Here is a 144,179-nt window from a genome sequence, read left to right on the forward strand (position 1 = left end):
AAGAGCGAAGTATTTAGCACTTTTTTGGCCTTCAAAGCATTTGTTGAAAAACAATCTGGACATCAAATTCTTAAGCTAAGAACTGATAATGGTGGAGAATATGTTAAAAACGCATTCATCAACTTTTGCACCGAAAATGGAATTCAAATGCAACATACTGTTCCATACACTCCACAACAAAATGGTGTAGCTGAAAGGAAAAATCGCACCTTAAAGGAAATGGCTAATTGTATGCTGCAATCTAAAGGACTCAGTCTTAGTTTTTGGGCCGAAGCAATTAATTGTGCAAATTATATAATCAATCGCACTCCTACTAAGGTTCTAGAGAATATCACTCCAGAAGAAGCTTGGAGTTCCATTAAACCAGATGTAAGTCACTTTCGTGTGTTTGGAAGTGAAGCATGGGCCCATATTCCAGATGAAAAGCATAAAGCTTTAGAACCTAAGAGTGAGAAATGTACTTTTGTTGGATATTCTGAAGATGTAAAAGGTTATAGACTTATTCCATTTAAGTCCAAAAATGTTATCATTAGAAGAGATGTAAAATTTGATGAAAATAAATCGGCCTGCGAGCCTAGTCCGGCGGATGTGCCACCTCTTCCTATCTCTTCTATCTTTGAAAACATTTCTTCTTCTGATGATGAAAGCGAGGATGATAATCCTCCCCCACCTTCTCAGGATCCTCAACTTCCAAGATGGGTCCGTGCTACTCGGGATGCAGCAGGTGATCTTGCCGGTGATCCTACAGATCAGCGACGTACACGTTCTCAGTTTGAAAGAGCCTCTTCTTTACTGGCTCAAGCTCCAGTAAATCATGATCCTGACACTTTTGCAGAAGCTTCAGGCCATCCACATTGGGAAGCAGCTATGAATGAAGAATATCATTCATTGATGACAAATGATACATGGGATCTTGTTCCTCTACCAAAGGGACGCAAACTTGTTAGATGCAAATGGGTTTACAGAACCAAGTATGGACCAGATGGGAAAGTTGATAAACATAAGGCTCGTCTAGTTGCTAAGGGCTTTTCACAGGTTGAAGGCATTGACTACACTGAAACCTTCTCTCCAGTTGCCAAAATGAACTCTATCCGCCTTGTTCTTTCCCTTGCTGCCTCTTTAAAATGGGAAGTCCATCAAATGGATGTTAAATCTGCCTTCTTGCATGGGGACTTGCAAGAAGAAATCTATATGGAACAACCCATTGGCTTCATACAAACAGACTCCAGCCTCGTTTGTCGACTTAAGAAATCCCTTTATGGCCTCAAACAAGCTCCTCGGGCTTGGTATGCCAAAATGGATAGCTTTCTTTTAGAATCTGGCTTTTCTAGGTGTCATTCTGACAATACTGTCTACACCAAGAAAGTGGGCAACTCTCTTATCATCCTTGTTCTTTATGTTGATGATCTTATTCTTACTGGTAGTGATCCCAACCTTATAAACCATGTGAAGTCCAGCCTTAAAAAGAAATTTGAAATGACAGACTTAGGACACTTACACTATTTTCTCGGTCTTCAAGTCTTGCAATCCCAAGAAGGTATTTTCCTTTCCCAGTCCAAGTATGCTTGTGATATTCTTCGTCATTTTCACATGGAAGACTGTAAGCCAACCCCTTCTCCCTTTCAGTCTGGAGTCAAACTTTCAGTCTCTTGTACTTCTCCTGAAGTTGATGCTACCTTATACCGTCAACTTGTCGGAAAACTCTTGTATTTAACCCATACTCGTCCTGATCTTTCCTTTGCTGTTGGCCTTGTTGTTCGTTTTATGCAAAACCCCCGTGAAAGTCATTGGAAAGCAGCTAAAAGAATACTTCATTATGTTCGAGGTACAGTACAGTTTGGGATTCATTACAGTGCCAAAGCAACTCCTCTGTTAGTTGGTTTCACTGATTCTGATTGGGCTGGTGACCTTGATGATCGGAAGTCTACTGCCGGTTATGTCTTCACTCTTGGTTCAGGACCTATTACATGGGCTTGTAAGAAACAGGCTGCCATTTCTCTTTCGTCAGCAGAAGCAGAGTATCGTGGTGCCGTGGAAGCTAGTAAGGAAGCCTTGTGGCTTCGTCAGATCCTATCAGAATTTGGCTTTGAGCAGCAGCATCCAACCACACTTTGGTGTGATAATCAAAGTGCCATTCAGCTATGCAAAGATCCAGTCCAGCATCAGCGCAGCAAACACATTGAACTACACATGCACTTCATCAGAAAGCTCATTCATGACCATGTTCTTGAAGTGCAATATTGTCCAACGGATGATCAGGTTGCAGACATCTTCACAAAGGCTCTCACAGAGGCGAAGTTCACTAAACTTCGATATATGCTTGGAGTTCAGGAAGTTGTCACTAAGGGGGGATAGGCTCTAGTGCCTCCTTCCTTCTCCTATTGTGTCATATTTGTAAATCCTTCAATCCTATCCCAAGTTGTTCTTAAGGGGGGATGTTAGGATATTCCGACACATAGGATATAGTTAAGTTCAACTTGGTCTAGCATAGAGTTAGGTTAGAGTTAGGTAAAGTGTGTTTCTTTACCGTTGTACATTTTGTAACTTACAATCCGACGGTCACGATATGCAGTGATCCGACGGTTCACTCTCACCTCGGTATTACCGACACTTGATCCGTGGCTTGACACCCGATTGGTCCATGAGTTCTATTTAAAGCGCATGGAGGGTCATTGTTCGGGTAATCCGTGCATGAGAGAAGCTTATGTAAATTTTCATTCTTTGATTAATAAATTGTCTGTACCCACGTTGGGACAGGCCGTGGACTGTTTCCCTCCTTGCACTCTGAGGGTTTTAACCACGTCAAAAATACTGGTGTATTGATTTGAGATCTGGTTGTGAGCGGTGTCCTTTTGGTATTCTTTCTGAGGAACTTACCCTGTAAATTCCTACAAGATATTCATGGCTTCGTTGATGCAGGCGCGGCTGGAGATCTGGATTAGAGAATATCTACAAGTGGGTATGTGTTTAAACTATTTGGAGGTGCAATCAGTTGGATGAGTAAGAAACAATCTGTAGTGGCACTATCAACTACAGAGGTAGAATACATGGTAGCCACTGATGTAAGAAATGAAGTATTTTGGTTGCAGAGCTTGTGTTCAAGTATGCGGTTGGTACATGAAGCTATAAGGATAGAGTGTGATAGCCAAAGTGCAATTTTGTTGTTGAAGAACCCTGTATATTATTCAAAGAAAAAGCACATTGATGTTCAGTATCACTTTGTGACGGATATGATAGAATACAAAAAGGTGTTGTTGGTAAAGGTGGACACTTTGAAGAATATTGCAAGTGCATTGACAAAATTTGTGACCTCTGAGAAGTTCTCTTGGTGTAGAGAAACAATGGGCGTTATAGGGTTGGATAAATGAATAAGCTCTCTTGTGGCCCCTTGTGGAAAGAAAACAAGTGGTAGAATGTTGGGTTGTGTTATATTTTTTCCACGACTAGCCCATGTACTTAACTGGGGGGTTAGAGGGAGGGTGGATCTCCCCCATCATTGCGCCGATTGTGTAGCTAGCGAGTCACAGGGGGCTTGTGGGGTGCAAGTTACCCCCTCTATATTAGGTTTGGCAGACCTGCCTATGGTTTTGTGCATGATTTTCACACATGGTTTTGGATGTGAGGGTTTTTGGTCCATGGTTTTGGACGTGTTGGTTTTTGGTCCATGGTATTGGATGCTTCGGCATGTATAAATATGTATTATAACATTGAAAAGAAAATAATGAAAAATCAAGCTAGTAGTCCTAGTTTTTGGATCCAGGGGAAAATCTCTGTGTATATGTGTTTTATATGTTATGCTCTCGCATTGTTATTTTCTGTGTTTTAGAATTCATATGCAGGTAATTTCTCTATGGGGCTAAAACCTAAAAAGACCTAACATGGAATTACACGAGACTACATTTATCTTAAATATGGATCTACAAACCATGGAGAGTGATCAAATATATTTTCACTATAAAAGAGGATTCTTTATAAAGAGATCTCTAATTTTATTTTATTTTTATTTTTATTTTTATATAATTAACCGAGCCAAAATGATTATAGGATAGCACGGGACACTACACCATCTCTTCCATATTGAGTTGAGCGTGCCTTTCACTGAAATAATAAAATATTGTATACACTAAAATATTTAATCCCTCTTAATACATTGATGATGATGATTAATGTCCACTAAGACAAATATGGTCTAATGGACATTTTAAAAGTAAGAGATAAAATAGAGTCTTTTGTATCTTATTTATATGATCGAAAATAAGGGAGAGAAGCATTCCTGTATCACTATACTTTTTCTTACTCAACAATTCAATAAGGTTACTAGAGTGGAAAATATTTTTGAAGCAAGAGTGGATGTGAGTAAGAGTCAAGAAATCCATGAGAAAGTTTTTTTCATCTTCAACCCTCTTAGTATGGAAAAAGTGAGAGGCTCTTTTTTCCAAAGGTGTTTTGGGAATTGACCAACCCTTGGTTTCAATTTCAAGCTCATGATAATTAGTTCTTATATTCACAATGTTCATTTTCTCTTTAGCATTGGTCAAGACAGAAAGATGATTCTGGTTAGAAAGACTACGGTTGATCACATCCTTATAATACCTTAGATTCCGTTTTCCCTCTAACTGCTTCTCATCCCACAACTTATCCATAAATTTGGAAGTAATAATATATTTGATATTATCCTTATTATCCAAGATGATTTCCTCTTGTATCCCCTAATCATTGAGCCATGACTAGGCATCCATATGGCAACCCCAATTGAGTTAGACATGGGGGTTTTTGCTAGAGTTAGAAGTCATTTTGGGGAATTTCTTAGCTTCCATGTTGTAAAAATTATTTTTATACATTAGATACCTAAACATATTCATTCTTTTAATTGGGGGAATTCTAGTTTCAAGTAATATCCCTGATAAAAGAGGGTGAATATTTTTCTTTTTACAAAATGGTAGAAAATATATTATTTTATTACTAAAAGGTCATAATATATTATTCTATTAAACAAAATTCACTTAGTGGAGAATAGCCTCGAATAATAAAATAATATTACAAAGTTTGGTGGGGGGGAGTATCTAGAAGCTTGGAGAGACTCAATGGAAATTATAAAAGAAGGTTCGACACATTTTTTAACAATCCTATCATATATGATAATTCCTCATTTTATGGAAGTAAAACTCAAGTGAGCTTTACAGTAAGGGTTTTAGGTGAAATCCTCTCACTAGTTTCAATGGATCTCTCTCTTTCCACCCTAGCTATTCGTCTCCTTCTTTGGTGGAATATATTTCCACTGTAGTTGGATGTATTTATAGTGATTGTTCTATAAATATCTAATAAAGTCTATTGTAGGTACTCTTCAACCCTTCTTGAGATTGTAGAGAAAGAGTGGATCACAGTTCAAGTTGTAAGTTTCTTATAAGCAGGTCGGGCACTTAATTATAAAAGAAAGAAACATAAGCCCAATGTGCCACCTTCATATTTCCATTAACAAAATAAGAAAGGAAAATAACTATCATTCAAAGAACCATATTCAAATATAGAAGCAAAGGCCAAGGAGGAAAAATTTATAGAGGGTCGAATTAATTAACGTTCCAGAATTACAAGGCCATGAGGTTTACTCTTGTAGCCAAGTTTGAAGAATATCCAATAGCAGAGGTTGAGAAATACCAATGGTATATGTAGAAATTGAAATGGTTGAATTACATTCCCATGGTTCCTTTTCTCAACCACTATTACTAGGGGTTTAAATCTCATAATTATGTGCATTGAGGTTCCATATCAAGAAAACCAAACTACGTTGAAGCTAGTTTTAACCTAAGATAAGAGGGTTGAATTATATTAATCTATTTCTAGGGACTGGTACCGAAGGAAAGGATAGATTTCTCTCAATAAGTGACTAAGAACATTCATAAACAAGAGGCAAAATCTATTAAAAAGGAGGATGAATTGTTGTGAGCTTCTAGTACTATTATTCCTCGAGTTTGAGTTGATTCATGTAGCTCAAAGAATGTGATAAAATAATTGATGCATTTTATAGAGTTTGCTTCCACCAAGAAGGTTCAAACTCTCCAATATTTATGGCTAGGCCCTAGTGCCAAGGCTAAAATATATTTTTCTAAACAAACCATAAAGGGGGATAGATACATTGCCACATATTTGTAGCAAGTACCAGATTATAGATTATTTTCATAACTGAGGCTCAATTATAGTAAAGAAGGGTTTTGAGGGAACATGTACTTGGAGGAAAAAAATTCCTTTAAGAGGATGAATTGATCCCTATGTATTAAAAGAGGAGCCACCACAAAGTATTCCAATCCTATCAGCTCATGAGAATGTTCAGTGTGTTATCTTCCAATGGGTATGGTGTTGTGGGGAAAAATACCTATGCAGGACGATCCTATCCACCTAAGGTGTGACAGTGCCTTAGCAACAAACATAGACAACTATTCTAGTATTCTTCATTTATGAATTAAGAATGAAGAGAGATAGATGGACTAACCGGTGTCTTCCGTTTGTCCCTCGATCCGGTTTCTCTTCTCTTTGGGAGTTCACAGTTACTTGTCTCCTTGCTCGCCCAGCTTCAACAGGTCTCTGCAAAATTACAAGACAAGAACACTACACGAAGACATAGATTCATAAACATAACTAGTTTAGGATTAGAAGTAAACTAAACATACTAATGCAATCATACATCAAAGATACATCAGTATATAGGAGAAACCAAGATAGCTTTATTGATGAATAACAAGGTTCAGGAAGAGATACAACCCAGAGGGCTCCAATCCAGCATCTCCTTCCCAACAAAATGGAATTCCTATCTTCACCTCCCTTCAAAGCATTAATCACCCAATGATTCCAGTCTCAAACCAACAGCAATTCTTTGCAACAACAAAATTCCAGCCTCTAGATCTCATGGAGGAGAGATCCATATATAGATGTTTTGGAGAGAGGATGAGTCAGCTTGAGATCTGACTAGTGTCCTCTCCCTCTGTCAGTTCTTGATTCCACTTGGAGGTTCTTGCTTCCACTTGGAGATTTGGAACCTCTTACTCATCACCAGTCGAATTCCCTGAGGCAAGTGTCATTTTGGAAGCTTCCTGGGTTTTGACACCTTGAGAAATGAGCTTGCCACATGTCCACTCTCGCTCAGCGCAGGTAGCCAGTGTTGGCTTTGACATTCAGCATAGGTAGCCAGTGTTGGATTTGACATTCAGTGCAGACAGCCAGTGGAGCCATTGACATGATCCTGATTTGACTTGTTTTTGAGCAGTTTCTGGTGGAGAACGTCTGTGAATTGTTGTGGTTTGTTAGCCTTCTTCCTCTAGGGGTAGGAACGACATGTTTAGGGACTTTGGATCCCTTAGATTATGGACATTTCATGCTCCATGCTGTAAGGCACAAAAATGTCTATAACAGTTGCCCCCTAAAGTATGAGGCCGTTTATCGGGTGAAATGCTTTATCTAGGAGGGTCCGAAGTTCATCCAATGCTGGGGGGAGACCTGTAATAAGATACAATACAATACATTATTTTTCATACTGCTTTCATGATCCAGCTGAGGCGGGCATTCCCATGCTCAGCTTTATAAATTCATTTTTTGTACATAGAACAGACAATCGTCTGATGGTAGACTAATAATTTTGATGAAATTATCATCCTTTGAGTAGGATGATCATCTGCTGCAATGAGGTACATGTCAAATGTCTTTATCTTTCCTGAATATATATCGCATCCCGGATGGATGAAACTAGATCCGGGGTCTTCAAACTCGTTCGATATTCACTCTAAGTACAAGTCGATCCATGTGAGAATTGTTCTGAAGTCAAACATGGAAAGACAACGCTTGATTACCGGTCAATGAGGTAAATCGTTAACAAGCGCGAGAGGAATCACCGATAATGATAATGACCCTCAAGGTACTGCAGTACAATTCACGTGGTGTGAATAAAGGACTTGGCATCGAACACCATGCAAAATCTTCTGGTCGAAGTTCATTGATGTATACCTGTCGCCGGAAGTGAGAAACTTGCCATTGAGGCATGCAAGCTTCAGAGTACTGAAGGGGTTGTTCCTAGATCAACTTCTTGGATAATGAGCTGATGTCGACAAGAAGCGATCCGTCAAAGGAGGGCCTTAATGAATCCCACATCAGTGGCACGGAATGGAGCTAATGATTTTGATGGAGGTGAAAACGATCTGTGACATATGATTCAGGGTGGCGGTCATGGACGGATGAAGGATAATGTATGGCAGTGGATGGGACACGGTTGACTCTTTCTGAACGACTTCTCTTGAACATATGGCGACACTGATGCGATGGATCGGTAGCATTACCCCAATAATGGATGGTATGGCGAGACCATGGTGATGCGATCGGTGAATGAAACAACCCAACCCGATTGTGGTACGGAGGAAAAGTGTCATGTTCAAGAGCGACTTGCTACCATCAAAGTTTTCTTGAGTTTCTCCCAATTTTTCCCCAGTCATTGCTGACCAGTACCTCTTTATTTTTGTCAAGCTTGAGGAGGATAACATATGCTTGTTCTATAACCTGCCCTTCGGGCAAGCTCATCGCTATGTTTTAATGAGCCTAGCGATAATGAAACTCGTTCTCGTCTAAAGACAAGTTTGTCGCTATTTAGTGATTTTAACGAGTCTAACGACAAGGATAACTCGGTCCTTTTAATTTTTAGAGAGTCTGAAAAGGTACATAAAGTTAACTCCAAAAGTCCTTTTTCATCACCTAATCCCTTTAGTCCGAAAAAGTATAAAACAATACATAAGGGATGAGTTTTCGATAGTTTTAACGAGCCGAACAAAACAAGCGCTCGATCTTTTTGTGCAATAATCCCTCAGGTCCAAAAAGATTAAAATGTAGAGGAGGGATAGCACTTCTGGTCGCTTTAACGAGCTGGAAGGCCAAAACTCAGCGATATTTTCATATTTTACATGTCAGTTGAAAAGAGCTTAAAGGAGACTCGTCTTTTGAGGAACGAGTGATAAACAGGGTTAGCAGCTGATTCCAGGCACAGGTTGGAATTTTCCAATCACGACAGTGTCACAAGGATGGCTAGGTGAAATCACTCTTCGCAGCTGTTCCTCAAAATGGGTAAACAATCATATGGAGGTGAACGATCGGCCAAATGAAAAGTGGAGGTGACGGTGCAAACACGACCAAGGCTTTAATGGCAGATAAGGTTACATTCATAGTGGTTATTTACCGGAAGATAGTTCATTTTTTAACGAGCTTGAACGCAGAAAAACACTGCTCAATCTTATGTTTATTTTTTAACGAGCATGAACTATGCACTAAAACTGCTCAGATCTTGCGTTTATTTTTTAACGAGCACGACTGTGTGCTAAGACTGCTCGATAACAAGTTTTCATGCCCCCAACATAATAACGCAAATCGAGGTGCATGCATATTGGTCACTATTTAAGCATAGTAACGCTTGAGGTACAACCCATTGCGAGGTTGGGCCAGTGGAATTCCGTCATAATCCATTAACTCGTAGGCTCCTTTTGCTAACACTCGTTTAACAATATAGGGGCCCATCCATAAAAAATTAAATTTACCTGCTCCCAATTTGTCAGATTCTTGGCCGTAAAGCAAGACCAAGTCACCTTCTGAGAAGACACAGGGTTTGACATTCTTGTCGAACTGCGCCTTGACTCGTTTCTTATGGGCTTCGTTAGCCAAACCGGTGTCACGACGGGTTTCATCCAATTGGATTAATTCCAAGAAACGAGCCTCTTCTTCTGAAGTTCCGGGGAGGAGGTCGATTGCGAGTTTAAGAGACGGAATTTCGCACTGGACTGGTAAGACTGCCTCCAGGCCATACACTAGTTGGAAAGGTGTGAACCCGGTCGCATTTCTTACTAATGTTCGGTAAGCCCACAAGGTTGAGTACAGGATTATGTGCCACCTTATTTTGTGAACTTCGATCATCCTTTGAAACATACGCTTCAGGACCTTGTTGATCGCTTCAACTTGTCTGTTGGTTTTGCAGATAATACGGGGTAGAGCTGTCGTGAGATAGCCCTAGCTTGGCAGCTAATTCAACCATCATGTGATTGCGAAAATGCGATCCATGATCTGTAACTATAGCCTGTGGTACGCCGAACCTAGCGACTACATGATTGGAAAAGAAAAGGGCAGCTGTTTCACCAGTGTTATCTAATGTAGGCATTGCCTCGGCCCATTTGGTAAAATAGTCAACGGCGACTATAATATACCCATGCTCCTCGGTCGAGGTGGGGTTACATGTCCTGAAATCGATGTCCCATTTGGCAAAAGGCCCAACAACAACTATTGGCTGCAAAGGTGCGAGTGGTCTTCTGGTTTTGCTATCAAAAATTTGACAAGCATGGCAACTTCTGACTGCGGTTATGCAATCTTTGAACATGGTTGGCCAAAAGTATCCTGCTCGTAAGATTTTTTGTGCTGTTGCATATCCAGATTGATGCCCCCCACACACGCCTGAATGACACTCATTCAGGGATTTTTCGGCCTCCTCATGGGTGAGGCACCTCCTCAAAACTGTATCGATACCACGACGGTAAAGCGTATCACTGACGATCATGTAGTCTTTAGCTTGGTATCGTATATGTTTCTGTTCAGAGTGAGAGGTGTTAGGCCTGAACTTTTGGGTTTGGAGATAAATTATTATATCTCCATACCACTCATTGCTTGTAGATATCAAAAACAAATTCTCGTCCAGATTGATTCTTCGGATGTTTCATCGTTGGACGATGATGGGAGATCGCACAATAATGCTGCGAAAACTAGAGCTTCCTTTGATTTGGATTTTACAAATTCCAGATCAAACTCTTGAAGGATTGCTATCCATTTTGAATATTTGCCCCCCAGCAACTGTCGCGACAGTATATAAGTCATGGGGTTGCAATCTGATAAAATGGTAGTTTTCTGAAAGAGGACATAATGTCGAAATCTTTGAATCGCTTGAACAGCTGCAAGCGCTAGTTTTTCAACATAAGAATATTTTCTTTCTGTATCATTCAAGTTTTTACTTAAATAATATATAGGATGTTCAATTCCATTGACTTCTTGAACTAAAACCATCGCAATGGTCGTATCCGCTGCAGCCAGATACAGGTTAAAATCTCTTTGATAGTCTGGGGCATACATTAATGATGCTTTTACTAGAGAATCTTTTAGAGCGTCAAAGGAAGGTTGCGCCACCTGATCCCAGACAAAAGGTACATCCTTTTTCAAAAGACGAGTATAACCTTTAGCAAGTTCTGCGTAATTTGGAATGAACCTCCTCAGAAAGTTTGCTTTCCCTTGGAGTTTCTGAATCTAAAGCAAATTCGAAGGTGGAGGCAAATTAATGATTGCCTGAACCTTGCAAGGGTCAAGACGAATTCCATCCTTAGAGACTACAAAGCCAAGTAAATGACCAGAACTGACGCAAAACACACATTTGTGTGGATTGAGTCCTATCTTGTAGTATCGGCAACGTAGAAATATCGCTCTTAAATGCTGCAGATGATCAGTCCACTTTCGCGAATGAGCCGGAAGGTCGTCGAGATATGGTTGAACGATGTTCTTGATGTCATGGAAGGCATAATTCATTACCCTTTGAAACGTCGCCCCTACGTTCTTTAAACCAAAGGGTAATTTTCGATAAGCGAATGTGCCCCACGGACAAATAAATGCAGTTTTTGACTGGTCCTGTGCGCGGATATTTATTTGATTATACTCGGAAAATCCATCCATAAATGAAAAGATTTCACATTCGGCGCATTCATCAATTATCTGGTCGATGAAGGGTGTAGGGTAGTTGTCTTTCGGACAAGCTTGGTTTACATCCCTATAGTCGACACACACTCTAATTGTCCCTTGTTTCTTCATGACAGGGACAATATTCAATACCCAATCGGTTAGAGGAACCGGGTAGATGAAACCAACATGGAGAAGCTTTTCAACTTCTGCCTTAATGGCAACGGATTTCTTGGGGTGCACCTGCCGAAGCCGTTGTCTTACTGGTTTGACATCAGGATACATCTTAATTTCGTGTTCAACGATACTCGAGTTAATGCCTGGCATTTCATCATATGACCAAGCAAAGACATCTCTGAACTCGCGAAAAAGAGCGTTATATATTTCCAGTTCTGAAGGAGAACAATCTTTCCCGACATAAATATTCTCTACAACATTTGTTTTAGTCAAGATATTTATGGCTATAGTCTCTTCAATATTGGATAAGTTTCGCTCGGAATCCACCGTATTTACAGTATTTGATAGGAATTAAAAAACTGAACGGTGATAAAGGTCATGCTGAGTATCTTCTTCATAATCTGGAAGAAGGGAACGATGGTGGCAATCATTCCATGGTGTCCCCTCAATCAACATTGATTGTAGGATTCCTTCGTCAGTCCCATGCACTTTCGACCAAGGATCTAATGGGGTACCATATTCTCTAGACCTATCTACCCAAACGCTTGACGAGCGTTGACTTGGGTTCGCCTCCCATGCCTGAAACATTGATTGCTACAATATTTATATTGGGGTTGGGGGAAAAACCATTGCATGATCCATGTCGATATCATCTTCTGCGACCTTCGTGGAAGATATCATGTTGTAGGCTGCTACCAATGCTATTTCTCCTATATAGATGGGAGGTGGAAGTGCGAAAGTTCCCATTAATGTGGGGTCTTTCAGTAGGCCTACTCCGATATCTTGAAGCGAATGGTTGCTTCCATGGATCATGGGAATGCTTCCTGTAACTTGTGAACCATTAGGGAGGAAGTTTTGTTGGTCGACGATCGTAATCCCTCCTTGAAAAGGGAATGCGATCTTCCTAAAATAAGTCGACACTACAGCCGCCATGGCATATATCCATGGTCTTCCCAGTAGGATGTTGTAGTCAAGATTCCCATCGATGACTTCAACATCTATTTCTACTGTTTTTCCACCTAGTTCAACCTTCAAGTTATTTAGGATACCGTACGGGGTGTACGTCCTTCCGTCGAATGCTTTTAGTGTCGTCGAAGATCGCGACAAGGTTGGAGACCCTAAAGTTTTCCAGCAACTCATCGACATGATACATGTAGATGCCCCCTCATCAATAATTGTTCGGTGAACAATTTTGTTGAGGGCTTTCACTTGAATAAGGAAAGCTAGTTGAGCTGGTAACTGAGTATCGTATCCTTTGTGGTCGAAGGACACAAGATTGGAATCCTTAGGATCAACCCCACCAATAGCCGATAACAATGCCTGCCTTTGGGATGGACAATTTTGTAGTACTTCAAGAGTCGACATAGCGGATGGCGATTGGGCCAAATCTTCCACTATGTTATAATGTTGCGCTGCTCTGGCGCGAGGATTAAATGTCGACTTGTGTACTACTCCCTTTGGCGGTTTTATTGTTAATTCAGGAATGATGGGCGGTACAACCTCTGTTGAAGTTGTTGTCGAACTACTTGGTTGATCTTTACCTTTGTCGTTCGGTGGCTGCGGATTCCCGTAATCTTTGTTCCTTGTCGAAATCAAAGCATCATTTTGTTGCTTGGAGATCGACAACATTGGCACTTGTGACGGGGAAGCATTTCCACTTTCAACCAGATTTTGACCTGGATTGGGAAACGGATCAGTTAACACAGCTGAGGTTTGTGAACTTTTGAAGAACCTTTTAAGCTCGGCTTTGTATGGACAATCAGTTGTCTAATGATCCTCGTCACATATCATGCATGGAATTTTTGGTTTCCCTTTCCTAAGAGGGTTTGAAGAAGTTTTTTCAGGGGATGACTCACCCTATTTCTTCTTCTTCCCTTTGTTTTTCTTCTTCTTGCTTCCTGGTTGATTGGTTTCTTTGCCTTTATCTGCTGATATGGCATTTACTTCCGAAGCAAGAATTTCTTCTTTTGCATTTTGATCTGAAGTCTTACGGGCTTTCTTAGACGAAGCCTTTGTCGATTTCGCGTTTGCCGTGCCAATCACACCATCACCGGCATGAGAGTCACTATTTGATTTAGGAGGAGGAGGAATTGAGAATTTCGGTCTAGGGGCATCAGGTATTTTGCCGTAGAGCGTGCCAGACTGAGTGTATACTAAGTCTAGATATTGTGCACGAGCAATAACTTGCTCCTCCGTTACGACTCCCCCCTTGGCCACATCTTCCATTATGGTAGGAAGTAACGACTTGATAAAACACTCAGCTAATAGCTGATCGGGAACGTATGTTTTCACCATCCTATGACGACGACGCCACTCATGTATATGATCGGATATATGAGTGGGCGTTGTCTGCTTGAAGTTGGTTAAGATTTCCGTTCCCGTTTCATACCTTATCGGTAATTGAAAATGGGTTAAGAAAGTCATGGCTAGGGAACTAAAATTGTCGAAAGAGGCTCTAGGTAATTCAATATACCATTTTGCCGCTGGACCCGTTAACGTCGTCTGAAAAAGGCGAATCCTTATCAAATCATCGTTCAGGGTGTTCGATGAACACCACAGATGAAAAGTCATCACGTGATTCGATGGGTCTTCACCTGGATTTCCATTGAATTTAGGAATGTCCGATGGAAGTTTGTGAGGAATCGCTGGCCACCAAGGGGCGTAAGCAATTGTATCGTTTGTCAACCGGTGTAAATCGGGTAACTCTAAAATTGCCACGAATGGTAACTATTGATTTAGGTTAGGTGAAGCATACCCAGGGTACGATGGAATTGCCTGAGCAATGGGCCTTTGCATACCAGCATAATGTAATTGATGTTGGTATGACTGATACGGTTGGTGGACTTGACCACTGTAAAGCAGTTGGTTTTGACCGTTTTGAATGTACGGTTTTCCACTGTTCGCAAAGATCTGCTGCTCAGAACCTTGGTACACTTGCTCGAATTGTGGTTGTTGGTATTGCACCAGCCACGGTTTTGAAGCCATGTTCTGCTGCGCTGTACTAACCGACGGACCAAGATGTGGGGTAATTGTACCCGTTTGGACCTGTGTCGCCCCACCAGTTGGTGATTGTGGTTGTGTCACGGGGTCAAGGGGCTGTTGCATTACAACCTGAGAAATCTGGGGCTGACATACAACAGGCATCGCTTGAACTTGTGACACTATTACAATAGCTGGTGTTGTCAGGCTGTTCGACATAGGTACACATTGTTGCATAGAATACACAACTCTTGGCTGTTGGGGTAGCATAGGTACCAAACAACTTGTCGTAACTCCAGTATAACCTGAATATTGTTGAGAATTCCCGTATGGATACCCTCTCGGAGGGGGTAACGAAAGGGCATACTGCCCCCCATACGGTAGCAATCTGGAACTCAAGGGGATTGTTTGTCCTTGGGGATTGGATTGCCCAAATTGACCCCCAAAGGGATCAATCTGGCGAGTCTCAACATAAGATTTTCCGGATATTATTCTGGAGGAACAAACTGGAACAGACCGCTGTCGAAATAGTCCCTGGATGGACTCCTTCTAGCGGTTGCGAGCTAGTTGGGACAGATGGTACGCCGGCAAACATGGTTGGAGTGACGGCAGGGAGTTCTGTGGTCACTGTGTCGTTCGACAGAGTCCTAGATGTTGACGGTTGTTCAGACATTTTGAGTCTATCCAATAGATTGCCTAGCGATTCTACAGGAACTTCCACTAGTGATAGACTAACTTCTGATGTAGAAGGAAATAGAGTGACCCCTACTCCCAAATGGGTTGGAGTACTTGCTTGCGGATCTTCTACAATTTCCTCTATCGCAATCAAACCAGGTGGAAGAGGAAGACCGTCAGGTCCGTAAAATATTTCTGGTGCCAAAGAAGGGGTTGATTCGACAGCGACAGTTATTTGAGGAGCAAGACTCTCTGAACCGGTCACAGATGGAACGGGTTCAGTAACGCAAGTATTTTCTCTCAGGCTAGGATCAGTGTCACTGTCCCTCTGTGGCTGTTGAAGTTCTTCTATAGAGGCAGGGTTTTTAGAAATGTTTAGAGTAATGGGAATCTCATATGTTGTTGGAACACTTGTTCTAACTTTGATAGGAGATTTCGAACCGGTTAAACGAGCTCGCTTTGTCCGTACTGTTTTCGATTCCGGAGACAAAGACGGTTGACTCGTAAGCCTCCGCGAACGACGGGGTTTTAATTGACTTTCTTCCACGATTGCGGATTACTCAATCAACTAAAATACAAAAGGGGAAGGTGTGTTTCTGAATTGAATGAATTTTTTAGACGCTTTAGACACAGCTTGATTTTTCACTTTTAAAGAGTCGAGAAAAAGCTAAAGATGACTCTAGTCTCCTTCGATGTTTTAACGAGCCCGAAGTGACAAATGCTCGGATGGACGTTTTCTGTTATAGAGTCTGAAAAAGGCCAAAAGAAACTGCTCTAGAGTTCTAGGCAGAGGGTGTGCCAAACTTTTCGCAAAACCGCAGAATACTTTTTAAGGTACGGGCGGTCGATCTTCCTGAATGTTGTGTTCAGTGCATTGCGATCAGTAGGGCGGCCAACACGACTTCCTAAGGATAAAGGTTAAATTCCTATAGGGGTCTCCCAATATATACGTGACGGTATGTGAGAGCACAATCCGTACTGGTGTTATCGTCCCTCAGGAGGAATCACCCACCTTCAACGAGATCGACAGTCACCAGGTTTTACGATGCCGAAACACGTCTCTAGCCTAGACCTCTATGTTGTGCGTTATGTTGCAAAGCGTTGTCAAGTTCATTCAGTTTATTTTAAGTTGATCTTTTTAGAAGTTTGCCTTTCTGGATCACCACAACATGTATGATACAATTCCTAAATGCAGTCTAAAGATGATAAGCAAGCTTTATATCTTTTCAACTTTGAAAATCCTAGCTACTAAGGGAAAAGAAAGACACCATTTTTCTCAAAGAGCAATCAACACACTCTAATGCACTTTTCCTAAATCAAGCATGCAAACTATCAAAATGCAAATGCACAATGCAGGTGTTTGTTTTCCGCTTTCTTAGTATTGATGCCTACAAAGAAAGCTTTTTGTACAACTTTGAATTTTCTTTTAAATGACAAATACAAACAAGCTTATTTTTCGAAATAAGAAAGGGTAGAAGAGATTACAACACTTTGCGACTTTCGAAATGAACACTTGTTTCGACACTTAAAAGAGACAAACTCAAACCAATAAGCAAAAGCAAATGTATAATCAACTGTAAATAGCCAATGAACTCTCTCCTAAGACCACAATCAACAGATCTGAATCAAGGGCTACAGGATGATTATTTCACTCATGCAAAGGAAAATTGTAAATGACGCCACAAAAACATAAAAACACTCACAATCTTTTTGTACAAAAGGAGGCGGAATTTAAGCAGAGAAAAGGAGTTATCAGACTGGTACCTATGCTGGTTACAGGATGCAAAAAACAGAGATCAAAACAGGGCAACAGAGAGCAGAGAACCCCAGCTGCACAAGGCAAAACTGGATCAGCGCAACCTCAACACTGGGGTTTTGAAATTCAATGCAGGTGGCCTTCACGGGACCTACGTTGAAATGTAGAATCCCTTCACAGGGTTCGCGCTGAACAAGAAACGAGAGTTTCTCACTAGGTTCTGGGTCACAGTTTGCTAATTAATCAACGGTTTCAGGCCAAATAAAAGCAACAAGCAAGGTACAATCAAAGGGATGCTTTGAGGGGGTACTAAGATCTATAACAAAGGATCATCAAATCATTTTTGAGTCCATTGTTCAGATCATAGATAAATCCAGTGATTGGATCAAGGCAACAACTGTCTACTTTGCAACTGAGAATAACAGAAGCAGTTTGATTGTTGTTGTTCAGTCTATGAAACAAACAATAATAGAGACACAAATAAAATGACTAAAACAAATCTCCCCAGCGGAGTCGCCAATTTGTTGTGGGGAAAAATGCCTATGCAGGACGATCCTATCCACCTAAGGTGTGACAGTGCCTTAGCAACAAACAGAGACGTCTATTCTAGTATTCTTCCTTTATGAATTAAGAATGAAGAGAGATGGATGGACTAACCGGTGTCTTTCGTTTGTCCCTCGATCCGGTTTCTCTTCTCTTTGGGAGTTCACAGCTACTTGTCTTCTCGCTCGCCCAACTTCAACAGGTCTCTTCAAGATTACAAGATAAGAACACTGCACGAAGACATAGATTCATAAACATAACTAGTTCAGGATTAGAAGTAAACTAAACATACTAATGCAATCATACATCAAAGATACATCAATATATAGGAGAAACCAAGATAGCTTTATTGATGAATAACAAGGTTCAGGAAGAGATACAACCCAGAGGGCTCCAATCCAGCATCTCCTTCCCAGCAAAATAGAATTCCTATCTTCACCTCCCTTCAAAGCGTTAAGCACCCAATGATTCCAGTCTCAAACCAACAACAATTCTTTGCAATAACAAAATTCCAGCCTCTAGATCTCATAGAGGAGAGATCCGTATATAGATGTTTTGGAGAGAGGATGAGTCAGCTTGAGATCTGACTAGTGTCCTCTCCCTCTGTCAGTTCTTGATTCCACTTGGAGGTTCTTGCTTCCACTTGGAGATTTGGAACCTCTTACTCATCACCAGTCGAATTCCCTGAGGCAAGTGTCATTTTGGAAGCTTCCTGGGTTTTGACACCTTGAGAAATGAGCTTGCCACATGTCCACTCTCACTCAACACAGGTAGCCAGTGTTGGCTTTGACATTCAGCGCAGGTAGCTAGTGTTGGCTTTGACATTCAGCGCAGACAGCTAGTGGAACCATTGACATGATCCTGATTTGACTTGTTTTTGAGCAGTTTCTGGTGGATAACTTCTGTGAATTTCTGTGGTTTGTTAGCCTTGTTCCTCTAGGGGTAGGAAAAACATGTTTAGGGACTTTGGATCCCTTAGATTATGGACATTTCATGCTCCATGCTGTAAGGCACAAAAATTTCTATAAGATATGGTAATTTATAAATATTATTATCAATGAAAGAATCATATTTCCAAATAAAATGTTGGTCGAGTTTCCCTTATAATTTTTAGATCAAATTGTTTGAAAATTTTTGTATTGACTGTTGAAAGCAATTTTCCAGAATTTGCACTCTAATCATTTGTAGAAAAGTATAGAGGAAATTTAAAAATATTTTGGAAACATTTTCTTGAAAAATTTTGGGAAAATTATAGTGGTATGAGAGCATGACCCTCGTCATGTGTGGGTGCTATCAAGGAGAGGAAACTCATTGACCCAATCATTAAATAATAAATATAAGATGCTACCAAATAAAAAATTTGAAGACTATGATAGAGACCTAGCAAACATGTTATAGAAAATGGACGCATTTATATTATCAAAGAAAAAAAGGAGCTACAAATATGAAGCTCAAGACGTGGAAGTAGAAAAAAATAATGTAGGCAAGATTATGGAAGAATATAAAGGTAAGGAAACAATGGATAGTGGTTCTTAGTTATGGCTAGTGATGTATTCCAAATAAAGATACACCCAAATGACATCTCATTTGAATGGGAAAATACATGACTTTCGGGATTTCCTTAATGCATAAGTGAAATTGGGTAGGGACTTTATTACCCATTCTATCATTGAGGAGTCATATAAACCACCACAACTATTTTAGAACACCACATATTCAATCCGACATGTTTTTAATCAAATTCAACTTCCTCTCAAAGGTATGTTGAGAAAGAGCCCTTGTCATCTCGATCATCAAATTTCTCATAGGGAGCAATAGTTTCAAAATTCGAAAATAAAGGGAATTTTTCTAAAGTTAGACCAATATCAAAGGATAAGTCACAGAGTGGGAGAAGCAGACCATAAATTTTGGCTCCTAGAAAACTACAAGATATTGCGATCAACACTTCAAACATGGACAATTAGTATTACAACAATAAAGTTATAGTTTGTGATCTAGGAAAGGGAATATCTTTTAATAATGTTCACTTCATGAGACAATATAGAGAATAATTAAATCTTAGGTTAAAGGACTATGAAATGACAAAAATAAGGAACTAGATTCACACATATGATAATGGTGCTTCAGTAGAAATCTCTTATAAATAATCCACTCTTCATAAAGGATAAACCTGGGTTGTTCAAAAGTTTATTGGAACATGCATTGCCAATATTTAAAGATTATGGAACATGGATGGAGCATTGTTGAGGATCGATTAGACAGGAAGATAATTCTTATATTTGCAATGTGAAAGGTGACAAATATATTATATTATCTTCTATTCAAACCTTAGTCCCATGGAATTTCCTATATAGCCACTCTTAATTAGGTTCATGAAAAGTACCAAAAAACAAACTATAATCTACTAGAAATAGATGATCTTACTCAATTTTTCTCTCATCTTCAATGTGATATGACTAGTCTCAAAGAAATGGCTCATGAAATTTATATAGATGGACATGCGATATAAACATTTCCAGATTACGTTGTTGGGCATGGAGAGCTATATTCTACATAATGTTTGGTTGTTATTATGAGAAAGCATTGAATGCCTTATGTATGGATGGAAACTATAGATATCCTTGTTGTTAATCCATCTAGATCCAACCAGGAAGACCTTGAATATATAAAATTAGAGGAAAATTCCAATTAGTTATACTAACAACCAACGACCATGAAAATAATTGTTATAGGTTTTATTGCTAGCACTAAAAGGAAGCTTTCAACAACCCTCAAGAGAGATGGAAGTGGCTCCTCTACAACAATTATGGTAGTCCTATCCAAATTAGGAAAACTATAATATGGACAGACACCGAAGGTGTATATAGTACATACCCTCAAAAAGTTAGTGAAGATGTAATATTGAGGACACTAAATTATCGGGAAGCATGGGGAATGTCATATTGTGGGGAAAATGTGTTGCACCTTCAAACAATAGTCCTAATTATGAAGTGCCATATTCCTATTGTAGAAAAAATGTTTTCAACCTTTCATATTTTGGGAAAGATATGTGCCATCCTTGTATTACAAAGGGTGAGGATTTTGAGCCATGTTAAAACTCTAATTAATTTGTAAAACATTGCAACCATCAATAGTGTAGCATTTGAAAATATTGAAGGAACTAGAATGATAGGTGTTGCAAGAAAAACAAGTTCAATTTTTGTTCAAGTCAAATATGTTAGTGAAAATGTCCTTATGGTATCATAGGGAAGTAACTTTCATTTTTTGTTCTTAGAAATACTAGAAAAGATACTTGGTGTTGTTGCAGAGGTCTTAAATGAGATATTTAAAGAAGCTCTAATTGTTTTGTGGGCCATTTCAAGTGATTGAAAGGATAGATCCAGTAGAATATAGGTTGGCTTTGCTAAAAACAATAAAATTCATGATGTTTTTCATGTTCCATTACTTAAAAAGTATGTTTTGTTACTTCCACATACCACCCAACCATAGATTGGGTTGAACCAAATTTCTCCTCCCTCCAATCACCCCTACACCATATTCCAAGCATGAATGTGAGAACTCATGGAATAAAACAAGAGAAAACCAACCAAGGCTTCTACTAGCCTATCTAACCCATCCCTCAAACATAGTGATTCTACTTCGTGATCCATAAATCACTAACATCAACCACATTGGTCTTTATCCAAGTTTTCCAAGGCTCGAGGAACTAGTAAATTAAACCACAAGTTTCTAAGGCTCTAGAGTGCTTGTTCCATCTGTGGCTCGAGGAACTAGTAACTCAACCCACCAAGGGATCCAAATCATTTGTTCCATCCTACAACTCCAAGAACTAGTAACTCAACCCGAACTGTTCTAGGGCTTCTAGAGCATTTGTTCCAACTCACAATCATAAGGAACCTGAGAACCAATCAGAAAATAGGTGGAAAACCCACAAAACAATGAATATACAGGAAATGGAAAGGAAAGGCTGAAACCACTATCAATTCATGAAAATCTCAATTCCAATGACAACACATAACTAAGTAATCACATACATGCATCATGCATCCAAATATTCACACGAAGATCATACGTGTTACATGTTACTTGTAAATAAATCCATCTATAGCTACTAATACCACTATCTCCTTGTGCTTCTTTCCTTTCCTTGCTTGTCCTTTTCTTCCTTTGTCTAAATCCAAGTGAGTAATAAAGTGCTCCAAGCATGCTCCAAGAATGTTTTGCAATAGTGTATGCGAAAGTGAATGAAAGGAGAGCTCAAACCAAAACTATCTAAAGGCTAGCAATTGTTTCTCTGAAGTATTTTTATCATTGATGCCTATATTTTCTTCATTTTCCTTCATTTTCCCTCCAATTTCCCTTGCATGATTCTTTTTACCTCTTCATCTCCTTTTCTCCTATTTTTATTTTATTTTCATAATTATATGTCAACTAATGCCCCTCTTCCTTTTCCAATGGCTTTTGAAATTTCCATAGCCATTAACAAATAAGTGATTCCAACTATAATGTTTATTCCCACCATTCAACCTAGAATATGTGTCCCATGACATTGGTTTTATTTTATTTACACAAAAAATCAACGAGGTGTTGTTACTACTTTGCGAAATTTTCCCTAGTCTTGAAACCTCCTCGAGTCATCGTGCTAACCCATTGTTGGGTTCTGTGGAATTTTACATCTATCATCTACATGTAGGTCCCCTCTTCTCCTACCACTTGGTGATCAACTTTGGGAATTTCTTAATCGATTTGTTTAATGACTTCTAATAAATGCAAGTGCATTAGGAGTTAGTGCAGTCTCACGAAAGGTGTCCTTGTTGTACATAATTGAAGAGAACTATTCCACCCAATCCTCGGCCAAATCCTACTCTTCCATAACCCGACCCTCTAAATCCTATAACTATTGCTCCATGTCCTGGCCGTTTCTAGTTACACTGTCCACCCTAGTTACATCCTAATTGGTTGAATCCAACCAACATAGTTTTAGTCCCTTTAGGTCCCTATACCCAGAATGAGTCAAATGTTTGTCACTCCAATGACTAGCAGTCATGGATATCACATCCCACTAATTTCCAGAAGTCGCAAAAAAGAGTATGGGTCATAGCTTCATAATTCTAAATAATTAGGTAACTTGTTGCCATATGGCCCCCCACTCAACATCAAATTCGTTTTACTTGCACAAGAAGATTCGTTGCGCTAGTTTCCATATAGTCTCTCAGTAATTTACATTTGTTCCTTTAGTGGCCCCGAATCTAATAGATGGTATACCATACCTCTTCCTTCTTTTCCTTCACCTTGGTTATATCCTAAAGTTGTAAGATCAACATAGCTAGATGTGACTATGCCTACATCACATTATTACTTTCTCTACCTCCTATCGATGATGCCTCCAATTTTAACCAAAACTCTAAACCCTTTAATTATATACCTATCCGCTATTGTGTTAATGGTATCCTACAATGTCATAGAAGTCCATCAAGAAAACCATTCTTTATGTTGTGTGTCCATGATCTTGAACGTTAGCGTGTCCCTCCGAACCTTGAGTTGTTGGTCAAAATACCACACCAACTCACTTGAACTTTGTTTTATTTCCTTCAGTTCTATAATGCATTATGACTTTGATTTAATCTTTTGGAACTCCCTTATCAAAGCTTGTTTAGTCTCATTTAGGGTCTTATTTTTTCTAGCTAGAGTCATGCTTTTGAACTTCATATACCAAGTCAATGCACATGTAACACCCTCCTCCCACACTTACCCAAGCTTATAGGCCCATCAGCATAAATATGTGATGAAGAGTTATTATGATATGAATCAACTTACCAGGTACAATTAAGGAAGTGTAATCGATGAACCTAAACCACACTAACCTTCCTTAGCTACTACAGGACACCCAGGAGCTAACCAACCACTATAGGTGCCCAAACCCTGAGTTAAACTTCCTTTTCACTGGCTTGGGCTCTCATTTTCTTCCAAGATAAGGAAATACAATGACTTTAATGCTCATGTTGCTCCCATAAGCCTACCTTCAGTGTATATATCCTAATTTACTTAGTTTTTTGCAAGCGACCTCGATATTTGTGCCACATTTTTAAGGCTAGGACCTAGACCTCTTTCCAGAACTTAATGAAACTCTAAAAAATGATAAATAACAAAGAGACAACACCTCTAATGAAAAACTTGAAAAATGAGTTAACATGACCCATCCCAACCATGATAGGAATTTCTTCAAACACATCATGAACAAGTAATGTACATGTCATATTTACATATCTCAACATACAAGTCTCATAATTATTTGAGAATCGTCAAGAAGGTATGATACCCTCTCACAATAGTTGTACTATAATCTATTAGGTCATGCAAAGATTAAAAATTCATTTACCAACCAAAAAATGATGAGATCCATAACTGAAATCTGCCATAAAACCATCCGTGTAACCATCTTATAACCAAAAAAATAGCATTAATAGAACAATCATCAAAAGAACATAATAACATGTATCAATATTCATAAAAGTACAAGGGGAAAGAACTCTTACTAACATATGCAAATCCAACCAAGTCATGGACTTCCACGTACCACCTGACCATAAATTGGGATGAACCAATTCTCTCATTTGGCCAATCGCCCCCGTGCCATATTCCAAGCATGAATGTTGGATCTCATAGAATACACCAACCAAAAATAACCATGGCTTTTAGACGCTAAACCACTTCAAACCTCATCCAATGGTTCCACCTCATGGTTGGACATCACTAACCATCAGTAGATCTGTCTCTACCCAAGCTATTCAAGGTTGTATAACATTTGTTCCAACATGGCTCCAGGACAAGTAACTCAACCCACAAAGGGATACAAAGGATTTGTCCAAACAAGGCTTCTAGGTCTAGTAACTCAACCCAAGTTATTCTAGGGATTCTCTAGTTTTTTTCCAACTAGGGCTCGAGGAAGTAATAGCTAAACCCAATGCCATAAAGAACATGAGTGCCAATTGGAAAACAAAAGGAAAAGCCCATAACACCATGGCTATTGAAGAAATGGCCAGGCTAGGAAAACCATTGTTAATCCAGGCAATCTTCCATGCCAATGACATATCATATCTAATAACCACTTGCATATGCCATGAATGCCAAAATGACAAACGAAATCATACTTGCAATGGTATACCTACAAGGAAAACATGACATAGTTGCTAATCTTGCTATCCCCTTATGCTTTCCTACTTTTCCTTTTCCTTATTTCTCCAAATCCAAGGTATGCCACAATGTTGCAAGAGTGCTCCAAGAAAAATGTAGGTGTACAAGAATATGAGAGGAAGTAGAAAATATCTTCAAGATAAAATTGAGAAAAGGTTGCGAATTGGTCCTCAAAAGCCTTTTTTTCATTGAGGCCTCTGTTTTCTTCAATTTTCCGTATTTTCCTTCAATTTCCTCTTCACATGCATCCCATGACCTTTGACATTCCTTTACTTATAATTTCCCTTATTTTCATAAATAAAATGTTAATTAATGTCTCTTTTCCATTGACAAATTCCATAGCCATTAATTAATCACAAGTAATCCCCAGCACTATGCTTTTTTCCCAAAATTCAGCTTGTAATATGTGTCCCATGACCTTGGTCTTATTTTTCCTTTATTAACTTTATTACATGGATTTTTAACCAAGACTATTATATAACGGTTCCCCTTAGGATAACACCATCCTTGACGTTCAATGATACTTATAAACCATCAAGAAAATAATGTCTATGAATATTTATATCATAGCTCGATTCAACATTTACATCATATCCATTAGTTGAAAAAATAACCTACATATCATGAACACCATACCACTTATTAGAGATTTATAACACAACTCAAAGCGGTATTTATACATTACGCATATATTGACATAACCCAAAACAAAATATCAAACATATAATAGAAAACATATTCTCAACCAGTGAATAGAGAAGGATACATAGACCGCATCTGATCAACAATCTCCATGTAGCTTCATTGATCCCAAAGTTCTTCCACTTCACTTTAACTTTCTTGATTTCTCAATTTTGGAGCATGATCATCTTTTGCTACAAAATGAATAGAATTTATGTGTGAAATCCTCCTTCTAGTTCCACTTGCAATATAGACTAGTCAATCACATGATCAAAATATTTCACATACTTCTTAAGCAATCACACATGGAAAACATAATGGAATTTCACTGTTAGAGGTAGTGCAAGTTGGTAGGATAGTAGTCCACTCCTTTAAATAATTTTGAAAGGCTCACAATACCGAGGTGCCAACTTGGCACATGATCCAATCCTCAAGGAGCTCTTGTTAGGCTTGATGTGAAAGTACACCTATTCCACAACCTGATTACCTACATTTCTTTGTCCATCTCTCCCAACATGTCTGATCCAATCAATACCCGGTTCAATGGATCAATCCAACTGATACGCGTATTACAAATCGGCTCGTAAAGTGCCTCAAACAAACTCATGCTCAATGATTTCTCGTACCCATTGTTTTAATAAAACTCCACTAGTGGAAGATATTGTTCCCACTTTCACTTCTAGTGCATAACATACATTCTTAACATATCCTTTAAATTCCTCTTGACCCTCTCTATTTGTCCATCTGTCTGCAGATGATAATTTTTGTTGAAGGCCAACTCTTTCCCTAAACCTACAAACAATTCTTTCCAAAACCTAGAAGTGAACTTAACATGCGTGTCTAATACAATATTCTTTGTTACACCCTCCAACCTCACTATATATTTGATGAATACTAGTACTACCTCACTAGATAAATTTGTAGTCTTTACCAAAATGAAGTGTGTTTCTTTTGTCAACCGATCAACCACAACCATAATAGAATCATGTTGCCTAGAGGTGCTTAGAAAATATGTAATAAAATTCAAGGAAATGACATTCCATCTACACTCTAGAATTGAAATCATATGAAATAACCTACATGGATGCATACACTCTTCTTTTACTTGTTGCCAATCCAAGCATTTCGCAAAAAACTCTACCACCTCTTTCTTAAAATTCATCCAATGGTTGAAGTTATTCACAACTGTCAATGTCTTCTGATATCCCAGGTGTCCTCAATACGACTTAGCATGAAACTCCCTCATGATAAGATTCTTAAGCTCATTCTTGTCTGACACATATATCATGCCCCTAAAACTAACCAATCCATTTACCATAAGATGATAATCCACATCTTGTCCACCTGCACCCTGCTATAACCTATGCATACGTTCCCTGTACATGTCATCTTGCTATCGTGCAGATAACATATGATCCTATAAGTCTATCCCATATGAGCTTATAGTTGCTATGTTATTTACTTACACTCTTATTCTAAGAGAATCTAAAATATTCTTCTCTTTTCCCTTAATATACCTGATCTCGAAGTCAAACTAAATAATCATGGAAAACCATATATGTTGCATGAAATTCAAATTTTGTTGATGAAATAGGTACCTCACTCATCAATACAAACCCTCTGCCAAGAAGATAGTAACTCCAAATATTCAATGCATGGACAATCGCTACCAACTCAAGATCATGTGTCACATAATTATGGTCATGCTTATTCAATTCCCTTGATTCATAACATACTACCTATCCTTCATGTCCCATAACCCCACCAATTCCTTTCTTGCAAGCATCTGTACATAACAAAAACTCCTTTCCTGGATCTGTGATCTTTAGAACTGGAGCATTTGTAAGCAACTATTTCAGCTTTTGAAAACTAGCTACACATTCTTCTACCCATTCCAATTTCTTACTTTTTCATTGTAATGATGTAATAGGATAAACAATCCATGAGAAGTTCATGATGAGCCTCTTGTAGTAACCTGGTAACCCCATCAATGATCTGACCTGATCCACATTTCTAGGAGTTTCACATTCCATTATAGCTCTAATCGTTTTGGGATTCACTGCTATGTCTTCCTTGGAAACACCTTGTCCCAACTAATGATCATCTTTCTGAAAGAAACTACACTCACTAATCTTGGCATACAATTAATGCTCTCCTAGCCATCTCAAAATTGTTGCTCAATGATCGACATTCTCTTCCTCATTCGTAGAATATATCAATATATCATCAATGTATACAATCACAAACTTGTCCAGATAAGGATGCAATACACTATTCATTAAGAACATAAAAGTAATCAGAGCATTAGTCAAATTGGAAGGAACTAAAATACAATCATAATGCCATACTTGGTCTCAAAAGCCGTCTTATAGATATCATCTCCTCTGATGCATACCTAATGATATCTTGACCTCAAATCGATCTTCCAGAACACTGCTTCTCACTTGAACTAATAAGACAAGTCATCAATCTATGACAAATGGTACCTGATCTTGAACGTCACCTTGTTCAAATTCATATAATAAATACAGAATGTGAGAGTGTCATCCTTCTTCTTCAAAAATAAAATTGGTGCACCGCAAGGTGACACACTTTCCCTAATGTATCCCTTGTCAAGTGATCTAAAAAGATCATAAGTTAAAACTGATGTAGAATTGATTAGCAACTAATGAATAGAATGTTAACTGAAAGTGCAAAAACTGAGAGAGCTTCTTGAGAATAAAGACTTTACAACAACTGATGAAAAATAATTAAGATGCATAAAAAAAACGAAAACAACAAAAACATAGCAATACCAAGAAAAATATTGATTACGGAGTTCGTCCCTAATGGACTACGTCTCGAGGTCCACTTTCAAGATGGGTGACCACTTTACTAGGATTGGAACATAAGAGGTCAATTACACAGATATTTGACCAGACTGAATGTGCATGCAAGAAATTTTGGTCACTATCAGAGGATAGCTTTCTGAACTGGTTTCCAATGCCTCTCACGGTTCCCAATTCCGACTCCAGATGCTCCTGTTACACTAAAAAAAATGACTATGACCTCTAGAATTTGCATACAAAAACCAAAATCACTCTAATGTCCACTTCAATGAGAAAAACCCTCCTTTTAAAACCCACCAAGTGCATTCAAATCTCCTCAGGTTGAATTTGGGATGAACATGCTACAACCTGGGGGTGGTTTGGGCTCGGCCTAGTCATGCAATGACACTTATGATCACACTATGGTCCTCGAATTAATGTTTTAAACAAACCTCATAACAAAACCCATAAAAAGACTTTGGATAAGGCCATAGTCATTGGTGGCTTACTAACCGAGTGGAGGAGGTTGACTTCTTGCATGTGAACGGGGCAGTCTAACTGTTGTTTGAAATTTGGTGACTATCTCGATGGTGCCCCTTGACAGTTCTGGTAGCTTGTCCACATGCGATAACTATGTCGTGGTCAGGCAAAATGGTTATGAAAACCCTGGTGGCTAATGAAATCTCCGCTCACAAGTATACTTTGTGGTTTAGAACCCCGTGTAGTCAGGCCAGATGGTTACACAAACCCGACAGCTAATCACATCTCCGCTCACATGTATACTCTGCAGTTTAGAACCCTGTGCGGTTAGTCTGGTGGTTTATAACTGTCATGGTAGTTTATATTGTTTTACAATGTATTCAATAGCCCAAGAGTTAAAACATATGTTTAGCCTTCAGGTTTGTATTGTTTTAATACATTAGAATGCAATGTAATATGTCCAATGGTGTTTAGGACTTAGGTAATGGTGTAGAATTAGGATTAGGTAATAGGTTTAGCATTAGGTTTTGACACCATAGCTTAGTATTAGGACTTTAGCATAGGTTTTAATGCAATGAGTTAGGTTTAGGTGTTTTAGGTTTGCATTAGGTTTTTAAACATGTCTTCACCATAGCTTTAGTGCTAGGTCTTAGGTTAGGCTTAGGGCCATTACAAAAGGTCTTTCCACCTAGCTTAGGTTTAGTTCCACTTATTACAAACATCTTTGTCACAATATGACATTTAGTCATTAACACCATGACGACAACCAAACCTTACTCGATGACAAACCCATATCGACACCAAATCCTGTGAGGTAGATGAAAAACACATGTCGATGACCAAATCCTAGTGGAACTGACGACAACCACATGTCAATAGCCAGGTACAACACCACATCAACTGAACACCATGAAAAACCATAAACATCACCTGGATAACTTGAACCATAATCAACACTATTGAAACTCAATGACATCGGAATGAATTGTTGATGATGACACTATACACTAATGACGAACCTGTGCAATGAATTTGACAAGATCCTCCTAGATCAATCCTCTCCACTTGAGATATTTTGGACCATAAAAGTTTTGACTAAACAAATAGTCAATGAGGGTAGAGCTCCCTCACTTTCCACCTTGCCCTGATGATGTACCAATACATTCGATCAATCACTAGCAGGTGATGACCGTAATGATTGTGACTATTGAGCGATAAAAAGGTGTCTTTTTAACTACTAATTATCTTCACATTAAGATTCTCTTAACGGGAACAATGTCTATTCAGAACGACTGTATCCCACTGAGGTGTGACAGTGACCTCAGAAACAAATAGGGAAAACTACTTTCGTATTCTCCTTTATGAACTATAAACGAAGAGGAATAGGATGAACCAACCTGTGTCTTGCGCTAGTCCTTTGATCCAATCTCTCTCCTCTTTGACAGCTTCCAGCTACCTGCTCCCTTACTTGCCCAGCTTCACCAAGTTCCTGTAAGATCACAGAAGAAGGAAACTACACAAATACATGGATTTATATTCATAAATAGCTTTGGATCAGATTTAAGCTAAACATACAAATGTAAACGACATCAATGATATACAAGCATGTAGGAGAAACTAAAATAGTTTTATTGATAAAACAACAAGATCCAGGAGGAGTTACAACCGATGATTCCTGATCCAGCATTAACCTCCCAGCATAGAATCCCCTCTTCACCTCCAACAAAGCATAAATCACCCAATACTCTGATATCTATCTCAAAACCAACAACAATTCTCTGCAATGTACAAAATTCCAGCCTCTGGGTCTCTTGGTGAGGGATCCATATATAGATGTATGCAAAGAGGATGAGTCAGCTCATGAATTGATTAGTGGCTTCTCTCTGTTAGTTCTTGCTTCCACTTGGAGACTGAGAGCCTCTTACTCATCACTGGTCGAATTCAGTGAGGCAAGTGTCATTGGAGAAGATTCTGGAAGCTTCCATTGTCTCTCCACCTCGTGGAATGACTCTGCCATTGTCATTTCCCGCTCAACGCACCCTGGTAGTGCATTTAGGTGTGTTGCAACGCACCTAGCTAGTGTATTTGGGTGCTTTGCAACGCAGCTAGCTAGTGGAGCAGCTAAAATGATCCTGATTTGGCTAGTTCTGAGCAGTTTCTAGTGGAGAACTTCTAGGAGAAGCTGTAATTTGTTGACCTTGTTTCTTTAGGAGCTAGAAAAACACTTTTAGGGACTTAGGATCCCTTGGTTTATGGACATTTCATGCTTAGAGCTGTAAGGCACAAAAATTTCTATAACAGTTGCCCCCTAAAGTATGAGGCCGTTTATCGGGTGAAATGCTTTATTAGGAGGATCCGAAGTTCTTTCAATGCTGGGAGGAGACCTGTAATAAGATACGATACAATACGTTATCTTCATACTGTTTTCATGATCTAGCTGAGGTGAGCATTCCCATGCTCAACTTTATAAATTCAATTTCATGTACATAGGACAGACAATCGTCTGATGGTAGACTGATGATTCTGATAGAGCCATCATCCTTTTGGTAGGATGATTATATGTGCTGCAATGCTGTACATTTCAATTTCTTTATTTTTCCTGAATATATATCGTAGTCTGGATGGATGAAATTAGATCCGGGGTCTTCAATCTCGTCCAGCATTCACTCGAAGTACAAGTCGATCCATGTGAGAAATGTTTTGAAGTCGAACATGGGAAGACATCGCTTGATTACCAGTCAATGATGTAAACTGTTAACAAGCGCGAGAGGAATCAACGATAATGATAATGACCCTCAAGTTACTGTAGTACAATTCACGTGGTGTGAATAAAGGACTTGGCGTCGAACACCATGCAAAATCTTTCGGTCGAAGGTCATTGATGTATACCTGTTGCCAGAAGTGAGAAACTTGCCATCGAGGCATGCAAGCTTCAAAGTACTGAAGGGGTTATTCCTAGATCAACTTCTTGGATAATGAGCTGATGTCGAAAAGAAGTGATCCGTCAAAGGAGGGCCTTAATGAATCCCACATCAATGACACGAGACGAAGCAAATGATTTTGATGGAGGTGAAAACGATCTGATGATATATGGTTCAGGGTGGTGGTCATGAAAGAATGAGGTATAATGTATGGTAGTGGATGGGACACAGGTGACTTCTCCAGATGACTTCTCTTGAACATGTCGGCGACACTTATGTGATGGATTGGTAGCATTTACCCCAAATGTGGATGGTGTGGCGTGACCATGGTGATGTGACCGGTGAATGAAACAACCCAACCCGACTCAGGCACGGAGTGGAAGTGTCATGTTCAAGAGCGACTTGCTACCAATAAAGTTTCTTTGACTTTTCTTCCCAATTTTTCCCCAGTCATTGCTGACCAGTACCTCTTTATCTTTTTTCAAGCTTGAGGAGGATAACATATGCTTGTTCTATAATTTGCCCTTCGGGCAAACCCATCGCTATGTTTTAACGAGCCTAGCGATAGTGAAGCTCGTTCTCGTCTAAAGACAAGTTTGTCGCTATTAATCTTTTTAACGAGTCTAACGACAAAGATAACTCGGTCCTTTTCATTTTTAGAGAGTCTGAAAAGGTACGTAAACCTAACTCCAAAACTCATTTTTCGTCATCTAATCCCTTAAGTCTGAAAAAGTATAAAACAATATAGAAGGGATGAATTTTCGATTAGCTTTAACAAGCCGAACAAAACAAGCACTCGATCTTTTTGTGCAATAATCCCTCAGGTCCAAAAAGATTAAAATCTAGAGGAGGGATAGCACTTCTGGTCGCTTTAACGAGCTAGAAGGCCAAAACTCGACAATCTTTTCATATTTTACGAGTCAGTTGAAAAGAGCTTAAAGAAGACTTGTCTTTTGAGGAACGAGTGATAAAATGTGTAGCAGCTGATTCCAGGTAAGGTTTGGAATTTTCCAATCACGGCAGTGTCACAAGGAGGGCTAGTGAAATCACTCTTCGCAACAGTTCCTCAAAATGGGTAAGCAATCAAATTGAGGTGAATGATCGGCCAATTGAAAAGTGGAGGTGACGGTGCAAACACGACAAAGGCTTTAATGGCTGAAAACGCTTCATTCACGGTGGTTATTTACCCAGGTATAGTTCATTTTTTAACGAGCTTAAATGTGGGTGGAAACATTTGCTCGGTATTATGTTTATTTTTTAACGAGCTTGAACTATGCGCTAAAACTGCTCGATTAATCCAGTCATATGATAAGAATGTCTCATATAAAATGACAACTTTTAGATTTTTGCCCCACATCCTTTCTTTATGCAACTTAGGAAATTACCAATCTAAAAAACAGATAAATAATCACTCTTTGCTTGAACTCCAAAAGGTTTGCATGCCCCCAGGTATAAAACAGATTTTTGAGGTCTCCCTCTATTCGAGTTGACAAAACATTCGTTTTATCAGGAAGGGTCACCCTTTATTCGAGCTGGCAAAACATTTGTTTTATCAAGAAGGGTACTACCTCTTACAGGTTACCCAAAGATTGTTGTATTCACATAGCAAACACAACACTTCTTCGGCGATGTCTACCGAGATAAACAAAGGTGAGCGACGATGCCTGCCAACTCACATAACTTTGACAAGAGAATCTTATTCTAGAATAACCCCTCTTCCAATCACAGACAGGGTATAGACTAGTCATATTCTTCCGCGGAAACCTACTCTATACTCGAAGTTTTCCTGCTGAAGCAGACCAGGACGCATGCCCCATGGGTTTCAGTCATATCCCTCCCAATTACTCACGCTCATCGGGAGGACGGACTGGGGATTGAGACATTTCTTGCGTGAAGAGACCATTTAGGGACGGTATAGGACTATTTGCTATGCGTGATCTGGGAAATGAAAGTTGGTCCACGAGCTTGACCACTCTTCCTTCGTGCGGAAAACACATTACTCTAAAGAGTGAGGAGACGATGGCTCCCATGCAATAAATATAGTCTCGTCCAAGGAGTAGGTTATAATCCAAGGGTCCTTGAACGACCATGACATTCATGTGAACTGTCTTCCCTCTCAATGTTATGCGCACATCGGGAAGGATCCCTAAAGGCGGACTGGTTCCTTTATCAAAGCCTGTCAGATTTCTCATTTCAGGCAACAGGGATGGCGAACCAAGCACTTCCAAGCAATAAAGGAAAGGATACTCACAGAAGCCCCCTCATCTATGATGGTACTAGCCAAGACCATTCTATATATTTGAACGATAATTCAGAATGGTATGCTTGCTGGAAAACGGGGTCTGCCTAGTTGATTCTAGTCGAAGGATACAACTAGGTTGCTTGGAGGTGGGACCGAGTAGACGGCCGGGTATGGCTCTGACGAACTTCCTTCCTGCGGTAAAGGAATGGGTGGATTGCCCCCATGTTCGTCGGAATCTGTGTTGATGAAGAGAATTTGGACGGTGTCATCCTTGTTCTCTTCAGTGACTGTATCATCCGAAGATAAAACCTCTGAAGGCAAGACCGGGTCAACTGCCGCCTCGACCTTTTGACTTTCGTCAGGTATGGATTCAGTTGGTTTATCTTCAATGATAGGCGCTTCAGCCGACCACTTGAGCGAGTCGGCTGGATTATCAACTAGTGATGGACTTGGCAAGAGTTTTTTATATCCAGGAGGAAGTCGTAACGGTGAAACCGGACGATCATCCAAAACTCTTTTAGCTTCGTCTAAGAAGGGACAATGGTGGAGGGCATGGTCGCCTTCGCACAGTTTACAAGGAAATCTAGCTTTCCCTTTTTGTCCTGGGGCTTCACTTTCACTAGTTGACGGTGTGCTTTCAACATGATCTCCAGAGGTTGATGACACCGGATTGTGCAAACGAGGAGACCAGTCCCTTAGTATCCGGGGGATACAAGGACAATCTCTGTGAAAGTGGTCTCCTCTGCAAATGACACATGGAGATTTAGACCTGGTCAGTGTGGTGTGTGGATTTTCGTTAGACGACACTCGTTTTCCCCCATTCGCCTTCAGCTCCTTCTTCTTTTTCTCTTTCTTCTTATTTTCTTTCTTCTCCTTAGGAACTTGGCTTTTAGCTTTACCAGTTCCATCAAGCGAAGAGGAAGGAGGAGAGGAAGAATTAGAGGAAGTAGAAGGCTGGTGGGTAACTCAGGACTCGTCTAATTGCTGATTCGATTGTTCAGGAATAGTGGTGTTCTGAACGCAATTGGTTGAAAAGAGCCATACTGGCAAGCCAATTTTCAATCCTGGAAGTGACAATGTGGCCATATGGGGTGCACCAACATCTCCCCAAGAGGAGAAGGGATTAGGATTTCCACCAAGGGGATTTCCTTGGCTGGTAGGCTCCATTTTCTCAACCGAAAGATCAACGTAGGAAAAGGGTATGAATATTCCGTTTAAAATAAATTTTAACACGCTTTGACACAACTTGTTTTTTCAGTTTTAAAGAGTCGAGAAAAAACAAAAGATGACTCTAGTCTCCTTCGATTTTTAATGAGCCTGAAGTGACAAGTGCTCAGATGGACCTTTTCCGTTAAAGAGTCTGAAAAGGAATGAAAGGGACTGCTCTGGAGGTCTAGGTAGAGGGAGTACCAAACCAATCGCAAAACTGCAGAATACCTTTTACGATACGACAGTCAATCTTCCCGAATGTTGTGTTCGGTGCATTGCAATCAGTAGGGCGCCGACACGACTTCCTATGGATAAAGGTTTTATGCCTACAGGGGTCTCCCAATATATACTCGATGGTACATGGGAGCACAATTCCGTACTAGCACTTATCGTCTCAAAGTGGAGAATCACCCAACCATCAGTGAGGACAACGGTTACCAGGCTTTACGACGCCGAAATACATCTCTAGCCTAGACCTATAAATGTTGTGCGTTAAGTTACAAAGCGTTGTTAAGTTCGTTGAATTTATTTTAAGTTGATCTTTCTTATGAAGTTTGCCTTTTGGGTTCACCACGAGATGTAGATGTAATTCCTAAAATGCAATCTAAAGATGATAAGCAAGCTTTTATCTCTTTTCAGCAATGAAAATACTAGCTACAAGGGGAAAAGAAAGACACAATCTTTTCTCAAAGAGCAAAGAGCACACTGTAAATGCACTTTTCCTAAATCAAGCCAAACAGACTGTCAATATGAAAATGCACATGTGCATGTATTTGTTTTTCACTTTCTTAATATTGATGCCTAAAAGAATGTTGTTGTACAAATTTGAATTCGTTTTCAAGTGAAAAACACAAACAAGCTTCTTTTCGAAATCAAAAGGTAGAGACGATTACGACGCTTTATGATTTTGAAATAAACACTTGTTTCGACACTAGAAATTCACAAATTCAAGCCAAAGGAAAAAGTAAAAGCATAATCAATTGTCAACAGCAAATAAACTTTCTCCTAAGATCAAAATCGACAGTTACGATAGATCTAAATCAAAGGACGACGGTATGACTATTCTACTTTTGCAATGGGAAACTGTAAATGACGTAACAAACACACAAAAACATATACAGTTTCTTTTATACAACTGAGGTGGAATTAAGGCAAAGAAAAGGGGCTTTTAAACAGACACACATACTGATCACAGGCTGCAAAAATCAGAGACAAAATTGAAAAAATTGAGCAAAGAACCTCAGCTGCACAAGGCTAGGCTAATCAACGCACCTACTACACAAAGAAACTGGATTGGAACGCAGGTTGTCCTCTTGAAACTGCACTAAAATCCAGAATCTCTTCACAGAGCCTGCACTGGGGCAGAAACGGGAATTCTATCCGGGTTCGTGGTCACGGTATGCAGTTTAATCTATGGTTTTTGGCCTAGTAAAAGCAATCAGTAATGCACAATCAGAGGGTAGATTTAAAAGAGGTTTAAGAGCTATCACACAGGGTAATCAGATTATTTGTGAATCAGTTGTTCAAATCATAAACAGATCCAGTGAATGGATTGAAGTAGCAGATGTCTACTTTGCATTTGTTAATGACAAATGCAGTTCGATTCACTACTTCTATCCTTTTTCGGACTTAAGGGATTAGATGATGAAAAAGGAACTTCGGAGTTACCTTTACGTACCTTTTCAGACTCTCTAAAAATGAAAAGGACCGAGTTATCTTTGTCGTTAGACTCGTTAAAAAGATTAATAGAGACAAAATTGTCTTTAGGCAAGAACGAGTGTCACTATCGCTAGGCTCGTTGAAACATAGCGATGGGTTTTCCCGAAGGGAAAATTATAGAACAAGCATATGTTATCCTCATCAAGCTTGACAAAAATAAAGAGGTACTGGTCAGCAATGACTGGGGAAAAATTGGGAAGAAAACTCAAAGAAACTTTATTGGTAGCAAGTTGCTCTTGAACATGACACTTCCACTCCTTGCCTGAGTCGGGTTGGGTTGTTTCATTCACCGGTCACATCACCATGGTCAAGCCACACCATCCCTAATGGGAAAAGCGGCGACGTCGTCGTAGGATGGTAAAAACGTACGTTCCCGATCAGCTATTAGTGGAGCAGCTGAAATGATCCTGATTTGACTAGTTCTGAGCAATTTCTGGTGGAGAACTTCTGGGAGAAGCTGTAATTTGTTGACCTTGTTTCTTTAGGAGCTGGAACAACACTTTTAGGGACTTAGGATCCCTTGGTTTATGGAAATTTCATGCTTAGAGCCGTAAGGCACAAAAATGTATATAACAGTTGCCCCCTAAAGTATGAGGCCGTTTATCGGGTGAAATGCTTTATTAGGAGGATCCAAAGTTCTTCCAATGCTGGGAGGAGACCTGTAATAAGATACAATACAATACATTATCTTCATACTATTTTCATGATCTAGCTGAGGCGGGCATTCCCATGTTCAGCTTTATAACTTCATTTTCATGTACATAGGACAGACAATCGTCTGATGGTAGACTGATGATTCTGATGGAGTCATCATCCTTTTGGTAGGATGATTATCTGTGCTGCAATGTTGTACATTTCAATGTCTTTATTTTTCCTGAATATATATCGCACCCCAGATGGATGAAACTAGATCCAGGGTCTTCAATCTGAAAAAAAACAGGCTGCAAAAAACAGAGACAAAACTTCAAAAATTGAGCAAATAACCTCAGCTGCATAAGGCCAGGCTGATCAATGCACCTGCTACACAGAGAAACTGGATTGACGCAGGTTGCCCTCTCAGGAATTGCGCTGAAATGCAGAATCTCTTCACAGAGCCTGCGCTGGGGCAGAAACGAGAATTCTATCTGGGTTCTGGGTCACGGTTTGCAGTTTAATCTATGGTTTTTGGCCGAGTAAAAGCAATCAATAATGCACAATCAGAGGGTAGATTTAGAAGAGGTTTAAGAGCTATCACAAAGGGTAATCAGATCATTTGTGAATCAGCTGTTCAAATCATAAACAGATCCAGTGAATGGATCGAAGTAGTAGATGTCTACTTTACATTTGTTAATGGAAAATGCAGTTGATTGGAAATGACAAGTGGCAGAGTCATTCCATGAGGTGGACAGACAATGGAAGCTTCCAGAATCTTTCCCAATGACACTTGCCTCACTGAATTCGACCAATGATGAGTAAGAGGCTCTCAGTCTCCAAGTGGAAGAAAGAACTGACAGAGAGAAGCCGCTAATCAATTCATGAGCTGACTCATCCTCTTTTCATACATCTATAGATGGATCCCTCACCAAGAGATCCAGAGGCTGGAATTTTGTACATTGCAGAGAATTGCTGTTGGTTTTGAGATAGATATCAGAGTATTGGGTGATTTATGCTTTGTTAGAGGTGAAGAGGGGATTCTATGCTGGGAGGTTGATGCTGGATTAGGAATCATTGGTTGTAACTCCTCCTGGATCTTCTTGTTTTATCAATAAAACTATTTGAGTTTCTCCTACATGCTTGTATATCATTGATGTTGTTTACATTTGTATGTTTAGCTTAAATCCGATCCTAAGCTATTTATGAATATAAATCCATGTCTTTGTGTAGTTTCCTTCTTCTGTGATCTTAAAGGAACTTGGTGAAGCTGGGCAAGTAAGGGAGCAGGTAGCTGGAAGCTTTCAAAGAGGAGAGAGATTGGATCAAAGGACTAGCGCAAGACAGAGGTTGGTTCATCCTATTCCTCTTCGTTTATAGTTCATAAAGGAGAATACGAAAGTAGTTTTCCCTGTTTGTTTCTGAGGTCACTGTCACACCTCAATGGGATAGGGTCGTTCTGAATAGACACTTTTCCCATTAACAAAATGGCGACTCCACTGGGGATCGTGTCTAGTTAGTTTGTTTGTGTTTATCTTGTTGTTTGTTTCATAAACTTAGAACTAGCAAATCGAACTGCATTTGCCATTAACAAATGCAAAGTAGACATCTGCTACTTCAATCCATTCACTGGATCTATTTATGATTTGAACAGCTGATTCACAAATGATCTGATTACCCTTTGTGATATCTCTTAAACCTCTTTTAAATCTACCCTCTGATTGTGCATTACCGATTGCTTTTACTCGGCCAAAAACCATAGATTAAACTGCAAACCGTGACCCAGAACCCGGATAGAATTCTTGTTTCTGCCCCAGCGTAGGCTCTGTGAAGAGATTCTACATTTCAGCGCAGTTCTTGAGAGGGAAACCTGCGTTGCAATCCAGTTTCTCTGTGTAGCAGGTGCGTTGATCAGCCTAGCCTTGTGCAGCTGAGGTTCTTTGCTCAATTTTTTCAGTTTTGTCTCTGATTTTTGCAGCCTGTGATTAGTATGTGTGTCTATTTAAAAGCCCCTTTTCTTTGCCTTAATTCCGCCTCTGTTGTGTAAAAGAAATTGTCTGTGTTTTTGTGTGTTTGTTGCGTCATTTACAGTTTCCCATTGCAAAAGTAGAATAGTCATACTGTCATCCTTTGATTTAGATTTGTCGTAAGTGTCGATTTTGATCTTAGGAGAAATTTTATTTGATGTTGGCAGTTGGTTATGCTTTTACTTTTGCCTTTGGCTTGAATTTGTGAATTTCTAGTGTCGAAACAAGTGTTTATTTCAAAATCATAAAGTGTCGTAATCGTCTCTACCTTTTGATTTCGAAAAGAAGCTTGTTTGTGTTTTTCACTTGAAAACAAATTCAAATTTGTACAACAACTTTCTTTTTAGACATCAATATTAAGAAAGTGAAAAACAAATACATGCACATGTGCATTTGCATATTGACAGTCTGTTTGGCTTGATTTAGGAAAAGTGCATTTACAGTGTGCTCTTTGCTCTTTGAGAAAAGATTGTGTCTTTCTTTTCCCCTTGTAGCTAGGATTTTCATTTCTGAAAAGAGATAAAAGCTTGCTTATCATCTTTAGATTGCATTTTAGGAATTACATATACATCTCATGGTGAACCAAAAAGGAAAACTTCATAAGAAAGATCAACTTAAAATAAATTCAATGAACTTAACAACGCTTTGTAACTTAACGCACAACATTTAGAGGTCTAGGCTAGAGACATATTCCGGCGTCGTAAAGCCTGGTAACTATTGTCCTCACTGATGGTTGGGTGATTCCTCCACTTTGAGACGATAAGTGCCAATACGGACTTGTGCTCCCATGTACCGTCGAGTATATATTGGGAGACCCCTATAGGCATAAAACCTTTATCCATAGGAAGCCGTGTCGGTCGCCCTATTGATCGCAATGCACCGAACACAGCATTTAGGAAGATTGACTGCCATACCGTAAAAAGTATTCTGCAGTTTTGCGATTGGTTTGGTACTCCCTCTACCTAGACCTCCAGAGTAGTCCCTTTCGTTCCTTTTCAGACTCCTTAATGGAAAAGGTCCATCTGAGCACTTGTCACTTCAGGCTCATTAAAAATTGAAGGAGACTAGAGTCATCTTTTGTTTTTTCTCGACTCTTAAAAACTGAAGAATCAAGTTGTGTCAAAGTGTGTTAAAATTTATTTTAAACGGAATATTCATACCCTTTTCCTACGTTGATCTTTCGGTTGAGAAAATGGAGCCTACCAACCAAGGAAATCCCCTTGGTGGAAATCCTAATCCCTTCTCCTCTTGCGGAGATGTTGGTGCGCCCCATATGGCCACATTGTCACTTCCAGGATTGAAAATTGGCTTGCCAGTATGGCTCTTCTCAACCAATTTCGTTCAGAACACCACTATTCCTGAACAATCGAATCAGCAATTAGACGAGTCCTGAGTTACCCACCAGCCTTCTACTTCCTCTAATTCTTCCTCTCCTCCTTCCTCTTCGCTTGATGGAACTGGTAAAGCTAAAAGCCAAGTTCCTAAGGAGAAGAAAGAAAATAAGAAGAAAGAGAAAAAGAAGAAGGAGCTGAAGGCGAATGGGGGAAAACGAGTGTCGTCTAACGAAAATCCACACACCACACTGACCAGGCCTAAATCTCCATGTGTCATTTGCAGAGGAGACCACTTTCACAGAGATTGTCCTTGTATCCCCCGGATACTAAGGGACTGGTCTCCTCGTTTGCACAATCCGGTGTCATCAACCTCTAGATATCATGTTGAAAGCACACCGTCAACTAGTGAAAGTGAAGCCCCAGGACAAAAAGGGAAAGCTAGATTTCCTTGTAAACTGTGCGAAGGCGACCATGCACTCCACCGTTGTCCCTTCTTAGACGAAGCTAAAAGAGTTTTGGATGATCGTCCGGTTTCACAGTTACGACTTCCTCCTGGATATAAAAAACTCTTGCCAAGTCCATCACTAGTTGATAATCCAGCCGACTCGCTCAAGTGGTCGGCTGAAGCGCCTATCATTGAAGATAAACCAACTGAATCCATACCAGACGAAAGTCAAAAGGTCGAGGCGGCAGTTGACCCAATCTTGCCTTCAGAGGTTTTATCTTCGGATGATACAGTCACTAAAGAGAACAAGGATGACACCGTCCAAATTCTCTTCATCAACACAGATTCCGACGAACATGGGGGCAATCCACCCATTCCTTTACCGCAGGAAGGAAGTTCGTCAGAGCCATACCCGGCCGTCTACTCGGTCCCACCTCCAAGCAACCTAGTTGTATCCTTCGACTAGAATCAACTAGGCAGACCCCGTTTTCCAGCAAGCATACCATTCTGAATTATCGTTCAAATATATAGAATGGTCGTGGCTAGTACCATCATAGATGAGGGGGCTTCTGTGAGTATCCTTTCCTTTATTGCTTGGAAAGTGCTTGGTTCGCCATCGCTGTTGCCTAAAATGAGAAATCTGACAGGCTTTGATAAAGGAACCAGTCGACCTTTAGGGATCCTTACTGATGTGCCCATAACATTGAGAGGGAAGACAGTTCGCATGAATGTCATGGTCGTTCAAGGACCCTTGGATTATAACCTACTCCTTGGACGAGACTATATTTATTGCATGGGAGCCATCATCTCCTCACTCTTTAGAGTAATGTGTTTTCCGCACGAAGGAAGAGTGGTCAAGCTCGTGGTCCAACTTTAATTTCCCAGATCACGCATAGCAAATAGTCATATACCATCCCTAAATGGTCTCTTCATGCAAGAAATGTCTCAATCCCCAGTCCGTCCTCCCGATGAGCGCGAGTAATTCGGAGGGATATGACTGAAACCCAGGGGGCATGCATCCTGGTCTGCTTCGGCAGGAAACATTCGGGTATAGAGTAGGTTTCCATGGGAGAATATGACTAGTCTGTACCCCGTCCGTGATTGGAAGAGGGGTTATTCTATAATAAGATTCTCATGTCAAAGTTATGTGAGTTGGCGGGCATCGTCGCTCACCTTTGTTTATCTCGGTAGACATAGCTGAAGAAGTGTTTTATTTTCTTTGCGAATAGAACGATCTTTGGGTAACCTCTAAGAGGTAGGCCTCTCCCGATGGAACAAATGTTTTGTCTGCAAAATTGAGGGGTATCTTTGAAACTCTATTTTATATCTGGGGGCATGCAAACCTTTTGGCGTGCAAGCAAAGAGAGATTATTTATCTGTTTTTTGGATTAGTCGTTTCCTAACTTGCATTAAGAAAGGATGTGGGGCAAAAAATCTAAAAATTGCCGTTTTTATATGAGACATTCTTATCATATGACTGGATTAATCGAGCAGTTTTAGCGCATAGTTCAAGCTCGTTAAAAAATAAACATAAGGCCAAGCAAATGCTTCCACCCATGTTTAAGCTCGTTAGAAAATGAACTATCCCCCTGTAAATAACCACCGTGAATGAAGCATTTTCAGCCATTAAAGCCTTGGTCGTGTTTGCACCGTCACCTCAACTTTTCCATTGGCTGATCATTCACCTCCATTTGATTTTTTACCCATTTTGAGGAACATCTGCGAAGAGTGATTTCACTAGCCATCCTTATGACAATGCCGTGATTGGAAAATTCCAAACCTTACTTGGAATCAACTGCTACCCATTTTATCACTCGTTTCTCAAAAGATGAGTCTTCTTTAAGCTCTTTTCAACTGACTCGTAAAATATGAAAAGATTGCCGAGTTTTAGCCTTCCAGCTCGTTAAAGTGACCAGAAGTGCTATCCCTCCTCTAGATTTTAATCTTTTTGGACCTGAGGGATTATTGCACAAAAAGATCGAGCGCTTGTTTTTTTCGGCTCGTTAAAGCTGATCGAAAATTCATCCCTTCTGTATTTTTTTATACTTTTCTGGACTTAAGGGATTAGATGACGAAAAAGGAATTTTGGAGTTACCTTTACATACCTTTTCAGACTCTCTAAAAATGAAAAGGACCGAGTTTTCTTTGTCGTTAGACTCGTTAAAAAGATTAATAGCGACAAACTTGTCTTTAGACGAGAACGAGTTTCACTATCGCTAGGCGCGTTAAAACATAGCGATGGGTTTTCCCGAAGGGAAAATTATAGAACAAGCATACGTTATCCTCCTCAAGCTCGACAAAAATAAAGAGGTACTGGTCAGCAATGACTGGGGAAAAATTGGGAAGAAAACTCAAAGAAACTTTATTGGTAGCAAGTCACTCTTGAACATGACACTTCCACTCCGAGCCTGAGTCGGGTTGGGTTGTTTCAATCAGCGGTCACGTCACCATGCTCACGCCACACCATCCACATTTGGGGTAAATGCTACCAATCCATCACATAAGTGTCGCCGACATGTTCAAGAGAAGTCATCCAGAGAAGTCACCCGTGTCCCATCCACTACCATACATTATACATCATTCTTTCATGACCGCCACCCTGAACCATATATCATGAGATCGTTTTCACCTCCACCAAAATCATTTGCTCCATTCCATGTCATTGATGTGGGATTCATTAAGGCCCTCCTTTGACGGATCGCTTCTTGTCGACATCAGCTCATTATCCAAGAAGTTGATCTAGGAACAACCCCTTCAGTACTTTGAAGCTTGCATGCCTCAATGGCAAGTTTCTCACTTTCGGCTTCAGGTATACATCAATGACCTTCGACCGAAAGTTTTTCTGTGGTGTTCGACGTCAAGTCCTTTATTCACACCACGTGAATTGTACTACAGTACCTTGAGGGTCATTATCATTATCGGTGATTCCTCTCGCGCTTGTTAACAGTTTACATCATTGACTGGTAATCAAGCGATGTCTTTCCATGTTCGACTTCAAAACATTTCTCACATGGATCGATTTGTACTTCGAGTGAAGATTGGACGAGATTGAAGATCCCGGATCTAGTTTCATCCATCCGGGCTGCGATATATATTCAAGAAAAATAAAGGCATTGAAATGTACAACATTGCAGCACAGATAATCATCCTACCAAAAGGATGATGACTCCATCAGAATCATCAATCTACCATTAGACGATTGTCTCTCCTATGTACATGAAAATGAATTTATAAAGACTGAGCATGGGAATGCCCGCCTCAGCTAGATCATGAAAACAGTATGAAGATAATGTATTGTATTGTATCTTATTACAGGTCTCCTCCCAGCATTGGAAGAACTTCAGATCCTCCTAATAAAGCATTTCACCCAATAAACGGCATCATAGTTTAGGGGGCAACTTTTATAGACATTTTTGTGCCTTACAACTCTAAGCATGAAATTTCCATAAACCAAGGGATCCTAAGTCCCTAAAAGTGTTGTTCCAGCTCCTAAAGAAACAAGGTCAACAAATTACAACTTCTCCCAAAAGTTCTCCACCAGAAACTGCTCAGAATTAGTCAAATCAGGATCATTTCAGCTGCTCCACTAGCTAGTTGTGTTGCAAAGCACCCATATACACTAGCTAGGTGCATTGCAACGCACCTAAATGCACTACTAGGGTGCGTTGAGCTGGAAATTACAAGTGGCAGAGTCATTCCACGAGGTGGAGAGACAATGGAAGCTTCCAGAATCTTCCTCAATGACACTTGCCTCACTGAATTCGACCAGTGATGAGTAAGAGGCTCTCAGTCTCCAAGTGGAAGCAAGAACTGACAGAGAGAAGCCACTAATCAATTCATGAGCTGACTCATCCTCTTTGCATACATCTATATATGGATCCCTCACCAAGAGATCTAGAGGCTGGAATTTTGTACATTGCAGAGAATTTCTGTTGGTTTTGAGATAGATATCAGAGTATTGTGTGATTTATGCTTTGTTATTGGTGAAGAGGGGATTCTATGCTGGGAGGTTGATGCTGGATCAGGAATCATCGGTTGTAACTCCTCCTGGATCTTCTTGTTTTATCAATAAAACTATTTGAGTTTCTCCTACATGCTTGTATATCATTGATGTTGTTTACATTTGTATGTTTAGCTTAAATCTGATCCTAAGCTATTTATGAATATAAATCCATGTCTTTGTGTAGTTTCCTTCTTCTATGATCTTACAGGAACTTGGTGAAGCTGGGAAAGTAAGGGAGCAGGTAGCTGGAAGCTGTCAAAGAGGAGAGAGATTGGATCAAAGGACCAGCACAAGACACAGGCTGGTTCATCCTATTCCTCTTCATTTATAGTTCATAAAGGAGAATAAGAAAGTAGTTTCCCTATTTGTTTCTGAGGTCACTGTCACACCTCAGTGGGATAGGGTCATTCTGAATAGACACTTTTCCCGTTAACAAAATAGAGCCTGCGCTGGGGCAGAAACGAGAATTCTATCCGAGTTCTGGGTCACAGTATGCAGTTTAATCTATGGTTTTTGGCCGAGTAAAAGAAGTCAGTAATGCACAATCAGAGGGTAGATTTAAAAGAGGTTTAAGAGCTATCACAAAGGGTAATTAGAACATTTGTGAATCAGCTGTTCAAATCATAAACAGATCCAGTGAATGGATTGAAGTAGCAGATGTCTACTTTTCATTTGTTAGTGGAAAATGTAGTTCGATTCACTACTTCTAAGTTGATGAAACAAACAACAAGATAAACACACACAAACTAACTAGACACGATCCCCAGCAGAGTCGCCATTTTGTTAATGGGCAAAGTGTCTATTCAGAACGACCCTATCCCACTGAGGTGTGACAGTGACCTCAGAAACAAACAGGGAAAACTACTTTCGTATTCTCCTTTATGAACTATAAACGAAAAGGAATAGGATGAACCAACCTGTGTCTTGCGCTAATCCTTTGATCCAATCTCTCTCCTCTTTGATAGCTTCCAGCTATCTGCTCCCTTACTTGCCCAGCTTTACCAAGTTCCTGTAAGATCACAAAAGAAGGAAACTACACAAAGACATGGATTTATATTCATAAATAGCTTAGGATCAGATTTAACCTAAACATACAAATGTAAACAACATCAATGATATAGAAGCATGTAGGAGAAACTCAAATAGTTTTATTGATAAAACAAGAAGATCCAGGAGGAGTTACAACCGATGATTCCTGATCCACCATCAACCTCCCAGCATAGAATCCCCTCTTCACCTCCAACAAAGCATAAATCACCCAGTACTCTGATATCTATCTCAAAACCAACAGAAATTCTCTGCAATGTACAAAATTCCAGCCTCTGGATCTCTTGGTGAGGGATCCATATATAGATGTATGCAAAGAGGATGAGTCAGCTCATGAATTGATTAGTAGCTTCTCTCTGTCAGTTCTTGCTTCCACTTGGAGACTGAGAGCCTCTTACTCATCACTGGTCGAATTCAGTGAGGCAAGTGTCATTGGAGAAAATTCTGGAATCTTCCATTGTCTCTCCACCTCGTGGAATGACTCTACCACTTGTCATTTTCTGCTCAACGCACCCTGGTAGTGCATTTAGGTGTGTTGCAACACACCTAGCTAGTGTATTTGGGTGCTTTGCAACGCAGCTAACTAGTGGAGCAGCTGAAATGATCCTGATTTGGCTAGTTCTGAGCAGTTTCTGGTGGAGAACCTCTGGGAGAAGCTGTAATTTCTTGACCTTGTTTCTTTAGGAGCTGGAAAAACACTTTTAGGGACTTAGGATCCCTTGGTTTATGGAAATTTCATGCTTAGAGCTGTAAGGCACAAAAATGTCTATAACAGTGTCAACCCAGGGATGACTTTTTATTTCAAGAGTGTACTCAGTCTGAGGTGGCTATTTACTGAAGAGTAATGTTTTACAATGTAGTGCTTAAAATCCAAAAGTAAATGAATGCTTGAAAGAAAATCTACTTACAACAAAATACCTTGAAGCCTAAATCATTCATTCGGAAAAATAAGCAATGTATCAGTCAAGGGTCTAGTAACAATCACTCATCCCGTTGGAAACTTATGTAACAAAAAGTAATCAAGGAACAGATTATCAATCTGGGAACTAGACAACATATGTCAATGTTCACTATAGTCTTAGACCTTCTGCACACCAAAGCAATGATGATTTTCGAATGACAAGAAATGGAAAATCATCTACTTCTATAAATAGGATGGAATAGCAAAACTCTATCCTATGTAAATGAATGCAACAATAATTATAATCTTCAAGAATTAAGTAACAACCTTTGAATTGAATAGAAAACATAAATGGAACAGCAGATGATCAAAGATAAAGTATATAACAGTGGATTAAATCTAAATGTACAACAACCCAAGTCAAGCACGCAACACACTTATCATTAAAAGGGACAGTAATCTGAGCTTCGATAAAATATGCATGAATCACGACCATGAAATAACAACAATTGTAACGGAACAACAATTGTTTCAGAACAACAATGATAACAGAACGACACTTCAGAATAAACAACAGCCACGATGTAAGAATAAATCATACGATAATACCAATTCAAGAATATACAACGCGGTTAACTTGTAGTCTGTAAGGAACAACGATGCTATATGATTTGCCAAAATAAATAATAATGTGACGCAGGGTTAGAATGGTAACATAGCATTCCTGTTGTAAGTAACAATAATATTCAATGAAGTATAATAGAGTCGATATGTGAAACAATAAAGTGCTTCAAATTACTGAGCATAGTAAAAGAAAGAAATCAAACCACACATGAATCATAAAGATACAATACAGCACCAGTGTACTCCACTAGAGGCTGGGCCCTTAGACGCCAACAAATGCTACTGGGCTACTTCAAATGAGAAGAATGATCAACAACCCCCAAATGATATATTAATCATCAAACTGTGAAGTCATTACAACAGCTAGATCTTTAAGAATTACAATGGTAATGCAAAAATCTCCTTTTCCTCCTATTCTATCCTATCATGAATAATCCATCATCATTCTTCAATTTCCAATTCTGAATCCTCAATTCTCCATCATTTTTCCATCCCCATCTCTGATCTCTGTTTTCATTTAAATAGAGAGAGATCAGAGAGCAGTTACAATAGAGATAATTACAACGTGATTTCTATTACAAAATTGGATTTTTTCTAACAAATTGATCAACAAGAAAATATATTTCGATTCATCTTTCAACAAGAGCAAGGCAAATTTGGCTTTGCAGCTGAGATTTGGGAAATGGCCACACATCAAATCTAAGAAAATCATGCTCAAAGAACCCTGCGTTTCTCTCAATACGTCGAATTTAGGCAAACCATTTTTCAATAAAGTTAGTTTGGTCCATTCTCGACAAAACCCATGTTCCGGATTTTCCAGATGCTTCTTCATTTGCTCGGAATCTCAACCGTAAAATTGTCACTTCTTATTCCAGCGAATTTCTGAGTTGGCACTTTTAATGATCAAATCTTCAACTTGGAAATTATCGTGGAGGCTAAAAATGGTGAATAGTGTTACAGCCAATTTATTAAAACTACCATTGATAAAATCATGCATAATCAACAATTTATTAGAAATAAAGGGGGAGAAATAATAATCATCCATAAGACCATAAATCATCATAAAATGGATTTATATAATAAATTATAATAAATGACATGATGAAGAATAGTAGAAATGGGTGGAATAAGCGTTCAAAAGTGATAATAATAATGGCATATTAACGGCCCAACATACCCCCACAATTAGTATGTTTCATGTCCTCATGCAACAAAAACCTGATGCAACCCAAAGACAAAACCCACATGTTAACCAAGGAATAAAAAATTTGTTCATCCCAGCTCATAAAATGGATAGAACAAATGAATCTTCCTTAATTAATGAATATTCAAACTTAGTGATTTTGATGAAGGCATAACAATGAATCTGCAACAAAATATGATATAAGTGACAACAACCTTCATTAACCATTTTCCCAAAAACTACAAATCGGATTTTGTTGATATGTTGCATGTAAATTTCTATTATATCAATGCTTCTATGATCCAAAAATCAGATTGTTTTGATGCATGGATTATGAGGTATAAACAAAATGGATGTAGGTGATAGTGCATGATTTCCAAAATTTTATGAACCAATTTATCTTGAAATTACCTGGGTATGTGTATTTTAATAATATGGCTATGTTTTCCAAAGATCACAAGAATTGAGTTCATAGTTTTAAAAATACGTGGAGATCAATTTCTACACTGAAATTGTATGCCTTAAATGAGGAAGAAAGTAGAAAACATCCATCATGTGTAGCAATTCCTCCCCCTCTCTGAAGAATTAGCATGCCCTCATGCAATGATAGAAAACAAATTCAGGTGGTGGCTACCAGTTGTGGAATGCTATGCTTGGTGTAAAACAACATGGAATAAGGGAGGTGTTGAGAAGGAATAAGAATAGCAATGGCTGATAAAGAATATGAATAACATGGTCATAAGAAAGAAATGAATGAAAACAACACTCCCCCAAACTGAAAGATGATATGTCTCTGAAAAAAATGGGAAGTGGTTAAGATGTGGAATGAATGATGATAAATATGCTCAAAATGGATTTGCATGAAATTCTCCTAAATTCGGAATAAATCGGAAAATTATGCTATTTTACCTCCAAAAAGACAAAAATGGAAGGACATATATGTACTGGCATTTGTTGAAGCTAATGTAGGCATAATTGGTGCTGAAAGTGATGCAAAAGGTCGAATCCAGGAAAGCACATCATGTCTGAACAATTGTTCATGTTTGCGAGCCTCTTCTATTAGTTGCAATAGTGTGATCATGCTGTGAATAGAGTTCTACCCATACTTGTTGTTCTCCTATAAACAAAGTTCTATTTTCCATACAATGTTCTTGAATCCATAGTGTTAATTTTGAAAAGAAATAGATAAGATGCATGCAAAACTTTCAATCAGAAAAGCTTTTGTCAAATCAACAAGTTATGACAGAGTGCAGTAATCATATCGCATGTTATCCCATAATGCATACATTCCCCCCTCCAATTGGAAAAGGAATTCCATGACCATAAAGCGTATGAGAGGTGTTATGCTGACGGCAAGGCAAGGGAATGAACAATGTAATAGTAAATGAAACAGAGTACACATATCAATGATAGGACAGCAAGAGTTATGGTTATAATGAGAGCAGACTGTGTAAAGATAGTTATGAATAAAAGATAGGACACTTTGGATTGATGATAAGTTATGAAAAAGAAAAAGGACAGTAATATGCCAAAAAGATTCTTTACTGACAATATTCTAGCTGAAAATGATGCGATTGATCATAAAACAATTTCTCATGCATAAAGGTTCAAAATAGGGAAAAAAAATAAGGAAATAGCTTCTTTGATAAAAAGAAGAAAATAAGAAAATGGTATTATAGTAATAATTGAAGATAAGTTATAACTTCAATACCATAAGCAGAGCCTCTGCTGCCAGCAGACATCCATAGCCTCGACAGGGTTGCTTTTTAACCCATATGAGCCAGGATCCTCAATTTATAAATGGAGAGTTATATTGTTTTTCTACAGAAGAGATCAGTGTGCTCGTGTGGTAACCAGATAACCACACTACCATTCACTGGGATGTAGCAAAAGTGATCAGGCCGGCTCGTGATGAGACCTCGTGTTCCAAGGATAATTGGGCTATCCAATGGATCATAACCCTGGTGTGGTGGCCATAATGGGAATGTCACTTTGTTACAGCCTTATGAACATGATAGGCTGGATGGTAATGAGACCCCATATCCTGCATCTGCAAACAAAATTTTGTTGTTATTACACATTTTTATGATAAAAAGAGGGAGGCTCAGTACTCCTTAAGAGTAGGGATGGTGGAAGAAGTTGAACATGTCAATAGAAAAAAAATATACCCATGATCTCTTTTATTACAGACATAAAAGATTATAACCGGGAAAGGTGGAACCAGAATGGTATTAAGATGATCAATCAATATCATGTACAACAGAAAAAAATGCAGTAAAGTAGTATATAAATAATTGTGTCCCTTTTGAAAATAAGCTATCATCAAGGAGCTGTCCTGTTAAAGATCATAACATGAATGATATTAACTCGCTTCAAAAGAATCCATAATTCTTGTCTTCATAAAAGTAGTGTACTTCATGCCATGAAAGAGAATCAGTAAAATGTGGTTGAGATGAACTAGGAATAATCCCACAAAAGGAAGAAAGGATTGCTCTCGAAAATATTCCCAAAGTGTTGCTTTTTTTGAAGGAACAACAAAAACACTCGAAAAGTGTTGTTCCTTATAGGGAACAACAAAGGAAATTCACACCAAAAAGCAAAAATACACACGAAAAAGTGTTGTTCCCTATAGGGAACAACAAAAAAATGCATGTGAAAAAGTGTTGTTCCTTAAGAGGAACAAAAAAATGTGAAAATGTTGTTCCTTTGAAAAGGAACAACAAAAATGTAAAAGTGTTGTTCCTTCGGAAAGGAACAACAAAAATGTGAAAGTGCAGGAGTGTTGTTCCATTTCGAAAAGGAATAGGAAAATGTGAAACTGCAGAAGTGTTATTCCATTCGAAAAGGAACAAAAAAACATGAAAGTGCAGAAGTGTTGTTCCATTCGAAAAGGGACAGAAAAACGTGAAAGTGCAGAGGTATTGTTCCATTCGAAAAGGAACAACAAAACGCGAAAGTGCAGAAGTGTTGTTTCATTTCAAAAAGGAACAACAAAACGTGAAAGTGAAGAAGTGTTATTCCATTCGAAAAAGAACAACAAATCGTGAAAGTGCAGAATTCGAAAAGGAACAACAAAACGTGAAAGTCCAGAAGTGTTGTTTCATTTCGAAAAGGAACAAAAAAACGTGAAAGTGCGGAAGTGCTATTCCGTTCGAAAAGGAACAACAAGAAGTGTTGTTCCATTCGAAAAGGAACAACAAAACATGAAAGTGCAGAAGTGTTGTTCCATTCGAAAAGGAACAACAAAACGTAAAAGTGCACAAGTGTTGCTCCATTCGAAAAGGAATAGAAAAACGTGAAAGTGCAAAAGTGTTGTTTCATTTCGAAAAGGAACAACAAAATGTGAAAGTGCAGAAGTGTTGTTCCATTCAAAAAGGAACATCAAAACATGAAAGTGCAGAAGTGTTGTTCCATCCGAAAAGGAACAAGAAAATGTGAAAGTGCAGAAATGTTGTTCTACTCGAAAAGGAACAACAAAATGTGAAAAAGAAATAGCAAAATGAACAATCATAAAATGAAAGCACGCAAAAAAAAATTAGCTGTTCACAGCATTGATGCTAAGGATGAGTTACACCTTGAATGAAGCAACACCTGAAACACAAAATATAAGAGAAATTAGAAAAGAAACAACAAAAAACGTATGTAAATAAATAAATTAAGTTACACTATCTATGATATTATGTAAAAAAATGATCTCTTTGAAATATGTTTTGGCAGAAGTGATAAGACATGAATCTTCAAATTGAAATAAATTCTTCATTTTTTCTATTATGAATCCGTTGGGTAATGAGTTGGATGAAATTCTTTTGTTTCATAAAATTTCTTTCAAAAATCACTCGTCCATAAATTGACCTTCTTTATTTTCCCAAGACCTGTAAAAAATGAGTTTCTACCTGCAATAAGACATTAAATCATGGAGAAAGAGAGGTGATCGAGCTCCCCTAATCCAAGAATTATGCAAAAAACAATAAGTAGTTACTATGTATAGCAAATCCATTGAGAAAATAACAAAGTAAAAGTTATTTGTCGTCTGCGGGAGAGTAGTGGTCAACCATACTAACCAACAGTGGCTTAATCACAACTTCTTTGTTTTTCATCGAAATTGAGAGATTCCAAAACCAAATGAGAGCTAATTCAAAGGTTTATCTCGAGTAGAAACAAGCTTTAAAGATTCAATGATATTATATGTCAATTTTAGTTAGAACAACCTTCATAACAAAGTCATTTTCGATTACCCAACTTAGACCAATAGTTGATATTTCAGGCATAAATTTTTCGTTTGATGTCCGATTCCAATGATTAAAATTGGAAATTAAAGTATATTCATTTATTTATATCCAATAGAAACATTTTTTGAACACAAGAAGAAGTGATAGGTCAAATACTGTAAGGAACAACCGTAAAGACAAAGTTTTAAGAGCGTTGATTTACGATAGACAGTCAGTATTTTGATCATAACTTCTACATAGGAGAGTCTAACATAAAAATATGTTTTCAAAATATGGTCATTTAGGCTTCCAAAAACCGACTGTCCCAACTCTGTTCCTGAGTTGCCCGCTAGACACCCTGTCAATGTTTCGGTTCTAACTTTTTCGTTTCAAATCCAAATTGAGTGATTCAAATTGGCTGGAAAGTAGACATCAAGGGCTACTTAGGATAGAAACATGTTTTAAAAATATTTCATTTTGGTCCCTCAAAACATGACTGTGCCGATTGTATTTTCACAAATTCTTTCAAGCCCACAAGCCAAAAAATATGATATTCAAGCATTTTTTCAAATTGGTGATAAAAATGAAAATGAGTGTTTGTAGAACTATTATTTCCATTATAATTTATCTACATACACAAATTAATTAAGAAAAAATTATCACCGATGTTGATTTCCATAGCATGTTGCAACGAAAACAATTAGTTTTACATAAAAAAAAAACAAAATGCATTTATTTATTCCCTTATTTATTCCCCGGCAACGACGCCAAAATGTCGAGCGATAAAAAGGTGTCTTTTTAGCTCCTAATTATCTTCACATTAATTTTCAACCCAGGGATGACTTTTTATTTCAAGAGTGTACTCAGTCTGAGGCGGCTATTTACTCAAGAGTAATGTTTTGCAGTATAGTGCTTAAAATCCAAAAGTAAATGAATGCTTGAAAGAAAATCTACTTACAACAAAATACCTTGAAGCCTAAATCATTCATTCGGAAAAATCAGAAATGAATGAGTGAAGGGTCTAGTAACAATAACTCATCCCTTTGGAAACTGATGTAACTAAAAGTAATCAAGGAACAGATCATCAATCTGGGAACTAGACAACATATGTCAATGTTCACTACAATCTCAGACCTTCTGAACACTAAAGCAATGATGATTTTCGAATGACAAGAAATGGAACATCATCTACTTCTACAAATAGTATTGAATAGCAAAACTCTATCCTACGTAAATGAATGCAGAAATAATTATAATCTTCAAGAATTAAGTAATAACCTTTGAATTGAATAGCAAACAGAAATGGAACAGCGAATTATCAAAGATAAAGTATAGAATAGTGGATTAAATCTAAATGTACAACAACCCAAGTCAAGCACGCAACACACTTATCATTAAAAAGGATAGTAATCTGAGCTTCGATATAATATGCATGAATCACGACCATGAAATAACAACAATTGTAATGGAACAAAAATTGTTTCAGAACAACAATGTTAACATAACAACACTTCCGAATAAACAACAGTTACGATGTAAGAATAAATCATACGGTAATACCAATTCAAGAATATACAACATGGTTAACTTGTAATCTTTAAGGAACAACGATGCTATATGATTCGCTAAAATAAACAATAATGTGATGCAGGGTTAGAATGGTAACATAGCATTCCCGTTCTAAGTAGCAATAATATTCGATCAAGTATAACAGAGCCGATATGTGAAACAATAAAGCGCTTCAGATTACTGAGTAGAGTAAAAGAAAGAAATCAAACCACACATGAATCGTAAAGATATAATACAGCAGCAGCGTACTCCACGAAAGGCTGGGCCCTTAGTCGCCAACGGATGCTGCTGGGCTACTTTAGATGAGAAGAATGAACAACAACCCCCAGATCATATATTAATCATCAAACTGTGAAGTCATTACAACAGTTGGAGCTTTAAGAATTACAATGGTAATTCAACAATCTCCCTTTCCTCCTATTCTATCCTATCATGAATAATCCACCATCATTCTTGAATTTCCAATTCTAAATCCTCAATTCTCCATCAATTTTCCATCCCCATCTTTGATCTCTATTTTCATTTAAATAGAGAGAGTTCAGAGAGCAGTTACAATAGAGATAATTACAACATTATTTCTATTACAAAATTGGATTGTTTCTAACCAATTGATCAACAATAAAATATATTTCCATTCATCTTTCAACAAGAGAAAGGCGGATTTGGCTTTGCAACTAATATTTGGGAAATGGCCACACAAAAAATATGAGACAATCATTCTCAAAGAACCCTGCGTTTCTCTCAATAAAATCCAAATTTGGGCAAACCATTATATAATAAAGTTATTTTGGTCTGTTCTGGACAAAACCCATGTTCCGGATTTTCCAGATGCTTCTTCATTTGCTCAGAATCTCAACCACAAAACTGTCACTTCTTATTCCAACGAATTTTTGAATTGACACTTTTAATGATCAAATCTTCAATCTGGAAATTATCTTGGAGGCTTAAAATGGTGAATAGTGTTACAACCAATTTATTAAAACTATCATTGATAAAATCATGCATAATCAACAATTTATTAGAAATAAAGGAGAAGAAATAATATTCATCCATAAGACCATAAATCATCATAAAATGGATTTATATAATAAATTATAATAAATGACATGATGAAGAATAGTAGAAATGGGTGGAATAAGCGTTCAAAAGTGATAATAATAATGGCATATTAATGGCCCAACAATGACCATGGCACATTTTGGATCGGTGAGTTGTTCCATCCATCTAAAATATGTACAAATTGTGAGGATGGTCAAACAACCTGTTATGAACATGAAAATTGATTTCTTTCAATTAAGAACCATGAGTTAGTGATTCATAGTCATCTTTGAAAACAGTCTCTACAAGATATTGTTCAATGCCATTGACACGTATTAACAATATATTTTTCGGAATAACAGAGACAATAAAAGATAGTTTTGACATCAAACCAACTACTTGACTTGACATATTTTCCTACTTCCTGATTACTAAGTGAACGTGTTGCCATAGGCCCATCAAACTTTAAGGTGAACATTGCTGCAATTTAGTTTGTCTTTGAAAGTATTGAATTAGTTGTTGATTTGTTTGAATCACTTTTCCCTTATTCATTAAATGATGTTTCCATTGGTTAGAAATTCCCCTGGATGCATTAGTTTCCATTAGATACTTTGACTCTGCTTTAGAAAAGGCTCTGACACAAAAAAATAGGTTTCCTCTCCACTTGTAAAGAGGTTTCCAAGTTATTTGAAAAATGTAATGGTGACACAATATCATAGAAAATTAGCTATGATTTTCCCCAATACTAACCTATATCCCTATAATTGTTAATCTCCAAACTTGGACAGAATTGATTCATTTTGACATTAGGATGAGTAACTTTAGGCACAAACTGTAATTCATGTTGTATTCCCTACTTATGAGTAAGATGTTTGCTTTTACATAGAACTGGAATAGTTTCTATGTCTTTGATCAAACTATCTTTAAGCTGAGACTCATAACCTGAACAAGCTTCACGTTATTTCTTATGTTGTTCCTTTACACGCATAATTACAAATCTTTGATTTGAACTTATTAATCGCTTCATCAGATTAGCATTAACTAAACTCAAGTTTTTTTTTTTGATGTTCCCTAACAATAAATTCAACCCCATCTCTCTTAAAGTGATTTTTATGTTCTCTTCTTTAAAATACTACATCATGATCATAAAGATAAGGACTTCCTAAGACAACTCCACATATGTCTAGGAACCACATCTATTCCACTTCATTAATGTAAGTAGTTGTAATGGCAAATCTTAATTGACATTATTTGTGCACCTTTAGTTGACTTGATTTATTAGCCATCCTAATGGGTAAGGTCTTGAATGATTCCTTGTTTCCAATCCAAAACTCTTAACTAAATATTCAGATATTAGATTGGCTTGTGATCCACTATCAAACATTGTATCTATATTTCTATGCTTAGAATTTATCCTTATGTTAAACAATTCAACTCTTTTATCCTCATTTGAAGGATTTATGTTTGATGAAGATGCAATGGTATTCAAAATTTAACCAATGTCAGAATTTTTACTTGTCATAACCATAGCAGTTATCCCCCTTCCATCACCTAAATCTGAACACAGATCTTGCTGGACTACTGAAATAGCTTTCTTTTCATCCATCTCCTTAAGGAACTTTTTGGGCTTTAGTTCTGGACGAAGTTTCAAACACTTAGATTCATCATGACTGATTCTTTGGCAAGAAGAACAAGTAGGTGTTTCCTTCTGAGCTATCGTTGATTTCTTTCTCTTTGAATTACTCTTCCCCTTACTGTCATTGGAATATTTTATTTCCAACTGTTTGGATGATTGCGATGAAATCTTGAATGGTCTTCCACCTGATTCAATATGTATGGCTTGAACACACACTTCATCAAAATCATCGGGATTAAATATCAATAATGTATGCTGCAAATATGAATCTAAACTGCCGATGTATTTTAACAAAGTTTCACGTGTATCTAATGAAATACCAAGAGCCTATGCTTTCTTTCTGAACTCCTGAGTAATCTCCTGAACACTCTGCCCTTTACCTTACCTCAAATGCTACCAATCAATAACATCTTGCTGCATGTATCCCAAGGCATAGAATTGTCTCCTAAGAGCTCTTAAACCTTAGACCATGAAGAGATGACTTTACCTTTCCAATTTACATCTATCTGAGTTTTACTTTCCAACTAGATTAATGTTGTTCCCCTCATTCTAAGTGTAACTAACTGAATTTTTGTTTTATCGTCAGAGATGTTTTGAATATGACAATACACTTCTAACTACTTAATCCAATTATCCAACTTTTCAGGATTCATTTCTCCATCATAAATAGGTAATTCAAATTTTACATCAAGTTACAAAATAGATGTTTTCTTAGGTTTCTTCTTTGTTTCAGATTCTGTGCTGGAAGAATAAGAAGAAGAAGGGGATGATGGAGATGATGGATGTGAAGGTGGTTTATCAGCCTTGCCTTTACCCTTTTCCTTCTCTGATGTCTTTGAAGAAGAAGCTACATCTCTCACCTTCTTGTCTTTGTAAAGTTCTCCCAAGATCTACTGCATAGTCAAGAATGCTTGCTGAAACTATTCATCACTCATATTAGTTTTAGTGTTTTCACCTGCATCATATCCTGTCATGGTTGAGTTATGAACGACTCGTTGCTTTCCAATTTCTAGATCAATTTTCTCAAGGATTCCTTCTCCTCGTTGTGACCATGACTTGGTTAACATTCAATGGCAAATTCTACAAGTGCAACCTACTTTTATACCAAATTATATGATCTGAAATGATCATAAGTTAAACTTGATGTAGAATTTATTAGCCATTAATGAATAGAATGTTAACTGAAAGTGCAGAAAATGAAAGAGTTGCTTGAGAAGAAAGACTTTACGATAACTCATAAAACAAAAGTAAGATGCATAACAGAAGTGAAAACAACAAAAACACAGTGATATCAGACAACAATATTGATTATAGAGTTCGTCCCTGATGGACTACGTCTTCGCGTCCACTTTCAAGATGGGTGACCCCTTTAATAGGATTTAAATAGAAGAGGTTGGTTACACAGATGTTTAACCAAACTAAATGTGCATGCAGGCACTTATGGTCACCATCAAAGGATATCTCTCTGAACCAGTTTCCAAATCCTGTCATGGTCCACAATTTTGACTTTGGATTCTCCTATTACACTGAAAACAAAAATGACTATGACCGTGAGAATCTACATACAAAAACCAAAATCACACTAATTTCCACTTCAATGAGAGAAAAACGCCTTTTAAAATCCACCAGGTGCACTCAGACCTCCTCAGGCTGAATTTGGGATGAGCATGATGCAATCTGGCGGTGGTTTGGGCTCGATCTCGTCATGTAATGACACTTAGGATCACACCATGGTCATCAAATTAATGTTTTAAACAAACTTCATAACAAAACCCATAAGAAGACTTTGGATAAGTCCATATCCATTGGTGGCTTACTGACCGGGCAGAGGAGATTGACCACCCACATTTGAACACGACGAACTAACCATTGTTTTATATCTGGCGGCCATCCCGATAGATACTATGGATGGTTCCCCTTAATGGTTATGGTAGCTTGTTCACATGCAATAACTCCACTACGGTGAGGCCGTATGGTTATAAAAACCTCGACGGCTAATCACATATCTGCTCACATGTATACTTTGTGGTTTAGAACCCCGCGTGGTCAAGCCGAATGGTTAGGCAAACCCCAATGGCTAATCACATATCCGCTCACATGTATGCTCTGCAGTTTAGAACCCTACGCGGTTAGTCTGGTGGTTTATTACTATCATGGTAGTTTATATTGTATTACAATGTATTTCATATCCTGAGAGTTAAAACATAGGTTTAGATTTTCGGTTTGTATTGTTTTAATACATTAGAATGTAATGTAATATGTCCAATGGTGTTTAGGACTTAGGTAATGGTGTAGACTTAGGATTAGGTAATAAGATTAACATTAGGTTTTGACACCATAGCTTAGTATTAGGAATTTCGCATAGGTTTTAATGCAATGAGTTAGGTTTAAGTGTTTTTGGTTTGCATTAGCTTTTTTAACATGTCTTCACTATAGCTCTAGTGCTAAGTATTAGGTTAAGCTTAGGGCCATTACAAAAGGCTTTTCCACCTAGCTTATGTTTAGTTCCACTTACTACAAACATCTTTGTCAGAATATGACATTTGGAAATTAACACCATAACGACAACCAAAACTTACTCGACGAAAAACCAATATCGACACCAAATCCTATGAGGCAGATGATAAACACATGTTGATGACCAAATCCTGTCAGAATTGACGGCAACCACATGTCAATAGCCAGGTACAATGCCACATCAACTGAACACCATGAACTACCGTAAACATCACCTCGATAACCTGAACCATAATCAACACTATCGAAACTAAATGACATCGAACTGAATTGCCGACGACGACACTGTACACTAACGATGAACCTGTGTAACTGATCTGACGAGATCCTCCTAGATCATCAAGCATTTCATTCAACTTCAAGATCAATTCCAATAACTCCAGTGTGCTCATCATGTATGTTTCCTTTGATGTTTATGTTGCTCTTGGTACCAACTTAATAGAAAAGTCCACTTCCTTGTGAGTCGGTAACTCTGAAATGTCTACTAGAAATATATCCTAATACTGCTTCAAAACTAGATACCACTTGAGGACATCGACATCCTCAAATTCCTTACCTTTTTCACTAGAAATATGCACTACAAACAATACACATCCTTTCCTGCAACTACACTTAGTCTGCATAGTTGCCACCATCCTAACTGATGTTTCCTTCTTCTTACCTAGTAATATTGTTTGTTCCCCATTGTCATTCAAGCACTCGATAACCTTGTTATAGGAATCAACATTGGCTATGTGAAGGTAAAACCAATCCATAGCCATAAGCATAATGTATGATCCCAAAGGAAGCACATTTAGCTATGTTTATTTAGGCATACCATTCAACTTAAATACACAAGATATTACCCAATTATGAGATCGTTTCTTAGTACCTATAGTCAACTACAATAACCAAGACTATTCATGAACTTCTTCATTCAAACCACACTTATCCACCAGGTATTCATTCGCTTCATTATTAAAAACACACTTAACATAAGTATAATTAAGTCCAGGGTCAATCAGTATAAAAAGAACTTGATCACAAAGCTTACCAACCATCTCAATAAAATATGCTTGGTGATCCACCTGCTTATTATTCAAAGTTGCATAAGTCCGAGGAATACTCTACCCAACATCCTCCACTGTCATTTCCTCCTAAAATTTTAAGATCTGTCGTCTACCACCCTAATGTTGTGGATAATCTTTCTTACGATTCTCTCCACCACAAGTCTAGCACTGTAAAGGCTTCCTAACATCACCCTTGTTCTTCTCCTCATACTCTAATCCCTATCCTCTATCAAATACATTAAAATTAATTTCTGATGTTTTATTCTCCTTGTTACCTGTGCATTGAGCTCTTGTTCACTTTTTAGCCCATTTTCCTTTAGTCTTGTCACTACCCTTACAATCCTTGTTAGTCTCGTACATGCACGTCAATTTCTCATAACAATGTTTTAGGTTTCTGATAGCTTCCTCTAATGATATAGGCTCATCAAAATTGATCCAGTCTTTGAACAATACTAGAAACCCACTAATGAATCTATCAATCTTCCCTTTCTCCTCCTTAATAGAAGGCACATACCTCAACAACTCCAAGAATTTGATAGTATACTCCGACATCAGTAATAGATCTCATCTTCATCTCATAGAAATCCTTTTCCCTATCATCATAGTATTGTTATAGAAATACAAGAGAGCTAAGACAGATTATACACACAACAAATCACATACTTTACTTTATTGATCACATAAAACAATTACATATATAAGAACTAGATCACTGACTTCTAGATGATAAGATCTGAAGAAGGTAGATCTGTGACTCATAGACAATTCACACACAGGGAAATAACAAATTCTAAATTGAGTCCTTGGGATTCACAATTACAACTCATACACATCAGAAACAACCCCATCTAGAGTAACAACTTGGAATACTCATTGGCAACTTGTAATACACATGGAACACATGACATGGAAGCATTACTTGCAACACATTCACTTAATTCTTACATGAAAAATACAGATTACAACAACAAAGAAAATTTGTTTGACAGGTCTTCAACAACACTGACATCCACTCTGGAATCTCGCAAACACCTCTCTTTAACCACCACATATTCAAGCTGTCACTTGACCTCCATTTAAAACATAACCACCTTTGACCATCACTAATAAACTTTGCAATATCAATAATATTGACACCTAGGATCGTTGGGGCTTCCACAATAAAAGCTTTCAAGTAATGAGCCATTCTATGGACCAACCACCATCGGTCATATATTTCGCTTTCGGTTATCCATCAATTATTAGGATGGGGGTCTGGATATTGAATTTTTTCAAAATTTGATCAAACAACTTGACCTTAATAACACACAAGAATTCATGTTTAGATACTAAGGCTTCCATTTTAAGAACCACCAATCCTTTTTATAACCAAAATTGAAACATTTCAAAATTACAAACTCAATAATCATCAAACTATTAGTTGTCATTTAGGCATAGACAAGTCACCACATCCCTCCTTAGCGCAGGTCAAAAGTTGTTCATTTGGTTCAATCGTTGTCTTAGAGCTTTCTCATCTTCACAAAGAAACATTTGTTAGAGTGGACAATTCCAACAAACTTAAAATCACATATCAAGCTCACCAAACTCAATATGTTTAAAATGCAAACTCCAAATCTCAAAAGATTGCAACATAAACATTTGCCACAGAGATCTCTTCCATGAAAAATATAAAAATTGATACATCCCTCCAATTTTAACACTTTGGACATATATCGTTTTCCACTTGAAACTCCTTCGCCCCAGATCTCAAATCCAAATCCGTGTAGCAACATGATTTTGCAGATTTATAATATGATAGTGAACACAACTTTGACAAAGTGATCTAGGCATGAATTTAACTCCTTTGCAAGGTCTACGTATATAAGCACAAACAAAACTTTGTAGAAACAAGATAACAGAAGGATTTGTCGATACTTGAACAAGTTGCAAACAAACTAATAGATCTATAAAAACAATCACAAAAAAAATCCACAAACTAAAAATAAACTCTCACACATCTATACTAATATGTAGAGATATAATAACACTCAAGATCCCTCACATATTCTTGGGCCTCCCTTGAGGAACTCAAGCCAGTAATAGCTCTCATACCATGTCATAAAAATACAAGAGAGCTAAGAGAGATTATAGACACACCAAATTACATAATCTACTTTGTTGATCACATAAAGCAGTTACATATATAAGAACTAGATCACTGAATTCTACATGATAAGATACAAAGAAGGTAGATATGTGACTCATAGATAATTCACACACATAGGGAAATAAAAGCTTCTATATTGACTCCTTGGGATTCACAATTACCACTCATACACATGGGAAGCAACCACATCTAGAATAACACCGTGGAATACTAACTGACAATTTTTAATGCACATGGAACACATGAAATCGAAGCATTACTTGATCTGATCTTTGAATGATACTAGCAACCCACTAATGGACCTTCGAATCTTCTCTTTATCCTCCTTAATATAAGGCACATACCTTAACAAGTCCAAGAATATGCTAGTATACTTCGACATTGATAATGGAATCCCCTCTTCAACTCATAGAAGTCCTTTGACATATCATCATAGTATATATTGTTTCTGAGAGACAATACCTAGCTATGGGGAAACCAGTTCCTACGACATCTTAAGATTCATGGGAATTATTAAAATCAGTGGCCAGAGGGACAGGACATGAGATCTTGCAACCAAATCTTATAATTATAAAACCCTAGCTTTCCAAAACAGAATGGTGAGAAAATTTTAAGGGTTGCAAGGCTTTGGACTAAAGGAGTGGCTTGTAGAAAATAGGGTTGAATGAATTCATACCGAGGAAATTAAGAATCTGAGTATAGATTTTGTAGAAATAATACTAAAACACTCAAAAGATGTAGATAAATTTCCTGGATGTGCAATTCTACATTAAGGGTTTCAAGATTAACTAACATGAGTACAATTAAGGAAATTCATGAAGAGTTAAGTTGAAACAACCGCTGCATATTACACCATCCAAGAGCAGAAAAACATATGTGAATGATGAGAAAAATAGATAGTAACGTTGTCTTCAACTAACCCCAAAGCTAAAATCAAAACTCTGGTGTATTTTTTTATTTCAGAGAAAGTTTCTGATTATAATGCGAGTCAAGAAAGGTAGACTCTAAACCCTTCCTATGTCTAATTTTTGGTCCTTTATTTCTAGTGAGGCTTCTCTATCTAACTATCCTAATCAATTTGAAAGATTAATTCTAAAAACAATTATGAAAATTCTCTTTTTAAAATGTTTTGAAATAAATTTAAAAATTATTTTAATTATATATATATATATATATATATATATATATATATATATATATATATATATATATTAAATGCAATCTACTTTTAAAACAAAACATGAGCCCTTTTATATTTTACAATACAAATATTAAAAAATATTGGGTTATTAAATTAAGACAAGATGGGTGTGGGCCCCATGGAAAACTACACACGGTTTTTGGAAATTGTAAACTGCCTTGGGGATCACACATAGCGGTTTCTAGAATGGAGAGTAAATGAGGTCAGGTTGAATAATAACCGTTGATTTTTTTATTAGCAGTTTGAGAAAAAAAAGCATTCTCAGGGCTTGGATTGGCCTAAACTTCATGAATATTTTTTTGTTAGGACTCCGTTGGATCCCGTCATAACGTCTATGGGCCATTGATTGACAATAATGAAGTATCCATCATTTAACTACCTCCAGAGCTCGTACTCATGTAACAAACATTGAATAGTGAAAACAAGGAGTATTTTTCATGAGCCAAAGCATTTACAGCTAATCGTGGGATCATTCAAAGAAAGTCAATCATTGAGGCTCAATGGTCCTCCCAAGGATATTCATCTGCAGAGACAAAAGAAAGATCAGTCGAATAAATTTATTTGTTTTCTTTGTAGCCAACATGGACATACCTCCAATCATTGTCCTTTATCATAGGAATCTAAGAGAAGTAGAGGAAGAAATCCTTTGAAGCTACAAAGAATAAAATGACAGTAAGAACAGAAGGAATTGTGCCAACCCTATGTTATAAATGTGGTTATAAGAATCACAAATTTGAAAGTTTTCCAAACATCTCATTTAGAGAATAGATACAACAAATCCTCTGAAAGTTCTTCTTTAGAATGCTCTGATGAAGAACTAAACATGCACATGAATGAATGTGATTGCATTGATTTAGACAACTGCCAGTGTGAATCAAGCATTGAATCAGAAATTTCATCTCATGAATACTATGTTTCTCAGCAAAAGGAGAAATTTTTCATTGTATAAACCATGGACTATGCAGAAACAGAGCTACTTGCCCAGATCAGAACATTGGGATAAGGAGAGATGAAGGAAAATTTACTAGAAACTTTTCTAAGAACAATGCACAAAAATCAGGGGAGAAGTAGCAATACTGCCTTGAAAAATGAACCAAAGGAATTATTCATCGATGCCTCATTTGAAAGAAATAAAATATCTTTCCAAAGAAGCCAACAGAAAATTAAGGCCAGAGACCTCACATTAGGCAAAGTCAACCAAGAGATTCATCATCTCAAGAAAGAGATTGTCTCTCTAAAAGTACACGTCTCTGAGTTAGAAAAAGGGAAGAAAATTGAGGATGCATATGATGAATACTAAAGTAACCCAAATATTGAAATATTTGAAGGAAAAAAGGATGATACTATAGGATCTACCGACGTTGAGAGTAATGGCTATCTAGTAGCAGCAACATCATGTTATACTAGATATATGTATAAATGGTGAAATGTTTTCCCTAAGAACAATTATTGACTCCGAGTCAAAACTCAATATTCTAAACTCAAAAATAGTACCTGCAAAGTACTGGGTAAAATCCTTTAGACAAGTGATTGGGTTAGGAAATAAAGACCTAGTGTATGAAGTCTCTCAAGCCTCTATTTTCTTTAAATAGTATTGCATCAAATTAAAATTTGTTGTTGCAGACATTCCTATTGACTGTATTTTGGGGGAATGTGTTTTTAGCAGTTGTGGATCCACATGGATCAGCCAGGCTGGAAAATTGGAAGGCTAGTTATTTTATATCTGTACTAAGCATGGATGGAAAATTACAAACAATCAAGTTACCCTTTGTCTCTACTCCCAGAGTTCTACTATGGTACAAGAAATGACGCAGATTGAAAAAGAAAAAAAAAATGAAGAGCTCAAGGAGCTAAAGACCACCATAAACATAGGAGACTATCTTCATACTCTTCTAATTAAATAAAGGATCTCAACTCTGAGATCATAGATAGAAAAAGAATTTGCTCTGAAGGACCAAATGCATTTTGGCATAGAAAACAACGCTATGTAAAATTTCCCTACAAAGATAAGTATGGAGGGAAACCATGCAAGAGCAGAGAAATCCCTATGGACAAAGAATATAGAGATCTCTGTCAAACAGAGATAGAAAGCCTCCTCAAAATAAGATTGATTAGAGAATTTAGCAGTCCTTGGAACTGCTATGGTTTTTATGTTAATAAACATTCAGAATAGCTAAGAGGTATCCCAAGACTAGTCATAAACTATAAACCTATAAATATTTTCCTCTAGGATGATACTTACCCCATCCCTCAAAAAGGAAATATTTTAGCAAGAATAGGAGGCACTAAATTGTTTTCTAAATTTGATATAAAATCAGGATTTTGGCAGGTGGAAATTAATGAAGATGATAATTTAAAGACTACTTTCAGTGTCCCACCATGACACTATGAATATAACGTCATGCCTTTCAGACTAAAACATGCCCCCTCCAAATTACAAAAGGTTTTGTATAATATTTTCAAGCCATATTTTGATTGGTTACTATTATACATTGATGATATATTTATATTTTCAAAAAACGTCCATGACCACTATAAAGATATCCAGAAATTTGTACAACTTGTCAAAAGAAATGGATTGGTTCTTAGCAAGAAAACAATTGAATTATTTCAGACAAGTATCAACCTTCTTGGCCATATAACTAAAGATGGGAAGATCACTATACAAAAACATGCTTTGGAATTTGCTAATATACTTCCAGATATTATCACTGATAAAGCTCAATTATAGAGATTCTTTGGATGTTTAAACTATGTAAGCAACTTTTACAAAGATTGCACCAAAGATAGATCATTACTCAACAGAAGACTGCAAAAACATCCAGAACGTTGGTCCCAGGGCCACACTAAATTTGTCAGAAGAATTAAAATGAAGTTAAAATATCTTCCTATTCTTCATAACGTTGATGAAGATTCTTTCAAAATTGTTGAAACAGATGCCAGCAATGAAGGGTGGGGGGGAATTTTGAAGAAAAAGAAAGAAGGAGAAGAAAAAATAGTTTAGTTTGTCTCAAGGACTTGGAGCCCACTTGAGAAAAACTATTTTACTATAGAAAAAGAGGTCAAAGAAGTGTGGAACTACATTGATAAATTTGATATCCACCTGATAGACAAAATTTTCCCTTGAGAACTGATGCCTCTATGCCAAAGAAATTCCTTAGTGTTATAGCACCATTTACTACCCTTGGTATTTGTGATGCTTGGTTTGTGGCCTAGGGCAACCCCTCCTTACACACATGGTCCAAATATTTTAAAAATAGTGTTTTATTCCCTGTACGCTACTTTTCCCTAAGATAAAAGTATGTATACGCGGGTTAGTCAATACCCAACCCACGTATATGTGTTAAAACACTTAGAAAAGATTAAATTTCCTTAATTATGGGAGTTCATGGATTACCTCCTATTGTCTCTGGTCGAACTGTTTCCCAACTAAAAAATTAATTGGAAGGGTATAAATAGACTTATATGGCAAGGCCTTGAGGAGGAGAAGAGATAGAGTTATTATACTTAGATTATCCCTGACTGAGTATGAAGTATCCCTGTGCTTCAAGCACTTCCCCAAGTTTTAGGAAAACATTGTTTCCTTGATTATTGATATTCTCCATCTTGCTTGAGATATCATCGTATTGGTTATGGAAGAGGTTGTTGAAGACTGTGACTGGACAGATCTGGAGGACGATTCTGCTTGGAGCTGGAAGAATAAGACTTAGGTGAATTCCATTCGTGTTATTTATAGCTTTCTACAATAAAAAGAAGCATTGTCTTGTTTCCGAGAATAATTGTGTTTATGCATCATAGACTGTATTAATTCATATATGAATGTTATTTGGATGTATAACTAATCATTTTCTTATATTATATAAAGTTAGTTTCATTAAAATTCTTTATCTATATACCGTTATGTATGTTTGAATTCAATAATTTCTAGGTTTGAAGAACATCAGGAGTTGCAGAGGGTCTGAACCATATGGGATCTACCCGAAAGAAGTACATTTGGGTATGGTTGCCCTCACATAGTTTTTTATTTAAGCATTCTTGCTGAGTTGTATAAGTGCTTCTTACCATAGTTTGCTCTTGCTATGTTGGGGTTCCAACCCAAAGCCCTATCGTATTTATTCCCGTAATATAATTGGCAACTCCACTGGGGATAACAATCTTGTTATTCCTAGTTTGGGTTGTTCAGTGTCAATCAGGACTCAGCTCTTGGTTTTCTTGATGTGACAGTATTATTTGGTCCAGTAGAATCCCAGACCTTAAGTCTGATTTTTTTGATCTAGTTTCATTTTTTATTTCTCTTGCAAAGCTTTGTATATGCGCTTTAGTCTGTTTATAGTAGCATACACACATTAGCTTCTATGAAGTGAACCCACATATATGCGAGTTTCTTTTATCAGAAGCATGTGTACATGCCTATGTGCTTGAACAAAGGCGCGTATACCATTTTTTGCATTCTTTTTCCAAATCTCTCTACCAATTTTTTTTTTTTTGGGTCTGTTTGGTCTCTTAGTGGTCAATTTTTGTCTCTAGAATTTTATTATTCTGCGAGCTTACTGTTTTGAAGTCTCTTCCGCTTTGAAAATATTTGGCCTAGGTTTGCTTTTGAGTGAGTTTTTATGACTTTTGTTTTGGCACACAAGACTTCGTACAGAGGTTCTTGATTGTTTTGGTCCTCTAGAACAACAGATTGTTTTCAATCTTAGTGTCAAGCTTGATTATTGGTCTACTTGCATTCCTTTCCATCATTTTGTGGCCTTATACCTTTTCTTGCTTTTTGGAAGTCTTTTTTTGAGGAATTTCAAAGCATTTCTTTCCTGACTTCTTGGGCAGTTTTTTAAGCTCTTTGCTTCTTTTTAGGTCGTTTAGTACAAGTTGAAGCCTTTTTGTTCAAGTTTTCATTCATTTTCGAATTTGTAACTTGCAAAGACTCATTTTTCTCTTCTTTCGGTCTTTGAGTCTTAGTGGCATTTAGAGTGCTTTCAAAAGGTTGTTTTGATTGTTTCTTGAAAAATAAAGGATCTTAAAAAACTTTGTTTTTTTTTTCTTTTGCCAAGTTTGATTTTTGTTTCTTTTGTTTTTTTGAAAGTGATATGTGATCTTTTGGTATTTGTCCTTCTTGTTTGGAGAGAATTTTGTATTCAAAATTTGTATTCTTTTGAACACTTAAGTTGGCTTATTAATAGTTATAGACAATTGCTTTCGTTATTTTTTAGGGTAATTTAGGATCTTGCATCTTCATTACACCTTATATTAGGGTAGTTTTTCATTATTAAAGCATCAATAATCTTTTGAGTTTTCGTATGTGTGAAGTGTGTTTTAAGAAAAGAAAAGGAAAACCTTTTTTCTTTATAGAAGTTTTGTAGAACCACGTAGAGATATCTTATCATCGAAGGACAAATGATTGCATTCATGTAGTTAGCTTTTCATTGATTACTTTTTTGTCATACAGAACACTATTGGTTTCATTTCCTTTCATACCATTGACTTAAAAGAACAACCATTAAAAATCAAGTGCTTAATTAAAATAAACTAGAGCTTTTGTATTGTCATCATAATACACCAACAATTTTAGGTTTATTAGGCCCTTGGATTAGGCGAGAGGATATTTAACTCTCCAAGGCCGCTCTAAATTATAAAACATAGAAGTTTGATTAAATAGTGAAATCCAATAGTGTTAGGGACACTGGGAAAGCTCTGTGGCTAGGAATAAATCACAAGAGCTAGTGAAGATAAGGATGAGAGATACCCCCTCTCTTACTTGTCAGATCCTACCTCATGACTGTTCTGCTTAGCTTTCGATACGAGTTGGTGACCATAGTTGCCTATTCTAGGAACCAGACAGGTGATTTCAGAGGGGAATCCCATGGCACTTGAAGTTGACATTGTATCACGTTCAGTAGTACTTCTAAAGGGCACCCTTGCAAAGCTTGGGGGCTTGCACCGACAAAGGCTATTGTCTGGAGGTCAGCGTAACTACCTTTTATACCTTCACTAGTAAACGTGAGGCTTAATTACCCCAGTGTATTTTCGGAAGGCCCTTATTATTAACATTCTTGTATTTTGGTGTACAGTCCTAATCACCCGCAGCGGAAATAATTGTAAGTTGTTTGATTGCTCATATCTTTAGGGACATTTTAGTGAGTGTTATGTTCTCCTAGTTGGCCTAGATTTATAATTTTCTTGAGTCTTTAAGTATAATTTTTAAATAATTCAAAGTGGCTGACAAACCATCTCGATGGTCTTGGAGACTACGTGGGCTTTCACCTATGAGTTCGGAGCCTTCTCCTAGATGGTGTAGGAGCGATTCTGCCAATGGTTTCCAACCAATGGCAGAAGGTGCATCGAAGATTGATCCTCCGCTTGGGGGAATTAGTTCAAAAGATAGACATGGTACTAGTACAGAGTTAGAGAGGAACACACCAGTTCTTTCTCGAGTACTCTTCCAGTTGGAAGATAATATTGAAGTAAAAGAGGTTTCAGAGTTGGTTGTGGCTCTAAACTCTCCTCTCCCTTCTGATCATCCAAAATTTTTGTTATATATTGGAACTCCAACTCACAGACCTTTGAGCCCAGGTATACATACATCAATCCCTTCGATAACCGCTGCTGGAAGCATGGCATCCACGACAAGTGTTGCGAGCATGCAGACTCCCATATTTTTACAAGGGGGGGGGACTATTTCCATCCCTTCTAACACTCCCAGCACAACTATATTTGGATCTACTTCCATTTCTTTGATGAGTGGGAATTCTCAAGCTAATGTATCAAGTTTTGGATTTTTCCCTTTTGAAATGCCCTCTCAAGGTATTCCTTCGGTTCCTTTGAATATAGCATCAACCGCCTCTACATCCATGATGAGTGGATCAACTTATTTTGAGGGTTTCCCATTTGGAAGTGGTCATATACCACATTCTAATCTAACATTAAGGTCAATGCCTTTCCCTTTTATATGTCAAGGTAGTAAACCCTTCCACAGTTGGACAAACCCTGCAGTTGTTGGGATAGGAGTTGGGAATAAATTTTTCAGCCAACAATAGAATGTTTAGTATTCTTTGGTTAATCATTTCAAAGTTTTTCACCCTTTGCTAATACATGATACCCTTAATAGGGGATTTCAGCCCCTTTCAATACTTCGTTAGAGGGTAACTTCACTGGTTATGGAGGATTTTTTGTAGGAGTTAGTCAAACTCTAAATTTTGCTGGACCATAAGGATCACCTTTTGGTTTAGTAGGCTCTACGAGTTACTTCAGGCAACCTGGTGCCTTCCAACATCCAGGTCATTCTTTTCATACCTTTGCAAACCTCGCCCGTTCTGGATGGAATTCCCAAGGTCCTACAATACTTCCTTTTCTGGCCACACTTAATTTGCTAGACTTAACTCAATTGACAAATGATCTAATTAGAAACAATCTGGCTTGGACTCTAGTCCCAACTAGACATCCATAAGATATTCCAAAGTTCAAAGGGAAGAGTGGTGAAGACCCGGGAGACAATGTGACCACATTTCACTTATGGGGCTCATCCAATTCCCTGATAGATGATTCGATCAGGTTGAGTTTATTTCAGCACACCCTAACCGAAAATGCGGCCAAACTGTACATAGAGTTGTGAGGGGGCACCTATACTTCTTTCGCTGATTTAGCTAATATTTTCTTGAACCATTTTTAGTTGCTTCTTTGCTATGAAGCCAAAATTGAGCTTCTGGCCAACTTTCATCAAGACACGACAACTCACATTTCAGATCATATCCAAAAATGGAGACATATAAAAAGGCTTATCAAAGCCGAAATTCCACCAAAGTTCCATTTCAAATGGTTTCTCAAATCATTACAACCTAAGATCTCACAGGATGTTTCTCTTTCTGATGTTTATTCAGAAGAGTGGGCTATTTTTTGAGCCCAACAATTAGAACCGATATATTCTCAGTTTGGGACACTTAATAAAATGCTACCTGACACTCCTACATCTAAGGTTGATTTAGCCAAACCAAAGCCAAGCCCTCACGTCGATGGTATAGTTGGATCAATTGACGCAAATACGGTGAACCTTTTGAACCAGTCGCAGTAGTTGTCTCTACAAACTGATTCTTCTAACCAGGTAACACCATCTACAACTTCGCATTCCCATCCTACATCTATAAATGTCGTGCAGGCCTCTAATCCCAAATGAAATCAAAAATATGATTGGAGGAAGAAGGGATGAGGTAATAAGAAGAACCATGAAGGGAAGGGTAATGCGAAGAAGCTTGACAACAGCTTTGGTGAGGGTAGAAAAGAGTCCAAGAAAAAGGTTAAATTTCCATGCAAGTTATGCAATGCAGATCATTTGACTCACCTCTGCCCTAATATTCAAGATGCTTAGCGCTTGTTAGTGCAGCAAGGGTCCTCTAGCTACCAAGCTGTCTTGACTAACCCTTTTCCCGAAGGGCAACAATTACATGATGGTGCAAACTCGAATGTTGGTACCTCCACAGGGGGCAACCAAGAAGGGGACAATTCCTCAAATATTTATATGATGAACTCTCATGTCGACGTTGCTACATGAGCACGTGATTATGGTGAAACAGAAAAATATAAGGCTAAATGTGTTCCTGAAACCATAGAACCAGTTCATGTTGAGCGACCCTCTGCTGAGCCTATACCTCGGATACTAAAAGGTTCCACAAAGAACTTTACTATTAACCCTAATTCTAGGGTAGCCTAGAACTACTTGATTGTAGAAGATTTGGCTCAAAGTCTTTGTGTTATGTCTCCATTGGAGGTACTCCAGTTGTGTCCTTCTCAGGGAAGTTCTTTGCTTTCGGCAATCGGGGCAGTGGATCCAAAGAATTCTTTAGTGCTCACTTTTGATATGTTGACTGTCAAAAAGAGAATTTCTCACCATATGGCTTTCCAAATAATGTCCACTTACCAAAAACCCAATATTTTTCGGACAGTTATAGATGAGGGAGCTTCCACATGCGTAATGTCTATGTCATGTTGGAAGGCCATTGGATCACCTTCAACTGTTCCTTCACTGACTCTCTTAATAGAATTTGATGGAAATTCTCATAGGCCACAAGGAATTATATAGGCCTTTCCTATATGTGTTGGAAAGGTTGTTAATATTGAGGAGGAAATCATTGATACCAACCTGGATTACAACCTCCTCTTAGGACGAAATTGGATTTATGAGATGTATGCCATAGTTTCATCTTTATTTTGCATCCTCTACTTTCTTTATGAAGGAAAAATTGTTAAAATTGATCAGTTAGATTATTCTCTAGGTGAGACCCATGCAACTTCAGATTCTACCATTCCATTGGTGGATAATCCCCGTCAACCAATTGAGAATTTAGGAGTTGGGATGTACTCTTCTTTGATGGGTATATTTGACCTTCCCCCTCCTACAGCTAAAATCAATGTAATTTCATCCTTCAAGGGTCCTTCACGGAATGATTTCTTTGGAACTCATTATTTTTCAGACCCTTGGACCTTACCTTCATCTACGACCACATTAGATGGAGGGCAGGTTGGTGGAAGGAAATTTCCAATGTATGTAGCAGAACTTAGCTATCAATCTATCATTAACTCTACCATACCACTCGTTTTTATGAAGAGGAATTAGATGGTGATGTGGCTTCAGCTTGGACCCTTGACTCTACTTTGGCTCTGGATTGCTTAGATACAATTTTACCATCTAAGGAAGCAAGTTTAGAAGCAATGATGGGTGTAGATTGACCGTGTGAAGATTTACATCATCATTCATATTTTCTTCCTCCATTGCATGAAGTCAAATCTAGGTTCTCCAATATGTTTACTAGTGATGTTTGTACAATCTCAAACCCTTTAGCTCCAGCTAAATTATTTGTGAAGGTAATAGGTCAATTATCTCAAGAACTGTACCTATAAACATCTCTAGAAATCCTAAAGTTATTGAAAATGTCTTCATCGAAGCCAGTTGTTCTCTTGAAGAGATTCAAATTTACACCGACCTCTTTAAAGAGTTTTGAGATGTGTTTGCTTGGTCTTACGAGGCAATGCCTAGTATTGATCCATCTATAGTCCAGCATGAGATCAAGATGTACGAAAACGCCAAGCTTATTTGTTAGAAGCTTTGACTGGTTAATCCTTAGAAAGTAGAAACTATTAAAGCTGAAGTTGAAAATATGCTTAAGGTGGGTTTCATATAGCCCATTCCTCTAATGGAGTGGGTTTCCAATCAAGTCCCAGTAGATAAAAAGAAAAGAACAATTCGAGTATGCATCGACTTTAGGGATTTGAATAAATCTTGTCCAAAAGAAAATTACCCCACATCCTTTATTAATAAAATTGTTGATAAATGTGTGGGTAATGAAAATTTTTCACTCATGGATGGATTCTCTGTTTACAATCAAATTTCGATCCGTCCAGAGGACTAGCATAAGACAACTTTTATTTGTCCCTGGGTCATTTTTGCATACAAGAAGATGCCTTTTGGTCTTAAAAATGTTGGAGATACGTTTTAGCGTGCCATGTCTTATGCTTTCCACGACATCAAACATGTTATTGAAGCATACTTGGATGACTTAGCTTCTCATTCTCGAGAGAGAATTGATCATCCCAACGACCTTCAGTTAGTTTTTGAGAGATGTCGATTTTATAAAATCCGATTGAATCCGAATAACTGTGTTTTTGTGGTCACATCTGGTTGGTTGTGAGGATTCATCAAATTGACTGAAGAGATTCATGTATATCCTTTCAAGGTTGAGGCAATAATTTAGTTGCCTCCCCCGTCTTTCATCCGTAAACTTCGAAGTCTACAAGGAAAGGAAAATGTCTTACAAAGAATTATAGTAAATTACACCAACATTACCAAAGGATTTATGTGTTTGCCTAAGAAAGGAGTTCCATTTTTATGGGATGAATTTGCACAACGATATTTTGATGCCTTCAAGTAGGCATTAATCTTTGCCCCATTGTTGAGTCCAGCAGATTATGGCAGAGATTTCCTTTTGTATCTCATAGCGGCAGAATCAACCATAGGTATGGTTCTGATTCAGGAGGATGATACTCTCACTAAGCATGTAATATACCACTTGATTCGAGGCTCAGTAGGTCCTGAAATACGCTATTCTCCTATCGAGAAATTGGCCTTGGCAGTTTTCCATGTTGCCTATCAGCTTCATCATTATATTCTACTATGCAAAACGTTTGTCTTAGTAGTTGTCAATACTTTTCAGTTTTTTCTTAGTAGGCAAGTGATTGGGGGCAAGTACAATCGGTGGATTGTTATTTTGCAAGAATTTGATCTCGAGTTCTTGTCGGCCAAGTCTAAGAAGTCATTGATTTTTGCAAAATTAATTTCTGAGCTTGCTTGTGAGGAAGACATTGTTTATGAGGAAAATTTCTCCGATGAACATTTATTCCTCATTTCTTCACAAGATCCCCGGTATGGAGATATCATCATATATCTCAAGACTTCAAATTAAACGTTGGGTCTTGAAATTGTCATTCATTTCCATTACACTTTCACTATTTTTTCCATTATATCACCTCCATTTCACTTTAATTTCACTACCATGTCACTACATTCATCTCACTTTCATTATCATTGGGTCACATTTATGTTTTTCCAAACTTTATTAATTATTACTCTTTTTAAGTGAATTTGTGGTAAAAATTAGAAAATAATGTGCATATTCTTATACCTAACAAGTGGGTTGAGATTGTTGACATGTGTAGGTCAAAAGGAGGCTTCTAGAAGACCTTTATGTGGCACCCTAAGGACAAATTGGAATTGAGTGGAGAGGATCATGGAATCATGAGGATATGTGTCACATTTCCTATTTGTATTGAAATTCCAAGAAGACATGTGCTTGATCATTTCCTATTTTGTTTAGGAATCTAGAGGTAGAGGGAGAGATTCATGGACTCTCATTAATAAGATGACATCTCATCTTTTTGTATAAATAGGAGATCTGTCTCCTTCATTTGTTAGTTTTTGGAGCTTAGAGCTTGGTAGATTTTTAGCTTGGAGTTTTTGGAAAGCTTTTGGTAGCTTTGGAAGCTTTGGAGAGATTTGTAAACTTTTGTAATTTTGAAGAACTTGAATAAAGCTTTGATGTTCTCAACATGGAAGGAGATGTGAAGTAGATGTCATGGAGCATATTAGAATGTAAGGTAGAGTAGATTTTATTTTGTAGTTTTGCTTTGATTCTATTCAAGTATATCATTTTATTGCTTTCAAGTTTGATAATTAAGATTTTCCAGTCATGCAAGTTTAATTCATGCAAGTGTGTTTAACTAGTTGATTGTAGATTTATCTAACTGTGTAATCTATGCTTAGCAAAATAGTCCAAGAAAGTATTTTCCAATTGGTGCTTGGAGCATTACAACACACAGTAGATTTGTTTTCCTTTACATGTTTTTGTATTTGTTTATTAGAGTAGTCTCTCATTACATAAATAGATATTTCCAAAGCCTTTCGTTGATGGTTTATCCTCAATCTATATGGTGAAATGTTGAGTTTATGGATGAAATTTCTTATTGTTTAATTCCTTTTTCTTCTTAGTGTAGTCACTCATGATATAAACAAATATTTCCAAAACCTTTCGTTCATGGTTTATCCTCAAACTAAATGGTGAAATGTTGTGTTTATGAATGAGATTTCTTGTTGTTCATTAGTTTAGAGTTAAATAGCTTAATGCCATTTTCTTATCAATTTAGTAACTCGTGATTTAAATAGATATTTCCAAAAGCCCTTCATCCATGGTTGAACCTAAGACTAACTTGTGAAATTTTTTACTAATGACTAAGTTTTTCCTTGCATTAAATTTTCAGTTTTAGAACAATGAAGTATTGAATCCCTCAAAAAATGTTGTCACAAGGAAGTAGCTCTCCCAAAATTGTATAGCAAAGTGTTAAAGCACTTCATTTAGCTGTTATCATTTTTGCTTTCATTTCATAGATATTTTGTTGGCTTAGATTAATCTAATTGTTCAAAGTTTTGATTTGTTTTATTTTCTCCTTTCTTTAGGAATTAGATTTTAACATTGAAAGTAATTAGATTTAGTTGACCGTTAACATTTAGATATTTTCACCTCGAAGCATAAGTTTTTTTTCTTAGATTAATTTCCTTAAGCATAAGAAACAAAACCCCCAAAAAACAACATAAACTATAAAAAATGGAAGCAAGAAAAAGATTGACTAAGCACAAATGGTGCACCACACTTCATCCGTTTATGACACCCAGATTGATAATTTATGTAGAGCAATTTAGGAAACTAAATTGACTAGACATTTTGGCTATATTATTGTGGAAGTGTAACTAGGAGACCTTATTTCTTACATGTAAAAAAATATTAATAATTTTTTGAGTATGCTCTCTTCTTGCACTTTGTGTGATCTGGAGGATCAGAAAAAGAATTTTTATGTTAAAAAAAGAGAGGAAAAAATAAATTTCATCATTTCATTTGATTCGACCAAAAAACAAAAACAATAAAATCCAACTTGTTTGATAGGTTCAGCTGTCTAAGATTGATTGGTTATGTTTTGTAGTGACCCTCAAAACAATGTATCCTATTTTAATAAGATTTTGCAAATTAGCTACAAAATGCAGCCCTATTCCGTAGCTAACTGTGTATTCCGCAACTATTTCTAAGGTTTAGCAGGTTACAAGCATCCAATGAAGAAACTGGCCACATGGGCATCTCCAGAATCATCCCAACATGGATCCTATCCTAGTCACCCAACCTAGATAGATAAAAAACGAGCTTAAGACCTCAGTAAAAGTCTTGTTTTTAGTACATTTACCTTGAAGTCTTTGTTGCCTAAAATTGACAACCATTAATCATTTTTATAAAAATTTCACAATTGGAGAGAAAAAAAGAGGAAACAACCAATGGCTATCTCCAATCCTAGTTTCCGTTGTGGCCTGAATATAAAATTTGCATTCCTGTTTGAGCTTTGGCCTTGAAACAAGCATGCAAAAACATTTTAAAAAAATAAAAATAAATAAAAATAAATCTACAATATAAACAATATGAACATGGGATAATGCTGGTATTTGGAATGGCACATATCCATTTTATTTGTCATGTGTCTATAACTTGGATATTTTTATCCTTCATCCTTAACAAAAAAATGATGATTTCAACAGTTTTAAAAGTGTTCCTAGGCATTCGCCAATCTGGTCAAAAACTAATTCCTCCTCAGAATTCTCTTCTTGCAACATACTCCCCCTCCTCAACATCAAAATCCTCAGACCTTCACTTCTCAGTGCACTCTCGTTTTTTGCTCATGGTAGCTTAATAACCTGCTTGAATTTGTCAACCATTTTCTTAGTCTGCCCAGGCTTAAGAAACAAACTTGAAATCTAAATGCATTCATTTAGTGAGCTTAACATATTTTTAAGGACCTCTATTTCTGGTTCCTTATATAATTCTTCAACAAGGGATGAAATAATATCATCTGAGAGTTGCTCATTACTTCCCTATGCTTGTCCTTTATCCATGGCCAATTTTCTAACTCGGAGGAGTTCTGGCATGCCTGAAACCACATCCATCAGAACTTCCTCATGAAAATAGAACTTCAATAATGGAACGAGATCATCAAAATTGACTCGTTCATACACTGAGGTTACATCTAAAAACAAATTTTTCCTCTGAAATCAATTTTATGGCCGAATGCAGTAATGCACAATAACGCAAAATAGTAGAAACGTCAAACTTTAGCTGCACGATCCGGCCAAACGAAGATGAATTAGAAAAAAATAAAACATGGGATTTTTCAAGGATGGAGTCAATTAGATAAGCCAAAAATGGTTTTAAGAAATTCACAGTGGTTTGGGAGAATTTCTCAGTTCTCTAAAGCCTTTTTTTTCATGTCGCGTGATGAAAAACAGATTTGAATTAATGAACATGGTGTGATTTAATTCGGCGTGCTTAGAGAATGGAATTCTGATTTCGAATCAACTGTGTGCTAGAATTTAATCCTAATTACATGCTTACCGTCTTTGATATTTCATCTCACACCTGTTTAACAGTAAGACGTATCCCAATTGAATACGAAACTTCTCCACTGATCTGTTTAATGGCTATTCCTATGTTCTTTTCGTTATTGTAGGATTCTCGGCATTATCCTCGTTAAAATATGAGCAACACAAGAGCTGGTACACATAGATATTGTCTTCATTGACAAGTTGTGGAAGGCAACAATATCTAGTTGAAAATGAGAATGGGTCGTACAACAAGGTCTAATGGTAGCAAGCTTCTTCAATACAATAATGGCTTATGATTCTTGGTCTTGTGGTGATTGAAATAGTTCTCAATGTTACAAATCCATTTTACCACTTTGTTGGGAAGGATATGATGATTGATCTCAAGTACCCTTTGAAAGCAAATATAGTCCCTTTTTGGGGTGTGGCAATATATGCAATAATATTGCCACTCCTTATTTTTTCCATTCACTATATTCGCAAGAAAGATCTTAATAACTTACACCATGCCATTTTGGGTCTTCTATTTGCAGTGCTCATTACAACAGTCATCATTGATTGAATAAAAGATGCATTTGGTCGACCTCAGACTGACTTCTATTCGTGTTGTTTCACTTATGATTGGCTATCTTTTAGTTATGGAATGCAGGCCTGTTCCGCATCTATCTCCATCCTTTTGTAGGTTACAGGTGTCAAGAGAGGAAAAGGACCATATGGGTAGCTTGGAAAACATCAGAGTATGGGTCATATCCTATCCATCTGGCCTAGATCAATGAGGAGGACTCTGGTCAAAGGGAAGTCAAGGTGTGTGTTATCACTAAGTCACCACATGTCAAGCAAAAAAAAAAAAAAACAAAGATTCACAGGTAAAAATAAATAAAAATTGAATCAATGAAATGAGTAGATTATTTGCTCACTCTTATCCAACGTACTGATTAGTTTTGGACTGATGATGAAAATGAATATCTAACTTTTTGTTCAAGATTTTATTTTCAAGAGTGAAAAAAATTGCTTATAAGATGTAACATTCAACTTGAGGCACTAATTCCAAAGTAGGTATAAATTCTTTTGGTTTTCCTTTGTGAACTTGTTTCATTAGTACAAGTTCTTAGTTTTATGTGTAAATATCATAACTAGAGAGATTGATCACCACTCTCCTTTGATAATCTTACATTCCATTGCAGAAGAAGTATTAGTTTTTTTGCAAGTTCCAGGAGGAAGGATAAATGACTACAAGTGAATGGTGTCTCTCTAAGAGACCAATTTGTTTCATAAGAGGATGATTAGCAACAAAGAGAAAATATGCTAATGCAAAATCAGATCCAAACACTTGCAAAACTTTAAGATACTATTGTCTCCATCACATCCATATTTCATAATAAACCATTCACCTCATTTCCCCTCATATTTTCCATTTACATTCACATACACTTTCCATTACTTCTTGTCCACTCATAAACCAAAAATAAAAGCAAGAAGCTTAGGCACATGCTTATTGCCCATTTCCATTTCTACTTTCCATTGCTATCTTCCATTTTATTTTCCCTTTCCCATCATTTTCATTTTGCAAATAAACCCTACTTTAATGCAAATTATTGAGTCCATAGTCCTTTGAGTCTAAATTCCTTGCCAAAACACCTTTGATGCTTGCATGCCTTAACGGAAAGTCCTCATGCCGAAAAACAATGGGAATAAATTAATGTCCCTTGTTCATTGGATCTTTTAGGTGACTCAACATCGGCAAGTTTATTCGTACCTAGCAATATGTGTTTGGGCATCTTGACTCGCATTGTCATCAATGGTGAGAGTTCTCATGTTGACTAGTGGCATCCATTAATGGCCACTAAGTCAACAATTTCCTGCTATGTTCGAAATCAGAGCATCTCTTCACATAGTGGGAATTGTGCCAATGAGTTTTGAAGACATGAAGACTATTATTTTCAGCATTTTGGAGCAGATTCAACAAGTTTTAGTAGAAGCAATAAAAAGTCATCTTGACTCTTTTATCAATGACACTTTTTGTCTAACCACTTGAAGAAGACTATGATTGGAATTTTGTAACCACCACCCATACAACTCATCCATTTCAAAGGGTAAGTTAAGGTATGTCATTTTCTAACTTTTGACCATAGAATTCCATAAAAGGCTAGAATGATAATTGTTGGAAAAACATTCATCTTCCTCATTTCATAAAATTGCCAAAACCATTAGTTACGGGGGGGATACATTCATATTCATATCTTTCCATGTTCATATCATATTCAGAAGCCCGCATACTTCCAAAATATATTAACTATTACATTATTATTATGAGCTTACAATGGTTTTTCAAAAGTGCTTAAAGGATAATTGGATACAAACACAACAATGGTTGTCACACAAGAACCAACCATGTTGCAATGCAATTAAAACACTATGCAGAAGTATGATGTTATCAAATGATATCATGTAAAGTTAAGGCAAAGCTCAAGGATCAAAAGAATTAATGTAATATATATTGCATGAGGACATGCAATAGCTTCAGTTGGGGGGTATGTTGAGTCTTGAAATTGTTATTCATTTTCATTACACTTTCACTATTATGCCCATTATATCACCTCCATTCAACCTCCATTTCACTACCATGTCACTACATTCATCTCACTTTCATTATCATTGGATCGCATTTATTTCTTTCCGAAATTTATTAATTGTTAGCCTTTTTAATTGAATTTATGGTTAAAAATTAGGGAATAATGTGTATATGCTTATACCTAACAAGTGGTTTGAGATTATTGACATGTGTAGGTCAAAAGGAGGCTTTTAGAAGACCTTAATTTGGCACCCTGAGGCCAAATTCGAATTTGAGTGGAGAGGATCATGGGATCATGAGGATATGTGTCACATTTCCTATTTGTATTCAAAATCTAACAAGACATGTGTCTTATCATTTCCTATTTTGATTAGGACTCTAGAGGTTGAGGGAGTGATTCATGTAATTTCATTAATGAGATCACTTCTCATTTTTTTGTTTAAATAGGGGATGTCTTTCCTTCATTTGTTAGTTTTTGGAGCTTAGAGCTTGGTAGCCTTTTAGCTTGGAGTTTTTGGAAATCTTTTGGTAGCTTTGGAAGCTTTGGAGAGCTTTGTAAACTTTTGTAATTTTGAAGAATTTGAATAAATCTTTCATGTTCTCAACATGGAAGGAGATGTGAAGTAGATGTCATGGAGCATATTAGAATGTAAGGTAGAGTAGATTTTATTTTGTAGTTTTGCTTTGATTTCATTCAAGTATGTCATTTTATTACTTTCAAGTTTGATAGTTTAGATTTTCCATTCATGTAGGTGTGTTCAATTGGTTGATTGTAGATATATCTAACTGTGTAATATATGCTTAGCAAAATAGTCCAAGAAAATATTTTCCAATTGGTGCTTAGAGCATTAGAGCAAAAAGTAGATTAGTTTTCCTTTACATGTTTTTGTATTTTCTTATTAGAGTGATCAACGAATCCATGCCAAGGATGCCAGAATCCGATACTAGTTCCCAACATTTTCTCCCAAAATAAGGAGCATAGATGTTTAGGATGTGAAATATGTGCATGGTCCCTAGAATGTGACCTGTAAGTAAAATACCAGCAAATGAGATGTAGGCATTTAGAGAAATGGCCTTGGGGTTCAACATGACACCTAGGCCTCTAGAATGATAAGAGGCATTTGAAGCGCATACAAACCAATAAGGAAAAATGTATAGTAATACATCCAAAGTATTTCCATGCAAGGACATGGTCTCCTGTAGGAGAATGGTAGTAGGGTTATGCACCTTAATTAGGTAATGAAGAGAACATATCTTTTGGGCTCCTCCTGAGCCCTTGATGTTTATAGACATTAAGTTCATGGAGATCCTCGTGAATCGGGATTTTGTTTTCTAAGGGCTCGACAGGAAATAAAATTCTTATATGAATAATTAATACAAAATGTGTTTGAATCCTCTTAAAAATCATTCGCTGGTCCCGATCCGAACTCCCGTAAATTACAAACAGAGATACTTTTATATTTTTGGGTTTTATTTTTCGTATTTGTATCGACCTTCTCGTGTTGAGGCATCTCCTTGGCCCTGGTGTAATGAAAAAAAAAACTATACAATCTATAGTGGTTCAATACTAGACGATGTGGATTTTGAAAGTCCTATCAAGTCCTTAACTAGGGTGTTAGAGCCTAGATTTACCTCATGCTGAAAAGGTAGGATCCAGCGTCAACATTAAACCACGCTCAACGTTGTAGCTAGCCCTACGAGGACAGGAGAGGGCTCTCTCTGGGTCAATCTCAGCAAATGTTAATCAATGGGCTTGAGATGACTGAAATAAAATTAATTTTAGGCTAGATATGAAATACAAGGATTTGATTTCAGATTTTTGGGGGTTTTGTTGGAATCAAGGGAAAGGCAAATTTTGGGGTGCGGGGATTGAGGCTCAGTTCTGCAGAGATCTCGATGGGGAAAGGTAGGTGATCATTTTGGAACTTAAATTTTAGTGAGATGGAGGGAAAAGACAAGTGAGGTGTTAAAGAGGGCAAGGGCAATCAAGAATCCTCCCCAAACAGCTAAAAACATCAAACAACTAAAGCAAACTTCAAGTAGAGCATTGCACTTTCAGCGAATTCTACTTACACTCTTGTTTGTTTAGTTTAGAAGAAATAAGATAGATGATGGAATACATAAACAAAATTCACAATTTTAAAGAGAAGCATAGCAGCAATACAAATTGCCACATGAACCCCAAAGAGTGCTGCAGATCTTGGTCTCAATTCCTTAGCCAAAATACTGAAAATGAATGTAAAATGAAGATCAAGGCTTTCACAAGAGTCCAACCATGTTAATGACTGAAAAACAACATAATATAGACAAACATAGCTCCTCCTTTCCTCTAGGGGTCGAGCTCATGAGTCTAGGAGCTGATCCAACTGATTCTAAACTGAGAACTAGAAACTAGGCAAGATAACATCACGCCTCTAAAAACAAGGGAACTGATTCATTCAATTTCAAACAACCTCTAAACTGATGAATCTACCTATACAAGTGAAAATAAAACATATTTACATCATAATCCATCAATTTTCATCAAATTACATCATAAATTTTCCATTAGGAAAGTGAAAAAGTCAAACTAGGAAACGCTGGGCAAAAAACAAAGCAAAACTTGGTCAAACTGGCAATTTTTCCTCTATGCACTATGCTTGATTCTCTATGTGTAGTGCCTATTTGGATCCACTTTTGGAGGCCTTCTTGATGTCTAAATGATCTCTAGGTGTGCGTACTGGAAATATGTACCTGTCTAATTTCCAACCCAAGTGGAATTCTTCAATTTCGCCTCCATTTGCCCCTCCAAAAGTCCATTCTCCCAACACTGCTCCATGTGTGTCAAAATAGGGGTAGTGAGGTCATTTTTTGAGTGTTTTTTGACCTTTTGAGGGCTCAAAACCTGCCCAAACTTCTTGGTGATAAGTAGGCAAGCATAACTTTTCATGAAAAATTCAGAAATGCAAATATTTTGTGATTTGGAGCCCTCTAGCAAAAGTGAGCGCCATGTGGCGTGGTGCATAGGGAGGAAAACTCTGTTTTTGTGCCAAAAATTTACAAAAATGCAAAAATTGCTCCAAATTTCTTGAAATTTGGGCTAAGTCTTCTCTATCAAGTGTTGTGATGGGCCAAGGAAGCCTTAGCCAAGATTTTAAGTCCTTCATCCTCTTTCTGCCTCTTTGATGCTCTCTTTAGCTTTGCTTTCGAATTCTTGATTCTCGCTTGGCACACCAAGTTTCGGGACAAGTAATGATATGACAAATTTCTAAGCATATTCTTCTCATTTATTGCCTTCTCCAGCTTCCTCTCTAGGTGGACATTGACTCTTGCAATCCATGACTCTCTATCGGCATTGATCTCTTGTTCCAAGGAAGTGAACTCCACCCTCCTCCTTTGGGCACTTTGGAGGTTTTGTTGACTGTTCTGTAACTCCATCACCACCTGCTAATCTTTAAGCTACTTGTTCCTTTGCTCCAAACACTATATAGTCCATTGATCTCTATCCAAGTTGGTGGACAAGGCATCAATGTCCACCTGCTGCTCCTTGATGATCTATCTAAGGTTTGCACTTTATGGGCCTATGTCAGTATCATCACCCTCAATGAGGATGAAATCAGTCTCTCGCTCATCTGATGGTCCTTCCTCCTATAGAGGCCTCTTGCCTTGGTCCTAAACCTATTGTGTTGATGGAGGAAGCGATGCCCCTTCCACCCTAAGTGGAGATAACACTCGCTTCGCTGCTGCAAACAACCGTCTAGTGCCTCTCTGATAAGAGATGAACACCGACACACTAGCAGTCTCATGGCCCTACTGATAAGAAAGTCCACCTGTCTCATGCCCAACCTCTGAAGGACCCTGTGAAGCTCTGAAAAGCTCATGAGAGATGAAGTCATCCCACGTGATGCCCTGTAAACCAAGCTGATGATCAACCACAATTTTGATGAGAGCAAAATGATAAAGACTGTTGAACTGCTGCAGAAGGGTCTTGTGCTGAACAAGAGTGGTCATCTTCTCTATGTTCTGGCATATGAAATAAGGAATGTTCATCATTCACACCCGAGTGAAATGCATCAATAGCCTGATGTGATAAGCATACAAGCGGGAGAACCGGTCCTCACACGTGAAATACTTCATGATGAGTTTCATTAAAGGAGCATACTCATCCTGAAGAAACCGAAAAGGAAACACTCTCTTAAGCTGGCTCAAAAAACTAGGTTTGATGTATGGTTCATAGTGTTTCCGGTCAATCTTCTGTCTCTTATTCCATGGTTCTCCAATGTCTGGTATGTCGGTTGCCAATGAAATGGTTTCTGGTGTTAATGTGAAAGTAACACCAGCAAGAGTGGCTTGATCACCATGAAAATGCAACAAAAATAAGCGGGCCAACTCACGATGAAATTGAATAGGAGCAACCTTGTCTCAAAATTCATAACATGACTGATGATGGAAACAAAAGAGGGCAAGAGGGCAGGCTTGCAACTCGGTAAGAGTTGTAGGTTCTTCTCTGATATGCTTGCCACCTTTATGAGGCCTCCTGGGTGCATGTCCCTCCATGGGTGAGTCACTTTGGGTCTCTTCTTCATAATCATATGAAGGATATGATGCCACAACTGCTAGTAGAAAAATTCCTTGGAAGAAATAAGAGCTGATGTGTCAAACTGTGGTGGACTGGTTTTGGCAATGTGCTTGATCTCTGCAACCAAGGGAAAACAATGGGATTGTTAGGAGAGGGGAAAACTAATGGGAAATTTGGGACTCTTGGGATAAAATTAGTTAAGGAAATATGGGATATTATGGGAGTTCTTGTATAGGATTAGGGTTTGGGGTTTACATATGGAAATTTGGGAAAGGGATTTTGGGATAGGGAATTACTGAGCTTAGGGGGGTAGGGGAATTTAGGGAATGATGAAATCAAATGAAAAATGAGATGAGGTTTTGAACTTGGTGAAAAAACAGTGATTTGAAACCGTAGCAGCAAGTTTCTTTGAGGTATTTTAAAAGGTAGGGTTTGATTTTTTTACACAAGCACCATGAAACATACACCATCAAACCATCATCAAACATAGATGGAATACAAATTTGAATATTCGACCTACATGTATCAAGACCGTTCCACGTGATTTCAGGTGATTGGAGCAAGTTTGGAGGTTTTTCAGGCTTCCTAGCTATATGCGCCGCGCAACATGCCCAGTGCGTCACGCCCCACCAGTGAGCCACGCCCATGTTAAAATGCACTTAGCTCTAAGGCCCAGTACGTCGCCCCGGTTGTATGTGCCATGCCTCCTGCCCAGTGCACCGCACTGGTATTCTTACAGAGATTTTCGCCCAAGTTCTCACTTGCCCACTAAATTTGCTTTATCTTGCTTCTCTTTTGCAAATGAGCTTATCACATGAAGGAATAATTTATAAACAAAGAGCTTTTGAAATTTTGGCTCATGAAACCCACTTTTGTAATGTTTTGGATTTGACTTTATCTTTAAACTCTGATTTTGAACCTTTTCACTGCTTTTTTCACTTTGTGATGGATTTAATGACCTGAGCTTGCTTGTTTTTTGTAGGTGTTGGAGCTTCTGAGCTAAGGAAAGAAACCAGGATGCAGATGAATGAATTTACAATGAGAATAACAAAACTTTCATGATTTTTTAACAATTAAAGCTAAATACTCTGTTTTTCCTCAAAACAAAGTTTTGAGGAAAAACACATTTTCGAACATTTGGCAATGCAATTTATTGATGTTGAAACCTCCTCATGGCCTGTTGGTAATTATTGGACATTTTGACACATTTTTTGACGAAACCCTAATGAAACCTTAGACCTAATTGACAATGAAACCCTAAAGACAACTTTTGCAATTTTCGAGATGAAAGGAAGAGTGTATATGTTTTTAAATGAACAAAAATGAGCCAACAGGTAGATAACATGATGGAAACTGGAGGAACGCCATTGCTGTCAGATGATCTATGCACCTAATTGAATGCAAATGACTGGGCGGGACACCTAACATGAAATTCAACAAGAGGATTTGATCTCTGACGGAGGGATGACAATACCGACTCTAACATTGGCTCCAATGGGGATGGTGGCTCCTTGGAGGTGCCAAGAACTACAGATCTCTGGGAAAGTAGGCAGTGCCTTCATCCATTGGGCTATGGAGTCAATCACTTTCACAACAAAAATGAGCTCTTGACTGAAAAACTCAATTTCAGGACTGAACGTGACTCAAATTGACTCATCTTCAAGACTAAAATTGACCTGAAAATTTGACTCTAACAAACCAAACCAAAACTGAAACCAAACTTCAGCTTTATAGCCTTCACCTCGGGCCCCAAGCTGAAGAATGAAGACATCACACTCTTGCAATGGAATTTAAAAATACTGGTATGTACAATGATGAATAGGACAACATAAAATAGTTTACACAATATACCGTTTGAGAAGCTGATCATTGACCGGCCCACTAGGATAGCCTTTGCCATCTAGTTCTTGCAAAAGGAAAGCATTTTGGCACTGATGTGCAGCAATCTTGTACGGTCCTTTCCAAAGATTTTCAAATTTGTCGTGCTTACCCTTCTCTTTATTTCTTGCATCCCACTTTAACACTATGTCTCTAATTTCAAACCTGTCTGCCATTGCTTTCCGGTCATATATCCTCTTAATTCTTTCTTGCAGCTTGGAAGTGTGCTGAAATACCTCTTCTCTTCTGTGCTGCAAATGTATCATTTGGTTGATCCTCCGCTGCAAACCATCCTCCTCACCTCCAACTTCTTGCAACAATTTGACCACCAGGACTGCCAAAGATGTTGGGAAGACTGTTTCCACACCATACGCAAGCTCAGAAGGAGACATGCCGATAGATTTCTTTTGACTTACCATGTCTGCCCAAAGTGCATTGACCAGCTTTTCATGCCAACTCTTCTTGTTAATTTCTAGCAACTTTTTGATGAAATTGACAAGGGATTTGTTGGAGGATTTCGCCAAACCATTACCTTGTGGGTAATAAGCGGTCGAATGCCCCAAAGTGATTTGATACTTATGACAAAAGTCGATCATTATTTTCAATTTAAAGGTTGCTTCATTGTCAGTGATCAACTTATTTGGACATCCAAAATGAGACAAAATGTTGTTTTCAAGAAATGGGATAATTACCGAATCGGTGGCCTGCCTTGTTGGAATTGCCTCAATCCACATAATTTGTAGCCATGAGGATCAACTTATGTTATGCTGAAGAAGAAGGATGAATCTCACCAATAAAAGCCAAACCCCATTGCTGCAATGGAGCGTTTACTTCAATGGCTTGAGTGGTAAAGGCTGCAACTTCCGCTTACCTTGAAAAATTTGACATTTGTGACAGTTGGCCATTGTTTTGTACACCTCAGCAAATAGACATGGCCAATAATACCCCGCTCTCAAGATTTTATTGTTTGTTGTCTTCCAGAAAAGATGGCCTCTTCAATCTCCTTTGTGAAAATCTTCCATCACTTGTTTCGCCTCTTCTTCTACCAAACAATTTAGTACGTCACCACCAGGATCTTTCCAATAAAGTGCACCATTCATGATACAAAATTTTGCAGCCTTCAACTTCAAGGTCCTAATTTTATTCTTGGCCATTCCAGGAGGTGATGACAAATTTTGAAGCACAAAAACAATGTCCAAATACCAAGGAGAAAGGAGGAAATTTTTTGATACCTAAGTGGGTATATTTTCTTCATCTTCCTCGAAAATAGGAGAAATTAAATTAATGTCCAAAGCGTGCAAGTTTGACTCAGCCATAAGTTTTTCTAGCCCCTGTCCTTTAATGAGATTTGTCGGTTTGATTTCTACATCATATTCTAGCAAGGCAACAATCCATTTGACTCTCCTTCCCTCTGGATCTGTTTGCACTAGGACATCTTTGATAGCAGCATTAGGAACATAAGCAAGAATGTGAGAATGCAAAACATAAACTCGAAAATCTTTTAATGCCTTATCCAATGCAAGGGCCTATTTTTCAATAATATTATACTTCAATGGAGCATCCCTTATGGTCCCGCTGAAGAATGCAACTGGTTTTTTGAGTTGGTCTGTTTTTTGTATCAAGACTGCTGCCATAGTATGATCTGAGGCAAAGGAAAACAAAATAAAATCCTGAGTATAGTCTAGGATGATCAAAGACAGAGCTGAAGAAAGAGCTAATTTCACCAAATTAAAAGACTTCACTTCTTCCTTGGTCCATCTTACTACACTATCATTTTTCAGCATGTTTGTGATTTCTCTTAAGTGTTCTATAATATTGGGTACAAAGCAACATAAGAAATTAATCTTACCATTGAAGAATTGGATTTCTTTCTTACTTCATGGGAAATCAATCTTTTGAATGGCCTCCACCTGTGCTGGCTCGATTCAGATGCCCTCCTTCGCGATAATATGCCCGAGGAGTTTGACTTCATCCATGGCAAACACACTTTTCTTTGGATTGAGCGAGATGTCATACTTCCTACACCGCTGAAAAACAACTTTCAAATGATAGAGGTGCTCTTCATCTATATTAGAGAAATCTATTAAGTCATCAAGATAAAAAACTAGAAAAACATATTTTTCATTGGTAAATGCTATATCCATCGCGTGCTCAAAGGTTGCACCAACATTTTTCAATCCAAACGACATCTTTTCATAATGAAAAGTTACCCACGGAGTGGTGAATGTTGTCTTGTCATGATCATCCTCAAGGACCAAAATCTGGTTAAAACCAAAATAACCATCGAGTAGTGACATCTGTGATGCTCCAACTACTCGCTGAAGTATGTGATCCATCTTGGGCAATCAATAATTGTCTTTCAAGGAAACTTTGTTCAGATTTCTAAAATCAATGCATAATCGAATCTCACCTGTTTTCTTGCGGACGGGAACCAAGTTCGAATTCCAGTATGAAAATATGATAGGGACTATGATACCAGATTTACACAACCTATTCACCTCGTTTTTGATTGAGGGCAACAACTTTGGATTTATTCTTCTTAGCTTTTGGCGGAAAGGCTTTTGATTTGGCTTGATTGCGATCACATGCTGAATTATGCTCGTGTCATAAGCTTTCAAGTCTGAATAATCCCAAGCGAAAATGTTAGTAAAAGAGGATAACAAACTGATATACTTCGCTCTCACTAGTGGGGGCAATGCTTTTGATAGTTTCACCATCTTGGGATTTTCAGTTGATCCGATGTTCACATCTTCAACTCCTACCTCAGTTGGCAGCAAGGTTGGTTTCTTAGCCACATCATCCTGATCGAAAAGCTCCTCTAAAGGTATCGAACCTTTTGGAATGATGTTATCTTTGAGCTGCAATACTTCCATCTGATTGACTTCTATATTATCATCATCATCACCACACTCCATATCAATAGAAATGTCCTTAAATTTACCTTTATTTTGCAGAAATTCATTGATCTCATCATCATCTTGAAATACTTGTCAATACCTTTGATTTTCGGGGATAGCCAGGCGATGCTTCACGTGAATCGCAAACTTATTGTTTGAGTTCATAGGAATATTCAAATTTCTTGCTGTTGTTGCAAGTGAGTCTACTATGACATACTGAGCACGGGGCACACAAGTGATAGTATAATCAAAAAATACCTTGAAGATATCCAACACCGCATTGCGGTAGGGCCGCATTCAAGGATGCTTTGCTTGGTACTCACCTTTCACATGCTTGATAACTAACTTGGAGTCGCCATACACTGAAATCCTCTTAACATTCAATTTTCTAAGAACTTTCAAACTAGCAATCAAAGCTTCATATTCAACCTCATTGTTTGAACAGTCAAAAGCTAATTTATAAGAGAAGACCCTTACATTGCTTGGCACTTTGTTTGGGGTGAAAACCGGGTTGCCTATCCATATACCAATGCCAACACCTTCTCTTCCAACAGCACCGTCAAAGTCCATACTCCATAGGCCTGTTTCATCCTCTTCCAAATGCTGAAACTCTTTCTCTTTACCTTGGTGTCCATCAATATGTTGTTCCTGTCGGACTACTAATTGTTCAACGGTACCGTCAAGTCTTTACCGTTCTTGTCTCAAGACTTCTCTAAAATTTTCAGTAATCTCAGGAATGTCTTCTACTTCCACTAGTTGGCTATTTACATCATTAAAACTATTTGAATACAAAACAAATGACTCTAGACCAGTATGTACATAGTTGATCGGATGATTTACCGGTTTTTCCTTGCTAGCGATCATGTACATCATTTTCAGTTCCTGGTATAATTTCCTCATCTGACCGAACACGAGAATCGTAGCATATGAGAAGTCAACTTGCATTGTCCCTTTAATCTTTTCTCCCCAAGATCTGGAAAGAAGCATGCCAAATCTAGGAGGTATATCCAACAACAGCACATCCATCAAGACATTTTTGGCTGGAATCTGATCCAAACTAACCACCAAATCTTTGATAAGGCCGATGCACCTTAATCTGTCGGAATCGAAAGAGTAAAGGTCATGGTATTTCCTAGTGATGTCCAATCCCAATTTCTCCATGATGGCTCTTGGCATGAGATTATGAGAGGCTCCGGAATCAAACATAGCATTATGTAAAACAAAATCATGCACCCTGAGACTGATATAGAAAGGAGCAACATCGATATCTTGGGACTAACCTTCCAACGCTGGCCCAAAGATCAACTTGGGACTGTCATCCTCCACATAGACCATGTCTGATGATGGATCTAAGCTCAAAATTTTAGACACCTGACTTTTATAATTGTTGTTCTTCATCAACTTGGTCAAAGGAATGGATATTTTCAACTTAGCAATTTCATTTTCTAAGTTAAAAACTGAAACTTTTTCTACCTCTACCACTGGAACATCCTTCTTTTCTGTTTTCTCATTTGACACATTTCGTTGGGTTGGTGTTTCACTTGCTGATGTAGTTTTGCTACTACTAGGATCAGCTGTCTCTTTTCCCTTTTTCTGCACATTGGGAGGATCATTCTTTGACGCTGCTGCCTCCTTCCTTTTCTGAATTGGATTTACAGGCACATCCCTAGTTTGAAGTGAATATTGCTATTGATGAGCTGATAAAGCATTTATATATCCTCTTTGGTAATCATCGGAATCTTCCTCAAAAACCATCTCATTTGCCAAAATAAAATTTTCATCCCCTCATTCAGTTGGATTCTCGAAGTACTCCTCATCTTCAGTGATGTAAATTGGCATGTCATCGGCTGTAAAGAAATGATTTTCTTCTCTAATCGCATTCTCCTCCTCTTCTGATTCCAGACCAAGTACACCATTCTGCTGTAAAGGTGTTTGCACTTGCTGCTGCACTGTTTGATCTTGGGCTCGCTGCTCTCTTTGTTTGATCCTATATTGGGGCTACTGTTGGCCATGAAAATTAGGATTTCTGATCTGTGGTTCAGGCTTGTCAAGTTTCAGTCTATCCAACATCTGTTCCACCTTTCGAAGCACTTGATCTGATGAGGAAGATTCTTCTTTTATTGTGACTTTCTTTTCAGCTCTTGCTCTAGCTCTCTTGGCTAGCAGATTTGCTTCAATGCTGACCGCAATCTTCTGCATGTCTTCCAACGTAGCCATATCTCTTTCTCTTAATTGGTAAGCCATATCAGTGTCAAAACTGTCCAGAAACTTAATCAAGGCTAGCCCCATGGGTGGCTTTAGGTGATCAGGGATTGCATTATAAACTGAATTGAATCTAATAAAGTAATCTTGAACAGACTCACCAACATTTCATTTGATGTGATCGTACTCGAAAATAATATGAAGGGGACTTTCCTTCACTTCCCCCAGTGGTTTCAAAATTGTCTATGTAGATCATCCAATGTAGTGACACTTGCAGCCGGTAAGGACCTTAACCATTTCCTTGCTTCACCACCAAATGTTTGTACAAAAAGTCTCATGGTTACATTTTCTGTATCAATCTCATGAAGATCAAAGAAATCTGTCATTCTGTCCACATGTTACTGAGCTGTAACACCATGAGGAGTGCCATCAAACAAAGGAATTTTTCTTTGATAGTTGGCCGACATATCATCTAGATTTTGAGGCAGTACAAGAGGTAAAAAATGAGTATCCATTGCTCTTGGTGGATTTGCAATCGGTCTTGGTGATGCTGGGGGAGTAGGTGGAGCTGATATATGGGGGATATGAGGAGGTGTATGTGGAGGTGAAGAAATCTTGGCTATTTTAGGGGTAGAAGGAGTAGATGGAGGTGATACTACTGCATATTTTTGATCAGAAACAGTAGGTTGCACCGGAATGGTAGGAATGAAAGGAGGTTCGGTGGGAATTCTTGAACTAGACGAAATTGCAGATGACCCAAGGGTTGTAGAAGTAGTCTCTAGGAAATCAGCAATATTAGAAGCCACAATTATAGTTTGGAGCCGATTCAAGATATAATCATCAATGGATTTATTGGCCCTTTTAGTTTCAAGATTTCTAATAAACTCAGGATTTAAGGTAGTTGAAGAAATGGCATTTTCAGATTTGGTTTCAAATAAAGACAACTCAAATTTCTCATCAAAATATTGACCCTTAAGATACTCAAAACCAACAGGACACGATTGAGCTTTGAACATGGGAGTGATAGAACTTTCTTGGCGGACGATTCTTGGAATAAGATTGTGATTTTCGTAGACAAGAGGGGGATCAGGATGTAGATTTTCTCTAGTATGTCTTCTAGAAGCTAGTGTGTTACTATTTCCAAGAAATCAAATGGACATTAACAACTTGTTCAGCCTATCAAATCCTAAACTTATCATCCAGAAGCTTAGAATTATCAGATGTACTGGGGTGATCTGCAAGTTAGATACTCCATTTATAAGACTAGACCAGAGATTGACTAAAGTAGCATTTATCTACTTGTGCTAATGCAAAGCAAAAGTGTTTCGAAGGCTACCTGGCTAATCTTCAGGATCCTTTTGTAGTTTAGAAAACAAAGAATACCAACAAACAAATAATTTAGTCCGTAGTATGGTCACCACTATGCTAGAGCCTAGATTTACCTTAGGCTAAAAAGGTAGGATCCAGGGCCAACATCAAACCATGCTCAGCCTCGTAGATAGCCCTACGAGGACAAGAGAGGGCTCTCTCCGAGTCAATCTCAGCAAACGATAATCAATGGGCTTGAGATGACTGAAATAAAACTAATTTTAGGCTAGATATGAAATAGGAGTATTTGATTTGATATTTTTTGGGGTTTTGCTGGAATCAAGGGAAAGGCAAATTTTGGGGTGCGGGGATTGAGGCTCAGTTCTGCAGAGATCTCAATGGGGCAAGGTAGGCGACTGTTTTGGCACTCAAAATTTAGTGAGATGGAGGGAAAATATAGGTGAGGTGTTGAAGAGGGCAAGGGCAATCAAGAATCCTCCCCAAACAGCTGAAAACATCAAACAACTAAAGCAAACTTCAAGTAGAGAATTGGACTTTCAATGAATACTACTTACACTCTTGTTTGTTTAGTTCAGAAGAAATAATATAGATGATGGCATAAATAAACAAAATTCAAAATTACAAAGAGAAGCATAGTACCAATACAAATTGCCACATGAATCCCAAAGAAAGCTACAAATCCTCGTCTCAATTCCTTAGCCAAAATACTGAAAATGAATGTATAATGAAGCTCAAGGCTTTCACAAGAGTCCAACCATGCTAATGACTGAAAAATAACATAATATAGACAAGCCTAGCTCCTCCTTCCCTCTAGGGGTTGAGCTCATGGGTCTAGGAGCTGATCCAACTAATTCTAAATTGAGAACTAGAAACTAGGCAAGATAACAGCATGCCTCTAAAAACAAGGGAACTGATTCATTCAGTTTCAAACAACCTATAAACTGATGAATCTACCTATACAAGTGAAAATCAAACATATTTACATCATAATCCATCAATGTTCATCAAATTACATCATAAATTTTCTATTAGGAAAGTGAAAAAGTCAAACTAGGTAAAGTTGGGCGAAAAACAGAGCAAAACTTGGTCAAACTGGCAATTTTTCCTCTATGCGCCGCGCTTGATTCTCTATGTGTAGCGCCTGTTTGGACCAACTTTTGGAGGCCTTCCCTATGTCCACATGAGCTCCAAGTGTGCTTGCTAGAATGGTTTTCCTGTCTACTTTCCAACCCAGGTGGAATGTTTCAATTTGGCCTCCATTTGGCCCTCAAAAAGTCCATTCTCCCAACACTGCTCCCTGTGTGTCAAAATAGAGGTAGTGACATCATTGTTTGAGTTTTTTTTGACCTTTTGAGGGCTCGAAACCTACCAAAATTCTTGGGCATAATTACGAAAGCATAACCTTTCATGGAAAATCCAGAAATGCAAAGAATTTTTTGATTTGGAGCCCTCTAGCAAAAGCGAGCGCCATGTGGCGCGACGCACAGGGAGGAAAACTCTGTTTTTGTGCCAAAAATTTACAAAAATGCAAAAATTGCTCAAAATTTCTTGAAATTTGGGTTGAGTCTTCTCTATCAAGTGCTGTGATGGGCCAAGGAAGCCTCAACCAAGATTTGAAGTCCTTCATCCTCTTTTTTCCTCTTTGATGCTCTCTTTAGCTTTGCTTTCAAATTCCTGATTCTCGCTTGGCACACCAAGTTTCGGGACAAGTAATGATATGACAAGTCTATAAGCATATTCTTATGATTTATTGTCTTCCCCAGCTTCCTCTCCAAGTGGACATTCACTCTTTTGAGCCATGACTCTCTATCGACATTGATCTCTTGTTCTAAGGCAGTGAACTCCACCCTCCTCCTTTGGGCACTTTGGCGGTTTTTCCGAATGCTCTGTAACTCCATCACCACTTGCTAATATTCAAGCTCCTTGTTCCTCTGCTCCAAATACTGTATAGTCTAATGGGTTCTACCTAAGTTGGTGGACAAGGAATCAACGTCTGCCTGCTGATCCTTGATGATCTGTCTAAGGTTTGCACTTTGTGGGCCCATGTCAGTATCATCACCCTCAATGAGGATGAAATCAGTCCCTCACTCACCTGATGGTTCTTCCTCCTATAGAGGCCTCTTGCCTCTGTCTTGAACCTGTTTTGCTGATGGAGGAAGCGAGGCCCCTTCCACCCTAGGTGGAGATAACACTTGCTTCGCTGCTGCAAACAACCATCTAGTGCCTCTTTGATAAGAGATGAACACTAGCACACTAGCGGTCTCATCGCCCTACTGATAATAAGGTTCACCTCTCTCATGCCCAACCTCTGAAGGTCCCTGTGAAGCTCTGAAAAAATCATGAGAGAGGAAGTCATCCTACGTGATGCCCTGTAAACCAAGCTGATGAATGACCACAATTTTGATGAGAGCAAAACGATAAAGACTGTTGAACTGCTGCCGAAGGGTCTTTTGTTGCACAAGAGTGGTCATCTTCTCTACGTTTTGGCATATGAAATAAGGAATGGTCATCATTCACACCCGAGTGAAATGCATCAGCAGCCTAATGTGATAAGCATACAAGCAGGAGAACCGGCCTGCACAGGTGAAATACTTCATGATGAGTTTCATTAAATGAGCATACTCATCCTTGAGAAACCAAAAAGCAAATACTCTCTTAAGCTGCCTCAGAAAACCAGGTTTGATGTATGGTTCATAAGTGTTGCTGGTCAATATTTTGTCTCTTATTCCATGGTTCTCCAATGTTTGGTATGCCGGTTGCCAATGAAATGGTTTCTGGTGTTAATGTGAAAGTAACTCCAGCAATAGTGGCTTGATCACCATGCAACTGCAACACAAATAAGTGGGCCAACTCACGATGAAATTGAATATGAGAAAACTTCTCGCAAAATTCATAACATGATTGATGCTGGAAACAAAAGAGGGAAAGAGGGCATGCCAGCAACTCAATCGAATGGATGTTGGTGAGTTCAAACATCGTTATGAATATTTCAAGCTTTTCCCTTCCATGGCCTTTGGTGAAGATGTCTGCAATCTTCTCATTACTGGAACGATGGTGTAGATAGATGATTTTGGCCTCAACATGATGTCGAATCAGATGGTATTTTGTAATGATGTGATTTGTTTGATCATGGAACTTTGTGTTCTTTGTGAACTTTATTACAAAGGTGTTGTCAATCATAAGCGGAGTCCAGTGTACTTGTTTTACCTACAAAATCTTCCAGAATGTTCCTCAGCCACACAGTTTCTTTTGTTGTCTCAGTTGCTGCCACATATTTTGTCACTGTTTGGGAATCTCCTAGAACTAATTGTTTACATGATCTCTAGGAGACAACTCCTAATCCAAGGCCCACAACATAACCAAAAGTATAAACCCTAGTTTCTTTGTCTCCATCGAAGTCTGAATCAAAGTATCCAATCAAGATGAAGCCACCCACCTATGTATACTTGAGTCCAAAGTCTTGAGTTCCCTTCAAGTACTTTAGAAATCTTTTTGCAGTAGACCAATGTCCATCACAAGGTTTTTACATAAACATATAGAGGATTCCAACAACAAATGAAATGTTTGGTTTGGTAGTAGTTAAGTAGTTGAGGCTTCCTACAAGTTGTCTATAATTTCTTGCATCCCCAAATTATTTTCCTTCAATGGATGTGAGCTTTAAGTTTTGTTCCATTGGATTAGTTAGAGGATTGCATTCAGCCATGCCAACCCTGTTCAACAGATCTCCAATAAACTTCTTTTGAGAAAGGAATATAGACTTTGAATGATGACTTACTTCAATACTAAGATAGTAATGAAAATAACCCAAATCAGTCATTTCATAACCTTTCCTTGATTGCTTCTTTATGGATGCAATGTAGTTCTCATTGTTCCTTGTCATCAAAATTTCATCTACATATACGACAAGATATACAACTAGTTTTCCAACTTTCTTGACAAACAAAGTTGCATCATCAAGATCATAATGTTTGAAATTGAGCTTCAAAATATGCTCAGTTAATTTTTCATACCAAGCTCGCGGTGCTTGCTTTAGGTTATACAAGGATTTCACAAGTTTTCATACTTTATGTTCATGTCCTTTCAAAACAAATACTTTAGGCTGGGACATAGAAACATTCTCTTTTAGATCTCCAATCAAGAAAGTAATTTTTACATCCATTTGATGGAATTTCCAACCATGATGAGATTCTAGGGCAAAGAGTTTTTGGATGGTAGCCCATTTTGTTGTGGGGGAAAAAGTCTCCTTATAATTGACCCCTTCCATTTGTGCAAGAAAATTTGCTACAATCCTAGATTTGTGCTTGTCAAGTGAACCATTAGCTTTATACTTGTTCTTGTAGATCCACTTGCAGCCAATTGGTTTGGTTCCCAATGGAGGATCAACCATATTCCAAGTTCCATTCTTCATAAGGCATCATACTCCTTTTGCATCATTTATTTCCATCCATAATGAGAAAATACTTCTTTGAAGGAAGTTGGTTCAAAATCTATAGACAAATTCAATTCACAATCATAAGAAACATGCATAAAAACAGGTGAATCAGAATCATATACATCACCTCCATTTCGGTTTGTTGAATTTCATGTTCCTGTCTTTTCAACCTCATTAGGATGAACACTTTCAAGTGTCTTTGTCATCCACTTTGGGTGACGCTTTTGAGATGGTCCAGGCTGCTTAATTGATTGAGTTGGTAGGAAATAAAGATTGAATCTCCCAATTTTTTCAATCACATTACTCAAACTATCATCAGTGGTTGGAGGTTCTTGTGGCAGAGAGAGTGCTTCAGTAGAAGATTCAATTGACCTAGTATATGAATCCCCCCTTCAAGATGTTGAATCTGATTATCAAATTGTTGAAATGATCTTTCATTTGCGAATCTATCCAAGTGATCAATTTGTCACTCAACAACATTGTTAGCTTTGGAACATTCAAGAAAGATTACATTTCTAGATACAACAAACTTTTTATTAACTTCATCATAGAGACAGTATTCTTTGGAGGTGTTTGAATACCCCAAGGAGATACACTTACGACTCCTTGTACCAAGCTTGTTTCTATGTACTTTTGGTATCAAGGCATAAGAGGTGGAACCAAAGACCTTGATATGCTTTATCGAAGCAATGTGTCCATACCACATGTCATAAGGAGTCTTGTTTCTAATAACATTATATGGACATTTATTATTTACATATACAACACATAAAACTGCATCAGCCCAAAATATCAATTTTACATTCTTCAAAAACATCCTGGAGCACACCATATTTAAGATTGTCCTATTCATTCTTTGAGCTACTCCATTTTATTGGGGATTATAAGGCACAGTTGTTTGATGTTTGATTCCATGTTGACGAAAATACTTCTGCTACAAAATTTTACTCCTAATTGTAAAAAAATATTTGATTTTGATATGTGCAAACAAAGGTATTATATTGGGTGAGGTGTATATGGAGAGAGATTCATTCAACATAACATCATATGGTGGTATGGTCCGCAGAGATACGATGAAGCAGGAGGACTATTGGTTGACCAAGCATATATAGTATAGGTGTTATACCATTGAATGGAGTCATGGCTCATCCACATTGTTATATATTAAAAAAACACGGTGGTATACAACATTCATCCACAACATTATATATTAAAGAGGAGATGTTACATGTAAAGGCCAGGGACTTCCAGCCATACTTTTGCTATGAGGAGGTTCAAGACAACTACATGGGGTTATGAGAGTATACATATACCTATTATTTGACCAGGCATGAGGGAAGTCGAGTCTTATGAATACAATAATATAAAACCTATGTTATATGGGATTTTGGGCATAAAATGCAATGACAAAGGTATAGTTTGGGAGTATAACCAGATGGAGGAATGTAATGTGAGCAGAGTAGTCAATGGAAACTAGTAGAATAGTACAAAAACATGGGAAATGTATAATTGTTGGAGGTATTATAGTGGGATGATATTATCAAACAATGGTTTCATGCCTACGTGTATACCAAATATTTGCAAAATATGCCAAAAATGTAAGTGTTGCTGCAACCTATGGTTTACAGTGGTATGCAAAACATCAATGCAATCACAGTCACATATAAGAAATCACCATATACCAAACCTCAGTGTTGTCACAGTCACAATGTTGTCCACAACACCACGCTTTTGCTGCATACCTCTAGGAAATGCACAGTGGATGTTTGACATACCAGGTTGTCTCAACGCAACAATATGACCCCTTCAATAGTAAGATTGAATATGAAACCCAATGTTTAACGCACCAATGCATTCAGTGATGCACAAAATTTCACAGGGATTTGAGAAAGATGTTAATCTACAAAAGATGCAAAGCATAGGCAAAATAGGCAGAAGGGAGTTACAAAGTAGAGAGGGAAGCCAAAACTGGCGCTGACTCTTATACCATCTCAGGCGAGGAGGTAGCACCTAAAATGAAATCTATTTATTCATTTAGATTGCTCATAGTTCTATACATGAGGGAGTGACTCTTGAGTTTCATCTCCCAATGACTATTCCTCTTCCATTATTTATTATTTACATTGTTTGCAATTGTTCACCCAATCCCCATGATTAGGTGTCAACAATATCCATATTAGCCCCTATAGAAGAGGGTTTTAGGTGACAAGAATGGTGCCTTTATGAGCTGAACATTGATGAGTCCTCTCGCTAGGAATATGTTCTATCATACTAAAGTAGCATATTCCCTAAACCTGTAGGAAAGAAACCCTGAGGAGAAGGTGCTAGAGGAGTATTGGGTGCTCTATGAGGTCTCGATTGGGATATGTCTACTTTTAGAGACTCCTGATTGTTGAACTGGTATCATTCCCCCTTATGGCCTATAGATGAATGAAAACCACATTTATTTTTATCATTATTTGGAAATGACATAGAGGGTGAATCAGGGTTACCTAGAGAAAGAGATGGAGTCAGTGTAGCTCCTCGAGAAGGTGCAATGTCCTTATCACATGAAAAAAACACAAAAACATCCTTATGATGAGCACATCCTTGGAAAGAGAAGGTTATTGAGCATGGTTAAATCAGATGACCTCTCTCGAGGTATTATAAGAAGTGGAAAGGAACCCCCCAGAAATAGATAATGAGTGCAATTGAAGATGTTCCCCATTGTAAATCCAGTTCTGCCAATAAGAATTTGCTCAAATTAACTTCAATGAAAACCCATGCCACTCTCTTGTCTAGTTGTCCAAAGCTTCCTTCATCCTAGTAATAGAATCACCTGAGACGATTTGGTATCACCGTAATCACCACAAAATTTCATAACTCTAACAAAAGTCCAGGAATTTTTTCCTAAATTAGATTCCTCCCACCTAGTTCTATAAAAGGGTCAAAATACATTTTTCATTTCTAAGGGGTCAAAAACCCTCTACCTTTTACCTAAGGAATGTCCAGGATTTTCTTTGAATCCTCTTGGCTGAGGAAATGAAATACCATCCACCCATTGAAGAGGATGCTAACCTTTAGGAAATATTTCAAAAGGGGCATCCACCGACTCTCCACCTATAATTTAACCTGTTCAATAATCATCTGCAAATGATGCCAACTACCCACCAGTGCAATGAACTTGCACGTATCAATGCTCTCCTACAAAGACTCAACTTCTAGAGTTAAAGGTTGATCATCAACCACCACCTTTAGAGGTTTTGTAGTTCCCTATGTTTACCATGTTTTCTTGGCCTAGAACTCTAATTTTTTCCATCAAATAGGGGTGATGCTACTGCTTCTGTGCCTCCCTTAGGCTCGTCCGGGAATGGAGATGTGGACTAAAAATTTCCTTGTGTGCGAGACAAAAGCTCTTGTTTTGCCTATACCGTGACATCAATTAGAGTCTCATAAGAGGGAGAGCACAACTCCTAGATGTTGCAGAGGTGTCACATACTAGAGTCTAGTTAATGGAATGATAGGCCTCCATGAGCCCCATCCATAAGTGCTAGTCTGAAAACAAGTGAAACGAATAGAATTGCCAAGGTATGATGTCATGTCAGCCCCTCCTGAATCTAGTAGGGCTAAATCGATTCAAGAGTGGGCCCCAAAAAGTATCCACGAAGAGTAGTATGATGGAGAAAATTAAGTCTAACAGGAGTTTGCATCGAGCCTCCCTCCTAGTAAATGAAGCAATCTTAGGAGATTTTGAAATCTATCCAAAATCATCTTTCTACCACCTATTGGATTAAAGTTTAACAACGACATCTGAAATGACCAGGAGACATGCAATTCGAACAAGTATATCAATATCAAACTCCCTGGAACTATTGACATCTGGACCCATTGGTTAAAATAGAAAACAATTTCAAATGTCTCTGGAAATAGTTTCCTCTATCATTTAGATACATAGATATGAAACCTGTAAATCATAGCTGTTGAAACATTTTCATAAAATGTAAATCTTCCATCATGCATGAGCCATTTTTTCATCGGCGTTATGAATCCCCTTGTTCCTATAACAAAGTGAAATGTTGCATTAGATTTTATGTATCGCATGATGTGTTACTCCTCCTCCTGAATTGTTTCAACCTCTGATTACTACAACATAGACTAGGAGGGAAAATGATTAGTAAACCATTTAGAGTGCTTTAAAATGACCCAAATTAATGGTTTCAATCCATTATGGATCCAATATTCATCTTTCATTAATTCAATCCCAATCACCTAACTGTGTAAGTCAAAGGAGAAATATATTCACTGGAGTAGTGTCTGGGACAGAGACTAGTAGGTCTCCCCAGTGTATCCTGGCCTAGAAGAAGCCATAATTCCAATATTGAAATAATGTTCTCTAATATACAAAGACTTAAAATTTTGTCCTTTTATAAGCCTTTAAACATTATTCCAAATTAATAATTCCCAACATTTTCATGGAAATGATTCCCCTAAGAACGAGGCACCTCTGAACCCAACGGATTTAAAAAACAAAAATTGTGTCTCTGAAGGTTGTTCCCCCTCTTTTACTGGTGAAAATTTTGTTTCCTATACTGAAACTCATATTAAATTATTACTTGGAACCTTGCTCTTTGTCAAAAAAATGGAGAGAAAACATAGAAGATAGGATTTTCTCTTCTGAATATTAAGAACCAGTTAAATAAGGTTACATTGGAGACATCAACAATAAATTACTACGGTGAGACTAAACTAAACGGGAATAAATTAAACTCAACTAGGACATTTGGATGGATAGTTTTGACACCTAGCAGGTTGTTGGAATTATATTCTCCAACACTCCCCCTTAATTAGAACCACATACAATTTAAGGTATGATTCTTGCTGGTTTATGTCTCAGCTAGACTTACAATTTAAAAAATTGACTTCGACTACATTTGCTTATCTTCTTCTCTTCTTCCAAATCAGGTAGCCTCTAAATTGTTTTATCTTTTTCTTCTTGTTGTATTCTTCAAGTTCTAGTTTCTTCATTTGCTCGTGCAGGTCTTCCATTATGATAGGTTGTCTAATCATGTTCTTGACTTCTTAAAAAATCAGCTTGTATGTGGACTATTGCCACACGTCATATTTTGTGTGTGATCTTCATCATCAAATTGTTGCAAAATACGTTTATAATAAAAAAGTGTTTCTTCAAGACACCAATAGCTGAAAATTTGATTGATGTTTTGATCATCCAAGTTATCTTCAACATTCATTTCTGCAGCTTCTATGTAGACATTTTCAAGGCATGGTGTTGAAAGCCATGCCTCAAGGAAATTTAACTCTTCTTCATAATCGTTCTGTGTAGCTCCACACTGGAAATAAATTTTAGAATAAAAAATATTTATAGAAACACATTGTTTCTAATCCTTTGGTTCTACAATAAGGGATTTCTCTTGTTGAAATGTATTCTTTCTCTTTGCCTTTATCTTTGTTTTCTCTTTGTGTGCTTCCTTCTTTGCCTCAACATCTATCTTTGTCTCTCCCTTTTTCTCTTCCACTTCTATCCTAACATGTGTTGTTACAGACAGGTAGTCTTCACTTGGTTTGCAGACTCAAGTGGGATTATATCACCAAAATAACATCATTTCAATATGATGTTTTTGTTGGATCATCTACAACTGCTCATCTTTAGTCAAAAAATCTTCATCAAAGTTTACATTCGAAACTTGAATTGCTAGATCAACCATATCATTGGATGTTCCAATGAAAGTTTTATTATCTTCGACAAGCTCTGTTGTTGGATTCATCAAATTGTCATAAGCATGCTCTATTGTTGGAATCACCATTTTTCATCAGCAAGCTTAGTTACTAGAACCACTAAATTTTCATCCACTTGTGGATCTGTACAGTGGGATTCACGAGCATCTATCTTCTCGTTCTCTACTTCTTCTGCAAATTCTTCACCCATCATCCACTTGTGGATGAGCACAGCGGGAATCACCCATTCCTTCATTTTCAACTTGATTATTCTCCGTTACATGGAAACCACTCTCAAGGGAATCATGAGATCTCTTGGGTGTTTTTGCTTCATTGATTTTAGTTGTTCCTTCTCATAAAAAAATAAGAGCAACATCTCATGTTGCTCTTGGCTTTCTCCATTTGTTTAGTGTTGACATAATGTGGCTCAAGAAGCAAATCAAACACCAAACATAGCGAGTTCCTGCAATAAAAACATATTTGTGGTGGCTTCTCTACTAAGGCCACACTTTCACAAAGCTTTCACAAAAATTTTACAAAACCCAGAAGTAATTTGAGCAACAACCCATTGTGTTAAAAAAATAATTTCCTTCTATTCCTTTGTCCCTCCTCTTGAAAAGATCGTCATTGAAGGCCAGTTTATGAGATTTTTTAAAAATTATGATGCTCCCCCTTTTAAAAAAAGTATGGAATTCAAAACCTTACGTTGTTATGAGGCCTAATCACAAGTGCAGACACAAGCAATCTCCCTAGGTTTCCAACAAAACCTAGTAACAACCAAATAATCAAGCTAATTCCTTCCCTGAATCTATCTTTTCTTGAATCATAAGTTAAAAAGGTGAGAAAAATAAATTCATACCTTATTACAACATGCTTTATGAAGATCCTCCTTTGTGCTTCAGTGCAACTCCTCCATGCTTGAATCCATACTTGCACACATGGAAATAAAAAAATATCAAAGGCATACACATCATAAATGATTCAATAATTGAAACTAGTGATCAAGGAGACTAGTAACAAACATCTTTCCAATTGAAAAATAGAAATAAAATAAACCATCCATGAAATTCATGAATTAATCCATTATAAAATGGAGTGAGAAGAAACACTTGTTTGTATTAATTTTAGAAATGTAAAAGAGCTACAAAACCTATGCCTTGATGTTGTGAAGCTCCTCCCGTTGATCTTAATCCTCTCCAAGATTGATTAACTCTCCAACCTAATTTATTGAGCATAAACTTATCTCAACAACATCTATCAACTCCCCCACCCATGGCTTGATTAATAGGACAAAAGGAAGTAGTTTGAGATCCTTAGTCTAAGGATGAGATCCACTAAAAAAGGGAATAAGGTCTCCTTGAACAATGGGGATTAGATCCATCAAAAATGAGGTTAGGCTTGAATAAATATGATTTTGAGGATTTCTGTTGGGAATGATTTTCCCAAAAATTCTTCTAGATATGACTTTTTATTTTCACATTTTATTGAGTCATGTGCACATTTTTAGTGGTAGATAGAGCACACATCTACACATGGATTAATGTCAGTAACTTCACATGCACAGAAACTGACTAGGAAATTGGGCGGGAAAATAAAAGTAGGTTTATGGACCATGTTTCCCATAATTTTCACATTATTCAAGGTATATAAGTTGTTGAATTATGAGGGAGTGCTTCATGGAACTTGGATGGATTGCAAGAGATTCAATTTGATGATCATTTGTCATGTGGAAAAAATGAAGTGCAATAGATTGCCCCCTAAAGTGAAAAGTCAAAATTTTTGTGGACTAAAGTACTTTATCATATCAATGATTGGATCAAAGATCATGGTTGGAAACCTAGAAGAAGCAACCAGGAATTAAAATGCAATATATCGATCATCACTGAGGTAGGCATTCCCATACTCATAGTAAATATAACTCGATGAGTCAGTAGGGAAATATATCATGTCAAAGTAGACATAGGATGGAGAGATCCATCAAACATAAAACTCTATGTATATTCATGAATATAAAACTCCTCGGAGCATAGTTGAATGAAAATAGATCCATGGTCTTAATCAAAATCTCTTTATCTATACTACGAATCTAGCCATGTGAGTGAACCTCTCGAAGTCGAACATGGTAGAAACCACCTGATTACTGGTCAATGTTGAGAACCATTAACAGGTGCCAGAGAAACCACCAATAATGAAAATGGATCTCAAGGAACTTCCACTACAATCTACGAAGTGTGAATAGATGATCTGAATTCAAACACTCATTGAATCATTTGATCAAAGGCCAATGATTAGAACCTCTCATCGAAGATGAGAAACCTTCCATTAAGGCATGCAAGGTCCAAGCTACTAAAAAGGGTTTTTAGTTCAACATCCTAGATAATGAACTGAACTCAATAAGAAGTGACCCATCACAGGAGGGCTTACGACATCAAACTCAATGTCAGGTTTTGAATAATATTTTACAACAACAGACTCAGGGATGGCCTACGTGAATGAAGGCTACAAATTGCAAGGTAATTTTAGTGGAGCTTTAAACTTCTCTTGAACATATTGGCGACATGATAAAATTACTTGGGAACAATTAGTTCGACAATAATAACCAAAACCAACTAAATACTTTCCACAAGTTTCCATTAAATTTGAAACAAATGGATTCCCCAACCCAAATAGATATGTGATAGAGTGTCATGTTCAAGAGAGACATACTTCCCGAAATACAAGAAACAAAAATTTCTTCTAAATTTTCCCCACCATTATGGGAAAGTACCTCTCTATTTTTTTCAAGCTTCAGGAGGATAACATATTCTTGTCCTTTGAGCTCATCCTTTAGATGACTCCTTCGAAGTATTTTTAATGAACTTGAAGGAGGAGTGGTTTGGTCTCTTCATGCTTAACGATTCCTATTCTATTTAATTTTTACAAGTCTAGTAAAGGGGTACCTTGAAATCATTTTCATGTTTAATGAGTTTTAAAACACATGAAAAGAAAACTCATTTAGTTCTTTTACCGTGGATTTTTAATGAGCCTGTAGAAAGCAAAGCTCTTGTTTTTTTTTCAGTTTTAGGGAGTGAGAAGAAAAATGTAGGTAAACTCCATAATGTTATTTTTCATAAGTTTAGTCTCTCGAGCCCGAAAATGGATAAAATAATGCATGAGAGAACTCTATTGATGATGATTGATCAACATATACCTTTTTCTTAAATATTCCAATTCAGTCTGTCAAAGGGGTAAATTTATATTGAAAGGATAGTTGTTCATTTACTTTTCAAGATCAAATAATCAAGCACTGAATGATATTTTTGTTTTTAAGCAGGCTAAAAAGGGCATAAAGAGAATTCCATGGTTTTTCTTTTCATAAGTTTTAACGACTTTGAAAAAGTGATAAAAATATACCCATATTATTGAGTTTCAATTTAATTAACGAGTAGGAATAGACGGAAAGAACTCAACATTTCCATATGTCTTTTACGAGCAAGATAAGGTAGCCAAAGAAGCTTGTGATTTTCATGAGTTTAACGAGTCTGCAAAATAATAACTCAAATGGAGTCGATGTAGGTTTCATTTTATACAAGCTTCAAATAAAGAAAAAATTTTCTTGAGGGTAGTTTCATTTTTACACATGCTCGGAACAAAAAAAACGGTGCTTGAGATAATTTTTCATGCCCCCAACATAATGACTACAAGGGCACATGCCCCCAAAAATTCATTTCATTCACCTAAGTAGACTAGAATTTACTAATAGGTGGATCTAATGGAGGCTTGTTTACGAGATCAGATGAAAGACTTGACTTAACATTTAGGAGATCTCGTTAAAGACTCAACCTAAATAAGGGAGGATTTGTTTCATTTTTTAACGAGCTTGACATAGGAAAAGAATTATGCTCACAATGACCTGCTTAATTTTTTAATGAGGTTGACAGAGTAAAATAACTATCCCCAAAAAGAGTTGTTTCATTTTTTAACGAGGTTGACACAATAAAATAACTATCCTTGGAGAACCTATTTCATTTTTTGATGACATTGACACAGTAAAAGAACCCTCCTCGTGAGATATATTTCATTTTTTAACGAGGTTGACATAATAAAGAACTATCCTCTTAGAACCCTTTTCCATATTTTAACGAGGTTGACACATTGAAAGAATATTCCTCATGGAAAGTTGTTTCATCTTGTAATGAGGTTGACACAGTAAAAGAACGATCCAAAAAGAAAGTTGTTTCATTTTTTAACAAGGTTGACATAGTAAAAGAACTATCCTAAAAAAGAGTTGTTTCATTTTTTAAGAAGGTTGATACAGTAAAAGAACTATCGTCAAAAACACTTGTTTCATGACTTCCAAATGGAAGAAACACATGTCAAGAGACATCCCTTGATCATGGCTTGCAAAAGGTATTCATTAGATGGAATAAAAATTCTCTCAAAGGAGCACATATCAAGGGGATCCATAGGGATTAGAAAATCACATTCAAATTCACCCGTTGAAGTTTCGACCACGTCAATTACCGGATCTAAATCAAAAGAAGTCGAGTAGACAATGAGAGGCTCACTTGCATTAGTAATTGAAAACATGGGACGAGTTGCCACATAATTAACCCATGGCGGGGTAGGTACCACTTCCATATAAGGACCATTGAGGGGTATTAGATGACTAGCGGTTGAATAAATATCAACATATGAAATTTGATCAACCGTCACAATGTTTCCATTGTGAATGAATGAAATCACGTGAAGGAGTATCGATGCGACAACTTTCATGCAATAGACATAGTCTTGCCCAAGAAGGAAATTGAAATCTAAGGGACCTTGGACTACCATAGGATCAAGACATACAATTTAAAATTATAAGGTAATAGGTAACTTAGGAAGGGTACTTAAAGGTTAACTAACAATTTTGTTATAATGTAAAAGCTTCTCTATAAAAGGCACAAGTTGAGGGGAACCCAAATCTTTCAAAGAAGACAAGGATAAAATATTAACCGAAGCACCTTCGTCTACATTCATGCATCACACATTCATACCATAGGCCTTCAAAATAATTTGGAAATTGGTGGAGGAAGGAAGGTGAGGTTTTGTTAGTCTACTCCAATCAAAATAAATAGCCACATTACTTGGATGGGGTTGAGAAACAACAAATTAAATGCCCCCATGTGTAAAATAATCTAAGGTAACATGAAGAACCTGAGCAGTATGAAGCTCTCTCTCTCTAAAGGGAGAATGGGATCGATCGAAGATTGAATTGATTAGACCACTTGATCAACAAATAGTCCATTAATATGAGTGATACATGTTTCACCCTACAATGGAAGAGCGAGATTGATTGTACTTGGATTTATATCAATCACTTCTTCAACTAACGGTAGATGCAGAGAATGATTATGGTAACTAGTTGGAAGTTGCTGCTATGAAACAGTAAAGTTTCCAAACAATTCTGATGCTTCATCCATGTGAGAGAAAAGGTGACTATGATGAGTCCGTTTGAATAGCCTACATGGAAACCTAACCTTAATCATTTTCCCTGGAATATGAGAATCATTGGTTCATGATTCTGTTATGAAACCAGCTCACAAAAAGATAGAAAAGAGAGATCCACGCCTTAGAATTCAGCCTCTTCGAGGGGGCAACCTCCTTTACATTACATAAATGAACAATTCTTGGATGATACAAATGAAAATACCTCCTTTCTATATATAGGAGTCTAAGTGGTCCCAATACAATCAAAGCCTACATAACAATAATATTGTAGGACACAACAATAACAATAGTGGGCTTCTATGTGGCACAATAGTAACAATATGGGCACTACATGGGTACATCAATATAATAAGTGGGTTATACTAACAACAATAGGGGGTAATAGGGCACAACAATATAAATAAGGGGTATAACTACAATAGTAATGGGGTAATCACTAGTATTATAGGGACCCAACATGCCCCTCTCCTTCAAAAAAGTGTTGTCCTCAACGCTTGAGTAGTTCTGGATACTTCTGCATAAAATTCTCATCCTCCCATGTGGAATCTTCAGCGGATAAGTTCTTCCACTTGATAAGATACTCTGAAATTGATCGATTTCGTAGCTGTCGAGTTCTTGTTTCTGTGACTGCTTCTGGTTCCAATATAATTTTTCCTTCCTCATCAAGTTCTGGCAATATTGTTTGAATTGGGAGCTTGTCACCTATAACCTTCTTTAAACATGAAACATGGAAAACTGGGTGCAATCGAGAAGCTGCAGGAAGCTCCAATTTGTATGCCATAGTACCAATCTTTTGCAACACCTTGTATGGACCATAATACTTTGGTGATAATTTATTATCCTTCTTAGCTTGCTTTAGGGACATTTGCTTATATGGTTGTAGCCGTAGGAATACCCAATCACCTACATCAAAACTTCTTTCACTGCGATGTTGATCTGCCTGTTGTTTCATTCTATTTTGTGCCAACACGAGGTTATCCTTTAAGAGTTGGAGGACTTGTTGTTGATGTTCGATGTGATGTTCCACTGCCTGAACCTTAGAATTTTCTCTTAAATATGATGTGATGGATGGTGGTTGATACCCATAAAGTGCCATAAATGGGGTCATTTTTGTTGCTGTATGGAAGGAAGTGTTATACCACCATTCAGCCAGAGGCAACCATTTGACCCATTGTGTCTGTTTATCAGATACAAAGCAACGAAGATATCCTTCCAAACATTTGTTTACTATCTCAGTTTGCCCATCAGATTGAGGATGATAAGATGAGCTATGAGCTAACTGAGTACCAAGACAAGAAAATAATTCTGTCCAAAAATTTCCAGTGAAAATGGGATCTCTGTCACTTACAATAATCTTTGGGTTTCCATGTAGCTTTTGAACTGTTTCCATAAATGCAGTAGAAACTGTACTGGCTTTAAATGGATGTGATAATGCACAAAAGTGTGCATACTTGGTAAGTCTGTCAACTACCACCATGATGACACTCTTTCCCTCAGACTTGGGTAAACCTGTGATAAAATCCATTGAAACCTCCTCCCAACGTTGGCTTGGAATGGATAAAGGTTGTAATAGACCCGGTGTCTTAATTGTTTCAACTTTATTTTGCTGGCAAACCAAACATTCTGCCACAAACTTTTGAATATCTGATTTAAGGCCATCCCAAAAAAATTCCTTCTTAACCCTGTGGTAAGTTTTTAAAAATCCTGAGTGCCCTCCTAAGGGAGAAGTGTGCAATTCCATAAGAATCTTTTGTTTTAGCTGGGAATTCTTACAGAGGTATAAGCGATCTTTGTACCATAACGAATCATTTTTCCAGCTAAATGTATCAGAAGTACTGGAATCTTGTTGTAGCTTTCGAATAAGTGCCCACACTTCTTCGTCATTCTTCCATTCCTCCCTTGCTTCGTTTATCCAATCTGGTTGGATAATAGAAATGGCACACAAAAATGCTTCCACATCCTCATCCTTTCTTGAGAGTGCATCTGCCACCACATTTTGCTTCCCTTTTTTGTAGATGATTTCAAAGTCATAACCCAACATCTTTGTGACCCACTTTTGTTGCTCTTCAGAGGATAATCTTTGTTCTAAAAAGTATTTAAGGCTATCATGATCCGTTTTTACCTTGAAGTGTCTTCCCATTAGGTAGGGTCGCCATTTCTTAAGTGCATGGAGTATTGCCAACATTTCCTTCTCATAAATAGCTTTGCTTAAAAACTTTCCCTTGATTGGACGACTTTCAAAAGCAATGGGTCTTTCATCTTGCATTAGAACAGCACCAATTCCATTTCCTGAAGCATCACATTCCACAATAAAGGTTTTTGTGAAGTCTGGTGTAGCTAAGACCGGTGCTTGGCACATTGCCTCTTTAAGATGTTTGAAGGCCTTTGTTGCTTCTAGAGTCCATGAAAATGCATCTTTCTTCAATAATGTTGTTAGAGGTGCTGCTATTCTCCCATAATTCTTAACAAACTTGCGATAATACCCTGTCAACCCAAGAAATCCTCGCAGATGCTTTATGGATGTGGGGATTTTCCATTCCTTAATGGCTTTAATTTTGCTAGGGTCTACCTTAACTCCTTCATGAGATACAATATGACCCAAATATTCCACCTCCTGGACTCCAAAGAAACATTTGGATCTTTTTGCATATAATTGTTTCTCCTCCAATAGTTGTAGCACCCTGTCAACATGTTCAACATGATCCTTCCAAGACTTGCTGTAGATTAGTATATCATCAAAAAATACTAACACAAATTTTCTAAGGAATGGTTTGAAAATTGAATTCATCAAACCTTGAAATGTTGAAGGTGCATTGGTAAGGCCAAAAGGCATGACCAAAAATTCATAATGACCCTCATGAGTTCTAAATGCCGTTTTTGGAATGTCTTCAATCTTCATTCTGATTTGATGATATCCCGAACGAAGATCCAACTTGGTGAAGTAAATTGATCCATGCAATTCATCCAGTAATTCATCAATAACAGGAATGGGGAACTTATCTTTAATAGTGAGCTTGTTGAGCTCCCTATAATCTGGACACATGCGCCATGATCCATCCTTCTTGTGCACCAATACTACTGGAGCTGAGAAAGAACTTTGACTCGGTTGAATTATACCAGCCTCTAGCATTTCTGCAACCATACGTTCAATTTCACTTTTTTGGACATATGGATATCTGTACGGCCTGATGTTTGGAGGAACACTTCCTGGAATCAGATGAATAGCATGATCATGATCACGCATAGGTGGGAGACCCTTGGGAGTCTCAAATACCTTGGAATGATTGTCCAAGACTTTTTGGAGATCTGGAGAAATAGATGATTCCAATGTGGAAACATCTAGCGAACATAATTGTGCAATTACACCTCTTTGCTCCTTTTTTAGAAGCTTTGTCATAACATTAGAGCTGATTATCTTTCCTGGTTTCCCTGCAATACCCCTTAATTCAACTTCCTTTCCTTCTGAAGAAAATTTGATGAAAAGTTCTTGAAAATTAAAAGCTATTGTACCCAAGGATTGTAGCCATTGGACTCCTAGTACAACATCAGCACCTCCCATTGGAATGGAAAGCATTGGGCTAGTCAATACATATTCTCCCATGGATAGCTTGATATTATGGCACTTTCCAGAGCAATTTATTGTTCCTCCATTTGCAATCATCACTTGACACTCTGGTGCTGGATATAGGAAGCAATTCAATTCTTTTGCTACCCTACAATGAATAAAATTGTGGGTGCTTCCTGAATCAATCAACACTATTACCTTTTTTTTCTTGATTTGTCCTTCTATCTTGATGGTTTGAGGAGTGGTAATTCCCGCCAATGCATTACAAGATATGGTCGGATTTATTTGTTCTTCATCTAGGCTTTGTTCCTGGAATATATCCTCTTCTTTTGACCTTTCTTGCTCCTTTTCTTCTTCCTCTTCACAATCTATGTAGAATAATTTCTTCTCAGCACACTTATGACCTTTTGTGTATTTGCTATCACAATTGTAACAAAGCCCTTTTGCTCTTTTTTCTTCCAATTGTTGTGGTGTCAACCTTGTAGGTTGTGGAAGACTATGGGCAACAACACTTCCGTCTTTATAGTTGTGAACGGTATGCTTCCTAGTTGCCATAATTTTGCTTTCCATTTTTCTTGCTAACCTGAATGCCTTCTCTAATGAATCAGGTTCCCAAAGGCGCACATCATGTTGGATATTATCCTTTAAAGACCCTATGAACACATCAATCCTATGCTCCTCTGGAATATCTTTTACCTTTATGTTCAATTTTTGGAACTCCTCAATGTGCTCCATTATTGAACCCTTTTGTTTGAGACTTATCAATTGGCTAAAAAAAGTGTTGCTTTTTGTATCCTCATAATGTGCTATCAATTCTTCCGTAAAAATTGCCCAAGTGATAAATTGTTTACGAGAACAAAGCCATTGATACCATACAAACTGATTTGGTTCCAAATATAAAGTTGTTGTACGTACCTTTTGTGGGTTTTTCACATTATTGAGATCGAAGAATTGCTCCATCTGTAATATCCATGTGGCGGGATCCTTGCCATCAAACTTCCTCATATCGATTTTTGGAACATGGTGAGTCTTCGATCCAACATTAGAGTCTATGGAATCATGATTAACATTTCTTTTGTTCTCATCATGAGTTTCCTTTACTACCTTTTCACCATTAGTGATCCTTTCTTGTAGCAACGTCTTCAATTCATCCATCTTATCATCCATGCCATCAATTTTAGCGTCCATGCCATTCACCTTAGCTTCCATGCCATCCATCTTAGCTTCCATGCCATCCATCTTAGCTTCCATGCCCTTTATCTTAGATTCCACGCCATTTACCTTAGATTCCATGCCATTTATCTTAGATTCCACGCCATTTATCTTAGATTCCACACCACTTATCTTAGCTTCTGTTAGCTTTTGTGAGCGTGACATTTGTTGCACTTGTTCTTGTAATTTTGATATATCATGTAGCATTTCTTCCTCTTCTTCATGAGTCATGCTAGAGCTTTCAGGTTCCTTACTAGGTGTTTTCATTTTCTTTCCTCGGGGCATCAGTTACCGATAATAATGCTTTACTATGCCCTTTGAATTCCGTTAAACCAAGCTTACACAAAAATTTAAAAAAAAACTACACACCTTTTTTCACTTTATAAAAGCCTGATATTGAATCTGATGTATCTCTGTAATTTCGGATCATCCAGTTCTAAAATTGGTATCTGTAGTAGCCTTCTGCATCTTCTTTCCAATGCCACAAGTCTGAGCCCAATTGGATTCTCCAAGGAAGAGTTATGTGAAATCTCCCATAGTGACTTTCTTTTAGACTTGTTCAGTAGAGCGAACTTGTACGACATGCCACGAGTCACTGTTTCAACCTTTGAATCTGAAACTCACCCACACGAAACTACAGTCCGTCCTATTTCTGTACCTTTTTACGAAATTTCAATCCAATCCTCAGAGAGAGAGTTATGACGATTTTCCCGAGGTCACCTGTTTTGAATGTAATTCAGGAGTCTGCAAAAAGGCCAAATTCCTCAACTCATATCTCCGAAAATATCGCGCTAAAAGCTTTGAAATTCGGACCCAAAGGTCAGCGCCAATTCTTCTCAAATGGGTTGTTTTTGCGACTTCTGAAAGGTCACAGAAAAAACGTTATAGCGAAAATGCCACGATGACCTATTTGGAGCAGCGAAACCCTAGAATCCAAAGCTCTGATACCAAATGTTATGAAACCAGCTCACAAAAAGATAGAAAAGAGAGATCCACGCCTTAGAATTCAGCCTCTTCGAGGGGGCAACCTCCTTTACATTACATAAATGAACAATTCTTGGATGATACAAATGAAAATACCTCCTTTCTATATATAGGAGTCTAAGTGGTCCCAATACAATCAAAGCCTACATAACAATAATATTGTAGGGCACAACAATAACAATAGTGGGCTTCTATGTGGCACAATAGTAACAATATGGGCACTACATGGGTACATCAATATAATAAGTGGGTTATACTAACAACAATAGGGGGGTAATAGGGCACAACAATATAAATAAGGGGTATAACTACAATAGTAATGGGGTAATCACTAGTATTATAGGGACCCAACAGATTCAACAATAAGTTGATAAGAATTATTTTACCATACTTCCAAGACTCTAGGAATACCTTGAAAATTGATAAGGAAGTGGTCAGCCTTACAAAGATTTCAAGGGTATTTTGGCTTACGATGAATTCTGGAAGTTTCCTCAACATTACCAATACTTACAACCATGGTTGGTTGGATGACTTCTTTCTTGTCTTGCTCCTTCTTCTACTTCCCTTTCTTCTTCTTCTTAGTCACCTGGTTACTAGCATCAAGGCTTTTACCAAGCAAAGAAGAAGAAAGGGACGAGGAGATGTTGGCTGAAGAAGGCAAAGGGTCAAGAATAGGTTGTTGATGTTGAGTTGGTAAACTTAGTTCATGTGAATAACTTGGTTGAGACGGTACAATTGGATTATTTTGAATTAAATAAGTTGAGAACAACCATACAGGTAAACCTATCATGCATCTAGGAAGTGAGAATGTAGTCATATTAGAAGGACCGAGATTTGCAAAATCAAGGAAAGGATTAGGGTTCCTATTAAAAGGGAGGTGTTTATTGGTAACCTCCTGCATTATTTCCATTAGATTCAACTTATATAAATTTAATATCAATAATAATAATTCAAAAATCACAAACCACACCTCAAGTCACTAAAAGTGAAAACAAACAATTAACACATGCTAAAAAATTTAGGATTCAAACAACGAAAACAAGCTTTTCACAGTCAAATCACTAGCTGGTAATGAAATCCAACGTCATAGAAATTAAAGTGAAAAGTGGTTGTAGATATGAATGAGTGGAACTAGTTACCCTGAAAACCTTTCTAATGAAATGATCTCATGCAAGTAACTTCACTTATGCCATCTAGAGCGAAGATTACCATCCAAAAATTCCAAGTGAGTCTAGTCAACATTTATTCGAGGTACATAAATACCTTTTGTTTGCCATAACCTCGAGTAATAGCCCTAGGATTATGGTCACTAAGGTTACTAACTACAACAATTCTACTTGGGGGTATAGTCACATATCATACGTACACGCAAGGGCAGGGTAATAAAGCTCAATCCCCTTGAAAGCTCCCCAACATGTTTAATTTGGAGGCTTATTGTCAAGTGAACCCAAGTACCTTTTGACAACATTATAATATGTGTAAATCACTCCACCATAGCCAATGAAGTGGGTAATATTACTTTAGAAGGTCTGATATGATCTCGTGCTCGACTCCTTTCTAAGGGAAGTTTCCCTGAGAAAAAATAAAATAGCGGCATTTATCTCCCTATCACAATATTGTAGTGTTTGTTTATAGCTTTGGAAAGTTTACTCACTTTCCTATTCCAAATCCCTACAAGATCTTCTACTGTAGTTGGAAAGGAGACCTGAAAATAATAAAAATTCTATATGCATTTTATTAACATTATGTTATTAAGTTGTTATTTCCTCAACGGTAAATGGACATGAAATTGATGGTGTTATGACTTGAATCAAAGCTCCAATGCATCAAATATGAAAATTTTAATTTCTTGATTTCGATGAATTCTAGCACAAATACTGAGGTTCTTCTTTAAAATATAGACTCTAGAATGTACCACTTCTAATTTTTAAATGCAATTCAAAGCTCTAAGTTGCAAATGATGCAGTGTAATCTATGCACAATTTTCATGAACACTATGCAAATGTAATCTATGAACAATTTTCCTTCATAAAATGAGTATTCTAACCATGCAAATGTAATCTATGCAAGAGAATTCTTCAAAACAAACACAAGATGATTTGAAATCAGCGAAAGAACAAGAAGCCTATTTCCCTTCACTAATACAACTAAATAACCAACCAATTTCAAGTAAAGGAAATTGGGTGAAAATTCCAAAGATAAAACATAATAACACTCAAAGGTGATTAACACTTAGGCACAATTCAATGACTAAGGGAGAAATGTTTTAGCAAAATTGAAAGAAAAAACATGCAAAAATTGTTAAGCTAAAACAAATATTTGAGCAATGATTGAAGGAAATCAAATTCAAAACACCCAATGAAATCATTAAATGAAAATGATTGAATGAATGTTGTGAAGTAAATGCCTAAAGTGTAATTTTGGTCATACTTCAGTATTGGAATAAAAATGAATTTTATTTTCAATGTGGCACAAGAAGCATGTCTCATCAAAACACTAATTCTTGAGAGTACCTACCTTTCAATCATTTAAAACAAAAAAAAAAACTCAAGAAAAATCCTTCACAACACCTGATCAAACACATGGGGATTGAATCGAGGCATGGAGAAGTGTAATGAAACCTTCAAAAACATAAATTTGGACTTTAATGAGAGGAAAAACTAATTTTTCAAAAATTGTCAGAGCATGCACACGTAAACAATATAGTACAATTTGTATACAAATTGTTTCTAAAGGTAATCTGTGCATATCTACACTATTTCTGAACAAAAATCACACAGTTCAAGAAACTTAAAGAAAAAATAAAAAATATCCAAAAAATTGACAAAATATTGAATATCATCAACTTGTCAAGACTGAGATAAGGCTATGAAAAAGCTTTGAGAATAAAAAAATAGGGATATTGAAGAGAAAGTGACATTTCGCAACGGAGTCATCAATTTGTTATGAAGAGTAATCACATGTGCAGACACAAGACATATCCCTAAATTTCCAAAAAAACCTAGTAACAAAAAAGAAATCAAGCTAATTCCTTCCTTGAATATATATTTTGTTGAATCATAAGTTAAAAAGGTAAGAAAAAGAAATTCATACCTTATTATGACATGCTTGACGAATATCCCCCTTTGTGATATAGTGCAACTCCTCCATGCTTGATTCTAGACCTACACACATAGAAACAACAAGGGATCAAAAGCATATGAAACATAAATGATTCAATAATTCAAGCTAGTGATCAAGGCGACTAGAAATAAACAACTTTTCAATGGAAAAATAGAAATAACATAAACCATGAATGAAATTAATCAATTAGTCCATTAAAAAATGTAGTGAGATGAACCACTTGTTTGAATTAATTTGAGAAACATAAAAGAGCTACAAAACATGTGCCTTGATGTTGTGAAGCTCCTTCCATTGATTTCAATCCTCTGCAAGAATAATAAACTTTCCAACCTAATTTCTCTAGCATAAACTAATCCGAGCAACCTCTCTCAACTCCCCCACCTATGGATTGATTAATAGGAAAAAGGGAAGTAGTTTGATATTCTTAGTCCAAGGATGAGATCGACTAAAAATGGGATGAGGGCTCCTTGATGAATGTGGATTAGCTCAGTAAAAAATGAGGTCAAGCTCCAATAAACATGAGTTTGACGCTTTCTGTTGGGAATGATTCACCCAACAATGGTTCTAGAGCTCACATTTTATTTTCACTTTTTATTGAGTTATGTTGTCACTTTTTAGTGGAAGGCAGACCACACATATGAGTAGGGACCTATTGGAAATACTAAGAGGGAGGGGAGGGTGGGGGGAGGAGGGGGCGACGCGGGCGCGGGGTGAATCAGTATTTCTTTTTCCACTATTGTTTAACCAGTTAAACAATTTATATTCAGAACACAAGATGAACAACAATAATAAATGATTTTATTAATATAACCTTTGTAGTAAAATATATACAATATATAAGTGGTTGCAATCCGTTGAAAAGCTCCAACTCGGACTTTGGTGGCGTTCGAAGCTCTAGAGCACCAACTACCAAGGACTTCAATCCTTCCATTTCCTAAGACACAAACCCCGAGGACTCCAATCTTTCCTACTTTTGAGGCACCAGCCCCAAGGACTCCTATCGTTCCTACTTCAGAGGCATCAACCCCAAGGACTCCTTTTCTTCCTACTTTTGAGGCATCAACCCAAAGGACTCTAATCCTTCTTACTTCTGAGGCACCAGCCCCAACGAATCCAATCCTACTTACGTCTGAGGCACCAGCCTCAAGGGTTCTGACCCAATCTTGTAAAGGTTCATTTGATAATAATGTTCTTCTCTTAGAACTCTCTCTTAGAACTCTCCTCTACTGAGTTCTATCTGATTATAGCTTCACTGTAGTCTCCAAGCTATAGCATCAATGATAGCCAATATTCTTATGAAGAAGTCTTTACAACTCTGCACACTGCCAACACATAGTCTCCAATAGCCTTCATGCTCTCTGATAATGTCCTCACATAGCTTTAGTCAGTCTACTATTAGCTGCACTAAGCTCTACATAAAGAACAAATTCCTATTCAAGCTTATGTTCTCTGCTAGCACCTTCTCCCCTTCATCTATCTATTGTCCTCTTGGCCCTTCGGCCCCCTTTATGTTCTACTGAATCATCACGCTGCCTCTATCTCCTCCAACTTATTTTCCATAGTGTTTTGACAACCTTCAATAGCATTCATAGCTAACTGCTCTCTGCTTTTCTATCTATTATTCATTCCTCATGCCTCTATCTATCGGTTTCCTCTCTTCACTGGCCCTTTAGCTTCCTCAACGCTCGCTGTCATTTCCTTTGTGCTCGCTTGCTTCTTCAGCTTCCTGGCTTGCGGTTTCCTCTGTCTATTTGTGCTCACAGGACATGTTAATTCAATGGTGAGGACCAAATCATGCATAGAGAACACATATTCAAAAACTTGTAACAATGCTCTCCTTTCTTAATGATGGGAGGCATACACAGAGTCAGGATATCTTAACGGACAACCACATCCCAATCGCAATCACTATCGCCATGATTCACCTCATTTAGCTGAAATTTAGCTTCCTGAACCATTGGACCAATTATTATAAGCCTTTTGCCCTAAAACACCCCATGCAAGCCAAATATTTAATTACATAGAGAATATGAGAAAACCCAGTCAAAAGACTAAGGGGCGGACTTTAAGCAATATTAAACCAACATATAAATTGTATTGGGTCCGCAGCTTAAATCGCAATCGATGATTCATGACTCCCACGGGTCCTTTATATACCACACCCATGATTCCGCCGATGGCCGATGGCCAATCCGCCAGTGCTCCGATGGACCGGATGTGATATGGTATTAAACCATAGTTAATATGCCCATCGGGTCCACAGCCTTATCGTAGTCAACGCTTCCAATGTGGCAAGGCTTTAGAGCATGCGATATGCGATGTATGAGATCATATATTAACTTATATTGCAATGTTGTGGTGGGTCCACATATATATGTATCACTATCGGCGATCAAGAAGGGGTCGCTTAACTCTGTATGACTTTCACTCTTGAAGTCCCGATGCGATATTATATGCTGGACCCGATACAACTCAATACTCCTGTGTATAAGGTTTCAGTTCCGCTTTTTGCCTCCGATAGTGTAAAGGCATATATACATGAGTTTTGGCCTCTGATAGTGTTAAGCATATATATATACATATATCTATAAATATATATATATATATATATATATATATATATATATATATATATATGGGTTTTTATTTTTTTGCCTCTGTTATCTTTAAACGCATATATATAAGGTTACACATATATATAAGGTTTTTTCCTCGGATAATGCATTTGCGTATTTATATATATATTCTCCACTCCTTTAACCCTGCATGTATATATTGCTCCGCTGTTTCCTTTAACCTTGTATATATACATATATTGCTCCTCTAATGGCTCTTTGCATCCTCTGTTTGCTCTGTCTGTTCCTCTTCTTTGGCATTTATATGGCATATATGTATATATCTATATATATATATATATATATATATATATATATATATATATATATATATGGCTACTCCTGTAGCTCCTCTTGCTCCAATGTGGCTCTTCTGGCTTGGTAGTGTCTTTCAAATACCTCTTTGCATATATGAATGCCTCTTTTGCTCTGATGTCTTGTAATATGCTTTGATATGCCTCCTTTGGTAACTCTTCCTGCTTATGGCTTGGCTATCATGATGGCCTTGCTCCTGTCTCTTCATGGATCTGCTCTGCTTTCCCTTGGCTTCATATCGTCATCTAGTATCTAGAATATTTCTATGTTGACATCAATGAAAACCTAGGTCAAGAATCTTCCCCTTTGTTATTGATGGCAATATTATTCTTCTCTCCCCCTTTGACATCAATGGCAAAGGAGTGCTCTGGGACTCCCCCTATCATACTACTTCTGTTCTTCATGAATGGTAGATCTTCACGAGTCTGTGAATCCCCTATCATAGTGCTCTTCTTCCTTCTACTGGAGATAGAAGGATTGATGCTTTATCATCAATTTGCACATTATTCCCTCTTCATGTCTCAGAACTACTCTATCATGGTTTCAACAATTCTTAAAGATGCTCTACTTTAATGCTTTGATTCAAATTTCAAATGACCATACACCAAGTGTCCAGGTCCAGGCTTTTATGTTTGAATCCATATTGTTGTCCTCACAGGCAGAATCGAGAGACCTTTGTAGTCCGAATCAAGAGAAGCTGCCACTGAGATTGCCTTTCTTGTTGTCTTTCCTCAGATATGAGTTCATTTGTGTCTCTATGCTTCTTCTTAAGTCACTGCCATTCTTTCCTTGTGTTCTTGTACATATCTCAGCTAGTTATTTGCTCTTAGCAGATTTAGATATCCAATCTGTGACTGTCTTTTAAATACAGTTCTTGATCTACATCTTCATCTAGTTATTCAATTGCATATAGGCTTCCAGCTTCTCTCACTACAAACTCTATTCTAGATGTATCTGTTTGTTTGAAGACTGCCTCTATTAGTGTCCAGAATTTAAATCCATTAGTTAAGACATTAACTTCTGTGATAACAGAACCATGGTTGTTTGTCCTATTTTCTCTAGCATTAGATGACTTTCTCTACTGCTTCAATTACTGCTTAGTGAGTAAGTGGAAATCATCTTTAACAACAGACGAAAGAATGGTTACAGGATCATATTCTTCAATGGAGTACTCTTGAGAAATGATATTCATCCAAGAATGATTGTTAATATATCTCAGCAAGGATTTCACACGACCCTTTTCACTAATAGCTTCCACAATAGTGATCAATAATTGTAGGCTCCCCCTAACAGTATACATCATCTCCTTTTGGCAGAGTCTTCTCATCAAATGCTTAGATTGTCAAAATTCAGGCCAATGTCATACGCTGTTGGCTGGAGAGTTCAAGGGACTTTCAGATTGTATTTGATTTCTTCTCCATAGTTGTGTAACTTTCTTGTTTTTGCATCGTTCTAGCTTGTGTAAGAGCCCATGTTAAGTTACAGTCACGTGCCATATGACCAATGTTATGACACTTAAAGCATTCTACATTGTTCTTGAATAAGAATTCATGATTTCTTCCTGCAAAGTTGTTTCTTGGAGATTGTTGGGGACTATAATATATATCTTTATGATATGCTTTACAGTCTTTTGCCATGTGACCAAAGTTTGTACAAGAATAACAATAACCAAAGAATGAACTTTGGTACCTGGGAGATGGATATTTCCTTGATGTACTTCTGAAGCCTTTCTGCCTTAAGATCCATTGATGATAACCATTGCCTCTTGCATCTTTGACATCATATACATTTCTTCTTAGAGCATGATTTTTTCTTGGAGTAGGATTTCTTCTAATGTATCCTTCATTTTTCTCCTTGCCTTGGCTAGAACTGGAAGCATCACCATTTATTTTTGGCTTCTTCCCACCTCTTTTGTCTAAAGAATTTTCATTCTCTTTTGAGGGTTCACCTGCACACCTGAGACCTGATTTATCAGATGGACATCTGTGATAGTTGAGCATGTAATCTAAGGCTTGAGAGCTCTTCAAGATTTTGTTCATCCCTTCAACCTTTGTCGTGAGGAAGAAAATCTCTTCTTCCAATCATTCACACTCGCTATTCTTCTTAGAAAGTTGTTCCTCAGTTTCTTCCTTCATACAAATAGCTTCGTCTACTTCTATTTTAAGGAATATGATATTTCACTTCATTTTGAAGATATCTTCATCCTTTACTTTTAGTTGACAGATCATGGTGTTTCTTTTCTTTCCTGTTCCATCAACCTGTCCTTCTATGACTTCCAATGATCTCGTGGTATTTTTAGCTCCTTGTGCTTGTTTCCTTGCTTCTTGTAGTTGAGACTTGAGAGAGGAGACCTCAAACTTGTACTGACCAATTTCTTCTTCATGTTTGTTCAAGCTCTTGTGCCTTTGTTCAAGTTGACTTGACAAGGTATATTCTTGCTTCTTTTCTTTATTCAATGGATTTGTCATGGATATGACTTCTTCATGATGGTTTCTTTTACTTTGATGATATTCCTTCTTAAGCTTGGCAAGCTCTTCATCCCTTTCTTATACTTGAAGCTTAATGAGGTCAACTTTCTTCCTTGTTTGATCTTCACTACCAACTAGTGATGTCTTCTTGTTGAAGCCTCAAAAATCATTGCAACAACATGGGGGATGACCACTCGATCTGGACCTTAAAGCAGCTCCTTTTCCGTTTGGAATGGTGGTTCCGGTTGGTTCAACTGAGGTCTAGTTACCTTCTCTCAATCTCCGATGGCTTTAAAATATGACTTTCATTCACCAATGGAAAAGAGACATCAGATCAACCTTCTTGTTGATCAGGAAAGAAAGTGATCCTTAAGTTGATTTAGGGCTCATCCAATCCAATACTAAAGTTTTCCTTTTTGGGAAGAGGACTTAAAAGAATGTAGAAATTATTCTAAATGCAAACTTATTCTAAGATGCAAGAAAAAGGAACTATCTTAATCCTATTTCAATTAGGCAGATATAGATCTAACCCAAGCAAGAGCAAGTATTTAAAATATTGAAATTTAAATGTCTCATTTATAATGAATATCAAGTTAATGAAGTAGTTCAATTAACTGACATTATGGATACCAAACACATCCTATTGAGACCTTTTAACTGAAATAATCAATCAACAACACTCAAGAGGAAGTTCACAAAATGATATTGATCATTTAATTAGTAACTTGAATTATTAAACAATAATATGTGGAAGAAGTTCACAACATATCACTATTTCTTAATCCAATATTAAAAGACAGATTTATGAGTAAATAGTTACTCATAAATCATAATTCAGCTCATAAGAGTAGAGATAAATAACGACATAAAATAGAAACAAATTACCCATATCGAAAAAAGTGCACAAATATGTAAGTAAATTGACACCATTCTTGTTATCATATAATAAAACCAGCATTTAAAGTAATACTATTCGAAATACCAATTTATTGAATCCATTTCTTCAGCTCCGGTCTCTAATAGTCCTTTACAATGCCTAAGTTTCTGCTTTCAAAAGTAGAGCTACAATAGCGCAAACTCTGTTCATTATACATAACTCAGGATGTAAAAGAAAAACCTCAATAATCACCAGATCTAAGATCCCACTCCTCCCACCTACAACTCCAAATCCCTATTACAAAAGTGCTTGTAGAATTCCAGAGGAGAGCAACCCATAATACATTATGAAATCTGCTATTTATAATATTTACAAAGGAATTCTTGAGATAAAATTCTGTTGAAGAAAATCTGCCACATCACTTTTATTTTCTCAAAATTACAATCTTTTGATTGCCGGAGCATTCTCATTGATCAAGATATCTTCTCCATATCTTTTCTAATGTTTTCCCACAAAAAAGAAATCAAAATGAATTAAGATGAAACAATAAAATCAAAATATCATTTCTGGTATTAAAACAAATCCAATCAAATTCAATTTAAATCAACAATTGAAAATAAAATATAAGCTCTCTATTGGTGCCTAAGTTGATTTAGCTGTCCAAGGATATTATTGATGAGTGAATCTGCAATCAGAAGAGGCTTGGGCAAATGAAAATGAAGAAAATAAAACTCAGAAAATTGATTTTGTTTTCAAAATTCGGAGCTTGATATTTTGCTTGATTTTTTACCCAATAAATGACTAAATCTATTAGTGAAACCTCCTCAGAAATATTCTCCTTGATTTAATATTTCCAATGAGCTATCATTGTCCTCATTTGGACAAGTATAACTCAATCTATGAGCTTCCAAAGTTGATGAGTCAAATCTGGCATAATTATGGAATTTTTGTTGTTGGGCTAAAAATCAGAATTTTTAATTAGAAATTTAATCCTAAATTAGAATTCTAATTATTTAATAATTAATTCTAAATTAATTATTAACTAACTAATATATACAATTAATTCTAATTAATTATCATCTAATTTAGAAATTAATTAAGTTACAAAATTAAATTAATATACAAATGATTTGAAAAAGTTAATTTAAATATAATTAATATTATGATTCAAATTATATTAAAATTATAATAAATATTATAATTATTATAATATAAAAAATATAAAAACTAATTTATGAACCATTGGAATCAATCCAAACAAAAAATCCATAAAACAAACCATTGAAATCAATCCAAACCCATTAACTCATCCACGTGAGTTTATGGAGGGATATGGTGAGTGAAGTGTGAGGTGAGTGTGATGTGAGGGTGAGTGAGGTGGAGGTATGGGAGGCATAAGGGGTGAAAAAATTTGTATTAAAATCTTTTAATGCATCGCATTTTCTAATCGCAAATCCTTTAATGTTTAAGTTGAGGAGCTTGTTAAAATTGAGATATGTGATATGCGACGTCGCAATATTGCATCGCACGAAAACATTACATCGCACATTCTTTTAAAAGGTTTATTGTAATCTTGCGATATTGGTGGACCCGATAAATTAATAAGATAAGGTTAATACTCATATCGGATTCAGAATAAATGCGAGAATGACTTTAAAATGAAATTCGTGATTTAACTTTGATCTCATCACATGAAGGGATTCCATAACGGTTCTGAAAGCTTGATTCGTTATGAATTTTGCAAAATGTAATTTGCGATGGATGCGATTGTATGGTGAAATTTTTGTTATTTTTTTTTTCCGGTTGAAGCTTAATGGGGTTTGTTTAAGTTATAAAATGTAGCTGTTGGAGTCTCTGCTTGGACTATTTAACTTGCTGGACTGGATCTGTTTCTTCAACTTGTCCTGACGATGAACCACACTAGTTGGTTTGAAACGCGTCGACAAATGAGTTTCCATGTGATTTTCGCCGAAGAATCTTCTCTAAAACTGATATGGATCACAGAAGCCTGAACTCTATTATAAAATGAAATTAAATGGGGTTTGTTAGGAGTGGTATTTTTCTATTTAAACTACAGCCATTTTAATAAAAATAAAAATTAAACTACAACCACTTTGACATTCTGGGTTTTTTGAGATTAGTAATTAATTTGAAAATTAGACTAATTACTGAAATCCCAATGTTCCATGATTTGGCTGTATAAGTAAAAATAAAAGATGTTAGTGAGAACTAACTAGGGGTTAATATTTAAAATAAATGCATTATTGACTAATTTATTTATAAAATGGAATATTTACATTTTATGCATTTTTAGTCGAAGCAACATAAATGATCAAACTTCAAATGAGTGTCGTTTATAAACCAGTTGAGCAAATAAGGCGAAACAAGTATCAATCAGAAGCTTATGAAAAATTGATTTTAAAAAAGCAATCAAAACAAGAATCTAAAGAAAATGAAAAATTAACAATCACGTGGGATAATCAATTAAATAAAGATCCTAAAAGGTGTTTAGCCAAAATTTTTATAGAAAGGGTCCCCATTGTTTGAAGTGAACAAATAAAAAATGGGGCACTAGGTTTTACCACAACAATGGCGACACACGGGAGAAGAACCAGTTATCTTTGTTTAATATGAATGAGATTTTCACAAAATCCAAGTAAAACATAATTAAGGAAGAGAGAATTATGCTAACTATAATTTTTCTTAAAATTCCTCATAAATTAAAATATTTCAATACTCTATATCAGTCCTTAATTAGTTGTAGAGATAAAGCAGGGGTCACATTATTGCTTAGCTTTTACAATATACTCATTTGTCATAGGTAGAGCCACTGCTGCCAGCAAACATCTATAGTTTCGACAGGGTTACCTTTTAATCATCAATGATTCAGAATCTCATCTCTTTAAGAATTATTGACCTAGAGATAAATCCATTTATATATGTATTTTATTTTATTTTTTTATGTTTTATTTTTTAGTTCTTAACCATCGCCCTAGTTTGGTAGCCAGATAGTTGACAATAATATTCGCTGGTTATAATTGGACTAAACAAGCTAGCTCCTGACGAGACCCATTATCTTATAATTGTTTGCAATCATAAGCCATTAACCTGGTTTGTTTACTAGTGTTGGTAATGTCAGCCTATTTTTCCCTTATGATCATGGTAAGCAGGCTCATGATGAGACCTCTTATCTTTTAAGTTTAAATATATCTCTGGATTATACTCTAGAAAAATAAGACTCTTTGGGACAAGGAGAATCATTGACTCCTTAAGAGTTAAGAATGATAACTTCAGAGTTAAAAGTGCCTTCTTGTAAAGTGTCTTTACTTGGTTGAAAATAACTTTTCTTAATTGATAATAGAACTTTGAAAGATCTTAATAAAATATTGAAATCTCAAAATGATTACAATTGTGATGAAAAAGAAATTTCTCTAGATATTATGATACTTGGCCAAATTCTCTTGATCGGTAATCTCTTCCTTAAGTATGTCAACTTTTATAATAAGAAAATCATACTTTTAGTAAGATATTTTAAAGAAAAAAACTAATAGGTGACTATTAACAATTTTTTTTTTTTTTTTTTTTTTTTTCTGTATATGCCAACCATAGTTAAATAACAAGCATGCCTTTCAAATAAATCATGGTGAAGTCACGAAAATCAAAACTGAAAACCAAAAGAAACAAATTCTTAAGCCAAAGTGAGAAAAGAAATTAACAACCAAAAATAAAAATGAAGAAATTTAAAAGTAGAAAGGAAAATTCAAGTTTCATAAGATAAACTCAAACAAGAATGTTTATATCAATATCTCAAAAATATGAAGAAAAAAGAAAATAATCGCGTAATCATTCCTTCTCATGTCGAGATTTAGAAAAATCATAATTTGCCGGGTTGTAAGCGTTTTAGGATTTTTTGGATAGCAGTGACGATTAAATTCAGCCACAATGAAAATTTTTTGTCTGATGTCAATACTCTTGTTTCCAAGCATCATGAATGTTGAAAGAAACAAAACAAAGGTTTAGAAACTTCTTGGTGTCGTTGTTTCGATAAAGATTATCGTTGCTTATTGAAATAAAGCTAAGAGAAGAGTATAGGATGTTGAAAATATGATCCAGCAGAAGATTGAAAGATTTAAATAGAAAACTGCAAAACAAATTTTTTATATCAGCATATTTAAAAAAAAAAAAACTAAAGTAATAAAATGGAAATTAATGAAAGTGGGTACATGGATCTTACCATTGGATAATTGTTTTTGATCTTACCTAAAAGGTATCAGTTTCTCCAAATTAGCTGACTGCTTATTTTAATTAACATTGAAAACATGAAGAAGTCAAACTAACCAAAATCCTATATTCCAAAATCGTTATTTATTTTATTTAAAATAAAGAAAGCAGTAAAATGCAAAAATTGAATGCATAATGTTCAAGAGAAAACAAATGCATCAGAAATGAGAATGAAATTTTGCAGTAATGATTATTTCTCAAAATATTATTAGTTTCATATAAACTCCATGATTTTATAAATTGTCCAGAATCAAAACCAAATCCAAGATAATAAATTTAAATGTGAAGATAGAGAGGTCTTGAATTTCTTTTTTAATTATGGAATTATATATTTAAAACTGAAATATATGAGAAATCAAAATGATTTGAATATGCTGCAAATTTGTCATCAACTGCTTTCTTACCATAGTGGTTACCCAAGCTCGCTTTTAAAATAACACATCGCCGTATCGGATGATTCACATCACATGTTTCTTCACCATGTTTCAAGTTTAATTTGCAAGACTTCACCTTTGTTGCTATGCCATATATTGATTAAATGTTAATGGCTCAGAGGCATGCATTGGAAGCTATCACATCAGAGATTGCAATGGAAAATTGCCAATATGAAAACATGCAATGAGAAGATGTGCGATAAGATGGAGCGATCGCATCATTGAAGAAATATAATATTGGGGATCAGGGAATATTTACATTCTGCTTCCCACATCGTATATTCTGAACTGTGATGTGAGCATAAATAAAAATGTGATGAAATGATTGTGGTATCGGCGATTACTAATTGGTGATTGGTGAACTTTTGGTACCCGATGTAACACAATTTGATTCTTACGATGTCGATATGTGATGAATGACGTGGCTAATCAACGATCGTGATCGGTAATCTTAATCACATGAGGAAACAATTCATGATACGTTAATATGCGTTGAAGAGTGGACCAGATACCTTTATTATGAAAATTTAATAACAGAACGGATCTGAGACAATGGCCCTTTTAAAGTTATGCTCCTACCATTATTTGCGATTGAATGGACGCGATATTTTATAAACTTGATTTTAATTTCATATCGGGTCCAGAATTATGTGGTCATCACAATATGGTAAAGTCGTTTATCGGAGATCGACAATTCATGATAAGGGAAGTATATTCAATTGCAAACCTCTGATATGCGAAATGCGATCTGGCATATCAGTGAGGTAATACATCAAAGATCTTTTATGAACAATTTGTTATCAGAACTACTAAGAGCTACTTCCGGTGAAATCTTATGATACTATTTTTAATTTCAATTGGGTTTCCTAAATAAATAAAAACAAATTTAAAGAATGCTCAAATTCTAACGAATCACAAATAAAATTTCCCTCAACCTTTTGCAAATTTAAACTAGGTTTGCTACTTACTTCAAGTTTTGAAAACAAATGAAAACATGTAAATAAAACAGAACAGGAATAAAAAATAAACTAAGAAAAATAAAAACTAATAATAGATGAGAACGAATTTGTAAATGCATACCTGGAAAGAAATTGTCTGTAGATTTTACCTCATGAATCTTCAAATTCTTCCTTCGACTTATCAAAATTATGACTTTGTTCAAAATCATCTCATTATTTATTTTAAATCAGAGTGTGCAATCAACCTAAATAAAATCTGTTTATTCATGTTCAGGAAATATAAATTTTACCAGAAATAAATATGAAAATAGTCTTCCCTTTTGAATTGAAACAACAATTTATTACTTTGGCTTATTTTGAATAACTTAAGAAGAATCAGTATTGTTATAGTGACTTTTCAATAATGCCTTTCATAAATGAATATGATGCGTATTACAACATTAGATAATAAGCTAAAGGTTCGAATGGGATAAAGCCACTAATTGTGGAAGAATATCAACACAGATTTAAATGTGTGCCAGGTGCATACTCAATTAAATTCTGTCAATACATTATTCGAAACAGGCAGAGATGTATTCATGGGTAGAGGTATTGCTGCAAAAAAAATTTAAAAATGAAAACAAGAATTAAAACTTTCTGATAGGAAGAAAATGTTTCACTGAACATGTATGAGAAGGGCTGATTGTTTTGTTTTATTTTTGTTAATATGCACAACTATTAAAAATAAATTAACTACATAAAACAAACAAACAAAATTAATTCTACTCCTATTCTAACCATATACATGAAGATGACTAGATATAATAATATTTCCAGTGTAACCATTTTCTCATTTTTATTCCTGCATATATGTATAGTTCAAATGTTAGTAATAAAAATACAAATCTAATTGAACTAAGAAAAATAATTTTATAAATAGAATGCACAGTTATTGTTAGCAACTTAATTAAAATCTCTTTCTCTTGAAATTTCCTTTCCAATTGAATACCAATTGGATCATAGGAATCTGGATGGATTTCTATTAATAATTGAGAAATGTTCAAAAGAGGAGATAAAAGGTGAGATTATGGATATGAACTTTTACATTCAAAGGCCTCAAAAAAATTGTTAGTATTATGTACAAATGTTAAATTATTAATAATCTTTAATGAAGGAAAATTTTCCAAATATTTTTCAAATGAATTAATGAAAAATGGATGCAAATATGTCAAATAAAATGGAAAATTATTAATTAAATTGGATTGTTGATAGATTTCTGAAAATAAATTCTCTTGTTGATATTCCCTTTGGGAAGATAGAAACTTTTGATAAAACATTAGCATTGATTGAAGTTGAAATTGAAATAGATTTTGATGCTCTTGATTATAATATAAAACTTCAATTTTCCAACAGGACAATGCATCAATTGAATGTTTGATGGTAAAGTGTTCAATATGCCAGCGTAATGTATCAAAAATCTGGAAAATAAAATATGAAAATAAATCTAATTTTATACAAAATAAGTGAGGAAACAAAAATAAAATGAAATCACTATTTGTACAACTAATGTTATAGCACAATTGGGATTGTTTTGAAATAATTTCTTTTTCACAAGGATTGGCCAGAATTATCGAATTTGATTAATTTCGAATTCCAACTTGTGAATTAGAAAGAGAATTATGATTATGAACAGGAACGAAAGCTTGATTATGATATGGATCATAAATTGGAATATTTTCTTGAATAGTGAAATCATGAAGATAATTTGCTACTCTAAAATGAGGATTGGTTGGGATAAATTGTAAATTGAAACGTTCCTCATTCTTAGATGTTATTTGAATTATATCATGAGAATTCTCTTGAAAAGAATAGAAATCAACATCTTCAATGTCAGAGTAATTATCATAAATGACTTTACAAGATTCTCCAGAATTCCCTTCAATCTCATCCAATATATCCAAACAAGGAGGAACAAAAATTTCATGTTCATTAATGGAAAAAGAATGATCACTAATTGTTTCTCTATATTGATAAAAATTTATTGGTAATTCGTTTAAATCATCCTCTTTAATTTCAGAAATATTATTAATACCAAGAGGGGAAAAATTACCATCATTAAAAATATCAGGATAAAGGGAAAAATGTCAATCTCAAATAATGCATTTAAAAATGTTTTTGTTTGAGAACTCTTATGTGTTATGCTCATTGTAAATTTCAGATTGCAAATCATTCCTTTGCGTACTCATGCTTTTTTGAAGAAAGCTACTTTGTTGCTTTGATTTTGGCATTTGTTCATCATGGAACAATTCAAAAATTTGTACAGCATTTTGCATTTTATTATTTACTTTGATTGCTGCTTGCACTTGGTGATTTCCAATCTGATTTTTTGAATTTACCTCAAAGTATCTTTCAGATTTCAAGGCGGCTCTTTCTCTAAAATTGATGCTATTACCTTCTTGTATTTGGTCAGAAATATTTTCCAAGATTTGTGAAACCTCTTCATCACAATTTATTTGTACATCCAAATTGGAATTCTCATTTATGTTAGAAGGGGATGGAACAAAGATTGAACTAATTTCATATGGATTGGAACTGGGAGGGAGAGAACAAATATAATCAAACCAATCTAGTGATTATTATTTGATAGGTTTATCTTTGACATTAAATTTTAAATAATTCAAATGAAATCGAATATTAAAATCTCTAACAGACTCATTTCCTTTTTGTAGATACTCAATCTCATCATATACCTGATCATAATCTTAGTGGTCAAATTTACAAATGAAAATTATAACAAATTGATCCCAACTATGAATTGAGGCAACTGAAAGAGTTCTACAGTAGTTTTTGGCTTTTGCTGCAAATGTGAGAGTAAAAAGTCTACATAACATGCCTTCATCAATTACTTGAAAATCATAGTTTGAAATATTTTGAATAAATTGGAAGGCATGATTAAAAGCAGAAGAATTTATCTCACCATTAAACCTTAGCTGAGACAAGAGTCTTACCACTTCTAGTAGATATTGGAAGATGCATGTCCATGGATACAACTCCAAATTGGAAGCGTAAGAGGAGCCATCGTAATTAAATAAAATATTAAGATTGAAAATACTCCAATAGACAACAAGTTTTGGGCTGTCCTTCTAGCGCCAAAATGTTGAAGCCTCAAAAATTACTGCAACAACATGGGGGATGACCACCCGGTTCGGACTTTAAAACAACTCTTTTTCCATTTGGAATGGTGATTCTGACTGGTTCAAATAGGTCTAGTTAGCTTCTCTCAATATTCAATGACTTTAAAATATGACTCTCATTCACCAATGGAAAATAGACGTCAGATCAACTTTCCTGCTAATCAGGCAAGAAAGTGATCCTTAAGCTGATTTAGGGCTCATCCAATCCAGATCAAGCAAGAAAGTGATCCTTAATCTGATTTAGGGCTCATCCAATCCACTACTAAAGTTTGCCTCTTTGGGAAGATGACTTAAAAGAATGTAGAAATTATTCTAAATGCAAACTTATTCTAAGATGCAAGCAAAATGAACTATCTAAATCTTATCTCAATTAGGCAGATATAGATCTAACCCAACCAAGAGCAGGTATTTAAAATATTGAAATTTAAATGTCTTGTTTATAATGAATATCAAGTTAATGAAGTAGTTCAATTAACTGACATTATGGATACCAAACACATCCTATTGAGACTTTTTAACTGAAATAATCAATCAACAATACTCAGGAAGAAGTTCACAAAATGCTATTGATCATTTAATCAGTAACTTGAATTATTAAATAATAATATGCGGAAGAAGTTCACAACATATCACTATTTATTAACCCAATATTAAGAGACAGATTTATGATTAAATAGTTACTCAGAAATCAAAATTCAACCCATAAGAACAAAGATAAATAACAACATAGAATAGAAACAAATTACCCATACCGACAAAAGTGCACAAATATGAAAGTTAATTGACACTGTTATCATAAAATAAAACTAGCATTTAAAATAATAGTATTCAAAATACTAATTTATTGAATCCATTTCTCCAGCTCCAGTCTCTAATAGTCCTTTACAATGCCTAAGCTTTCGCTTTCAAAAGCAAGAGCTACAATAGTAAAAACTTTGTTCATTATACATAACTTAGGATGTAAAAGAAAAACTTCAATAATCTCTAGATCTGAGATTCCACTCCTCCCACCTACAACTCTAAATCCCTATTACAAAAGTTCTTTTAGAATTCCAGAATTACAAAGAAGAGCAACCCATATTACATTCTATAATCTGCTATTTATAATATTTTCAAAGGAATTCTTGAGATGAAAGTTTGTTGAAGAAAATATGTTCAATCACTTTTATTTGCTCAAAATTTCAATCTTTTAATTACTGGAGCACTCTCATCGATCAAGATCTTTTCTCCATATCTTTTCTACTGTTTTCCTGCAAAAAATAAATCGAAATGAATTAAGATGCAACAATAAAATCAAAATATCATTTCTAGCATTAAAACAAATCCAATCAAATTCAGTTTAAATAAATAATTGAAAATAAAATATAAGCTCTCTATTGGTGCATGGGGTGGTTTAACTGGCCAATGATATTATTGATGAGCAAATCCACAATTAGAAGAGGCTTGGGCAAATGAAAATGAAGAAAATAAAACTCAGAAAATTGATTTTTTTTTCAAAATTCGGAACTTGATCTTCTGCCTCATTGTTTACCCAATAAATGACTAAATCTATTAGTGATACCTCCTCAAAAATATTCTCCATGATTTTATCTTTCCAATGAGCTGTCTTGGGCTTCATTTGGCCAAGTATAACTCAATCTATGAGCTTCCAAAGTTGATAAGTCAAATGTGGCATAATTTTGGAATTTTTGTTGCTCGCTAAAAATTAGAATTTTTAATTAGAAATTTATTCCTAAATTAGAATTCTGATTATTTAATAATTAATTCTAAATTAATTATTAACTAACTAATATATACAATTAATTCTACTTAGTTATCATCTAACTAGAAATTAATTAAGTTACAAAATTAATTGATATACAAATGATTTGAAAAAGTTAATTTAAATATAATTAATATTATAATTCAAATTATATTAAAATTATAATAAATATTATAATTATAATATAATTATTATAATAAAAATATAAAAATTAATTCACAAACCATTGGAATCAATCCAAACCCAAAATCCATAAAACAAATCATTGAAATCAATCCAAACCCATTAATTCATCCACGTGAGTTTATGGAGGGATATGGTGAGTGGAGTGTGACATGAGTGTGATGTGAGGGTAAGTGAAGTGGAGGTACATGAGGCATAATGGATGAAAAACTTTGTGTTAAAATCTTTTAACACATCGCATTTTCCAACTGTAAATCCTTTAATGTTTAAGTTGAGGAGCTTGTTAAAATTGCGATATGTGATATGCGATGTCGCAATATCGCATCACATGAAAAATTACATCGCACATTCTTTTAAAAGGTTGATTGTAATCTTGCGATATCGGTGGACCCGATAAATTAATAAGATAAGGTTAATATTCATATCGGATTCAGAATAAATGCGAGAATGACTTTAAAATGAAATTCATGATTTAACTTTGATCACATCACATGAAAGGATTTCGTCAGGGTTTTGGAAACTTGACTCGTTATGAATTTTGCGAAATGCAATTTGCGATGGACATGATTGTATGGTAAAATTTTTATGATTTATTTTATTTTGGGTTGAAGATTAATAGGGTTTGTTTAAGTTATAAAATGAAATTAAGTGGAGTTGTTTGGAGTGGTATTTTTCTATTTAAACTACAACCATTTTAATAAAAGTAAAAATTAAACTACAGCCATTTTGGCAGTTTAGGTTTTTTGAGATTAGTAATTAATTTGAGAATTGGATTAAATTACCGAAATCCCAATGTTTCATGGTTTGGCTATATAAGAAAAAATAAAAGATGTTAGTGAGAACTAACTAAGGGTTGATATTTAAAATAAATGCATTATTGAATAATTTATTTATAAAATGGAATATTTACATTTTATGCATTTTTAACCGAGGCAACATAAATGATCAGACTTCAAAGGAGTGTCGTTTACGAACCAGTTGACCAAATGAGGCAAAACAAGTATCAATGGGAAGCTTATGAAAAATTGATTTTAACAAAGCAATCAAAACAAGAATCTAAAGAAAATGAAAAATTAACAATCACGTAGGATAATCAACTAAATAAAAATCCTAAAAGGTGTTTAGCCAAAATTTTTATAGAAAGGGTCCCCATTATTTGAAGTGAACAAATAAAAAATGGGGGGTTTTGTTTTACCACAACACTTCTTAAGTTCCTCATTTTCCTTTTTAAAATTGTTAATCTCTTCCATGGTAGTCATAAGTTGAGTGACGAGTTCTTCTGCAAAATCTTTTTCATTCTCTTCATCTTCTAAGTCTGCTTTAGCCTTGACATCATCATTCCCATGTTCAGCTTCTATGATGGGTTATGGATTTCTTTCTAGATTTCCATTACTTCTTGACTGATGGTCATGGTCAATGCTCCTTCTGAGTGAAGGTCATGATGTTTGTCCCATATACCCTTTGCTGATGAACATTTTCCTAGATTGTTCTTTACAGAATCTGGTAGCACATTCAAGATTGCCTTCATTTCTTTTGCATTGTACTCCTTGGATTCCTCATCCATCATGCTATTAGCATTCACTGATTTCCAGATTTTAATGCCGTGAGTCTGTAGGAAATTCCTCATTCTTGCGTCCCATATATTAAAGTTCCCATTAAGCCTTGGAGCCTCCTCAAATTGATTATCTTCTATTTTAATAGTAGAGGGATACATATCCTTAGGAGGATTGGAGACTTTCTTCCTTGACCTCGCCGTTTGTGTTCTAAAGGTCAACCTTCAAGCTATTAAGATTTGAATGAAGGTACATGCTCTCATACAAACTGTTGGAGATACTAAGGGGGGTGGGGGGGAATCAGTATTTATTTTTCCAACTATTGTTTAACCAGTTAAACAATTTATATTCAGAACATAAGATGAACAACAATAATAAATGCTTTTATTAGTATAACCTTTGTAGTAAAATAGATACAATATATAAGTGGTTGCAATCAGTTGCCAAGCTCCAACTTGGACTTTAGTGAGTTTCTAACCTCCAGAGCACCAACTCTATTTTGCCAAGACACCAATCTTGGACTTAGGAGCACCAACTCCCAAGGACTTCAATCCTTCCATTTCCTGAGACACCAACCCCAAGGACTTCAATCCTTCCTACTTCTGAGGCACCAGTCCCAAGGAATCCTATCCTTCCTACTTCTAAGGCATCAAACTCAAGGACTCCTATCCTTCCTACTTCTGAGGCATCAACCCCAAGGACTCCAATCGTTCTTACTTCTGAGGCACCAGCCCGAAGGACTTCAATCCTACTTACTTCTAAGGCACCAGCCTCAAGGGTTTTTACCGAATATTATCAAGGTTCATTTGATAATAATGGTCTGCTCTATGAACTCTTCTCTACTAAGTTCTGTCTTATTATAGCTTCATTGTAGTCTCCAAGCTACAACATCAATGATAGACAATATTCTTATGAAGAGGTCTTTACAACTTTGCACACTGCCCACACATAGTCTCCAATAGCCTTCATGCTCTCTGATAATGTCTTCACGAAACTTTATTCAGTATACTGTTAGCTGCACTACGCTCTACATAAAGAACAACTTCATGTTCAAGCTTATGTTCTCTGCTGGCACCTTCCCCCCTTCGACTGTCTGCTGTCCTGTTGGCTCTTCGGCCCTCTTTCTATTCTGCTGGATCCTCACACTACCCATGTTTCCTCTAGCTTATTTTCCACAACGTTTTGAAAGGCTTCAATATCATTCACAACTAACTATTCTATTCTTTTTTGTCTATTATTCATTCCTCATGCCTCTGTCTATCGGTTTCCTCTCTTCACTCGCCCTTTAGCTTCCACAACGCTCGTTGCCATTTCCTGTGTGCTCGCTTGCTTCTTCAGCTTCCCAACTCATGGTTTCCTCTATCTATTTGTGCTCATAGGACATGTTGATTCAGTGGTGAGGACCGCATCATGTAGAGAGAACACATATTCAAAAACTTGTAACAACGCTTTCCTTTTATAATGATGGCAGGCATACGTAGAGTCGGCATAGCTTAATGGACAACCATGTCCCAATCTCAATCACTATCACCATGATTCACCCCATTTAACTGACGTTTAGCCTCCTGAACCATTGGAATTGTTATTATAATCCTTTCAGCCTAAAACACCCCGCGCAAGCCAAATATTTAATTAGACAGAGAATATGAGAAAAACCAGTCAAAAGAATAAGGGGTGGACTTCAAGCAATATTAAACATGCATCTAAACTATATCAGGTCTGCAGCTTAAATCGCAATCGATGATTTGTGACTACCGGGGGTCCTTTATATATCACACCCATGACTCCGCCAATGGCCGACGGCCAATCCTCCACTGCTTCAATGGACCGGATGTGATATGGTATTAAACCATAGTTAATATACCTGTAGGGTCCACAGCCTTATCGCAGTGAGTGCTTCCAATGTGACAAGGCTTTACAGCTTGCGATATGTGACAAATGAGATCATGGATTAACTTATATTGCAATGTTGCAATGGGTCCACATATATATGTATCGCTATCGGTGATCACAAAGGGGATGCTTAACATTGTATGACTTCCGCTCTCGAAGTCCCGATGCGATATTGTATGCCAGACCCGATATGACTCAACGCTCCCATGTATAAGGTTTCAAGTCCACTTTCTAGCTCTGATAATGTAAAGGCATATATACGTGAGTTTTGGCCTCCGATAGTGTATTTGCCAGGGATTCATAGTTTTGGCCGCCGATAGTGTTAAGCCTATATATATATATATATATATATATATATATATATATATATATATGCGTTTTTTTCTTTTTTTGGCCTCTGTTAGCTTTAAACACATATATACAAGGTTACGCATATATATAAGGTTTTCTCCTCGGATTGCTTATTTATATATATATTCTCCACTCCTTTAACCCTACATGTATATATTGCTCCGCTTTTTCCTTTAACCTTGTAATTAACACTTTTCTCCTTGGCCTCTCATGACCCTTGCTTCTTCTTTGTAAGCCAAAAAAGAAAATGAAGCACCTCTCCTTCTGGAGTCTTATGCAACCTAGTTCTCTAATATCATGACAAATAATGAAGAGAAAACATAGAGCAACATATTTTATCTTCTCAATATTATGAATCAATTAGATAAGATTACATTGGACACATCAACAATAAATGACTGCAATGAGACTAAACTAAACTATACTAACTGAAATTGAACTGGGACACTTGGATAGATGGTTTTGACACCTAACAGGTGGTTGGTGTTAGATTCTCCAACATTCTCCTGCCCTAATCTAGGGCCTTCTAACTTCAAACCATAGGATCCCCTTGTGCTAAAAAAATAGTTGGATATTTTCAGTAGATATTGTATATTTTGTTATTCCTCAAACCTCCCTTCTATCTGATATTGTTGTAGCAATGATAATCACTGTAAACAAAAAAAAAAATTGTAAAAAGAAAACATTGACTCATAGCCTCTTAGAAGTGGGAAACATTAGCTTATAAGGTAGTGTAATTTATCTTGTGAGAGACTAAGGGTTGATCAATCCTAGATCCTCTCTCCATCCTCATTCGCACAAACCATTTTCTCCCATCCTTCACATTATTAAAGAAAAGTGTAATATTTCCATTTTCTTTCACCGTGGCTTACATGCATAATTTATTTTTCTATTGCATGTATGATTGAAATGAGTCGAAATATGGTTCGAAGCAGCTGAATGACATATATTCATTTCTAGTTCAAGGAGGAGCATAGATAAGGATCTCCAATGATCGAATTTGTATCATAAACCTTGTTGTGATTGAACTTAGCAAAAATAGGATTTTCTCGTTATTTTTGTCAAATACAAGTCGTTTGAGTTGGAAACCCCAATGTTATATAGGTAGATATTGGTGTCCACCCACCTATTCCACTTGAACCCTCACCATATTTTCTTTCAGTTTTTCAGTTTCCTTAATTGTAGCACAATTTACCACTTTTGGCATTTTTTTGGGTCCTGAACTTTTGGAGCCGTTTTGAGGCCCTAAACGACCTTTTTTTGTCAAAATTCCTTTGGTGATTGCTATGGAAATCACTTTGGTAGTTGTATTCCTTGAAAATATATTTCCAATAAGGTATCATGCGCATCAGACATAGATAATATGACCAAGTTACGACCTGGGGAAGTTGGTTGCCAAACTAGCACCAATGGGGCCGATAAACGCTTTATGTTACATATCCTCGGGTTAGGGTTTTGGTTTTTTATGATTTTCTCTTATTGTTCAATAATAAAAATGCTCTTGAGCCTCATTTTAACTCAAGTCAGAGGCATGTATCCACCACATCTCTTCTTAGAGATAAGCTACCATCGCCTAAACTATCTTATTTACATTTTGTTTTTAATCATAGTTCAATATTTTTATATTAATGAAATGAAGTGTTTTTATGTTGCATATTTTTGTTTATGATTATATCTATAAGTTGTAGCATTCTTGTATAATTTTGGATCAATGGTATCAAGGTAGTCTACTCTTTCTTTGTTTTTCTTTGCATGTCCCCAACGAGGTTAGGGTATAAGGGGTTAGGGCTCAATCTGGTTGAACCATTACAGGATCAACTGTGCAAAACCAAATGACCTACCATGGAGGAAGAAAAGAAAGACGAGGGGACAGGAGATATTTTCAAAATGTTGCTCGATGTAGCCCTCAAGCGACAAAGGGATGCGATGATGAATAACTTTGCTCAAATCCTTCGACAGCTATCCATACGCGATGCATCTTCATCCAGCAGCTACTCTGTAGGTGCTACTCCTTTTAAGGCTCAAGTTAATCTTGATATTCCTATATTTGAAGGCTTGATAGATGAAAACACCATAGATAAATGGTTAAATCTATTTGAACGATATTTTTCAGTTCATGAATTCTCCAATCGAGAAAACATTAATTTTGCACTTCTCAAAGCCACCCCACATGTCAGGGACTCGTGGGAAATATATTGCGAACAAAAGGACGAGAGTGAACCCTTGTTGTTTTCAGTGGCACCTACTTGGAATTCTTTCTGAGAGACCATCAAGGAACAGTTTTACCCTATCGGGAGCTATGAAGATAAACACATAAAGTCAAACCCACTAGGACAGGAAAGGGACCAAGATGTCCCAGAGTTCACAAATTATTTCCATACACTTTGCAGGAAGCTAGCTATCAAGGATACTGAGTGAAATTTGGTTCTCAAGTACTGCATCTTTTTGCACATGTAAATCTAGGAAGAGGTGGATTTCCTAGAACTCCTTACTCGACACAATGTATCGTTACATTGTAAAGAATGAGCATAATTTTAAACAGAAGAAGTGGGACTTTGGATCTATGAATCAAAATAAAGGAAAAGGGGCCCCCAAACCATAGAACAAGGGACCAAGCCATGGTGGGCCTATAGAGGAAAACCCGCCGAAGCTTCCAGAAAAGAACAACACCACGAAGATAAAGAAGGACATGAAAAATGGTGTGAGTTCCATAATAGATCCACTCACAATACAAGTGAGTTTCAGGTCAAGTAATCACCGGTGGCCGAGATGAAGGTTTCTGAATCAGACACAGGTTCCGACTTTGAATCAGAACCTTATATTGGAACTGACAAAGGGAAGAAAATCACTGATGTAGAGCCCAGTTCCACCATGGACACCACAAAGCTCTAGAAAATTTATCATGAAGATCGAGAGGAAGGGGAATGCTTCTTTCACTCATATATGTGGGTGAAGGGTTATCTGCTGCAATTCATTTTTGATAGCGGGATCCAAAAGAACCTCATTTCAACAAAGGTCATAAAGCAGCTAGGCCTAGGCACTACAATACATCAACAGTTGGACACCATCAGGTGGCTTCACTAAGAACGAGATCTTCGCGTCAGCCAGCAGTGTCATCTTCCCAAAAACATCAAGCCATTCATAGATGAGGTACTATGTGACATTTCTACTATTGAAGTTTCTAATGTATTGTTAGGACAACCATACTTGTGGAAGTGACATGTTGTATATGAGTCTAGACCTCGTTCTATGATTACTACTTTGCTAATACGTTGTATAGGATACTAGAGGTAGCCTCGCCTACTGCCATCTCTTTGATCACTACAAAGCAATGCAGTAAGATCATTTTTGAGACCAAGATTTTTTTTTTGCTTATGATTCACCCCTAAGGTAAGAAGAACATTGTGGTGACAACCTCTAGGCAGGGCTCCTGTACAGAGTATCAGTAGATGGACAAGGTTATGGAGGAGTACAGGGATATTTTTGCCTCACCCACAGGGGTACCTCTACACTGCCAGGTCAGGAACTCCATTGTTCTGACCCTGGGCACATCGGTGCGTAATTGACTAATCTATCAATGCTCTATTTTGGAGAACGATGAGATCAAGAGGCATATTTTGGAACTACTCTAGAGAGGGCACATCAGGCCAAGCTAATCACCCTGTGGGAGCCTGATTGTATTGGTATAGAAGAAGGATGGGACCTAGAGGCTTTGTATTTATTATCAGGCGTTGAACAAGATCATTTTCTAGAAC

The sequence above is a fragment of the Pinus tabuliformis genome, chromosome 7 (assembly GCF_031772625.1).
Source record: "Pinus tabuliformis cultivar Carrire ecotype Pingquan chromosome 7, CPIR1, whole genome shotgun sequence".
Lineage (NCBI taxonomy): Eukaryota > Viridiplantae > Streptophyta > Pinopsida > Pinales > Pinaceae > Pinus > Pinus tabuliformis.